Raw genomic sequence first — 144,179 nt, 5'->3', positions numbered from 1 at the left:
GGGAGACATAAGGTAGGGCAGCAACAGTGTCTAGTGCTGTAGAGGCAATGCAGTTACCTTCTAATGTCATTCCACTAGATAATTGGCACAAATGCCTTTCTTCTGAAATACCGGGTTCACCAGGCATAGGCATGTTTCTACGAGGCTCTGTAGGGTCCATTCTCTGTAACAGCACAGCAGGATTTTTTTCACTGTTAGTCACAAGTTCAATGAAATAAGTGGAGACTCAGTGTTATCAGGGCAATGGGAAAGGAGGCATCAGAGACAAGTCTCATCTGATTTACCATTAAAGTAATCCTTGGAACCGTGTTTGTTCTTAATTCCATGGTCCTTGGGTCTCCCTTTCTTTCTTTTTATAATGCTGTAAAATTTTGTTACACTTCCGATGTGGTGGTTTATTTTTTAATCAGTCCACCAAATTTTTATCTAAAATTCAAGCTATTTCCAGTGTCTACAGAAATGTCCATATGTCATGGAAGTCCCCGGGGAAGACAATGAGTCATTGACATCTGTAATTACTGTGTGTTACAGTTCTGGGCTCCAGCTGGCTTTCCTCATATTCTTTTCATCATCATATTTGTGAACTTGTATTTATTTATTTATCACTATCACATCTATTGATGCCCAAATTTTCTTTAAAAAAATGCATTGCCTTGCTTCATGTTATGGCCATTATCATTTGTATGCCCCAAATTATGTATTATATATTTTTATTTTTTAGAGCAGTTTTATATTTATGTTTACCATATACTCCCCCACCCCCAACACACACATGCACAGCCTCCCTCACTATCAACATCCTGCACCAGAGTGTAGATTTGTTACAATCAATGAGCCTACATTGATACATCATTTCTACCCAAAGCCCATAGTTTACATTTGGATTCACTTTTGGTGTTGGACATTCTGTGGTTTTGACAAATATATGATGTCATGTATCCACCTTTATAGTATCATACAGAATAGTTTCACTGCCCTAAACCAAACGATATTTTAAAGCAAATACAATCAGAGTACTTTCAAGGCAATGTTCTGAGGTTAATCTGATCTTTCCCTTCATCAGCCAGGTAGATACTTAAAGCTCCAAATCTGTGTTGCTCCAAAACTATCATTTGGGGGGTATGGAAGCATATGATCAACATGTGATTCTTTAAATATTAACTTTCACATTTTCAGGGTACCCACTTCTAGTTTAGACCCATGTAAACAAATTGTGAACTAAGGTCACTTTGCTATAGCAGATGAAATGCTCTTGAGTAAAAGTGCAGACTAGGATATAAATTTTAAGTTCAGAGCTTGTCTAATAATCCCAAAGTGGGCGGGTGCAGGGGTGCTTAGGTCTGCATTCAGGCTGGATTTCTCTGACCCAGAGCTCTAATCCTGGATGTCCAGCACATTAGGAGGATGAGGACCCCTTAATCTCTGTCTTCAGAGTCTTACCCTCAACAAACCCCTCCAGGCAGCACATAGACGATTTAGCTAGTGCTAATTCTGTCTCAACTGATTAGGGCAGTAGTGGTAAGACATGAACTTCGTGAACTGAAGCCCTTGCCACATCAGCACATATTTACTGAATGCTTGCCCAGTGCCCGGTAGCCAGGTGCCGGTTTGATTATATTTGTCTCTCATTGGCTGCACTATGATGATCCATTAAAATCAGTGCAATTGAGTTTAGAAAACCCTGAATTTGAGCAATTATATATATAATGTTTGTTGCATATATGATGCATGTATCCTGGGATTGCATACATTAAAATGAATTAATTTTTAAATAACTGCTATATCTGGTAAGTTTTTGTGTTTGAAAAATAGATCAGTAGAATTAAACATTCCCACGATTTTGAGAAAAATAAATACAAATTCTTAAACTAAAATTTAAGATGGAGGAAGATGTCCTTAAAGGTCTTTTATTTAAGTATAAAACAGTGCTCAGTAGCTTCACATATTCACTATTCTGGGTGTCTTGTATTAACAGGAGTTCTGAAACAAACACTAATGCTAAAGCATAATTCACATTTCCTTAAGCATATTTTCAGTTTTTGAACTAATATATCGGAAATCTTAAAAATAGGAAGGCCAACAGAGTAGCCTAAAAGCATTTCATTATCAAATACTTTTAGCAGAAAAATATAGCTAAGAAAATAGAGATTGTGCTAATTTCTCATAGCTATAGTTAGAAGTGTGAAAAGTTTATTTTTATATCCAATAAGAAAAAGTTTACAAAAATAATTGTATAAAATATTGTATAAAATGAAAATAATTGTACTAATATTCAAAATATATTTGTTAATTGAAATAAAGTTTAAGGTAAGATTAGATAAATACACTGGCATAAAATATTCGACTATTTCTAATTGTAGATATACATCTTTCCTGGAAATATTACAAAGGAATTCTAAAATTAGCCCACGCTTTTATTTCCAGTGGATGAAATTGTTACATTTGAGAAATCTTAAGCCCAAATGTGCATTATAGTCATTTGTACCAGGACAAATGACATTGCTTCTTAAAGTCTGAGTGGCTGATGTCACCCTCAGCCCCCATTCTACATCTCCTGCAAGGCCTCTGTCCATCCCTGGGTGCCAGTCTTCGCGGGCTCTCTGGCTCTGAGGTGCCCTTTGGGGCTCCCTGTATGCCCCATGGCTCGCTTCCCTTAGCTGTTCCCTTCCCTCTACTCTGCACTGATTCAGAATGCAGCCCACTTCCCTCAGTATCCACATAAAACCGCTCGCACGAGGCTGTATGTGTGCATAGCTGACTCAGGTCTTGGCTAATGATTGGGCTGGGAGGAGGTGTTGTTGAACACAACTTAAAATTGAATGTTAGATTTCTCCATTGTTAAACAATATGCTGGGCAATTTTAACAATTCAGGCTCTGGCTTCTTGTTATTTTTCTTGACCTTTTCTGAGATAGTACCCCAACAGCTCCCAAACAATCCTCCCACTTTGTTTTGCAGAGGCCTCTGAGCCCCACTCCTCTGACTTTGCTCTGAGCACAACCTAAATGGGCCTTCGACCTTGGGTATCTCCATAGCTTGCTCCTCTAACATGTGTGCCAGGGTAGAAGAGAACTTTAGAGATTTCTTTTCTACTGGTTTGGATGAAGCCACTAACACCCTGCTTTGGAAGGAAGCTAGATTTAATTTTGATTTTAAATAACAATGAGCATTTTCTCTGTTATATTAGCATAGTGTAAATGAAAATGAGTTATCATGGTAGTGTTAAGTAGTACTACCAACAAAGACAATTAATACTGAAGCACTTGGCAGTGGCCCTAAAATATATTTCACTTTTACCAAAGGCATATGCTTTCGCACTTTTCTAGATGCATCTCACCATAGCACATACCTTGGAAAGTGTTGCTGAAGACAGATGGTTATGTGCAGGTTGCTTTCACTTCTTTCTTTTCACTCTGAAAGCTCATTGTCATTAGATCCAGCCATGCCTTCTTGAAACGTCAAGTTCTAGGCACCATCACAAATATTGCCATGGAAAAGGATAAACCTTTGTTATAGTTAAGCAAGTAGAAATTATGTAATTTCTTTTCTATTTGGATTCAAGATAATTTGTGGGCTACCACAGTTTGTACAAGTTACGTTCACTTTCTTTCAAAGACTGTGAAGCAAAGTCCATTACACATAAATTTGTACAGAGACTAAAGTGAAATTCTAGCAGTACTCATATAATCGAACTGAACATTAGGTATTTTAGTTAGACAGTTTTAAAGAAAGAGTTAAGGAATATCAACATGGATTTTATTTCATGCTTATTGTTGATTATTCCTTAATGTTCTTCCTGAAATTTTCTACTGTGTCATTTCATGGTCCATATATCATGAAAATTTTGGGAATATAGCTATCTGCAATAATGAAAGGCCATTAAAATAATAATGTATAGTAAGTACAGTAACACACAGAGGTAGGCACTTAATCTATTTCAAGATCATAAAACACTTAACAATAAATTTATATACAACTTTGAAGGGACTTTATCTTAAATAAATTTCCTTTAAAAAAAAAACCCAGCTAAGTCCAGGCAGTATTTATTTGGCAAGAGTGGTATATCATCTTTACTCTTTGCTAACTTCAGTAAAATAAGTATTTATCAGCTGACATACTATTAGTAGAAGAGCCAATAAAATTTATAGATAAACCTAAACATTTTCTTTTAAGATAAAAATGTCCTTTTATTTTATACGTGCAACATTTTACTAAGAGTAATTAGCCTCAATTTTGGACTAATCAATGTGTATATTTGTATACTTACAACCTCTGAAAAGACTTCTTGTTTTTCACATTGCCAATGGAAGAACCATCCAAAGACCTTCTGTCCTTCAACTGTAGAAGCGTCTCTGACTACAGGTTGAAGGATACATCTGACAACTGCTTCAAAACCTGTCTTAATTAAGGTCAACCTTGCCATAAACATGTATTCAACTAGGTTGATTAGTCCTATTTCATGATAGAAACTTTGCCCTCTGATATCCTCTACAGATAGGCTAAAAGACTTTAAGCCCAAGGAAATTGCACTGCAGTGTACATAAACCTGTCTCAGAGTTTAGCCTTTAGTGTAATCCTTCCTTAGCCTTTAAGATGCTTTGTGAGCATTCACTTAATACCACTATTCAACTTGACACAAAAGAAAAATACTATGTAAATAAGTAATACGCTTTTCTCTGATGGAACTATAACCTATTCCATATTTCCAACAGATTTCTAGTGGAAATTTTTCTTTCCCAAGTAGGAAAAAAAAACTAAGTTATTTTCCACAGAGCTGAAAAATTTAACGAAAGAAAGAAGCTTCTAGAACTGACAACTGTACTTTAATTCTCATAGACAGTGATATAACCCTTTCATAGCCTGTGTGAAAGCTGTGATCTATATAAAAGGGAAAATGGAATTTTGAAAATGTGGTCTATTTTATTTATTAGAGAAACATTTGTAGCTTGTAAAAGAACATCCATGTTTTTTGATTCCTAGTAATTTATAAGTGGAAAGAACCAAATAAGAATTTAATATAAAAAATGAAAGTTGTGTTAAAAGTAATGCCCTTGGCTTTTGGTTCGAAGATAACGTTTTATCACTGACTGTTGATACACATTATAAGAAATACCCTGTGGAACTTATTGTATTTACTCTAGGGTCATTGTTCATAAAGCAGTGGTCAACAGCCGGTACTTAAATGGCTAACAGACTCAGTCAAGTCCCAGCCACACCATTTATTAGCAGTATGACCTGGCCAAGTTACCCAACTTCTCTGAGCCTCAGTTTCCTCATTTCAGAAGAGCCTCATAGAGTTTTTTTGTGAAGTGAAGACAACAGTGCTGACAAAGTGCTTGGATGGTTCCCATTAAGTGTTAGCTATTATGTCAGATAACTACAGTACATAGAGTCCTCTGTTGAGGATCCAGGGGAAAAAATATTCTCAGCCTATAGTACTAGGGATAATTGGTCTTTTTCCTGAAAAATAAGATCAAAATAAAATCTCAGGAATCATGTAACTAGTGTGTTGCATTCTTTGCATTGGCTAGTAGGAAGTCAGGGCTAAATGTATGGCCTGCCTTTAGGCACACATTTTAAAACCAGAAGTTATGTATGGCTTCATCTTATTTTTCCTAACATTATTTCCCCTTTGCCTTGATTTATTTTTTTACTGAACTGTCTTTCTTGTTGTATTGTATTTATATTTTAAAGTTTCTTCTAATAAATTTATTAGCATTTATTAATGTATATTTTTTAGTCACTCTGATAGTTCTCAAATTAGAAGAGCTTGTATCTGAAAGACTTGCTTATACATTGTTCAATAGAAACTTTTAAATGCATTATTTTCATACAAGCAACATTGTAAAGGGCAATGAAGTTCCTGGCCAGCCCATAAGCACCCATCTAACAGTGGAACAGCAGTATTCATTCCAGTATACAGCCACCATTTATAATTTCTGTTTCTCTGGAAAATGTTGATCAGAGTGTCAGTGGGATTCATGAATGTCACATTTTTTTTTTTCCTGATTCAGCCCTGGATGAGTTCCCAAGGCCCCCACTGGCAGTTGTTATTTCTCTTCCTCCCTGTGCCAGCCCCTGTTATAAGGGTGCGGTTGGGACTATGTTAAGGAAGGAACTCTGGCAGGTAAAATGGGAGAAGTAGGAGAAAGAGTGGCTTCCAGAGAGTCTGAGGCTCTGAATGGAAATGGGAGAGGAGAGGTAGGAGCTTTTGGTATTCAGTTAGTACACACCAGTCTGGCTACACTGATTGTTAAAATACTGAAATTCTCCCACTCTGGTTGGAAAATAGCCACTGCCCTGAGCCCTCAAGTGCTCCCCGCCCTTTGCCCCTGGACACCCCCTCCACACAGGACAGTGTCTAAAGGCATAGCTCCTAACGCAGCTGGGGCGGGCAGGTGGAACTGCTCAGTCCTGGTGGTGGCCGCTGCTGAACGAGAGAGATCACAGTGCGGAGAAGCGGGTTCTCTGCGAGTGATGACTGACTGCCAAAAGAGAGGGAAAGGAGGGCTCGCAGGGCCTGGCTATTTGGGGAATAGCTGGACGAAGCTCCACAGGAAAGGGTGAGGATAAGCCACCAGCAATGGCCATGGGGATTATCTGTTACTCATTCAGGAGTGCTATAAATTTGCACTCTATGCTCAGGACAAAGAAAAGCCTCTTTATTTTCCTGCAACTGGTCTAGTATGCCTCAAAAGTCCTACTCATGGGATAAGAGGTGTGAAAGCTACATTTAGTCCAATCTGGTAAATTCAAACCTATCTGGTAATGTAAAGAGACAGTGTTTCTCAGGTAACTTAGTCTCTTCTGAGATGAAATAGTCTCCTTGGGAATTTTTCTCCATCTCCTCTTCTTTCCCAAGCTGACTTGTGAGTTGGGGGGAGAACTTGCAATGTCCCAGTTACGGGAACATGGGGATGGGCGTCGGAGAGCGTTGAGGGCCCAGGACTCACTGCCTTCTGGCTCTCTTGATGCTGCCTCCGGCCAGAGGCTCTAGCTTCCGGTGTGGACATCACCACATGGTCTGCTAGCCAGGAGGTCCTCGCTGCTGCCCCAGTGTCATGTTGCCCCCTGCTGTGTCAGGGACACAGTAGGGCCCCTGAGGTCTGGCCTGTTTATCTCCTGGCTTACATGGTCCTCACTGTAGCCTTGACCCCAGGGTTATTTAGCCCTGGCTTTGGTGACCCACACTAGCGAGCTTCCCAGACAGAGCATCTTTTATATCGCTCAAGGGCTTACAAGCACTTCTGGGTCCCTTCTGCGTCCCTTCTGCACCACTCAGAGTTAGCCAGGACAGTGAACTCGGCTCTCTCTGCCTGGCCTCGGCAACCCCAGGTTGCTCCAGGGAACTTGCCGGGAGGTTTTCTTCTAGGAAAGTACACAAGACATGGGGCAAGATCCCTTTTGTGCTTAGCTTTTCCCTCTACTCATCTGACACAGCTTCCCTCTCCTGGACTCCAGAGTACCTTTGAGTGTCCCCAGATTCAAAGAGTAGGCCACCTTCCTCCTGGCTTGCTGGTACCCCCTTATATAGGGCTGTGATCAGGGCCTCTAGTCCTGGATCTCGGTATATTAACCAACAAGGATGATCTGGGGTTGTTATTCAGTCTCTCTCCACAAAGTCTAGTTCCAGGGACAAATGTCTCAACTAAGTAGGTGAGAAAAGGCAATGTGAGACTCAGAGCTAGTCCACCCCAGCCTCTCTGCTGACTGCGGTTCTCACCCTCTGCCTCCCTGGGGAAGGACCTCACAGCGGCTCTGCTGAGCCATCTGAGGAAGCAGCTGCCTTTGTATCTTCACACCTTCACATCATCTCCATCTATTGAAAAAATTTGAAGTTACCTTTAAAATTTTATTACTAAAATTCTTACCGACTTACTATCAGCAGCTTCTCCAAACGTGGTAAGGATATATTGAAAAATAAAGATGGATTTAGAACTATTTTATGTCATTATTTGTTTTGATACTGACACGCTGCTGACCCACAATGCACCTGAAATTATTTTCTCCTGTACTGTGGAGAGCTCTTCTTCCAGAAGATAAGCTTGTAAATATACGAATGGAATGTAATGGAATCCATTCCAGAGACTCTTTCCATGTAAACAAGACTTCCACAGAAAGAAGAGAAGACATTCCTTCTTTGTCTGTACTTCTCTTTCTTTGTCCAGATGTACATTGCGATTATTTCATGATCTAGGAAAACTGTGAAAAATTGAAATCTACATAAATTTTGAAAAATTTAAATCTCTGCTTCAAAGAGATTGTGATTCACTTTTTAAAAATATGGTCACATTAAATAAATTATTCTGAAATTGTTATATGTGCCTTATAGTGTGTCTAACAATTCACAGAAGACTGTATTTGGTATAAACCTTGTATGAATGAGTGCTTCCTTATGGGAATAATTGGCTTAGAAATAACAAACATACTTTATATCAATTTTTATATATTTATATCAGTAAAGTATATTGTTGTTATAATGGCAATTCCATTGACTCAGTGAACTTTGGCTCATGTCTTGCCCATGTAAGATTGTACAAATGAACAACAATTTGGAAATGATAAGGCAAGAAAGACATTCACCATAGAGGTTTCATTGTCATTTTCTTTTATTTCCTTAACTTTATTTTATTGTATTTTAATTTTTTTTAGAGACAGGATCTCACTCTGTCATCCAGGCTGGAATGCAGAGGCCTGACCACAGCTCAGTGCAACCCCAAACTCCTGGGCTCAAGCTGTCCTCCCACCAAAGCCTCCTGAGTAGCTAGGACTACAACAGGCAGGCTCTACTGTGCCTGGCTAGTTTTTAAATTTTTTGTTGAGAGGGGGGTCTCACTATGTTGCCCAGGCTAATTTCCTTAATTTTAAATCATCTCACTTTCCTTAATATCCCCATTAAAAAATAAATAATAAAAAAATTTAAAATAAATTGGCTGGGCGCAGTGGCTCATGCCTATAATCCTAGCACTCTGGGAGGCCGAGGCAGGAGGATCGCTCAAGAGGTCAGGAGTTTGAGACCAGCCTGAGCAAGAGCGAGACCCCCGTCTCTACTGAAAATAGAAAGAAATGATTTGGACAGCTAAAAATATATAGAGAAAAAAATTGGCCAGGCATGGTGGCACATGCCTGTAGTCCCAACTGCTCGGGAGGCTGAGGCAAAAGGATTGTTTAAGCCCAGGAGTTTGAGGTTGCTGTGAGCTATGATGACGCCATGGCACTCTAGGCAGGGCAAAAGAGCGAGACTCTGTCTCAAAAAAAAACCAATTTTAAATAAATTAAAAAATAAACAGTTACTAAGATTTAGAAAGCCATGAACCCTGAGTAATAAATATAATACTCAAAAATTATTTCCTGCATGGCAAAGTGCTTTAAAAATGCCATTTAATTTTAAATAATGCTTTTTAATGGCCATAAAATGCTGAGCACAACAGGAGCTGTATGCTGAAGACATGGTTCTTGCTTCTAGCTTATAATTGATGGTGTTTTTTTTTTTTCTGCAAAGGACCCTTGTTTCTGCTACATGATTCCCCTGTTCTTTCCTCTTCATTACTAATATAGCATAAGAACTAAGGATGCAAAATAATTGACAAGGTATAGAAAAGAAAGTTCACTAGGAAACAGGAAGAAATGACATTTCATTCTCAAACATGCAAATAAAAGAATCATCAATACAATTGCACTAGTAAACTGGCTGTTGTTGATGGCGATATTTTCTTTGGTATCAAGATCACAGGGTAAAAACTTCTCTGGGGAATTTGAATCTATGCTTCTGGAATTAAAGTTTTGGAACTGAATACATTTTGCTATGCAGATACTAATTTGTTTTTGAAAAATGATTTACATTTCTTTACATAGTAAAAATAGTCCCACCAAAGGATGATAATGAAAAATGGAAACTGCAGTTGCCATGCTCTTATGTGGCTCTATAAAATGTTGAGCTCTTTTGCTGAGTGTCATTATGCTTCATGGGTAACCTATTTTTACTGTCATTAGAACACTTGCAAAATTAGGCTAGAATTACCTCAGTTGACTACTATTAGTCAAAGCTCCAGGATCCAATGCCAAAAATAAATCCTGGTAATGATAGACTTCAACAGTTGTACAAAGCAGGCTTTTAAAGATTGGTTTCTGGAAACTAAATATTACTTGCTGTGACAAAGGCCTATCATTCATAGATATCTATCCCAGACCCATTGTATAGACAGATTTCCTTTAACCATGTGACAATGTTTAGAGAAGTAGCATAATGACACTAGTGATTTTTTTTCTTTACTTAAAATCTTCTTTTTGGTAAAGAGCCTCTATAGTTTTAAAAATACTATCCTAGTCATACCCCCAAACACCCAGCTTTTTTAGAAGGCAGTAATAGCATTTGCTCAAATCCTGAAAAGGTGTGATAATCACATTTCATACATGGTGGATCATTGATGAAATCAGAAGTGGTCCCTGGGATCTCTCACTCTCCAGCTTAGTCCACTGACCCTTGGCATGAACAGTACCTCGTTTCAAAGTAATCTCAGATGTCACTGTTTTATAACTAAATAATAAATCATTCTTATGGGTGCCACATGGCATGAAATATCTTTTTTTTAAAAAATGTGGTAAAATATATACAAGGTCTGTCTGGAATGTATCCAGCCATGTAATATGAAAAATAGAGACATTTATTGAAGAAGATACAAGACACAAGAAACATTGTACATAGGACAATGACACCTCAGTCCCCTTCAAAGTAGGTACATTGGGAGCTCACACAGTTCTCCCAGCATCTCTTAACCTAACCTGTACACGTTCAGCATTCCCAGGGGTTCTGCTTGTTGCAGGCCTTGCAGAACATTGATCACTTCCAGCAGATTCTCAACCATCTTTGAAGCGTTTGTGCCACACTTTTATTTGAGCTGCACTCATTGCATCATCTCCAAAAGCCTTCTGAATTATCTGAATAGTTTCCGCAGAGGAATGTTCAAACTTGACGCAAAATTTGATGCAGATTCATTGCTCTGCTTGCTCAGTCATTTTGAACGTGACGGCCACACACAGTACACATGCTCACCCAGTAGCTGCCGTCCCCAACCCCACACTTCGGACTAGTATGGACCAGGTCCATGGCCTGTTAGGAACCAGGCTGCACAGCAGGACGTGAGCGGTGGGCAAGCCAGCAAATCTTCATCTGTATTTACAGCCGCTCCCCGTCGCTTGCATCACTGCCTGAGCTCCACCTCCTGTCAGATCAGCTGCAGCATTAGATTCTCACAGAAGCATGAACCCTACTGTGAACTGCACATGCAAGGAATCTAGGCTGCATGCTCCTTATGAGAATCTAATGTCTGATGATCTGAGGTGGAGCTGAGGCAATCATGCTAGCACTGGGGAGCAGCTGCAAATATAGATTATCATTAGCAGAAAGGTTTGACTGCACAAAAAATGCACTTGAATCATCCTGAAACCATGCCCCCTTCCCCTGGCGTCTAGTGCCCCACTGACTAATACAATGAAGTCGTCACTGTTCACACATGCGTATTCCAGTCCACTCTCCTTGGCTACCAGGTTACATCATGTTGCGCAAACCATTTTATTAACAGTGGCTGAATACTTTCCAGACAGCCCTAGGATAACATAAAATTTACCATCTTAACCATTTTTAAGTGTACAGTTCAGTAGTAAGTGCATTCACATAGTTGTGCAACAATTATCCAGAACTCTTTTTATCTTACAAAGCTGAAACTCCATATCCATTAAATTACAACTCCCCATTCTCCCCCCCACCCCACCACCAACCCCTGGCAACCACTATTCTATTTTCTATCAATTTGACTACTCTAGGTACCTCATATAAGTAGACTCATACAGTATTTGTCCTTTTATGACTGACTGACTTCACTTAGCATAATGTTCTTAAGGTTCATCCATATTGTAGCATGTGTTAGAATTTCTTTCCATTTTAAGGCTGGATAAAATTCCATTGTGTGTATGTACTGCATTTTGTTTGTCCATTCATTCTTCTGTAGACGGATATTAGAGTTTCTTCTACCTCACAACTACTGTGAATAATACTGCTATGTACATGGTGTGCAAATATCTCTTTGAAACTCTGCTTTCAATTTTTTTCGGTATATATACTCAGAAGCAGAATTTATGGATCATATGGTAATTCCATTTTTAATTTTTTGAGGAACTTCCATACTGTTTTCCACAGCAGCTATACCATTTTACATTTCCATTACCAATATACAAGGGTTCCAATGTCTCCATATCCTCACCAATACTTGTTATTTTCTGCTGTTGTTATTGTTTTTTAATGTGTGTGAGGGAGTATTTCACTGCAGTTTTGATTTACACTTCTCTAATGATTAGTGATGTTGAGTATCTTTTCATGTGCTCGTTGGCCATTTGTGTATTTTCTTTGGAGAAATGTCTTTCAAGTCCTTTGCCCATTTTTAAATCAGGGTTTTTTTTGTTGTTGAATTATAGTTCTTTATATATTCTAGATGTTAATATATGATTTGCAAATATTTTCCTCCATTCCATAGGATGCCTTTTCACTATATTGATTGTGTCCTTTGATGCACTGAAGTTTTAAATTTTTATATAGTCTAATTTATCTATTTTTACTTTTGTCACTTGTGCTTTTGGAGTCATATACAAGAAATCGTTGCTAAGTCCAACATCATGCACCTTTCCCTCTATGTCTTCTTCTAGTAGTTTTATAGTTTCAGCTCTTACATTTAGGTCTATGACCCATTTTGACTCAAATTTGGTGTAAGGTAAGGGTCCAACTACATTTTTTTGTGTGTGGATATTCATGTTTCCAACACCATTTATTGAAAAGACTTGAAATATCTTTTTAAATTTATTGTGGTGCCTTTAAATCAAGGTAGTACTTGGGAACTTAGGATCCAAGACATTAAGTCTTCTCAGAGGAAGAACATGAAGACATAGCATCTGGAATCTTCAGTCATCTTCTTTTTTGGCTCTAACACCCAGGGAGTTCTAGCAGCAAAATCTATAAAATAAAAAGAGGAAATAAGCTCCTTACTCCTTCATGAACCAGTACAGAAGTATGTAAATAAGGTTCATGAAGAAATACATGATGTGGGAGGCAAAAAACAATGGGAGAATATCAGATATGTGGGGAAACTATGTCGACCTTCTTGCTATTGAATTATATGCCTCTGTTATTTATTTTTGTGTTTGTGTGCTGGATGTAAAATTTTAACTAAGAAAAACATATGATCAGTCATAAGTTAAAATTTTTCAGTTAATAAATTGGGAGCCTAGTATAAAAATTATATTCTATTAAATACACATTTTATTCTTTCATTCTGTAATCATCCCAACATTTATTGGATAAGTGGAATAATATCTGACAGAAAAACTGTTGCTGGGTTCCTGCTTCAAGTATGTTACTGTAGGTGCTGTAGATTTGGAAGAAGAAACTGGAAAACATTGAGACACATTGCCTGGCACTGGAGTCCTGTATGGCTGGGTCAGCTGACCTCTGGTAAAGTGTGATCCCAATGCACCCGACTGAACCTCAGACCTAAGTCTAGGACGAATAGTACCGGACGAGCTGACAGCAGAGAACCAACCAGCCTCTGACAGGCTTATCACTGAGGCCATGATAGTGAAGCCAGGCTGTGATTATTAATTTTAGATGTCAACTTGACTGGATTGAGGGATGCTTGGATGGCTGGTGAAGCATTGTTTCTGAGTGTGTCTGTGAAGGTATTTCCAGCGAGACTAACACGTGGGTCAGTAGACTGAAGAGGAAAACCTGCCCTCAATGTGGGCAGGTGCCATCCAATTGGCTAGGGGCCCAGCGGGGACAAACAAGCAAAGAAGGGGGATTCTCTCTCTTTCTGTTCTCTCTCCCTTTCCAGATCAAGACACCTTTTCCCCTCCTACCCTTGGACATCAGACTCCGGATTCTTCAGCTTTTGGATTCTAAGACTTGAACCAGTGGCCTCCTGGGGGCTCTCGGGCTTTTGGCCTTGGACTCAGGGCTGCACCATCAGCTTCCCTGGCTCTGAGACTTCTGGACTGTGTCACACCACGGGCGTCTCTTGTGCTCCAGCTTGCAGTCATCCTATTGTGAGACTTCTCTGTGATTGTGAGAGCCAATTAACCCTAAGAAATCCCCTCATGTATTCTATTGGTTCTCTTTCTCTAGAACCCTAATACACAGGTCTTCCTTGAGAGACGCTGCTCTGCCAGGGAAACAGATGTGAAGATGCAAATGGTTCGATGCAAGGGCACCTGTTCACTAATAATCTGAGGAGAAGTATGATTGACTATCACGGGGCTGTCAAACAACTGCTCAGTATTTAAGTAGATGGTGGAATTCTGGTTGTTAACCATTTGTCCAGAATATGGTTGGTTGGTCCTGAGAATGTTGTAAGAGTTTCTGTTGAAAATGACATACTCTGAGAGGAGCTGTGAGGGTTGACCTGAAGAAGTGGTCCATTTATGGTTTGGATGTCGTGTACCAAAATTGGAGTTTATGGAAAGGCTTGTAGGTACAGGGAATTGACTTTGGGATACATGAGACTGGCCCACTGGAGAATGAATAATGATACTCCCAGAACTGCTCACTGCCTGATTTCTTGTGCTCTATTAACTTATATTGGTCACGAACATATGTGCACCAACTACTAAGCATTGGGATGAGTTTGGAGATGCAAAAGTGATTGTTGTATACGGTGTTCCTGTACTTTGAAATTGTTCACTGTACGTCTTTTGCTTATCCATATGATGGATATTGAGACTTTATTTGAATTTGGTGCAAGACCCTTTGTATGATGATGTTGTGAATAGGAAAAGAGGCTTGAAAATTTGTACTATTAAATAGACTGCTATTAGACTATCCTAGAGGATGAGAGCTCTAGTTCCCAAATAAGAAGTTTCCATTAGGAGTCTGTTTATGAATCAGAAGCCCTCCATGCACATTTGTTCGAACTTGGTATCCACTGCACTTTAAAGTGATTAGAGATACGTCTAAGTTATTGATAGTCATCATAGAAGGTTGATTATCAAAATGAACCAATTAACTGTATTTGACCAGGAATACTACTCTGGTTGTACCAGACAGATACTGTCTAGTATTCCCATGTGCTGCCACATTGATTCCCATGTGTTGCCATGTTGTATACTCACTATATTACTGCAAATGATGTTACAACAGGCATGTGAGTCACCACTATACAGTGTAGTGACAAACTTGAGTAATTAGAAACATTTGTAGCCTAACTAAAGCATGCTGATGAAGAAGAATGAAGGCAAGCTTGTGAAAATGGTAGAACTGGCATCCAAATATGCCTCTTCTGGCAATGTCTGTTTGGTGATATTTGCCTCCTCTCAAAAATGTCAAAAGTTTCTTCTTCATTGAGATCAGAAAGAGAAGATTCAAGTTCATCTTCAAGAAATTGAAAACTACTTGAAAGTGGCAGTCTATCACTGGGCCTTTTTCCAAGCTTGTTGCTTATATTTTTGAAGGATGACTCAAACATTACTGAAGTTGACAAAACCGAATTTGAGTTAGCTACAAAATACCCTGCATGAGTCATCATTGCTAAATTTATTATATGTCCATGTAGAAAATAGTTCAATAGTTGAGAAGCTCCAATAAGATCGAGGAGATATGAGTCATCATCTTTATCCACAAAAACATTTTCAGTGCCCTTCATTTCTTTGGGTAGATCCAGATATTTATCTGGTATCTTTTTTTTGCTTGAAGGAATTTCTTTAATATTTCTTGTAATTCAGGCTTGCTGGTGATAAATTCTTTCAGCTTTTGCCTGTTTGAAAATTCTCTATTTTGCCTTCATATTTGAAGATAGTTTTACTTGGTATAAAAGTCGAAGTTGATAGGTTTTTTTTTTCTCAGTATTTCAAATATATTGTTCCACTGTTTCTTGCTTGAATTGTTTCCAATGAGAAGTCTTCTATAATTCTTATTTTTGTTCCTCTATATATAATGTGTCTTCCCCCACCACCCCCCTGGCTGCTTTTAATATTTTTCTATTTACCACTGGTGTTAAGAAATTTGATTATGATATGCCTTGGTTTAGTTTTCTTCATGCTTCTTGTTTTGGGGACTTCTTGAGTTTCTTGATTCTGTGAGTTTATAGTTTTCCTCAATTTTGGAAATTTTTTGGTCATTATTTCTTCAAAAACTTTTTTTTCTCTCTTTTCCTTTATGGACTTCAATAACATATTTTTAAGTCAGTTGAAGTTGTATTACACCTAGCTAATGTTCTGTTCTTTTTCAAAAAACTTTTTGTCTCTCTTTCTAATATTATTTTATACAAACATTTTTTTAAAAAGCATTTCTATCTTAAACATGTACCAAATGTCCAAAACAGAACATCATCTTTATCTGTTTTGATAGTACGAAGAAAGAATTCAAGCTACATTATAAGACATCTGTATATGAGATGGAGCAGGAAAGTATAATGGTTAAAAGCATGGGCTCTGGAGCCAGATTGCATGGCTCACATCCTGGTTCCTTACTTATGAGATCTATGATCTTAGCCACTTTCTGCTTAGCTACTCATCTCTAATGTGTAGGTGGGATTACTACCTGCCCCTTAAAATTATGGCAAGCATCCATGTTTATACATATAAAGGACTGGAACTATGGCTGGCACATCAGAGACATTCAATAAACATTAACTATTATCACTGAATTTTACAATTGCCTCAGGAAAAAGCTCAGGTTAACTGAGCTAGAATCTCTAGGAAATGGGCCTGGGGATCTGTATTTTCAACACATACTCTAATTAATTCTTATATTCATGCAACTTTAGATATACTGATCCAATCAATATCTCTAAAGATTGGATCAAATAAATTAAGGAGCTCTCCTCTCTGTAGAGATCTCCTCCCCAAAAAAGAAAAATCATCTCATTTTCCATAATATGTAGTAGTTGTGCCACAGCCTTTGATACATACAGGAAATCATTCTTGCAAATGTTTGTTTCTTTGAAAGTAACAAAAGAAGTAACAAATTACTAACAAACACTAAGTTTAATAAGTGAGATAGAAATTCATGCCTTCACAAAGAACTTTCCTTAATCATCACCCCTCTGAAAATAGCAGTTTTATGAATCCAAAATAATTAAAGAAGGGATATAGGATAGTACTCCTGGGGTCCTCTCTCCCACCCTAACCTCTCAGCGAGTCCTGGATATATATATACAACTAACATTCCTTGTGACCAACACTTAATGAGTAATCAGATTGTTACTATGCACCAAACATTTCACATGCATCACCTAGTTATCCTTATAACAGTCCTCTATTAGCAGCCACTATTATTTGCTCCATTTTACAGATGAAAACATAAGCTCAAGAGGTCAAGATCCTAGTAGAGACAGAGTCAGGATTTGAACCCCTTGAAATGTAAGTGTGTAACCAGTATTTTATTCCACCACTTCCCAATACATAAGCCCTCAGCCACCCTCACTCTTTCTGCCCCTCAACAGTGTAAGCATTTTGCTTGGGTTTCTAAAATAGCATATTGCTTTGGCCTTTCCTTAAAACCTTCCAAATAACGTGTCTCAACTAATTGGTATTCCAATTCCTTCTAAATCTGGCCCCTAAATACTTTATCCCAATGTTTTTGCTCCTTGTTAACGTGACCTATGTTGCACTTCCAGTCCAGCCAGGCACCTCACTGCCTGGCTCTGCACACGGACCTTGCATATTCCTCACTCTGGGCCTTCTTCCTTTCAGTTTCTCTGGAAAGCCTTCTCCTTTCTTGCCCAGGTTCTACCCTTTCTTCAGGGCTTAACTCCAATTCTACTGACTACAAAAGCTTCTCTGAGTATCTCAGTGATTTCTCTTATCACTTTATTATACTTACAGCTTCTACCACAAGATGTACCCTTTAATGAAACATTAATTGTGTGCCCATCTTTTATTATTGTCACGTTATTCTTAATTTACCAATTAGAATGTATTGGAAATGTGCTACAATTTTAATTAGAATGTAAGGAAAAGGCTCATGTTTCATACTGTTGCAGTATCCTCCCCATGTGTAGTCATATACTCAAAAACGTTTACTGAGCACCTACTGTGTATCAGGGGCTGTGCTGGGCAATCGGGATAAATCTGTAAGTCTTTGCAAAGGAGTAAGACATAAGGTTATCTTTGCTACAACCCTTGTTTCATTGCAGTGGGTTCTTGTTTACCTTCCTGCCCTCCTTGAGCGTGTTTGCACCCCTGGGGCAGAGTCTGTGTTCTCTTGAATCTCCAGTGCCGGCCTGCGGCACCTGGCACACTGAAGTCACACAGCACCAGGAATGATGAAATGGATACCAAAATAACGGTGACTGCAAAGTGCAATAAAAATATTGGGAAAAGAAAGGGAGAGCTTGTACGCCACTAATCTCAGCACTTTGGGAGGCCAAGATGGGAGGATTGATTGAGCCTAGGAGTTTGAGACCAGCCTGAGCAACATAGCGAGACCCTGTCTCTACGAGTGAGAGAGAGAGAGAGAGGAAAAGAAAGGAAAGAAAGGAAGGAAGGAAGGAGAGAAAGAAGGAAGGAAAGAAAGAGAGAGAAAGGAAGGAAAGAAGGAGAAAGCTTGCCTTACATGTCACTTACAATGTGATTTTAAAGACACTCATAAGGATGTTATCTGGAAAGGATAATAATGACAAAAGAAAGAAATGTCTTTGGCATTGGGTTTAGTCCTAAGAACTGGAGGGAACCGGAGTTCAGACTCCAGGGGAATCAAGCTAAATTTTAGTGCTTTCTGTCATTTCCGCTTCATGGCAGAGTTATGTTCAGAATGAAGGTTTTAAAACTCGTCACCTAAAAGAAGGTTCTGAATACTTTGTGGTTTTGAGTCAAGGCTTAGGAAACAATGAGAGATGAAACGCTTGAAAATGTATCCGGGTAGTGTTAAAGGAAAAACATCCTGGCACATTCGGCAAACACACCACCACGATTTCCCCATGTCCTGTCCCCACCCCCCAGCGTGCGCTCATACACACACACACACACACACACACACACACACACACACGCAGTAGTCACTATTTGCATAAGTACTATTTAGCTTTCATTTTGTTGTAGTGTCCACCTCTTAGGTCTCTGGTCACAAATGCAGCAGAGATTCACAAAAAATTAGTAATAAATTGTCCTCAACTTTTAACCAAACAAAAACCTCCCTTGACATAACAGGAACAAACCCTGATCAAAGTTACGTGCTTCATGCCACACCCTGTGGCTAGAAACCCAGACTGTCTTGATTGGAAAAAGAAACATGCTTCAGAGGGAAAAACAAGTTGCAGCTGGTCACCATGATGATTAACCAAGGAGTGTGATTTCCTTCACTTCGCCCACACGGGGAGAGCCCGACGGAGACGCCGGGGCACCCAGGCGTCAGCCACATCAGGAGCCAAACCAGTCTGGCGAGATGAGAAGTTAAGCAAAGATACAAGCAACTACCAGTACATCAATTGACTTTCTGGGATGAATTATGAATTCTTTAGGTACAACCGAAAAATGAGTAATTTTTCTCTTTTGTCCCTCGAGTTAATGTATCAATTCTTATCACTAGATTTTCCTACTTTCTATTCTCCTGCTCTTGCCTTTCTAAAGATACGCTAAGAGAAACAAAGGTGAGGTCTTACCTTTTCCATGTATTAGTGCAAAAAAATGGTATTTCCGACTCTACTCCTGCTTCAGGAACCATGGCAACAGCACTTCTACCGGGCAGCTGCAGCTGGAGTTTCACCCTTGTAGCCACTGAGGAAAAGGCTGCCGTGTCGGGGCCCTCAATCAGAAATAGCTCCTCTGATTCAAGTCCTTCCAGTCCTGTCTTCTGAGACGCAATTCTAATTTTGTGGCTGTTTTATTTGGTAAAATTGACCAGCTAGCCATATTTTACTGAACTGTTGAAGGTGTAGAGAGTAGGTAATTATGAAAGGTAATACAGCTGACTGTTGAGCAACATGGGTTTGAACTGTGCAGGTCCATTTATACACACATTTTCTTCTGCCTCTGCCACCCCTGAGACAGCAAGACCAACCCCCTCTTCCTCCCTCTCCCCAGCCTACATAGTGAAGATGAGGAGGATGAAGACCTTTATGATGACCCACTTCCACTTAGTGAATACTAAATATATTTTCTCTTCTTTTTGCTTTTCTTCACATTTTCTTTCCTCTAGCTTACTTGATTGTAAGAATACAGTGTATAATACATATAACATACAAACTATGTGTAAATTGGCTGTTTATGTTATCAGTAAGGCTTCCAGACAACAGTAGGCTAGTGGTAGTTCTGTTTTGGGGTGAGTCAAAAGTTAATACTCGGACTTTTGACTGTGTGGGAGGTTGGCATCCCTAACCCCCTCATTGTTCAAGGGTCAACTGGAATTGGAAAATGCACCTCCATCTTACAAAATGCCAAAGAAATTCAGTAGTTCTGCTCTAGCCTTTGGGAGAAACGAGTCAGCAAGTTTTTCATAGGATAACATTAAACTAAAGGTGCTAATTTGAATTGGGAGAGAGGAAATTCTTTGTCCACAAATGCCGATGGCTAAGGCTAAAGTCATCTTCATTCCTTCAACAGAACAGAGCTGTAGGATGATGAGAGTACCTTGGACTCAGTGCTAACAATAACAATAGCCAAAACTTATTGGGTGCTTGTTCTGTATTAAGCCCTATGCTGTGTGCTTATACATTATCTCATGTGTTCATCACAACACACCTGTGAGGCAGGTATATTATTACTTTCATTTTACAGATGAGGATACTGAGGCAAAGACACAGTTAGGCTTGCAGAGCTGGTAAGGGGCAGAACTGGGCTTTGAACCCAAGTCTGCCTGGCTTCACAAGCTTCTCAGCATCCACACACTGCCTTAGGTTGGTGTTGAGTGAATTGGAGCAGAATTCACTCCCTCCCACCGCAGCCCTCCATTTCCCCAGGTCTGTGCCATTGGAATTTCTGGGCCCTTTCTTGGTTCTCTTGCACGTGGTCCTATCTCCTCAGATTGTTCACTTTTTCTTGCAGTTGAGGTCTCACCATGCAATTATTACTATTGTCTGGTGAACTGGAGTATAACTGTCCACTCTTAGAAAACACAAGATGAGCATTAGTTTCTTAATATTCTATGCTAACAATGCTTGGCACTCTTTATCTAAGGGAATGTGAGTCCATAAGCTGTCATCTTTCTAGCCCTAACATTGGAAGCACTGTGATTTTTTTTCTTTAGAGAGAGGGTCTCTGTTGCACAGGCTGGGTGTGGTGGTGTGATCATAGTTCCTGGGCTTAAGTGACCCTCCTGCCTCAGCCTCCCTGAGTTGCTGTGACTACTGGCGTGAGCCACTGTGCTAAGCTAATTTGGAAGCGCTGTGATTAAGAATGTAGCCGACATAGCTGGAAGTCTACTTTACGTATCTGAAAGGGCAAGGCTTTTTCTTTGTCTGTTTGCTCTGGGTATAGACTCAAAACAGCAGGGATGATGGTTACGTGAAGATGTTTCTCATACGGTGAGGGCGAGTGGACACCTGGTTTGCACATCAGCCACGGGAAATCTTGAATATCACGGCAGGTTAGCAGGACTCTTGTTTGCTGAAGAGCTCCTCAAGTTCTTGGAAAAATAAGGTAGTAAATTTGAGGAAATTGCAAACTCTTAGAGCATCAAGATGAAGAATCTCCGACAAAAGTGTGATGAAAGCTATCCCCAATTTAGTGGTACTGGGGTACTTTGAAAAGCAGAGCTGTAACAGATCCTGAAAGAGAGAAGGAAAATTGATCTTATCCTGGGAGAAGAGTTCGGGGGCAACAGGGGAGAGATACTTTATTACCTGACCACAGTTTTCTAGATCTAGGAAACATTTCCCACATTCCTTAGAGGAGCAGGCTGCCTGTTGAAGGGGACCCGAGGAATAAAATAGTCAGGATAAGGCCAGGCCACTGGAAGGTTGACCAAAAAAGCTCTGTTTGCTGGCAGAGGAGAAACTCTTCTTCTTCTTCAACTTTAAGAATTATTGCAGTGGAAAGAGAGACCTGAGAACCATATAACAGTGATAGGAAAGTAACAGCCACAAGCCAGGCCACCAAGAGCCAGAACAGGCAACGTTAACCACAGCCATGCTGAGAAAGCTTCAGGAGCAAGAGCAGAAGTGTTATCCTCCTGCTAAGAGACAAAGAAGGAGAGCTTGGGGCCTGGTAGCCCAGTGATTTCCTTGGAAAACTAGGATTCCAAACTAGTGCAATTGTCCCCAAGGACTGGGAGGCCTGGGGGAAATAAAAGTCACCCAGTGTTACCAGTTGAATTGTATCCCCTCCCCCCATTCATATGTTGAAGTCCTAACACCCAGCACCTCAGAACATGACCTTATTTGGAGATGCAGTGTTTACAGAAATAATCAAGTTAAAATGAGTTTATTAGAGTGGGCTCTAATATGACTGATGTCCTTGCAAAACGGAGGAATCTGGAGACAGTCATGCACGTGGAGAGAGCACTGTGAACATGAAGGCAGAGATCAGGGTGATGCATCTACAAGCCAAGGAATGCTGAAGATTGCCAGCAAACTACTACGAGACTTTCCCTTGCAGCCCTCAAAAGGAACCAATCCTGACACCACCTTGATCTTGGACTTCAGCCTCCAGAACAGCGAGACAATAGACGTCTGTTGTTTAAGCCAACCAGTTTGTGGTAGTTTGTTATGGTAGCCCTAGCAAACTAATACACCTAGTAAAGCCCACAGAGCATGAGGAATTGGACCGTTTTAGTTATCATATCAGGGAACCAAAAGGATGGCAGCTGCCATGATTGCAATGAGATTATGCCCCTTACACTGTGTTTACTGCCCATGCTGTGTTCTGATGAATGGCTGGGATGTCCATCCCACTGAATCCTATAAAATACTATATGCAAAAATATCCATTCGATGTATGCTTATAGGCAACTACTATATGCCCAGCAACTCTTAAGATTAAAAAAAAATAACAAATAATTAGGTTATTAAGTATGAAATTTCCGATTTCCTTAAGTACTGAGTTTGACAGTTGTTACCTCTGATATTTCACTTTGACACTTCTTGTTTTATTTTTATTGTGAAGGTACATCCTCAGTCTTTTAAACACATGTTTTGGCTTATGATTATCTTTCAAATTTTGGGGGGACGATTTTTGTGAAACCATGGATAAATAAAAAATTTGTGTTATTTTCAAATATGAGTTCTATCGTGGAACCAACATAGAGTAGACAGCTCGAAATATCAATGAAGTGTTTGGGAAGGATTTGGCTAATGAATACACAGTACGTTGATAGTTTGAGAAGTTCCTTCTGGTGATTTCAATCTTGAAAGTGCACCACGTGGGTGACCTGAGACCAAAGTGGATAATGATGAGCTGAAAGCTGTAGTGGAAGCGAATCCATCTCAACCTACACATGAATTAGCAAGGTTTGACATTACTATTCCAACAATATTAGACCATTTGAAACAAATTGGCAAGATAAAGAGCCTGGATAGATGTGTTCTGCATGAATTAACTCGTGTCAGAAGAGAAATTGTCAAAGAGCTTGCCTTTCTTTGCTGTCACAACATAAAGGTGAAATATTTCTACATTATATTGTCATGTGTGATGAGAAATGTATTGTTTTTTACAATCACAAATGTTCAACACAATGATTGATAAAGATGAAGTGCCGAAACACAGTCCAAAACCTAATATTCATCAAAAAAAGCTAAAGGTGTCTGTTTGGTGGTCTAGCACTGGTATTATCCACTACAGCTTCATGAAACCTGGTCAGTCGATTACAGCGGATGTCTACTACAACCAACTGGATGAAATCATAGGATGCTTGTGATTAAGCAGCAGAGATTGGTCAATACAGACAGGCCAATCCTCTTTCAAGACAACCTGGACCACATGTCACACAAACAATGCTGCTCAAGCTACAGAAGCTGGACTTGGAAACTGTCTGTCATCCACAATATTCACCAGACCTTGCACCAACTGACTACCTCTTCTTCCAGGCTTTGGACCACTTCTTGCAAGAAAAAATATTCCATTCCCAACAAGCTGTGGAAAATGCCTTTTGCAATTTCATTCCTACTCACTCTCCAGGCTTGTTCGCTGATGGCATAAACAAGCTACCATTAAGATGGCAAAACTGTGTCAATAGTTTAGATGCAGACTTTAATTAATTGTACTGCTTCTTGTTTGAGATATAATAAACTACACTTTTGTGTCCAAATCAGACATTTCGTATTTAATCATCTGAAATATTGGGTTGTGACTCAGTCACTTGCTTATAAACATATTTTAATGATGGGATCCGCTGCACCCCAACACCAGCATTGCTGCCCTGGCAATTCCTCCAGAGGTAAGGTGGGGGTGCGGTGGGGAGAACGTGCCTTAGCAGATGCCAGGAAACTGGGCGCACAACAAGGTTTCATTTCTTTCAACAATGCCTTATGGTCCCTATATGGAATATGGAATCGAGCACACTAAATGCTACAGGATTCCCCTTTCTAAAGTGGAAATCCTGCATGAGGCAATGATCAAGGTCATTGTGGCCTCCTTCCCTGTTTTCTTGGATTTTCCTCAGAGGTGAGGTTGCAGCAGAGATTCGTGGGTCCATTTAATCTATTTTTGTTGCTGGATTCCACTTGAAACTTCTAATTCTATTTGAAATTCATGTTTCTGAGAAGCATTTTCTCTGGTGTGCGGTTTAGGGATACATAGGAGGATGGTGGTTGGGCATAAGCCTTTAAAAAATATTTTTATTATAAATAACTTCAAACATACTAAAGGAGACAGAACAGAACAATAGGGGAGGAGGGGATGGGAAAAACCTACCTATCTGGTGCCATGAACACTATTCGGGTGATGGGCACTCTGAAAGCCCCGACTTAAGCATTGTGAAAGGTATCCATGTAACAAAAACATTTGTTTCCCCTTAATATGTTTAAATAAAATAAAAGAAAAATTATCAAACATTACCTTAAAAAAGGGAATAGAACAATTAACCTGAATGTACAAATTATGTAGCTAGAACAATCACAAATTCGTGGCCACTCTTGTTTCATTTATACCTTCTACTTCTCCTTCCCCACACTGGAGTATATTGAAGCAAATGCCAGCTATGACATTATTTCATCCACAAATATTTTGGTATATATCTCTCAAAGAGGAAGATATTTTAAAAATTACCTGAAAACCATGACCATACACCTAAAACCTTGACAATGTCTAAGATTTACCTATTATGCAGGCATGCAGGCAGTGTTCAAATTTTCCTGATTGTCTCATAATTTTTTAAAAAGTTGATTTGTTTGAATGAGAATCCAAAAAAGGTCCACAAGTTGCATTTTATTAATGTGTCTTCAGTTTCTTTTAAGCTATAGGTTTTCTTCCCTCTTCTTTTTTCCTTGAAATATATTTGTGTAAGGAAAGAGATTATCTTTCCAGTGGAGTCTCCTACAGCCTGGCTTTGCTTGTTGTATTCCGCGGTGGGGTTGACATGTTCTGCACTGCATTTCCTAAAACCTGGCTACTAAACGTAGATGTTTGGTCTGACTCAGGGTTGAGTTTTTGGCAGGACAGTCACATACGTGGTGTGGCATGTTCCATCAGGAGGCTCATCATCTGCAGTTATTTCTCTTCTTGTGGTAGTGGCTACTGACAGTCATGGATTAGATCTTATTTGAGATTTGCCAAATGATCATATTCTAATTCTATTATTCCTCGAGTGTGTATGTGTATGGAGAAAGAGAGAGAAAGAGAGAGAGAGAGAAATTTTCCCTCATCAAGTATTTGGTATCGTAGGGTACAGCACACACAGGAAGTCAGGTTCAATGCTTGATTCTTTTCAGAATAATTAGTTGGTTCACTAACATGCTTCAAAGATGAAAAACAAGTTTATTTTTTAAAAATATCATTATGAACTCATCTATTTTTAATTTATTTAATATGTCTTAATCCATTGTATTAATGCTCAAATTGTCCCATCTTTGGCCACTTGGAGCTCTTTCAAGTTGGTTCTTGAGTCTTAGACGTGAGCTTTTTAATTGCCTTTGGGAAAAGGACACAGAGACCCTTTCTAGAACTTTTGCTCATAGAACAGTGGGATCCAAACTTTTTTGATTGGCAACTCCCATCAGAAAATATTTTCAAGCATGACTCTCCTCTATACGTTTGTATATTTATAAATTATACATATGGCCTGTGATTTAATATGCTCTGTATGTAATAAAACACCCCCTATAGAAATTTTAAAGGATGAGATAAAGATGAAATAAACAATGTTTTAGAAGTGGTAGCCACTTAGGAGGTTACTGGATACAGCTCTCTTGCCAACACGACAGAGCGGAGGAAGAATCTTGGCAGTGGCAGGGAGCCCCACCTTGGCCTGGTGAGAAGCCAGGCATCAGAGAAGGGACCAGGCTGCTGGCCTCGGGCACGGGGACCTGGAGTGCTCAGCTCAATTTCCTGCCAAGACTTTGGCATAAGCGCAGCCAACATTCCTAAAGTGTCCTGGCCCCCAACCAGGTCCTTTCAATGTCCAGCAATCTGGTGAGCAGGCCTGGGCTGGGTAACTGTTCAGGAGAGGAGACGCACAGGGCCGGCCTCACAGATGTGGAAACAGAACCGTCTACATGTTCTCTCTCAGAAGGAAACATTTGAAATTAGAAAAGTGTAACAGTTTTTAAGAAGGGAATCAGCTTTAATTTAAAAGAGTTGATAAAGCAATTTTCCAAAAGTACTTTTTCATTGCTTTTCTAGGCTGATCAGCTAAGGGATAAACAAATATTTATGACTCAGGGGGCCAAGCAAATGTGGCTATGTAATGTGATTGAGACAAACTGTCAAAGACTCAAGTAAAGATTTTGCTCCATCACAAGTGTCAACATATCCTCTGTTGTGTTTTTATGACTTTCAGTTTAAAACATGAGGAAAATTGTCAAATTTTTCTAATATCTGCCATCTAGATTGCAAACTTTTGTGCTTGCCAAAAACTCTGAAATATGTTTAGAAAGTTATCAAACAGCAGAAAGTAAGGCTGGTGTGAGAAGAAATGGTGGTTTATACAAGCAACCTGTCGTTATCTCTTTGATGTATCTGAACATAAAATCAACTCTGGTGTTTCCAATGAAGAAACGGTCTTTTGTTCTTCAAAACAAAAAGTTAGAGCAGCATTTGGCTTTTGAAATGGTGGTCACAGTTGCTTCCTCTCTTTTGTAAAAGTTTAAAAAGCCAATATGAATAAAATAAAATTGTCTTTTCTGACAATTTCTAAATTTAAACATGCAAACTTTGTTCATTTCAATTTGTAACTGTGGTAAAGAAAGTTAAGAGCTGGAATAAACTTGGAGAGTAAGGTAGTCTTTAAGAGGAAGTAGAAAATTCTAAATGGTTCATCATCTGAAATTTTACTCTCAGGTAGACATTCCTTTGGGTTAAGGATTGTTGACCCCATAAAAATGCAAAGTATGCCTGGGAAGCAGCACATCCTGTCACTAACATTTTGTGTGACTCGGTGGTGTTTTCCTACTGATTAGAGGGACCTAGGTAGGGACACTTCGCAACTTTTGGGTGATAGCATCTTCAAATGACGCGAAATCATTTTGCTACTGATGTTTTTTAATACTAGCATTTAAGTCCTGTTTTGGGGATGCCAGCCATCTTTTACTAAAAATAAAATTTGACCAATTTTAGGGTCTATACTAGAGATTTATTCCAACAGTTCAGTTCTCAAAACTGGAAACAAGAGACCTACGCTGAAACCTAGAGAGCCTTTTTGTGATCAAGTCACCTTCACCTGAAGGAGGGCCGCACGGATCTTCAGTTATGAGGTAGTGACCCCTACCATTACTGCTTCACGTATAAGATACCTTGGGATTCTAAGTGATTTTTCCACAAACACTCAGCGTCACCAATTTATCCAAAAAAGGAAACAAATAGATTACATCATCATCTTGGAAAAATCTCCCAGTTCATTTGATTTCCCAACAGGATTAAGTTCTTAGAGGCCCTGGTGTTGAAAGACAGTGCTCTCTGTTATGTAAACAAGTAAAAACAATTCCAGCTACAGAAGACTTGTATAGAGTCCAGCACAGTATTTACATTTCCCATGATGACTACTTCCATTTTTTTTAAATATAAAATATCAAACTTTTTAAAAAGAGGTTTTCTGGGGCTTCTCCTTGGCTGATCAGCATGTGCCTGTCTTCTCCTTGGTGGATGCAGTCCCACATATTTTCACCACAAAAAGCAACTAGCCACATGCAGTTGGCTCAGTGCCCAGATTTCAGTCCCTCGCAAACAGCCTTACCACTTAATAAACAAATTTTTATTGAGCATTTGCTTATGCCCAGTCCTGTGCTAAGTACTGCAGGGAACTCCAAGACTCATAAGTATGCAGGTGGTCATTTCATTCAAAGAGTTTATAATCTGGTAGAGAAAAATGAATTACATAAAAAAAAAATCAGACAACAATCAAATGCCAGTTGTTGGGATATGTAGATCTAGAACTGAGTATCTAGGAGGTACTTTGGAAAGAAGTTAGACTTGTGGCTTTTTTTTTAATTTAAATTTTATTTTATATTTTGACTATATATAATAATATATTCACAACGTTCAAAATTCCAAAGATCTTTCTTTCTTCCTGTCCTTCAACTCCAAGTTCCCTCCTCAAAGGCCATCAACATTACTGCCTTTTAATATATTTTATCAGAGATATTTTATGCATATATAAATAAATGTGAACATATATTTCCCTCCCTTCCCTTTAGAGTTACAAATGGTAGCTACTCTGTGTCTTGAAACATTAGAGAAGAGGTGAATGACCTCTCTAGGGCTTCTTTTATGAGGGCACGAATCCCATTCCTGAGGAGTAAGGCCCTACTTTCTAATACCACCACTTTAGGGGTGAGAATTTCAACATACAAATTTTAGGGGGACATAAATATTCAGTCCATTGTAATTACTCAGTTAAAGATTTTTTTTTCTTTTAAATGCTTTGTTGAGTCAATTCATATTTATTTATTGACCTACACTGATATTTTTTTCTTAAGTAGGAGATGGGAAAGAGTTTAATTGAGGTGTCTGTGTGTGTACAGCGTGTGCATGTGTGTGTGTGTGTGTGTGTGTGTACAGCGTGTGCATGTGTGTGTGCGTGTGTGTGTGTGTGTGTGTGTGCTGTGTGCATGTTGGAGTGGGGTGTGTGGAGAGGTGGCTCGCAAGTGGCAAGGCTGCCTCAATTCAAAGCCATCACTGTTTCCCTTACACCAGTGATTCTTAAACTTTTTGGTCTCAGGATCCATTTTTGCTCTTAAAATGTATTGGTTGCCTCAAAAAACTTGTTTAAATGGGGATGAATATCAATATCTATTGTATTAGAAATTGAAACAAAATTTTAAAAATATTTATCAATTCATTTAAAAATAATAATAAGCCCATTACATGTTAACATAAGTAACATTTTATGAAAAATAACTATATTTTTGAAAATTTAGGGACAAAAGTGGCATTGTTTTCCATTTTTGCTAATCTCTGTAATGTCTAGTTTACAAGACAGGTGGATTCTGATATCTGCTTCTTCATTCAGTCTGCTGTGACATCATTCAGTCTGGAAAACTCCACCGTACAGTCATGAGAGAATGCGAGTGAATAGGCAAATGACATCTTAGCACTGTTATGAAAATTGTTTTCATTTCAAGGACCTCAATGAAAGTGTTTTTGTTTGCCCAACCTCTCCTCTCTGGGAGAGGCCTAGAGCCCATGTCTTGTAGGGCCACACTTAAGTCACACCAAACAGCTGAAAAATCTATCCTGTTTTAAAAGAGTACCGTTGACCGACAGTCAACACTTCCCCAGATATTTTACAAAATATTTACCAGATAAAGTAGCTGGAGCTTCAGAAATGTTAGGCTGGGGGGAAAAAAGTGGATATTTGGCCAAAGATTATTAGGAACTTTTGTATATTTGATTAATATCTGTCCCCAAAGCCTTAAAGAATATATCAATACTAGATTTTTTAAAATCTTCATTATGACCAGACTGAAAATTGAGCCACTAAATAAAACACTATTGCTTTAACAATAGAGGGAACAGTCCCCTGACCACATTTTTCTTGAATGGCAACAGAGTTTCCATTGTTCTCCTAAACAAAAACAGTTAGTCATTAAGGGCCCTTTTAGGGCCAGAACATGGTCTTCCTGTCATACTCAAACCAGTGGATTGATTTAATGTAATTATACAGCAGAAACTCAGTACTGTGTGTAAGTGACACTATTCTTAGCCACAGAATCTGAGAGTTGGTAGTGATTGTGCCTCCAGGAAAGGTCTAACTTCATTTAATGTACAAATTACATAAAGCCTATTTAAGGAACAAAAAAGTCAGTAGGTTTTGATTGTGTATTGGTTCTTGAGGTTAACCACATATTTTCCCAGTGGGGGGAAAATCAAATGTATTAAAAGCCAGAGTGAATTCCCTCCTTTCCCACACTCTAGTCCTTTAGAGTTCTTTGTCTTTCCATTCGATCATGTTTAATTTCACCCCATCAGTGTAGTGCAAAAGATATGTGATTAATAGGTATAGAATACTGTTAATAGTATTAGCCTTTTTTTTCTCAATAATTAACCCTGAAACAAAGGGGTAAGTTTTTTAATGAAGAAAATAAGAGGAAAAAAAGAAACAAAGGAAAAAGTTTAAACAGTTTTATTTGGAGAGATGTGTCTTAATTTGGGCATGAGGACTTGGAGTTTATTTGAGGACAGGGAAGAATGAAACAGAGGAGGAAAAGCAGAGTGTGTTAGAGAGGGGGTTACTCCTATGGGCAACAGTGGTTCACGCCCTCTGGGGACCCCCTGAGGAGATGTGCAAAATACCCTCACCATTGTCAGCCCAGGGTGCAGAAAAGGGGAACATATATGTACCGCGCACCCCCCAAGTTTCCCATTGGTCAAGGTTTGGCCCAGGGCATGCTAACTCCCTGGCACTTCCAGGCTTGCACCAAGAGTACAATGTCTGGGCAGCTCCTGGAGCTTCCTTCCGGGTGCTGACAGAAAGCTCAAGGCAGAGGGGACGTGCTCCTGGGTTCAGCTGACGGTGCTGTCAGGTTATGCCACACAGAGCTGGTGTCACAGCGAAGGCCAAAGCAAAATGTGAGCTGCAAGGATGCGAGATAGGACACAAAAAGTATCTGACATGGAGTGGGATTCTGACATTAATCCAAAATCTGGACTTCCTGGAAGAGGTAGAATTTCTGGAATCCCAGGCAGCATTATGATCTGGGCAAGAATCGACGTCGGAACTGAGATGACCTGACAATCGGGAGGCCACCGCTGGGGAAGTGCCCTGCTTTCAGCGTTTCTCCTCTGCTGCTCGAGGCGTGCACTCCGCAGCTGGCAATGGTACCTGTGCTCTCTCCCCAGCCCTGTGGCTGCTCTTGTTCCTCCCTTACCCTCTCTCAGCCTCTCCCTGGAGAAGCCCAGGCACAGGAGTGCGATCCAGCCTCCACGACCTGAGTCCTACCAGCCCAAGCCAGCTCACCTTCCACATCTCCATAGCTCCTCATTGCATAGCAGTTGTGTGCAGCTTTCTCACCTCTGAAGTTCTTTTATTGCCTGACCACCGATACTGTATTTAAAAATATATGACCATTAATTTAGATACTATTTGAGGGATTTGCATCTTGTTTCCTCAGTTATGGAGTTAGTTCCTTGAGAACAAGAGACATGAGTTGTGTTTCTTTGCACCTACCAATGCCTGGTAAAGGCATAATAGATAACAGATGTTCAATAAATGTGTGATTGATTGTTGATGTAGGCACATTCTGTGAAGCTCCAAGAGCAACTGTATTTCAAGGCAAATGAGAGAGAGCAACAGCACACCACGGTTCATGTGTAACAAAGGGACCAAATCTGCTTGTGCTGTGAAGGCAATGAATAGAGATAAGCCTGCCTGGGTAAGCAGATTCTGCTATTGACCTAAAGCTCATTTTCACAGGGGCATTTCTGGTAAAGCCCTGAGCTTAGGACTGCCAAGATAAGAATGTACATTAGCCAGTAGAGAACATGACAATGAAAGTGAAATGGAAAAAATATTCTTAGAGCAAAGAATTCAATGTGCTTGCTTTAGGAGGTGAAACTCAAGTCACCAGTTATAGAACAATCAGTGCATCCCCCTATCCCAGCCCTAATGTTTAGGTCAGCTTCTTGGGTAGGAGGCTGCAACAGACATTGCACACTATTATTTGCAGTCCTCCTTCTCTTTCTGGATCACACTTTTGAATTTGGGTGGCCTTGGAACTTACTTTGGCCAAGGAAATGTTCATGGAATTGATGTGTGTCACTCCCAGGCAGAAGCATTTAAGAACCAGTGCTCAGTTTTTCAAGCTCTCTTCCCTTGCTGCAGCAATCATGGGAGCAGATATTCAGTTAGAGATGCAACAAGATTGGAGCAGGGAGATGGAGTGCATTCACTCAAACTATACTTATCCTTATCGAGCACCAACCATGTGCAAAGCACTGTTAGACATGGGCAGAATATCCTACTGCACAAGGCAAGGTCTCTGCTCCCACGGACTTTCCTGTCTGGCAGGGGAGGCATCTATTTTTAACTTATATAAATCATTGTTGTTTATTTCTGGCTGTGACTCATTATAAAGAGAGTAGAACACATCAAGAGTGCACATAACACAGGCATCCTGAGATCTGAGATTTAATGGAAGGGTTGATTTAAGAACAAGTAGGAGTTGCCAGTTAAAGAGTATTGTGGGCTGAGGTTCTGAGTCGGGGAAGGGTGTAGTGAATCTGAAGAAGAAAAGGCCACTCCCAAGGGGAAGTGGAGGAATAGCCCGTCAGACTCATGAAACATGCAGAGGCCAGATTGCGTGGGGCCTTGTGGGCTCTGTTAAAGAGTTCAATCTCTTATTCCAAAACTGATTTGGGTATTCTTGAAACAGACAATTCATGGTCACTAACCACCCACCTATCATACTTTTCTTTACCCCCAGTAGCCCTTGTGGAGTGGCGCTGAGCTCTTCCTAGTTGGTAAAGAGTTAAGCAAATTGAGTTTGAGCACATCCCCCAGCCATGAGGTCAGCAAGTGGCCTCTCCCACTCCTCTGGTAGTGACCACCACCTTCCGCCATCCCAGGGCGGGGATTTTTGGCAGAGACCAGGATTTGCTCTGGCTAGAGTAGGTAAAAAGGGATTTTTTATAAGTATTAAATAGGTTATGGAAACACGGAGGAATGGATTCTAAGTTGTGTTTCCAGGAAGTACTCCCAAAGCCCACATAACTGGGTTACCCAGAAAGCTACAGCCCTGTCACAGTGAGGACATTGCCTGTTGCAACTGGACACACTGTCACAGCTGCTGGCTCAAAAACACATTGGCTCAACACCAGGAGATTGGATGTCACATGACCTGCCTCTCACCCCATATCCCTCAGTTACAAATTCAAGATTTGCACAAATGCAAAGGATCAGCAGAGCCTAAATCACATCCTGAACCTAGCTCCAAGATAGGCTGGGAAAAGTTGTTTTCACTTTTTATTCTCTACAGTGGGGAAAGCCTGTTAGTAGAGCACTGAAATTCAGTGTATAATTCATTGTGGTTGTCATACCATGTTTCAGAAGAATCAAGGTTGATGAGTGGGATCCTCGCTTTTGAAAGTCTTCCAACTTCCAAAACTTTAGCTCCTTATAACGCTATATCTAGTGACACTCTCCCTGTCTCCCCATTGTCTTTTCCCCTATCAAGAATAAAACCACTGTAAAGTATGTACTTCTCCCCTTCTTTTGCATTTGGTTAAGTCATGTGCCTTTCTGTCTTTCTATTCTTTGCTTTAGGATCCTTAGAAACTGTAAGAGGGTGAGTTCTTCATCACAGGAGCTCTGTCGGAACCGGGCACTAGGCAATACACATATACATGCTTATTATACAAATACTAGTCTCGTTGAGTCCCTCTATAACGTGATTGCTCCAGACTGTTTTGGGAAGATTGAACAGGGAGCATAAGTCATGCAATAGGAATGAACTACATTCAGCATCCAGCTTAAGGGCCAGGAGTGTAGATAATTCAAACAAACCTCTTTGGGCCTATATTCCTTTCTGTGACTACTTGGACAGTGCTTTTACACCTCTCTAATTTTCTCTGCATTTCCTTTCCCCCAGGCAGCTTTTGTGATCAGGATATGTTTAGATAGACTTTCGATCCTCAGCATTTTGTGTGAGTCTTGATGTTCTCCTGGCACTGGGCATATGGGAAGTGATATCCAGGTTAGGAAAATGTTGTGAGCATCTAACCCCATATATGGGCTTTTTGAGCTCAAATGAATGTGTTCTGTTTGCTACTATGTGCCAATAAAGAGACAAGTTCGCTGGAGGTGACAAGTGAGGATCAACATCCCCAAAATGAGGGTTGAGGATGGCACAGGCAGGCTGGTTATTGCATCTGCTGTGGTAACTTACTGCATAATAAGTGATGCGTGGCTGCGTGGTGATGACAGGGGACTAAGTGTTAGGGGCTGTGGAGAGAGCCAGGAAGGACCTAAGCTCCTGCACCCAAGACTGGTCTCTGTCTTCTCTGCCACCTTGGGACTCCAGAGTGGCCTTGAAGTGCAAAAGCCTTTGCCTTTGCCTCATAGCAAAGAGAAACGATCCCTCTTGCTACCCTGGCATTCAAATAGCCCTAATGGTTAGAAATATCAGAGCAAATGCCAACGACCAAATGGTTCTGGCAGTGATGATGATTATGATCATGATAATATCTGAATCTGACATTTACTGAGTTCTTTGTATGTGCCAGACACTATAATAAGCATCTGACATACATCATTGCATTTAATTATCACAAAAATCCTTTGCATTATATATTATTATTGTTACTTCCATTTTACAGAAGAAGATATTGAGGCTTACAGCCTACGAACGTTCAGGATCACACGAATAAGAAGTAGCTGAGAAAATTCATGGTCGAATTTGCCCCTATAACATTTACCACATAATTAACTTTTTCCCTTTTCTTGTGGAAAACAGGTGAAATTAGAAAATTATGACTCTTGCCTATTGTGCATGCAAATTACACCAAGAGCCATGTATACCTTTTCCAGAAGATAAATTTCGTATATTACAGTAAATTAAACGATTGTGAAGCTCCTGTGAGAAGTGTTCCAAGTATTATAACTTTCTCCTTAATAATAGAAAAGACCTGAGAAGGAGCTGCCGGGTCATGGAACTGGTCCCAGGATAGATTAGGGAGTGATGAAGGGGTGTCATTTCTGCCAGTTGTCTCTGCTCCAGGGAGAATAATAAAAAGAGGCAGAATCCCTGCTCTAAAGCAAGTACCTGAATATGAGCAAAACCTTTTGTTCTAGCCTCCCAAAAGTAGAGGGTTTAGAACTCTTTGGACATATGTGAAAAAAAGATAGCTCTCTAGCAGGGGGTAGAACCAATGTGGATAGTTCCTGAGAGTTTTTCAGAACTCCTTTAGGTGGTATACTAGGCTGCTCAGGCTGCCATAACAAAGTACCACAAACTGGATGGCTTAGACAACAGAAATTTATTTATCACAGTTGTGGAGGCTGCAAGTCCAAGATCCAGGTATTGGTGGGGTTGGTTTCGAGTAAGGCTTCTCTCCTCTGCTTGCAGACGGCTGCTTTCTTGCTGTATCCTCCCATGGCCTTTCCTCTGTGTGCACAAAGGGAAAGAGAGATCTCTGGTGTCCCTTCCTCTTTTTCCTTGTTTTTAAAATTTATTTCAAAATATTAAGGGAGTATAAATGTTTTAGGTTACATGGATCATTTTTGTAATGCCTGAGTCCTGGCTATAGGTGTGCCCATTAGTGTTAACAGTACTCATCAAATTGGTTTAGTCCCTCCCTTCCTCTTCTTATAAGAACACCGGTCCTACTGGATTAGGGTCCCACCTTTATGATCTCTTTTAACTTTAATTACCTCCCTAAAGGCCCTGTCTCCAATACAGTCACGTTGGGAGTCAGGGCTTAACATAGGAACTTAGCGGGAGGGGAAAACAATTCAGGTAGAAACTGCAGGCACAGTGGTTAACCCCTTGGACTGTCCCTCTCTTGTGGTCCTAGAATGTCCACTTCGTTGCTTATTTGAAAAGAAACAAGTTAAGACCTCCAAGAATGTGGAGGACTTTGACTCAGATAGTACAAAAGCAATTTATATAACCAAAATGTTCATACTGCATAATATTCCGAAATTTAAAAAAAAAGAGAGAGAGTGTGGAGGCTCCTCACTCAATCCACAGTACAGAGACTCGTTTGTTGGGAAATTCCCTGGCCTGGTGCACCTAAGCCAGAGTGGCAGCCAAGGTACCAGTGAGGCTGGCTTTGCCCAGTGTCCATGAGCAAACCCGTTGCATTTCTTGCTTTGTGACTTTCGTCAAATCCTTCCCTTCAGCGAGAAGGCCTTCCTTTCCTCTTAACACACCTCCTTGTATAACTTCCAGCATCTCTGATATCTGACATTCATGTAACCATAGGGAAGGAAAACAAGTGCTACTGAATACTACATGTGCTAGGAACTGTGCTAGTTATTTCCAGTCTTTTTTCACTTTACCCCATGGCTAACAGCTGTCCTGCTCAATATTTGACAGACAATAAAACTAAGACTTAGTAACTTGTCTGAAGTCACACAACTAGTTAGTGATGCCAGGATTAGAGCTCAGGTCTGTTTGCTCCAAAGTCCATGTTCTTTTTGGGTATGTATGTTTTGACTCCTCATCCAGAGCCAAGCTCCCTGAGGGCAGGAAACCCGCCTTATGTGTAGCTGTGCTCCTCCTTGATCCGCACCATTGAGACCCTGAGAATCCCATTGGTTCTCATAATTATGTCTGGTTGATTGTATACTTGTCACACGAAAGAGACTTTGAACCTGGATATCGGAGACTTGATACATAATATGATGAGGAAGTGTAAGGATGCACTACAAATACACGTTACACTAGAAGTTACAAATCCAAACCACCTGGGAAATAATGGCGGCCTTGCTCATTAAACATTGCTGCTAGGCTTTGGAGAAAACCACTGATTGCCCAGTTTAGTCATTGACTAACAAATGGATTAAATTCCTGAAGAAATTCGGCCAATAAGGATCTTCATTTCTTAAGAACTTTCCTGGGAAAATCTTACTCTTTAAAGGCTTTTGGGGTAATTTCCTATTCTTCAATTATCTCAATGGCACTATACTTTTAAGATAAAAATAAATATTTTATCTGACTCAGTAAAGTTATGTTTCTCTTCACAACTCAGCATACTTCTTTCTTTCTGTATTCAATCATTTTCATCAAAATTCGTAGAATGTAACTAGAAATGGTTCTAGGTAAAATACAAATCCAAACTGGCAAAGAAAATACTAAACTTTCACACAAACTATCTTTAATGACAATTTCAGGGATATACAAATCCCAATCTTGCTCTTCTCTTTGAAAATATGTTTCTGGGAACAAGTTGGGTCAGCAACACGTCAGATCACTGTGACTAATGTGTCCCACCAAAGCAATGAGAAAGCCCCTGACCCTGTATTAGTTCTAGCTACTGAATACATGGAATGAGTTTAGTGACCAAAATTCCTTTTTCTTTCTTTCTCAAGCAACTTCTAGCACTGACATTCTAGTGGCATCATTTCCCAGACACCATGCTACATTATTAAATATAATCTTGGCTTTAGACATGGCACCACTGTCAGACAAACACACAAATTCACACTAATTTCTACCAGAATATAACAGAAGGTGTTCTGTTGGTTTTGTAAAAGATTCCATTTTGTCTTTTTTTTGAACAATAAAAGTTTAAATATGCAAAAGATATCGATTGTAATCAGAAACGTATCCTGGACACCAAATATACTACAGTGTAGGTGAAACACTGTGAGCATCTCAAGGCTGGAAGTTTCTTTGGTTCAAACTTGCCTGTTCAGCAGAAACTAATGAAGTCTGGCAAGCAGCCTTCCCTGGCCAGCTTCTCTCACTAAATGACTGGAAACTGACAGCTCATCTCGGAAATGGTTATGTTTTCTGGTGCACAAAAGCAGTCTTTATTTATACCTTTTCCTTTGTAATTTTTGCAGGATATGGGCATTTATTTTGTAATTTTGCATGCCGCATTAGAAAAGCATTGCAACATGATTTGATAGTTTGTTGGGGAAAGACAAATTGGTGTATCTGATGACTAGGAACAAAGGTTGGGAGTCTGATAGTTTTGGGTTAAATTTTTGACTTGGCTGCTTTCTAACTTCATGACCTCTAATGAGTTTCTTAGGCCCCTGAGCTTCATTTCCTTATCTATGAGTTAGTTCCTGTCCCCTGTTAGTGATCTGCAAAATATCCACCTTTGAGAGGGTGCTTGGAGACTCTTGACTTCAATGTTTGCATTTAAGACGTCACAAATATTCTTCCAGCATTATCATAAATAAGTAATCAAACAAATGCATAAAAATTGGTGGTACTTGAGGATCCTACAAAAGATATTTTATTTTACACAGGCTTCTTTGTATGCAAAATTATAACAATTTTAAAGGGGTTTAGTTTTTTTCTTTATTTCTCCCTTGAAAACCAAGTATACATACATGTAAAAAAATGTAAATGGTACAGGAATGTAAAAAATAGACAAATGAAATCCTATCCATGAATTGGATAGTCAATTTTTTTGATCACACAATGCCTGAAAACTTTTCCATGTTTGGATTATCCTCCACATGTGGAAGCAGAGTCACCTCCCATTATGGAAGCTGAAAATGCCCAATTGTAACTTTCCCAGCTGTCTTTGCAGCCACTCATGGGCACAGGACTTAGACTCTGCCAATAATTTTTCTAAAACCAGAGATGACTTGTATTTTGTTTTTCATTCCACAGGTATTTCACAGAATCTCTGGGGAGGCTTGGAAGCTGGAGTTATGGCCCCAGGAAGCAGGGAGCATACAGAATCCAGGAAATGGCTTCAGGTGTGGTAATTATATCAGGCTTCAAAGGCAGCAGGAGCCAAGGTCCTAGCAGAGAGCCCAGGCTCCCGCATCAGCGGGGTTGGTGGGGCAGACAATGGTGTCTGCACTTGGTAATGATAAGGAGAAAATAGGGAATAAAATTGTTTGTGTCTCCTTTTGCCCAGCTTTGATTAAAAGGAATAGCTAAGACAAAAAGTCCTGCCAAGATGCTATGCTGTGAAAGGCCTTAGTGGAAGTAAGTTCCCAGGGGTACTAAATAACTGTTTCTTGCTCTATTTCATAGTAACAGAAAACTCTCAGCTTGTGTAAATGCTCTTAATGTATTTAAGAACTTTCAGTGTAATCTTTTATTTCTAGACTTGAAATAATTGCTTGAATTTAGGATTTTTTTGCAAGAGATTGTTAGTTCATAGCATAAATGCCTGTTATTCTTTATTTTAGTTGTAAATAACATCACCAGTATATTTTTTCTTTCTTTTCATTGTTCTCCAGAAGGTTATAAAAAGCCAAACCAGTTTTTAGTTCTTTGAGATCATCGTTATGATTTCTCATCTTACTTTTCTAAAAGACTTAATAAGAAAAAATATTTTTAAAAACTTAAACTTGTTTCTATCAGATTCAGAAAAACCTAAATATCATAAATAAGACTTTTGTTCAGACAACTTATCTTAACTCTTTTATTCTTTTGTCTGCTATTTACTCCTGCATTTCTAAATAACGTGTTTATGCAGTTATTTCATTTTTATATATTACCTATTGTTTGTGGGGCAGATGAGGATTTATTTTCATTACATATTTACAAATTTCCTCTTTCCTCAACCTGACAATATGGTTATTTCAGAGTTTTGTTTAAATTAATATATAGTGTTTATATTGTTATGGATACATAAAGTTGTTCAAAGTTTAACCACAAAATATACCAAAAATGTGTATGTATTTGTAGTTAATAATTGCTTCATTTTTAAATAACAGCTTTATTGAGATATAATTCACATAAAACATAACTCATTCATTTAATGTGTACAATTCAATGGCTTATTCTCCCAAAAAGAAACCCTGTATGTTTAGCTATCATACCCCTATCTTCTCATCCCTTAAGCAGCCATTAATCTACTTTCTGTCTCCATTTATTTGCCTATTCTAGCCATTGAATATACATGGAATTATATATATGACCTGTTGTATCTGTCCTCTTTCATTTAGCATAATATTTTCAGGGTTCATCCATGTTCTAGCTAGCATGTATCAATACTTCATTACTTTTTATGACTGAATAATATTGTATGATATCACATTTTATTTATCCATTCATCAGTTGATTGGCATTTGGGTTGTTTTCACCTTTTGCCTATTATGAATTATGAACATTTGTATACAGAGTTTTTGGTACACGTTTTCATTTCTCTTAGGTATATATCTAGAGTGGAATTGTTAGGTCAAATGGTAACTCTCTATTTAACTTTTTGAGGAACTGCCAGACCCTTTTCTAAAGTGGAAGCATTATTTTATATTGCCATCAGCATTTTATTAAGGTTCTAATTTTTCTACATCCTTATCTGACTTTTTATTTCTAGCTATCCTACTGGTTGTAAGGTGGTATGTCATTGGGGTTTTGATTTGCATTTCCCCATGACCAATAATGTTGAGCATCTTTTCATGTACTTATTGGCCATTTGTGTATCTTCTTTGGAGAAATGTCCATTCAAATCATTTGCCCATTTTAAAATTGGGTTTTTTGTCTTTTTCTTATTGAGTCATTAGAGTTCTTTATGTATTCTAGATTATGTCCTTTAAATATAGATTATAGTCCCTTAACAAATAAATGACTTACAAGTATTTTCTTTCATTCTGTGATGTGTCTTTTCACTTTCTTGATAGTGTCCTTTGAATGACAATTTTTAAATTTTGATAAAGTTCAATTTTTCTATGTCTTTCCTTTGTTGTTTTTATTGCTTATGTTTTTGGTATTCTATCTGAGAATTGGCAAATTCAAGTCACAGAGATTTACCCCTATGTTTCCTTCTAAGAGTGTTATAGTTTTGGCTCTTACACTGAAGGCTTTGATCCATTTTGAGTTAGTTTTTGTGATGGTGTGAAGTAAGAGTCCAACCTCATTCTTTTGCATGTGGATACAGTTGTCCCAGCACCATTTGTTGAATAGACTATTCTTTCCCCATTGAATGGTCTTGGCACCCTTGTCAAAAATCAATTGACCACAAATGTTAGTATTTATTTCTGAACTCTCAATTCTATTCCATTACACTCTATGTTTATTCTTATGCCAGTACCACACTGTCTTGATTACTATTCCTTTGCAGTAAGTTTTGAACTCAGAAATGTGAATACCCCAACTTTGTTCTTCTTTTTAAAGATTGTTTCAATTGTTTTTCTCTAACCTTTTTTATATTTTAAAGTAGTTTTTAAATGTCCATAAAATTCTTTGGTACTCCTTCCTTCAAAAGGTGAGGTCTAATTTCCCTCACCTTGACAGTGGGCTGGACTTCATGAGTTACTTCTAAGGAATAGACTATGGTAGAGTTGGTGGTGTGTGGCTGGCTTACAGTAGGCACCATAGCTTTCTCCTGCTCTCTCTTGAATCATTTGTTTTTGGCAAGTCAGCTGCAGTGTTGTGAGATTACATCAACCAGCTCTGTGAAGAGGCCCATGTGGTGTACCTTAGGAGGGGAGGGGAGTCAGGATTGCTTTCTTAGCTCAGTAGCTTTACTATTGTTATTATAAAGAGGTAAGCAATATTCTCTTATACTTTGTGAAACTTCTTTTTCTGCTCTCTCCCCCACTTTGATCTCTTCTCTTTCCTTTCCCATAGTGCCTCTATGCTGCTCAATTTAGATTCTACTCCCAGCAGATCCTCCTCTGTGAGGGATTTTGTACTGGAAAGGAGATTCTATTGGTAAGTTTTGAGATTTAGTAGGGCCCAGAGTGTCCCACACCACCTAACCTTTCCTTTGTCTTTACCCATAGAACCCCTTTCCAGCTCTGGTAGCTCTTCTCAAAAAGACTCAATGAGCTTTCTATGCTGAATGTACCTTTGGATTTTGGGATAAGTGCCTCTGGCAATTTGATTATGGGTTTGCTGATTTTCAGTGCCAGGAGGAGGCCCTTTACCTGCTTCCTACTTCCTTCTGCCCACTTGCTGATGCCACGTGGGTCTTGCTGCTGTCAGTTAACCATCGCTCTCCTTAATTTTAGCAGTTCCTGAGATGCACTGTTACTTTTATAGTAGATAGTAGTTCTGCATTTTGTTGTGGTGATGGTTATCATTGGAGGATTCGGTAGATTTAAAACCACCCTATCGCCATTTTCATTTTGCCCAGAAACTGCTATCATATTTTAATTTCTAGAAGGGCTTTTGTTCTCTGGATGTTCCCTTCATTAGACCTTCTGGTTCTTGACTTGTGAACCCTACATTCTCTCTTTAGTAGTGATTTTTAAAAGTCTTTTCTTCTCCCTATATTGTCTTTATTTTCTCTGAGTTTCCTTTTTCTTATTGTTTCTGTACCACATCTTCGTGTCAGAGTATTTCCTCAAATATCTTGAGATCCTTGGTCCTCCATGCATATACAGCATTAGGCATTCTATTGGGACATCTATGGACATAAGTAGGACCTGTAATCAGTGGACTTCTTTGTAATGTGCTTGGGCAGGGACAGATTCGTTTAGCTGAGGGACTCTCAACCATCAATGTTTAGGTTTTTTCTCTTGGGCTGGCCGTTTCCCCAGACAGGTGTCCTTGACTGTACCTCTATTGTGTGAGGGACTGGGGAGTTAAGCTTAGTTGCCAGTGTGTTCTTAGAGAAAAAGAACAGAGAATATAGAGGGGCCTCATGGTTCAATATCTAGACTTTACCTAAGCTCCTTTCAGATAAGTTACTCACAACATGACTCAACATGACCAGTGTCTGAGTCTAGATCCTTTATGTTTCAACCTGTCCTAAAAATAAACTTCTTATGTTTTGCCAGAGTGGGGAAGGCCTAGTTGCCCTGGCATGAGAAATGGTATTTAACAGTTTAACTCCTTACAAATTTGTCAGTAACTATCCTGTGTGCAGCCCTACCTACACCCCTCTCCTTCCTTCAGAGTTACCTGGTCCCATCAATTACTGAGACTTTTGGGATTCTGAAGTTTGAAAAATTTGTTCTCCCAATGCTTGCAGGCACTTCATATTAAAGTCAGTTAAACTCATCCTCATCCTCTCTAGATTTCAAAATTATGTTGACATCTATCCAGTTCTCTTTATCTCTACAGATTTATGATTTAGAAAAAAATCCCTTAAATGGGGTTTCAAGGGAAGTGGAGGTAAACACGTTTACCTCTACCATCCTTTTAATAGAAGTTCCACCATTCTTTTAATAAATTCTTTTTTTGCTTAAATTAACTGAGAATGGTAGAATTAACTAAAGTGCTAGAAATATTTCTACAATAATGCCTTTTCAAGACAAGAGTTCTGAATAGGGCTGAACTAAGCCCATCAGACACATGACTCAAGATACTGCATGCCAGTAGAATGCCTTAGCACTGAGTGACTGAATATTTTTTCTCCCAATTACCTAAGATTTTTATTTTATACTTATTAAAATCTATTTAGACAGACTTAGGTATGGATTTTCTAAAATCATATCATACTTATGGATATATAAGAAGGAAAATAAAAGCAGAAATTGCTTAAGGTATTCTTAAAACTTTACATTTAGAGTTCTAGTCCTCTGAATCACTTTTTAAAAATACACTTTAATAATTTTTATTTGTGGTAAAAGAAAAACACAAAATTTACCCTCTTAACCATTTTTAAGTGTACAGTTCGGTAATGTTAAATATATTCACATTGTTGTGCAACAGATTTCCAGAACTTTTTCATCTTGCAAAACTGAAACTCTATCCCCATTAAACAACTCCCCATTTGCCCCCTCCCCAGACCCTGGCAACCACCATTCTATTTGCCATTTCCATGAATTTATCTGCTTTAGATACCTCGTATAAGTGGTATCAAAACATTTGTTTTATTTTGACTGGCTTATTTCACTTGGTATAATGTCTTCAAGGTTCATCTGTGTCGTAATATGCAACAGGATTTCCTTCCTTTTTAATGAAGTAAGTTTTGTGGAGAAAGAAAAACACACCTCCCTTTGACAAACAACACTGAAAATGTGATTCACTCTGAAACTACATCAAAAAATGTAAGGCCTTTGAAAGCATTCCTCAAACTGTTAAAATTATGTTAAGCCCAAACCCAAGGATGGAAAAGAAAGGAAATGCATCCCTCACTTTTGCAAAAGTAAATAAATAGAAATAGCTTACATGCAAGAGAAATTATATGTCAAATATGTATTATTCTTGGTGTCACAGCAAATAACCTTACCTATTAAGAATATAGTAAATATCTGAAGTTGCTTAATCAATGTTGTTAGGTTGAATTGAAATGCCAGCATTGTTTTTCCAAAGGGCTCTGAAGTGACAGCCTCTGGTCCTGGAAGAAGAGACAGACGCTCCTAGTTTTTAGCTGCTGTAGTGTAGTTGCTTTGCTGTGACCTGCAGATTTTCCCAAATTCCATTTCCAGGGTTTACCTTCATAAAGTCAAGTCCAGTGCAGAGATAAGGGAGGAAAAGGAAGGTTTGTTTAAGCCAAACCTTGTTTTAAAGCTTGACTTGATATGGAAAGCCTGAGGGCTTATTATTTTTATGTAACGAGGAATTTTCTAAACACATTTTGAAGAAAAATTATTTTTTCTACATGTGAGCATGCTAACTACTACTTAACTCCCACGTATGAAGAAATGAGCAGATGCTTCCCTTTCAACTCCCAAGTCTCTTTCCTCACCCGCTCTGCTTTCTCAGTTCCTTGTTAGCCACCCAGTTGTTTCCTACTCTTGCGTTTCTCTCCTTTCTTTTGTTTCCTTTCCTATTCCTTTGGTTCCTGCTCTGTTTCTTGCCTTTCCTGGCTCCCCTGCTCCCAGGGATACTAATCTGCACAGAGAACCCGGCAGGGCCTCAAAGCTGGGTGGGGTTTCACTTGGGTAAATTACCACATCCTGGAGTGCCGGCCAGCAGTGTTTTCTTAGGACTTGGGGAGTTGGAGTCAGTGTACTTAGGGGTGGGAGGGAGTGAAGCCATTTGGTGGGCTAGCTCCCCAGAGAATGGCCCTGCATAAATCTCCAAAAGGTGAAATTGGGTGAAAATGACCACAGAGGTAAGTCTTGGGTGGGAGCCAGAAGACCAGCAAAAAGAGAAGTGCTCATGGATGATGGTGGAATGGAGGGGGGCGGTTAAGGCGGGGCTGCAGGTTGTGGTTAGATTTATGAGGTAAGCCCAGCAATGGTCTTTTGTTCTTCTTTCCCACCTATCTAACCCTCTGAGGTTCTGGTCAGCTGTGGTGCTGTGGCCTGGGACAATAGTCTGGTTCCATTGTCTGTTCCTGGGTAAACCAGGGCTGGACCCTGCTCTAATATGACAAGAAAATTTTAAAAAGAACATGGGATGTCCAATTTTGATTCCCAAAGCAGTGCTGCAGGTATATGGAGGTGGCCTTCAGGTGTGTGGAGACTTTCTTACCCCAGGCATGGAGGTGGGCTTTGCAAGGTCAATTTTTAGGATTCCCTGTGCAAAACGTTTTTTGAGCCATTCTGGAACATACTGTTACAGAAAGAGCTATTTTATAGGTAGGAAACTATGAGCACTGTAATTTCAACACCTATATTTATTCCTTTAGATTATGTAACCCTTCTGTAAAATGTAAGCAAATTCCAAGAGAGGTAATAGATTGATCCTTATGAATCCTTTTTAGCCTCAGATCGCACCAGAACCAGATCCTAACCTCCACCTTCCACGTTCCCTTACTGCAGGCCAACCAGATACCATGCCAAGAACCAATGCTAGGCTCTTCCAGATCTTCATGTCTGGGAACTTTTGAGCCTGCTGTTTCTTTGGCCTGGAATGCCCTTCTCTCTCTTCCCTTTCTAGCTAATTCCCAGTTCTTCAAAACCCAGGCAATGTCACTGACTGTCCAAAGTCTGTGCTCCAAGGCAGGCTTAGTTCACCTGGGGGTTCCCTGACTACTTCCACGTCTCCTCTCCAACAGGCCTTGTCTCACGTGATCATTGGCATTCAGGTGCCTCTTTCCACCAGGTTAATTCTCCATCAAAGACAAGAATTGTGTATCTTGTTCGTCATTGAATCTCTTGCATTTAGAACAATAACTGGCCTACAGTAGGTTCTTTAAAAATGTTCATGGTATACATGAATTCTTTACTGTCCACATGTTTTGAGTGGGGTAGCAGTCCAGGGCTGGAGGAGAGAGAGTGTGGAAATGCCAAGAGGAAAAGGAGCGGTATGCAAAGGAGGATGCTACCCCGAGTCAGGGAAGGCAAACTCCTCCGGGGACAGCTCTGCAAATGGCCAGCCCATCCCAGAGGCAGACTAACTCCTCCTTTACTACCATCTCTTTCTTACAAGGTAACTCTAATTGACTGCTGTAATTTAAGATGTATTGACACACTTGATGTGCTTGCCAAAGTGGTGTTTTATGACCTATATCTTATGTGATAAAATAAGGCAATATTAAAAACTCAAATTTGCTTTGGATTTATATCTGTTACCATCTGTTGGTTCCTGGATCTGGGGTTACATCATTCTTATTTTTATGTTAAACATGGCCACCAATAAAAACAGAAAGAAAAAAGTGGGACTCATATGGGGAGAATGTTCTGATTTCACAAAGGCTTAAGAGGGGCTTATTTTCTTCTCAGAAATCCTAGGAAACAGAAAACAACAGAAAGATGTCTTATGAAGAAAGACCCCCTTCGTCTTGACCATGAGTCAAACAAGGAAGAAAAATTCCTCAGAAGGAGAAACTAAATCGCAGACTTCATTTGTTAATAAATTCCTCGGGGGCTCCAAAGCTGAAAGCAGAAAAGAGAACAATGACCTTAAAACAACTGATTCCCAACCCAGCAATGGGCTACAGAAGACAGCCACCTTTGACGCTGGTAAACTTCTGGTTGCTGGTATTTCTTTATTTTTTTAGAATAATGTTTTCTCCTACAGAGATCTTAGGAGTTAAACTAAAATTATAAGTCTCTGTGCTAAACATTTATTATGTCACTTAAATGCTTTGAATAATTTATAATTTTACTTTTAAATTATAAAAAGTCTGTAGCAATATAACGCTACGGAAAGGTTTAGGGAAAATACCTAATTTCCTTTCATTATAATACAAATGATCATTTCTTCAAGATTCTTTTCAGGCTTTTTTCATACATAGCCCAGTTCAGTCAGCTAGCCATTCAACAAATATTCGCTACGTGCCAGCCACTGTTCTAAGTGTTTGAAACACAGCCACGAAAAACAGGGTCTTATGTAGACAAAGAACCAAGTGCAGATATAATTTCAGATGAGATAAGTGATATGAAGAAAAATAATGCAGGCTAAGGAGATGGAGAATGATGAGATGGCGTGCTACTTTAGATGGGGTTGGAGGCAAGGAGTCTCTGATTTGGTGGCGTTTGAGCAGAGATCTGAATAAACAGCCATGTGGAATGAATGAATGAAGCTGGCCACTTGGGTATTTGTGGGAGTAGCGTCCCAGACAAAGGGAACTGTAAGTGCCCAGGCCCCAGGTGGGGCTGAGCCTGGAGGTTTGAGAGAGACCCCCGTCAGGGATGCTGAAGCAGGATGAGCGACGGAGAGAGGAAGAGAGTAGTAGAAGACACGTCAGACAGGTAGCTGGGCCAGAGCAGCATTGTTTGCACAGTTGTAATATCTTACGAATTCCTCCTGAGCTTACATGGAGCTGTGATCCTACTTCTGGAATATATTCTTTTTTTTTTTTTTTGAGAGACAGTCTCACTTTGTTGCCCGAGTTAGAGTGCCATGGCGTCAGCCTAGCTCACTGCAACCTCAAACTCTCAGGCTCAAGCAATCCTCCTGCCTCAGCCTCCCAAGTAGCTGGGACTACAGGCATGCACCACCATGCCCAGCTAATTTTCTCTCTCTTTCTCTCTCTCTCTCTCTCTCTATATATATATATATGTATGTATATATATATTTTTTAGTTGTCCAGCTAATTTCTTTCTATTTTTAGTAGAGACGGGGGTCTCGCTCTTCCTCAGGCTGGTCTCGAACTCTTGAGCTCAAGTGATCCACCCGCCTCGGCCTCCCAGAGTGCTAGGATTACAGGCGTGAGCCACTGCGCCCGGCCTGGAGCATATTCTTATACTACTCAATTCCCACATTGCTACATGATGCTCACATGCATAGTTTTCATGGTTGCATAATATTCCATTATATGCATATGCCATAATTACTTAGTAAGTTCCTCCTTTTGTCCTTCAGTGAATGTCTTTGGCTTTCCCTCTTCCATTCCCTCTTCACTGGGTTTCAGCTTTTTTTTAGTATAAATTCCCAAAACAGGGATTATAAATATGAAGGTTACGAAAATATTGCCAAATCTCTTTCCAAAGTTGTGTCATATGCGCCATCAATATATTATCTATTAGATTAATTGTATTTTAAAAACATTTAAAATTTTTTATACAAACATATACAAAAGTGGAGAGACTAGTATAAGGAGTGCTCATAGTCACCCACCCTTAATAATTAACAACCTGTGGCCAATCTTGTTTCATTTCTATCTACCCTACTTTTCATCAGATTGTTTGGCATCAAATGGCAAAAACAATATAGTTTTACCAGCAAGTAGATTAAATGTACTTTAAGTATGTTTTTGTAAATAGGAAGTTAAAGTCTACCTTTAAAAGAATAACTGGTTTCTCTGCTTTTAGTTTTGCTCTCTTGCCAACCTGTCCTCCACACTGCCCGAGTGCTCTTTCTGAGCCACAGGTATGATGGTGTCTCTCACCTGCTTAAAATCCTTTGCTGAGTCTTTCTTGCCTTGAAGAGAAAGTCCACTTCCAAGTGTGGCCTTCCAGGTGTTTGCAATCAGGTGGATGTTAGCTATCTCTTTGTGACCTCTGCCTTCCCCCACCTCCAACCACAGCCCCATGGCCATCCTCCACTTCTGACGTTCTGATTTACTTGCAATTTCCTGAACTGGCCACCTCTCCCTCACCATCCCAAGTGGTTCCCTGTGCCTAGGAAGAGCTTCCCTCGTGTCACCATCCTCCCCTGCACCCATCCCTGCCTTATCCCTCCCTGATGTCCACCTACCTGGCTGACTCCTGCTCATTCTCTAAGGTGCAATTCAAGCACCAGTTTCTCTTGGAACCTTCCCAAGACCCACCCACCATACTTGGTCTCACCATATCTGAGGTACATATCGTCACTAAAGCGTGCTACCATATGCCTTCTGCGTCTCCAGTTCTCTTCTGTATTTCATGAGGCAGGTGGCTCTTTGAAAACAGGAACTTGTGATCTTGGTTCCTTGTACAGTACCATCCATTTTACCAACATGTAATAATGTCTTAGAAAAGTTATAAACACAAACCAACCCTGACAGATTTATGTTGGAAAGGAACTTGGTGAGAAGATACTGCTTAGTTCAAAGAACCAGAGCTTTGTTCAGAGCTAAAGCAGCCCAGAAAGGGCCGAATTGCCCCACAGGGCCACTCCCGTGTGATCACTGTGTGTCCCCCGTGGAGCACCAGCCCTCCCAGCCCAGCCACACGGCAGCAGCTCCAACCCATCTGGTTTACAAACCAAGTTGAGCCATAACATGAGATACCCTTTGAAGAATGGGCTTCATAGATTAAAAAAAAGTTGAAATAGATGGTCTGCGAGGAGATGTCCAGGGGTCTCATAAGATGGTATTAATATTTATATTTAGGTATTTTGTTAAGGATTTATCATGTTGATTTATTTTGTAATTGAGGAACTGTAAAACCAATATTTATTCATTCGATTATTTGTACATTCAACAAATATTTACCAAGTACTTCTCAGATAAAAGGCCCTGCACATTCCCATATGCCTGGGAGGCTCCAGTAAGTTTAATCACTATCTTCCTGAGAAATGACCCAGGCAGGAAATATAGTCTCCATTTTATAGGTGAGTAAACCAAGGCTCAGAGAAGTGACTTGTTCATCTGATGCCCCTGCGATTTGAACTAGGTCTTCCACCTGTGCTGACTTGGGCTTGACAATGCTATCAAACCTTACAGAGCACCCAAATGGAATGTGGACTTAGAAGAGATTTCTGAATCTGTCACTTGGTAGGTGATTGTTGGTAACCTTTCAGAAACAACTTGTTTGGATAGGTGAGTGTAGCAACTAGAAGGTGTAAAGTCAACTGGTAAAGGTGGTGAAGAAGTTGGGCCAGCAAGTGCAAACCACTCTTTCCCAACATTTGCCAGGAAAGGAAATGATTGAGGAAAGAGAAGAAAGAGAGGGTTTGGTGATGCTGGAACTTGAGCATGATTGTAGGTTGAAATAACAGCTTGAGAAAAAGTAATAAGATGCAATGCACAGAAATTTTTTAAAATACAAAAATGAAACACACACACCACATATAATAAGCTTTGGAACAAACTTTTCTGAGTTCAAATTTTGGCTCTTCTTCTTATCAATTAATAGTCCCTCTGAGTCCAAGTTTCCAAATCTATAAAATGTTTAATTGTGACTACTTTAAACAAAATGCCCTGTACTTGCTGGCAAGTAAGAGGCAGTCCCTCCCTGTCCCCTATCCACAACTCTGCTTTGCCCCACCCAAAATTAGGGTTGACAGAGAAAATACACGCAATAGTTGGGACACACTAAAAAAATGATTCCTTATTTATTTTAAATTTAAATTTAACTGTGTGTCCTGTTTTTGTTTTTCCTAAACCTGGCAACCCTACCCCAAATAAAATACCTTGTACCCAATGTGCAATGATACAAATTGAAGGCCAGAGTGAAGAGGTAAAAGGGTGGATGATGCTGCCCCCTACTGGTGGAACGTGGCAACACGCAGCAATCCCGACGAAGATGTGCACCCTATAGGTGGGTGGTTTTCTCAACAAAAACGGCACGCCACAGACAGACGCACTGTGGATTAGAGGTGAAATTTTTTTATTATCTTGCTAATATTTTAGTCCAAATGAATCACTAATGCAATCCCAATATCTTTTAATTTCCACTGGTACCAATATATTCTTCTTAGCTATGTGGTTTTATATCTTTTTTTTCCAGGATTAGTAAAAGATCACTTACCGCAATTTCAGAACTTTTGATTTCCTATTGGAGTCCAGTGTACTCTTTCTATATGTTTAAGTACACATTTTCACTAAAAATCCACTTTAAAGTCACTGTCAGTACACATCCATATCCATTTTTTCTGACAAAAGTACAATGTGTTTTATGTGTTAGACGTCTAAAATGCAGGCGCAGAGAAGTAGGTCGCACTAATAGGTGCTGAACAGGATGATAGCTTTTGTTATTATAGTGCTACCATGTTAGTACAGTGCTATTACAGAGGAACTGGGTGAGGGGGCCACGCGAGTAGCCCCTAATAACAAGGACAAATGAGGCTTTCCGAATGCATTTTCTAGCAGGAGTTGAGAAAATGCAGATGCTCTCCTGGGCACTACTCTCTTTGTGTTTGTCAACTGAACGGTCTAGGAATTGACCAGCAAGTCTTTTACCCCCTCCCTGTAGCCAATTAAAGCTCATTGATGGTGATTTCAATGCTTTCGCTGTCGACCTGTTTGGCTTTAGGAGGCAAATACCTGTGCTTCTTCCCTAGCTATTGCATCCACCAAAGATGTGTGTGTTCTTCAAGCAGCAAGCATCTCAAAGGCTGGGCTAGCAGGTTTGCTTCTCACCTAGGAATACAACTCTGTCTTCACCCCAAGAAGCCCGGGCCAGGCCAGGATAGAGAAGCCACTGAGTTCCTCAGGCTCCTGAAGCAATCAGTGTTTGAGCACCCAGTGGCAGGAACGGTGGTTAAGGTTTCTCCCTGGTGAATGCCTCCTTTTGTGAATTGAAGTTTTACGAGGGACTGATTCAGGGTTGTCGGTCTCTTCACTTGTCTCATTGTGGTCATTATGCATCTTTAATACTATCTGTCATTAACAACAAATTCTTTATTCTTATCATACAGCTAAGCCTGTCAGTTCAGAAGTGGAATTTAGATCCAGGATAGAGAAAAATGAGCAGTTCTTGCAGAAGCTGGGCAAAAAGGCTGTCAACAAGTGTCTAGATTTGAATAACTGTGGATTAACAAGAGCGGACCTGAGGGAAACGGGTCTGTATGCAGTCGACCTTGTGCAGAGGAATATAAGCCTTTACACTGAGGCGAACAGGCGAAACATAATCAGTTACCCACCTGCTCACCCCAAGTCTGCTGAGTGGTCCCAGACAATTGCAGGAATAGCAGCTGCTTCACTATGCTTTTTTTTTTTTTTAAATTAAAAAAAAAAAAAGCTAATTGATCCTTCCTCAAGTTTTGAAGATTTGAGCTAAGTTTAGGAGGAAGGTTCATTTGTTTCTTTTTTCCTGAGAAATTTTATCCACCTGATTGCCTCTTGCTCTCTGAAAAACCTCTGTTCTTGCAGGTGTTACAAACTAACGAAACTCATCCATAAAACTGAGCTCTGCTGGGAATTTAAAGGAACATTGTGTTGTTTATTATCTGTGGTAGGAAAAGTATAACTACCAGCATTATTGCTAACACCTTCTGTACACGAAAATGTGCCTACAGTTTGTTACACCTCAGCGGGAGTTTGGTGGAGAAGTGCCCTCCCCACATCACATCCCCCTTTTTTCCTGTTTCTCAGATACCTTAAATCAAACTGGATGTGTCTGCCAACAGAGAGCTATCAAACAAGTTGCATTTTGAGTGAAGGGTGCTTAACTCTTTGTGTTAGTCTGTTCAGGTTGTTATATAACAAAATACCTTAGACCGGGTAATTTATAAACAACAGAAATTCATTTCTCACATTTCTGGAGGCTGGGGAGTCCAGGATCAAGGCACAGGCATATTTGGTCTCTGGTGAGGGCCCCTTTCCTGGTTCCTAGACGGTGACTTCTAGTTGTGTTCTCACATGGGGGAAGGGGCTACCTAGCTCTCTCCCCTTTTATAAGGGGGGCACTGATCCCATCCCACGACCTAATCACCTCCTGTATTAGGAGGGTTCTCCAGAGAGACAGAAACAGTAGGATATATAGAGATGTAGATTTAGAGATATGACAGGGGATTTATTAGGAGCATTGGCTCATGCAATCACGGAGGGTGGGAAGTCCCACAATAGGCCACCTGAAAGCTGGAGACTGGGGTGCTGGTAGTGTGGCTCAGTCCAAAGGCTTCAAAACCAGGGAAGCTAATGTTGCAACTCTCAGTCCAAGGCCGAAGGCCGGAGAACGCCGGGGTGCTGCTGGTGTAAGTCCTGGGGTTCAAAGGCCAGGGAGCCTGCCGTTGTTGTCCAAGGACAGGAGAGGAAGAATGTATCCCAGCTCCAGCAGATGGATCCACACGTTCGCCTTTTCTCTGTTTTGTTCTCTTGTTCTCTCCTCGCCTCCCCCTCCCCCGCAGATTGGATGGTGCCCCCCCACACTGAGGATAGATCTTCCTCACCTAGTTCGCTTAGACTCATAATCTCCTCTGGAATCACCCACACAGACACGTTCAAAAATAATGCTTTACCAGGTTTCTAGGTATTCTTTAATCCAGTCAACTCGACGCTAAAATTAACCACCACACATCCTAAAGGCCCCTCCTCTTAATGCTATTGCATTGGGGATTAGGTTTCAATATATGCATTGGGGGGGACACAAACATTCAGACCAAATCACTATTTTAATGAAAATTCACACCATTGTATTTGGAAGGGGTCTCTTAAGGACCCTGTGACTGTGGTCCTCAAAAGCCTATGTCTGAATCACTTGTGGAGCTGGTGGAAATGCAGTCACCTGAGTCCAACCCAAACCTACTGAATTGTATTTTCTCAGACTGGGCCCCAGGGGCCCCTCATGGGATTAACAAACCCCTCGTGGGATTCTGATGCAAAGTGAAGTTTGACCACTAACCTGTATTTTGTCTATGGCTGTTGTATTTTCTTAATGGGATTATTACCAAACAGGAGGCTTGATTTCCTTTGTGAATTAAAAAACTTGGAGATGAAAAGTTATGGGACAGAGTTTGGCTACTAACTCAATGTTTGATGTTAGAAAAGCAAGATTTTTGGTGGCCTTTCTTGTTTTTGCCCTCTTGATATATTCAATAGACTTTTATACTTTATGAAGTTAGGATCATGGTGAACAAGATGAAATTGCTAAAGTGCTTTAAGTACTAGTAAAAAGAAAACCATTTTTCGCTCATAAGCATGACTTCAGAATTTTGGAAGGCCTGGAATTGCTGTGCCTGTAACTGCAGAAGCCCAGCGTGCTGCTTCTGACTGCTGCCACCGGTGTGGCGTTCATGATAGACATGTAAGAGCGAGCAAGCAAGCACAGGTGCTGTAGCCCCCCTGCTTTGACATTTCTACTCTCAAGTCTTGTTGCTTCCGGAGATAAAGATGCCCTTTGAGAATCTTTTTCACAGAGTAACTTCACTTTTAACGAGCAGTGGCAGAGACTCAGAGAAGGCTCCAATCAAGCTTTGTCCCTGTCTAAACCTCCACATCTTGGTCCCTTTAAGTATAACAGAAGCTTTTCAAGGTGGTGACAGCCAGGTAGTCAGGCTGTCACCTGGGAACAGGCACGCCCAATCTCAGCAGTCCTGGCCAACAGAGCATCCTCAGGCCCTTCGACCTGGGGATCCAATAGAGTGACAGATGATGGATGTCAGAGGATGTTGCAAAATAAAAGGACCAGTACACACATTGCCGTAGCAGCAGTAGTAGCAGTTATGGTGTCGGAGTTACCATTACCGCTGTTGGGTTCAACTGCAATAAAGGAGGTTCTGTGAAGTCTTATGGAGACACCACTTCGTTTTCAGAGTGCAGTTATTTGGCAGAAATAGAAAACATCTCAAGAAATAGGAAATGTAAATATCATAATTTCTCCAATTGCACAACTGAGAGGTCCCTGCTTTGCTAAAAGTCAAACATGCCCACTCCCCTCTAGTCTCCTAGAGTGCAAAACTATGTCCTATGCATGTAGGCATTGAATTCTATTTACTACAAATCACAAATTACATATATTAATATAAACCTGCATTTTCTTCTGTTCACATCTAGTTGCTTTGCTGCCTATTCTCCCAGACCTGGAAGAACTGGATATTTCCTGGAATGATTTTGTAGGTGGAAACCTCCATTCAATCACTCAGCAAATGCATCTGGTCAGCAAGTTAAAAATCCTAAGGCTGAGTAGTTGCAGACTTACCACTGAGGATGTTCGAGCACTGGGTATGATGAATTCATCCCTTAAGAGACGGCTTCACTGGAAGCAACCTGAATCCTCAAAGACAAACTACCTATGTTGCCTCCTCCATGGGTGACGGTGGTCAGGGGTGCTCTGTGTGATGCAGTGCTGTGTTGAGCACTTGTGTACCGCTGAGCAGCCATGTAACCCTGTACCTAGTGTTGTGCTAAGCAATGTGGACAGAGAAAGGAATGAGTCTGATTAGTCCCTGCTTTCACGGAGTTTTAATGGAGGTTATCTTAAAACATGCTCACTGTGGGTCTTGGTTACCTCGTCTGTAAAATAGAGGAGTTGGAGCAGATAAAAATTAAGTTCTTTTCCAATTCCAAAATAATACTTCTCTCTTCTATTTTTTACTCCTCCATTTTAAAAGATTGATCAGAACCAGATTTTTAAAGTAAAAGTGGTGGTTTAATTAGAACTAGAACCTCACGTAAGTTAGTTTAATACTGAACATAGGATAAAATTTGTATGAAGTCATGCTACTTACCCAGCTGCTGTTTTAAAATGCTTGCAGGTTTATTAGATGTCATTAATACTTTTTTAATTCTTTTTATGGTCTCATGACATATTTTGATCATTTACATCTCTTTAAAGGTTTCTGTAAAAACAACACAATTCATGCCCCTTGTTAGTCCCTACCTGGAAAATGGGGCCAGCCGATGTCCCCTGGCCTACCCTTCCCATAGCTGAGGAGAAACATTATACATCTTGGTGTTGCCCAGATCCTACTTCAAATCCTTGTGCCATGTTTAACAAGCTTTGGGAACATGGATGTTCTGATACAAAACATGCTCTGATGTTTTGTTGCCCTCCCTGTCCCGGAAGTCCTTCCATTCTCCTCTCTGCAAGGACATCTTTATCCTTTCCCATCAGGAGGGCTTACTTACACCACACTCTGTTCTCCTAGCTTAGCCTTAATGGCAGATGGGGACAGGGAGAATAAATGGTTTATTGATAAGAGAACATAAATCAGGAGGCATTTCAAAATTATTACACCCATTACAATTGCTTGGTGCAGGATGGCTAAAGCAGGGGACTCCAGTACTTTGTCCACTGCAGACATTACTAATTAAGACAAGGAACTGGCAGGCACTGCTTTGGGCTTTGCTTCAAGCATTGCTTCGGGCATTGCTTCAGGCATTGCTTAATTGTTCAGGCATTGTTTAACTGAGTCAGGAAGTCTCAAAACAAAGTTTCAAACTACCATGATCAAAACAAGAAGAAGGCAGGACAAGTTCCAACTGGTTAGAACCAAGATGGAGAAATGACCACCTCTTGACCTTACAGCTTCATTATACATTTCATTACCATAAAAGTTTCTAAGGAAACCTCTTACTCCCATCATGCCCCTGACACCATGACACATCCTGTTTGACCATATTTAGTCAAAAGAAGAGCATCACCCTAATTCCAGGAAAACAGCACCCATTTCCAAGAAATAACATGAATATTCCTCCCCTTATTTAGCCTGTAATTAAGCTGTTGGTTGAATAGAGGGGCAAAAGGAACCATGGGGCCAGTTCTCCTCCACAGGGGGAACTAACCTCTACTCTGTCTGTGGAGTGGACTTTCTATACTTCCTAAATAAAACTCACTTTCACTTTATTCTGTCGGCTGCTCCTGAATTCTTTCTTGCATGACTTGGACTTCAAGTGATTCCAAGCATTGGGAGTCACATCCCTGTGTCATAATCAAACATGCATTCTTTCCCCCTGATCCTGGGGGCACCTCAGGACTATAGAGAGTTACCCCGATGACCGGCAATGGCACACAAAATGACACCTGTTCACCCCTGCCTTGAGACGCTGTAACTCTTGGACAAAATGCATTTTAACATGGGGCTCCTGGACTCCTGAAACTTTAATCCATGGAATAAATAAATAATGGTGGATCTTGAAGTCCAGTGGCAACCAGTGAAAGAGAGGCTTCTGGATACAGGGGACTTTCCAGGACCCTTAATTGTAGAGTCTTAAGATTGATGCTGCACAGTGAGAGCACATTTTCCACGTATGTGTTCTACCCCAAGGCAGTGGAAATCATTCGTAAGGCTGGACCTCTCTGGTCACTTCCCCTGTTCTCTTCCAGGCTCCAGGCCCCAGCCCTCGGATGCTTTCCTTTGTGAAATGGTTTCAGAAATGTCAGGTTTCACCCCTCATTCACTGCACCCCCATCTCCCCCCTGAGGCAGTGTGGCTGGTATAAGCTGCCAGTGCCTGATGTTCTATTGTTAGTTCCTCTCTGTAGCAGTTGGTTCAGTTGTGTGATGTTGTTGATGTTGACGAGAGCTTCACTCCGCTGGGGTGGCCAGTTCCCTGCTTTGCCTCATTTCTACCCCTGGTCAAGCTTCTCGGAAATGCTGACCCCTGAGAGGGTGAATGAGAGAAAGTAAATGGACTGCCACAAAAGCAACTTCCTAAACCACCCTACCAGTATGTGGACTTTTTTTACAACTACAATTTTTTGCTCATACACATGGTTTCAGAATGTTGGAGGGACTAGAGTCACTGTGCCTGTAAGTATAGAAGCTCACCCTGCTGTGGGCTGGCAGGAGCTGGATCTTTTTCTCCTTGCTGTTCCTCGGCAGCTAACATAATACAACACCTGGCCCAGCTTCCATACTCCATAAATAATGGTTGTATTGATTTTGAAATGAATTCCCTGCTTTTCTGACTAGCGAGCAACAGAGTTTTGGGGATATTTTCTAACAGGCGAAGCACTTGAAATGATACCTGAACTTGAAGAGCTAAATTTGTCCTAGAATAGTAAAGTGGGAGGAAACTTGCCCCTGGTCCTCCAGAACTTCCAAAAAGGAAGCAAGATACAAACGCTCGAGCTCGTGGATTGTGCCCTCACGTCAGAAGATGGGGCATTTGTGGGTGAGTGGAATTTGAAGAGTCCATCCCAGACAAGAAAGGTGAAGATGCCCATGAGTGGATAGTGTGAGATTCTAAGTTTGCTGTTGTGTTTTATCCTGGACGTAAAGGGAGACTCACTCTGTCCCCAGGCCACACCAGGCTGCTGTCCCCTCGTGCACGCTGGTTTCACACCCTGCATTTTCATAGTGTTGCTCTTCTTCTTGCCTTTTCTTCCTCCCAGGTCAGTTGCTGCCTGTGCTGCAAAGTCTTGAAGTGCTTGATCTTTCCATGAACAGAAACATCGGAGGCAGTCTGAACAGGCTTGCTCAGGGATTAAAATGTACTTCAAATCTGAGGGTGTTGAAGTTACATTCATGTGGATTATCACAGAAGAGTGTCAAAACATTGGGTGAGTTAACAATGGCTAAATTTGAGATATTATATACAAATATATTTAAAAGCTGTTAGGAAATACAACAAAATATAAACAGTGCTTATGTTGGGGAATAAGATTATGGATAATTTAAATCTTCTTTATGTTTTGTTCATTTTCTGAATTTTTATAGTGAACATCCACTTTTGTGATTACAAAAATAAGCTTTTAAAATGACTGACTCTGAAAAAGCCAGTATATTTTATGTTTGAGATAGACATTGAGCAAAATTAAAGTTTTTTTGCTACTAAAGCTACCAGGTTTTCTCCTCTTTGTGAAAATCTCACTGTTATTTTATGCTCAGTAGTAGGAAGGAATCAGCACTGATGAAAATAATGGCTTCAGTGGCATCTTAGCTAAATCGTATACCCCTCTACAGAGTATCCACATTGATGGAGGATAGGAAGTGACATGGTGTTTTTCCCTTCAACTTACAGAGCCTGTAATATCCTCACTGGCAGCTTGAGTAAGTTTAAAATTCTGTGTTAACTCCAGTGCTCAAATGTAATAGGAGGTATGCTCAAGGTAGTTGCAAGATTCATGTCAAAACCATTGGAAATCTATGTGACCTTAGTGGGGGGCAGTGTGTGAAATCACTGCCAGGTGCACCGAGGGCAGCTGGCAGGAAGTCTGCAGTCTCTTCCTTTTGGCTTTTGTCAACACAGCCCGCTCAGCCTCCCTCCCTGCCCTGCTTACTATCAGCCTCCCTACACACTTTCCTACCACCCTGCGATATGTCAGAGTGGGATTTTGCCTTTCTTTGTAGATACTGCTTTCAGATACTTGGGTGAGCTGAGGAAACTAGATCTTTCCTGCAATAAGAAGCTGGGTGGAGGCTTTGAAGACTCGTCTGCTCAGCTGGCCCTGCTAAAGCATCTGGAAGTCCTAGATCTTCACCATTGCTCCCTGACTGCGGACGACGTGGTGTTGCTGAGTAAGCGTATGTTGCAGGGTGAAAGAAAGGCTTTGGAATCTTGGCATATATTTGGAAACTTGGAAAATTTGATATGTACTATTAAATTCACTTTCTATGACGTTATTGGAAGGATCACATCATAAAAGTTCTATGAATGCCCCAACACAGTATTTAGCATGCATTAAATGCCCAGTAAATATTAATAATCTAACATTTCTGTTAATGTTACAGACATCATAACGTCTGTAAATGACAGATTTAGCACCTAGGGAAAATCTGAATTTATGTTGCTGTTTAGAAATGAGTCTCTTAGTGTCACAAAGCTGATCACAAAAAGGTATGTAGCGGAAATGCCAAAACAAAGGGTATCAGGGTTTTCTGACAAACAAGTGAAGTCAAGCCACTCACATACAAATGAAGTTACAGAGAAAGAGTCAGCAGGATGGTGTATAAAGGGTGTACATTACAACTTTAGGTAATTACACTTATTTTCCTGCCACAAACATAGTTCTGTAATTACAACATCTAATATATAAATGCAATTTCCCATAACAAACAGAGAAAGCATTACCTGGAGATTAAGGGTTTTATGCCCTCTGCGACCACAGTAAACCTTCAGTATACATCCCGCATCTGCTCACCACAGCTCACCATGCAGATCTCTGCTACCCTGGTCCAGGCCACAGTTGTCTCATGCCTAGATCAGTGCAAGAGCCCAAGTGGTCTCCGTGTTCCTCTATTACTCTGACTTCATTCCCTCCCCTCCCCCTCACTGACTCCACTGTGGCCACACTGTCCTTGCTGACCTTCAAACATGCCAGGCATGTGCTGGCGTTGGGACCTCAGCCATTGCTGTCTCTCCAGGTCGTGGGCAACTACAGGGAGGAGGTGTGTCCAGTTCAGCATCTCCCCATTGCTCACGCACGAGCACCTGCACATAGGTGGCGCCCAGTAAATGCATGTTGACTACTGACGGAATGAACAAAAATAAAACAATTGTTTTTTGAGACAGAGTCTTGCTCTATTGCCCAGGCTAGAGTGCCGTGGCATCAGCCTAGCTCACAGCAACCTCAAACTCCTGAGCTCAAGCGATCCTACTGCCTCAGCCTCCCGAGTAGCTGGGACTACAGGTGCGTGCCACCACGCCCGGCTACTTTTTTCTATTTTTAGTAGAGAAAGGATCTTGCTCTTGCTCAGGCTGGTCTCGAACTCCTGAGCTCAAGCGATCCTCCTGCCTCGGCCTTCCAGAGTGCTTGGATTACAGGCGTGAGCCACCACACCCGGCTAATAAAACAATTTTTAAGTTCTTTTCAGTAAAATTTGGGAAGGAACACAGTAAAATGGGTTTTTAGGTCTAACATCTATCTTTTAAACCTGCTAAATTATTTCTCAGACTCTTTTCTCTCAATTTAGGAAAATGAGAAGAGTTCAAGGCTTTCATGAAGATTTTACAGTAATGAAACAATCCCTTTTTGACCTTTTTATGGTGCATTGTGGGGTATCGCCATCCCCTGCATGCATCTTAGCCTGAGGATTAGACCTAAGGAGACACTCATGAGTTATCAGTCCAGCAGATTCCCTTGGTACAACTAAATAACACGAATTCCACATCTCATCTTGTTACACAAAGGAAGATTAAAGTGCTGGAGGACCTCAGTTGTTACCACCAGTAGCAGAGGGATAAGGCTTCCTTATCTAGGTTCCCAGCCACCGACATGGGTGGTCTTGGAAAGCTAATATTAAATTATTATTTAATAACTGTAGTGAATTGCATTGTACTCCTTCTGCTTAATTTTGAAAAGATGGCAATGAACATACACCCTGCTTTATACCTTATGATGTTAAATAATTGAGCATTCTTTGATTATTCTAAATAGCTCCAAAGAAATGGAATTATAGCTCATTTATCCAATAACTATTGATTAATCCTCTAATTGTATAAGGCACTGTACCTTGGGCTACAGAAAATGCAGAGAGTCAAGGAGCTTCACTCTGGTAGGGAGAATACACCAGTGCATACCCACATTACATGGTGGGATACAAAGTACTGCGAGGGGTTGGAAGCCGGGGAAATAGTGACACCTGTTGGGATCAAAAGTGCCCACCTGCCTTTCCCTCCCTGTCTGTCTTTCCTGGACTTCCTCCCCTCTTTCCTCAAACCTCTGTGCCTCTGGTTGGTGTTCCAGGTACTAGCCCCACTCTGGGAAGGGGTAGTCCCTACTCACATAGATCTTGCCTTTAGTGGGGGGAGACAGAAAGCAAATACATAAACAAGAAAATATCACATAATGGTGGGTGCTGTGATGAGAAGGATAAAATTTGGTGATATGATAGTCATCAAGGGGTTACTTTGGCTTGGGTGGCCCTGGAAGGCTCTGAGGTGAGCCTGCCCCAAGAGATCCCAGGATACTGCATTTTCTTTCTTGGTAAGAGCTGGGGCGAAGGCAGGAAAAGTAGCAGAAAGATAAGTGAACTAGGGGTAACTCCTAGGATGCCCGGGCCCCTGGAGACCCCACTCCAGGGGGCTATTGCTATTACCAACAGGCATCTGTTCTTGTTTTCATTGTCTTACTGGTGCTTACATTCTAAGAAAAGAATGATAATATCAAACAATCGAGCGGTTACTGTACCAAGCACTTTATTAATACCAAGTCATTTTGTCTTCCCAATGACCCCATGAAGTAGGCATTTTACAGTTAAGAAAGCTAAGGTTCAGAGAGGTTAATTAACTTGTCTAAAATCACACAGTTCTTTAGTAGCAGACACAGGATTAGAACCCAGTTCTCTCTGTCTTCAAAGTCTTTGCTTTTAGCTTGCAGCCTGGAGAGAGGCTTGGAAGTAGAAAAGCCTGAACAGCATACTGGGAAGATGGCTGGTTTGGGGTGTGTGTAGGGAGGGTAGGGTGAGACGGGGGAGAGCTGTGTTGCCAGATTAAGAAGATTGTAGGAAGCAAATACCAAAAACAGTCTCTGTGAGATGGTGCCTGAAACATGATATTGTTGATATATTAACAGCCCAGGTTATCCCTTTACTCTCAAATCTTCAAGAATTGGATTTATCAGCCAACAAAAAGGTGGGCAGCTGTTCTGAAAACCTGCTCAGCAGGCTCCGGTTTTTACCAGCAGTGAAGTCGCTACTAATCAACAACTGTGCTTTGGAGACTGAGGCTTTTACAGCTCTTGGTAAGAGAATCTCCCAGGTCCCTGCCAGGGGTGGGGAACCTGCAGCCTTAAGGAAACTTGTGGCCTTCCTGGTCCTTAAGTGTGCCTTTGGACTGAATCCAAATTTTACATAACCAATCCTTTCATTAAAAGGGGTGCAGCAGAGAAAGATGAAATTTTCTTGCCTTGTTTGGTGCTTAAAAAAACCAATCTTGAATTCAGAAGGCCACAGTTTCCCCACACTTGCCAGAGGGAGGCCTCTCTTTACAAATTTCATTCTAAGACTCAGCCATAGGCAAAGGTTTGAAGTTCTAACTGGTCTTCTTTTCAGGAAATATGCCCTCCTAAAAGTGACCTTCTGAAGACCATATCAATGATTCTGGCATTTGCAGATTTAACATTTAAACTTTAGAGTGTATATAACCAACTCTGGAGGTCTATGTTGATAGGAACTTGTAATTTCGCTGAGCTGCCAATATGAGTTGGGTTGCTGTGAGTCTGATGGGAAAGTGAGGCATCTACCAGTGTGTGAGGCTAGCTGACTGCCCTGCAATCACTTGCCCAAAGGATTTGTTACGATTTCTCAGGAATCTTGGTATTTCTGAAGGTCATGGATATGCCCCAGCCTAGATCAAAGGTCTGCTGAATCTGAAATTTGCACCCACTTCAGGGCAGGTGCATTGTCAGCAAGTAGAGGGAGATATTTCGAGGCAAAGGGACTTTGTAGCATTTTTCCAAGTAGACCACCCAGATAACCAGCTGTTTGTGCACACGGTGCTGGGGTTCCCCAACACCACCTCCAGGTTCAGTGAGTCTCCAGAACGACTCGGGTCTCAGCACGTGTTGTAGTCATGGCTAAGATTTATTTCAGTGAAAGAATATGAAGCCAAATTGGCAAAGGGAAAAGTAGAAGGGGCAAAGTCCACAGGAAACCAAGCACAACCTTTCAAGAGTCCTTTCCAAGTGGAATCACACAGGACACACTTAATTCCTCCAGCAATGAGTTGTGACAATATGTGCAGAACATTGTCTACCAGGGAAGCTCATCTGAGCCTTTGAGTTCAAGGTTTTTATTGGGATTCAGTTAGATAAGCACCCTCTTCCCAGCATGAACCAAAATTCCACACTCACAGAAGGAAAGGCGGTGTTCAGCACAAATCATACTGTTTGTATAAACAGGTTGGGCACAGTAAACCACTCTTATCAGTTAGGGAATGGTGGGAACACTCCCAAATTCCAGGTTCCCAGACATCAGCCAAGGTCCAGCCTTTCTGGTTGGTAGCAGGCTTTTCCAGTGATAGCAGTCTCAGGCCTGCTATGTTACCTCCTTTCAGCACACATACACATGACTAGAGTTGTTGGATTTGGGTGCTTTCTGGATAATGATGAAAATAGTCTTTCTCTCTACCCCTCTTCCAAGTGTTATACTAGTTGACACTTCCTTAAAAATGAATTGTGCTAGCCGGGTGCTGTGGCTCATGCCTATAATCCCAGCACTTTGGGAGGCCAACGCAGGAGGATCGCTTGAGCCCAGGAGTTTGAGTTTGCAATGAGCTATGATGACATCACTGCACTCTAACCTGGGCAACAGAGCAAAGCCCTGTCTCAAAAAGTAAGACAAAATAAAATGAAATGAAATAAATAATTTAAAAAATAAATTGTGCTATAGACCAGATACAGGCTACTATTAATAAATAGATTCATTCTATTAATAAAAGTAATTAGCTCTTTATTATAATCTATTAATAAAAATAAATGCATATTATAATATTTACCCCAAATTCTAAGAACTCTGTATTTAGGGTACTCCTGCCCTCCTTTCAGCCTCAGTATTTGTTCAGCCCACATAGACTCGGTCCTCCCTGGCCATGCACTGTTCCCAGCCTCTCCCAGCATTGTTCGTCTCATTATCCACGCCTCTGAATGAGGAAAAGTCCCAGGGTATGTACCTTTCAGACCTGGTGTCTGGGGTCCATAGACCCACCAGAGAGTCTATAGGTACGCTTGAAGGGGTGCCTGTGAACTCCCTAAAAGTGTTTATAATTATTCTGTGTGGCAGAGAGTGGTACACTTTCTGGTTCCAAAACATCTGGAATTAGATTGCCTGAAATCAGATCCTGGCACTGGCTCTTGAGACCTTGTATGACCTCAGGTACTTAACATCTCTAGGCTTCAGTTTCCTCATCTGTAAAATATAAAATGGAATAATAGTACATACCTCATTGGGCTGTAATAATTAAATCAACTGATGCATATACAGTTTTTGGAAAAGAGCCTAGCACATAGTAAATGCTCAATAAATGTTAGTTATGATTATGAGGAGTCAGTTTATAAATTTCATTTAAAAAGTAAAATTGATCTTATCACTGCCCAGTTTAAAAAGAGTCCAATGGCTTTCCTGTAGCACCTTAGGTAAAATCCAAATTCTTTCACGTGGCCTAACAAGTCTGGATGATATGGCCCCAGTACCTCTCAGCTGCTCTCCCCTTTGTTCCCTGAACCCAGCCTCAGTTGGCTTCTTTCTGTTCCTTCATGTCACTGAGCTTTCTCCTGCCTTAGGGCCATCCTGTTCTCCAAAATGCCCTCCGTCCCATCCTTTCCTGAGGAGTTCTGCCTTGTGCTTCAGGTCTCAGTGTAAATGTCCCTTTTTAAGACAGCCCCTCCCCATCTAAATTAGGAGCCCTCATACTTTTTCTTTATAGCTTTTAGCAAAATTTGTAATTATGTATTTATTTGTGTGGTTGTTTAATGTCTATATTTCCCCCAGATTGTAACCTTCTTGAGAGCAGGGACTGTGTTTATTCTTTATTGCATACCCAAAGCGCATTTTAGGTATTATCTATATATTAGTTAAGTAAGTAGGTAAGCAAAGCAAACTTCTGAAAGGGAGCCTGTAATCACTCAAATGGTTAGGTACACACACACCCGAGATACATTCCACTGCTCAGACTAATGTTTGCTTAGGAAAGTTTCACACAAAAAATTTTGGGAACATGATATGTCATAAATATACTTTTTTGGGGAGAAAGTTGAATTTTTTTTTTCAGAAAACAAAATTTAAAGGAATTATGGCCATTAGAAGATGCAGCTCTTTCTAATTCTAGCTGCATAATCAGTGAATGATGATCAAGTAGATATTTAATATTATACTAAATTACATCATCTGACACAAGTTTACCATTCAATTTGAGTAAATCAAGTAAATATATGTTTCTCTACATCACTTCTAGAAGAAACATTTCTGTTTCTCCTTATTGTAGGTCTCTGTACCATGGGTGGGAGAAATTTTCTTACTAGATATTATAAAAGAATTTTCCCCTTGGACCCAGATTGTTCTTTAGAAAGAAGGCAGAACAGTTTAATTAACTACTGTGCTTGGGAATATGTTATTTTGGTTAATTTTAACTTTGGGGGCAACTGAGAATTAAGCAGAAAATCTTTCCAGCATACATTAGTTCCCTCCCTTGCCTCAGTAATTGCAGTGAAGTAAACACAAACCCCTTGTGGTGTTTGAGTCCCTGCATTTCAGCGGTGGCTGTGCAGTGGATCCTGTACCAGCCGGGACAGGGCTGTGCCTCGTTCTCCTCCCTGAATGTGAAGGAAAGAAACCTCAGTGGATCGTGAATTCCATTTAATCAAGGTTTACTTTTCTAAAGCTTCCAATATTTCCCCAAATAAAAATAGACAACATAAATTGAGGCTATGAATTTCAGACAGAAGAAAACGGCCTCTACAACTTTCTCAGCCCAATTATATTAATGTTGCCCTGGCCTAGTGTCCTCAAATGCAAGGCTTATGATCATCAAGGAAACCTAAATTATTGTTGTTCTTATCATGATCACTTTTAGCCGAAGCCTCCACTCACCTCCCTGCTCTGGAAATATTCAACCTTTCTTGGAATAAGTGTGTTGGTGGCAACCTGAAGCTGCTTCTGGAGTCGCTGAAGCTTTCCACGTGTCTTCAGGTGCTGAGGCTGAGCAGCTGTTCCCTGGTGACAGAGGATGTGGCTCTCCTGGGTTTGTACCTTTTAGTTCCGAAGCGGTGTTGGCATGCCGAGCTCAGGGTGCCTGCCCTGCAAGTGGGGTGAGGAAGGCAGCAAGGCCTGGGGCTAAGCCCTCTGTGCAGCTTCCCTTCTCCTTAACATCTGCTTAGGACAGACCCAGCTAAAACAAGTGAGGGCAATTCTAAAACCAAACGACACTGGAGGGTGTTTCCTAAAAGGAGGTGGATACAGATGGGGGGATGGGGGGAGGTTCCTACTAGGCAAACAGCTTTTTGGCTCTACACCTGCTTCATCCATGAGAGTGTTCAAACTTCAGTCATCTACATTTTACCTTGACAAATTTCATCTTATCCACATGGTTCCTGAAGTATTATGTAATTTTTCCTTTAAATTGACTCTTGAACTTAAATGCTTTTATTTAAACAGGAAACTGATTATCACCATAGCTGAATTCTGGGTATCACTTCTCATAGATATTAGACTGCTGAAGGTTTTGAGTAGAGGTTCCTTCTCCCTTGGTTAGAAAAAGGAGATGAGAGAGGTTAAAAGCATACTGCAGCACCAATCTGACACTTTTCCCATGTCAGTCTAGAAAGATGGAAAGAGAATTGAACAAAGGATAGCTTTTGCACTGTGGGATTCCAGGCTTACCAAAATACCGTCCCTAAATATCCCCTACAATCACTTCACATGTCCACTTCCCATCATGAAATGATAAATCTGGGAGTACCATCTCTGTCTTCCATCTAGCCTCGTCCCCACAGCGATTCACTATCCAGCCATCAGCTGCCAGATCTCCGAAGCAACGAGCACCTTTCCAAATGAAGGGTCCAGAACAGTCATTCCAGGTGGTTATAGCTGTGTTCTCAGTGTGTACACAGTCAGTTTTGCTATGACGTGACGCATGTGCCTAAACATCACGTTATGCAAAACTCATGCAGTAATAACCACAGGGCTTATAGTTAGAAGTATAGCTCTCAAAAACTTAATCAGTGGCACATTTGAAAAAACAGAGGCTAAGAAAAATGGTAGTACACTTTTATCCACTTTAAATAGTTAAGAAATGCATAAATACTACACTTCACCTTGAGAAAGACCTGAAGTTTGTCTAGAATTGGGCTTTCCTTACTCCCACTGGTGGAAAGATCAAACTTTCTATCTGACCTGAAGTCAAATAGAAAGTTCTAACACCAGATCTGGATGGGTGAGGGTCGTTGGCCTCATGAGAAGGATGTATTTTCTTTATCCCTAAATTGGGGGCAGTTTTATGTTTCCTGGGGACAAATTGTACATAAACAAACAAGAAATTTGCATTATACTCAAATTGTTCCCTGACATTTCAATCTAATTGGAATAAACTTGTGTTTTCAAAACAAATGTTATAGCAAAATTGGAAGATGGGAACAAAACATTGTGATTTTAATTGGCATTTCCCTAATGACTAATGATATCACACATCTTTTTATGTGCGTATTGGTCAATGGTATATCTTCTTTGGTGAGGCGTCTGTTCTAAATCTTTTGCCTAATTTTAAAAATTGGATTGTTTGTTTTCTTAATGATGAGTTTTGAGAGTTCTTTAGATTTCCTACACAAGCACTTTAGCAGATATGTAATTTGCAAATATTTTCTCTGAGTCTGTCCCACTGGCCTTTCCATTCCCTTAATAGTGTTTTTCACAGAACAAAACTTTCAGTTTTGATGAACATCTATTTATCAATTTGTTAATTTCATGATTAGAGCTTTTTTCTTTTACATCTTAGAACCTTTTGCAAAACCCATGTTCTCAAAGATTTTTCTATATTTTCTTCTAAAATTTTTATATTTACATTTTATATTTTGACCTATTATTCATTTGGAGTTAATTTTTGTAAAAGGTATGAGGTATGGGTAGAGGTTAATGTTTTTGCATGACTGTCCAATTATTCTAGCACCTTTAGTTGAAAAGACTATCCTTTCCCCATTGATTTACCTTCATACTTTTGTCAAAAATCAATTGGCCATCAGTGTGCAGACAGGTGGATACAAAAAAAAATCAATTGGCTGTGTTTGTGATGCTCTATTTCTTGTTTTTCTATTTTGTTCCATTGATCTATTTGTCTGTTATTTTACCAATATCACACTGTCTTAATTAGTGAAGCTTTACAGTAAGTTTTGAAATCAGGTAGTATGAGTATTCTTTGTTCTTTTCCAAAATTTCTTTGGGTATTCTAGTTCTTTGGCATTTCCATATAAATTTTGCATCAGATTGTCAAATCTATTTAAAATATCCACCTGGAAATGTGATTGGGATTGCATTGAACCAATAGATAAATTCAGCCATTGCCACTTTTATATTACTTTATTTCGAACTGAAAAATTCTTTAAGAATTTGTTAATCACTAGTAGTTTATATTTATTTCTTTTATAAACAATGGCATTCAATTTTTACATAGTAAACTACGAAAGTAATATTTCCATGGCCCACATTTTGCTACCAAGGTTTTTAATGAACCTAAAATAGTTAAATATAATAAACAGAGTATTCATATGATTGGAAAGTTCAAACAGTACAGAAAGGCAAAACGATGGCTGAGATTTGCTTTAAAATATTAAAACAAACAAAAAAAGCAGAGGAAAGGGTACTAGGGTGCTAGGTGAGGCAAGATTGGTGTAATGAAGATGACTGAAGCTGAATGATGGGCACACCGGGGTCCACTTTCTCCTATTCTCTCTACTTTTTGTGTGTTTGAAAATTTCCATAATACAAGATTTTTAAAGAGAAGCAGCATGCACATTGTCTTTAACACTTAGTTAGGTCTTGAGAATATTGTGAGGAGTGTCGCAAGACAGAAAGGAAGAGAGACACACTGACATGGACACCTGGAGACGGAGCGCAGCTGTTGAGTGGGCAGATGGCTGAGCTCTCAGCTGCAACGTGGAGTCAAACTGTCAGCAAATGAAAGTGATGGGGTTGGAGCATCCTCCTTGGTCTGAGAGCCATGCCATGTAAGGAACGACTGAAAGATCAGCGTACGTTTAGTCTTAGAGGGGGAAACTTTGAGGGAGACCTGACTGTTTTCCAACGCTGTAAGGCTGGCATGAGGAAGAAGCAGCTGCGTTTTTTAGCTGGCTGAGGGGGCACTGGGTGAAAGACAGGGGATGACAGATTGGGGCCCCCTGGAAGGGCTTTTTCCTGCTGAGAGCTGCTTCACAATGTTGGGGGCAACCTGGAAAGGACAGTTCCTGTAGAATCGTGGTGGTCACCAGTAGAGAGACTGTGAAAGGGATTCCACTCTGATCATTGATCTGGAGGTTGGATGAGGAGACCTCCAAGATGCCGTGCAAGTCTGAGATTCTATCCTGCTCATCCGATCCCTGTAATCCATTCCTGGGTTTGGCTGAAAAGGGAAGCATATGCCCTGTCCCTTGGGTGTCTCTCCTACCCCCTCTTACAGAGGTCATTATCTTCACTTCATCATTAAGTATTATTTTTAAGTGTCATTGTAGGTAGTACTGTGATATGTGCTATTCAAAGGGAAAATTGTCCTGTGCCTTAGGAGTCTCTAAGGTGAATTAGAAATTATCCAGGTATGTTTTGAACACGGAAAGTGCTCAATTAAATAATTGTTGAATGAAGAATGACCGATTGAATGAGCAATGAACAGTTAACAGTGTTAAACAGCAAGAAGACTATTTACAAATGGTCCTCCCTTAGTTTTAAAGCCAATGAGCTGTCATTCCTTATAATTCAATTAGAGCAAGTCTATAGGAAGAGCTGGGAGGGACTCCAGTGCAGCAGTGGAGCAGAATTTCTTTTTCTTAACAAAAAAGAAATTCTTTGGGTTAGGATTTGGAAAAAATCCACTTTTCAAGCTGTACTTTGGCTGTACAGAGAGGAAATTTGTTACTAATTTCAGATGCCCTGAATAAAGCTGCTAGCTAATAACAAATCATCACTAATTACTAATCTTGTCATTACTAATCCTGGAGACACTGTGTTATTGGAAATGGGAAATAGCCATGGTAGAAAGTGTTCGTATACGTTAGCATTAGGGTGATTTTGTTTTCCAGCATCAGTCATAGGGACGGGTCATCTGGCCAAACTGCAGAAGCTGGACCTGAGCTACAATGACAGCATCTGCGATGAAGGATGGGCCATCTTCTGCCAAAACGTGTGGTTCCTCAAAAAGTTAACTGAACTGGATATTAGCCTTCGACCATCAAATTTTCGGGATTGTGGACGATGGTTTAAACACTTGTTATGTGCCGTGACCAAACTTCCTGAGATCACTGAGATAGGAATGAAAAGATGGATTCTCCCTGCTTCACAGGAGGAAGCCCTAGAATGCTTTGACCAAAATCACAAAAGAAGCATTCACTTTGACCATGGTGGGTTTCAGTAAGGTGATTTCCTAAGTCTTACTAAGCTACAAACCATTCTATGAAGGAAAAGAACATGAATGGATTCCAGTGTCATTAACTGAATATCAACTTTGGGGCCATTTATATAATAATCTAATATGAACATGTCATTATTCTCTATCTTATGAAACAAAAATGGCATTTTTCAATATATTTAATTTGTTTTGGATATATAGTTAGTTTACTTACTGTTTAGAAGGCCTGAAAAAATGTTTAGATTCTGGTAATGCAACTGCTTTTTTCTTGCCCTGGTTTCTGCCTCTTCTTTTCCTACATGTTAAATGTTCTAAATATAAGGATGAGTGTGTGTGTGTGTGTGTGTGTGTGTGTGTGTGTGTGTGTGTGTGTGATTCTAATGTAAAAGGCATTGGCTATCTAATAGTTTTGTGTTATCTTTACTATTGTATGTATCATAAGTTGGTCTACTTAGAAAGTATACCCTTCTATGGTTTATTATTATATGTTCTGGTGCCTTTTTATCTCAGACATAAATTATAAACACTAACAATAGTCACTGACATATAAATCTTAGTCAAAAGTGGTAAAAAATTTGAAACCCACTATCAAAAACACATCTTGTTAGAATAAATTAAAACCTTTTATTGTGAAAACAAAAAATTGTTAATATGACGTCTCTAGGCATTTCTTTGACATGGAATTTGGTACATAAAACCTATTTGGCTCATTAATGAAAGTTTTTGTGTTCCTCTAAGCAATTTTTGAAATTTTTGGTTTTCTTTTATTAGAGCATGAAAGTCATTGCATGACAGAGATGTTTCTATTCTGATAGTCTCTAATCAAATTATATTTTGCTTTCCTCTTGCTACACTAATACTTAGTATTGCAATCATTTCTTGAAAGATATGGAAATTTAAAATCAATACTACTCCAAAAGAAAAAGTCATCAGGATGAGGAATTTTTGAGTGCTGTAGAAGGGAATGTTTGGGGTAACATGATATTCTTTTCTCTGGGCATTCCCATGGATTCCATGAACAACTATGCTTCTGCAAAAACGTATACATGAATGTCCCTGGCAGTTTTATTTATAATAGCCCCAAACCGAAAACAACTTGATATCCTTCAATGGGTGAATGGTTAAACTGTGCAATACTACCCAGCAAGAAAAAGGAACAAAACACTGACACATGCAACCACTTGGAAAGACTTCAAGTAAATTATGCTGAGTAAAAAAAGCCAATGCCAGCTATAGACTGTGTGATTCCATTTATATGACATTCCTGAAATGACAAAATTAGAAAGATGGGGGCAGGTTAGGAATCAGGAGAGGAGTAGGTGGTAGGTGTATCTACAAAGGAGCACAAGGGAGACTTGTGGTGATGGAGCAGTTCTGTGTCTTGATTGTGGTAGTGGTTACACAAAGCTACGCGTGACAAAATTACATTGAATTACACACAGACACACAAGTGAGTGCATATATAATTGAAATCTGAATAAACTCTGTTGATTGTACCAATGTCAGTTTCCTGGTTTTGTTACTGTGCTGTAGTTATGCAAGAGGTCAATGTTGAGGGAGGGTGAGGGGTACAAGGATCTACCTGTGCATTTCTTTGGAACTTCCTATAAATCTATAATTATTCCAAAATCAAAGTTTTTAAAGTAGACAGAATAGTTTAATGAATACCCATGTACTCATCTTCTTCTACAGTTATCAATTTATGGCCAGTCTGTTTCATTTGTATCCCTACCTACTCCCCCATCCCCTCATGATTTTGAAAGAATTCCCAGGTGCCATATCACTTTATCCACAAATATTTCAGTAAAAGTATCTTTTATTTTTATGCATAAACATAATTCTATGAATAATTTTAATGTAGTAAGACTCTAATTCCTAGATGTTTTGCCTTCCTAATCCATTAGAGTTCATTACCTCAGTTCATCAGTTTATAGAATTATTTATTTCTCTTTCCAGGTTTTCCTTTTGGAGCCTTATGTCCTTTCTTATCTTTTGGAGAGCTCTTTCCTTTCTTTCGCACTTTTAGTAGATCTTCAAATTCCCCAAGTCCTTTCCGCACCATCGTCCCACGCCACCATGCCTGAATCTGAAAACAAGGTAAACCTAAGTTCAGCATCAGCGTGTATCGTGACGACCTGGGGATCTTAAATCTCTTTGTTCTTACACGTGGTATTGAAAATGTGGAGAATGGGATGTGATTAGAACTCCAAACCTTATTTTCTGTCTTTCTCAATCGGCCAGTTGTTCAGGCAAATTTTTTAAAAATGTATTTAGCGCTTTTGGCCGGGCGCGGTGGCTCACGCCTGTAATCCTAGCACTCTGGGAGGCCGAGGCGGGTGGATCGCTCAAGGTCAGGAGTTCGAGACCAGCCTGAGCGAGACCCCGTCTCTACTAAAAATAGAAATAAACTATCTGGACAACTAAAAATATATATAGAAAAAATTAGCCGGGCATGGTGGCACATGCCTGTAGTCCCAGCTACTCCGGAGGCTGAGGCAGGAGGATCGCTTAAGCCCAGGAGTTTGAGGTTGCTGTGAGCTAGGCTGATGCCACGGCACTCACTCTAGCCCGGGCAACAAAGTGACACTCTGTCTCAAAAAAAAAAAAAAAAATGTATTTAGCGCTTTTATGTGCCAGGCACTGCTCTAGATATTTGGGCAACAGCAGCGAAATGCCAATGTCACTGACTTTATGGAGCTCACATGCCAGTGGGAATAAAAGACAGTAAACAATAAACACATGAATGTGTAATTTGACCGATGGTGACCAGCGCTGTGGAGAATGACGGGGCACGGAAGGGCAATCCGAGTGCCTGTACCCTGCCTTCCCTCCCGTTACTGGCCTGTCTGTGCTCCTACCTAAAGCCAGCCCTCACTTGTTCCCCGGATGCTATTCCGGGGAATAGCAGGAGCACCTCTCCTCAGGACCTTCCGGTGGCTCCCCATTTCTCTCAGAATAAAAGCCAAAGTCCTTATCATGGCTCACGAGGCCCTATCTGACCGGCCCCCTCCCTCCTCACCTCTCTGATCTCTTAGGTCCTCTTCCCGCAGCTCACTCTGCTGCAGCCGTGTGGGCCTCCGCCCTGCTCATCCACCAGGCACAATTCCAACTCAGGGCCCTGGCATCACTGCTTCCTTTGCTTGGAACCCTCGTCCCAATATTCAGATGGCTCACCCTCCACTTCAAGTGTCCATTCAATTGTCACTGCTATGAACCAAACTGTGTTCCCCCACATTCGTATGTTGAAGCCCAAATCCCCAATGTGATATAGTGCTTGGAGACAGGGCTTGGGGGAGATAATTAGATTTGAATGAAGTCATGAGGGTGGGGCCCTCATGATGAGATTAGTGGCCTTAGAAGAAGAGATATCACAGAGCCCACAGCTTTCTCTCTCTGCCCCCTGAAGACACAGTAAGAAGGTGACCTCTGCAAGCCAGGAAGAGGGCCCTTGCCAGAACTCAACTATGCTGACACCTTGATCCCAGAGTCGTGGGCTCCAGCAGAGTGAGCAAGTACATTCCTGTTATTTAAGCCACCATTCTATGGTATTTTGTTATGGCAGCTCAAGCTAAAACATCATCTTTTCAATCCCTCTCCTACCTTCCACACACGCACGACTTCTGGCAATTTCAGTTCCCCTTAACTTGAACTTTTTTTTTTCCCAATAGTACTCTCTAACATAGTATGTAGTTGTATGTTTTATATTTCATGTTTTTATTTTCCTCTCACTAGATTTTAAGCAGTATGAGGACAGAAATATTTGTTTGGTTCACAGATGTCTCTCTAGTACCTAGAACAGTGCCTGGCACATAGTAAAAGCTCAATAAATACTTGCTGAATGGATGAATAAATGAATGATGTAGTGACGATATGCTGTTTTGTATAAGGTTGATCAAGGGAGGGCTCTCTGATAAGAGGACATTTGAGCAGAGACTGGATGAAGTAAGAGTCAGAATCCTGCCCATATCTAGGGGGAGCATCTCTGGGTATAGGGAAGAGCCAGTGTTAAGGCCCTGAGGCAGGACCATGCTTGGTCCCTGGAAGAACACGAGGGTCCTGATTGTGACTGATGCCATGTGAGAGTGGGAAAGATGAAATGGGGAGTGAAAACAGCAGATCAGTTAATGTGGTGATTCTCCAGGGAACAGTATTGCCCCCAGAGGCATTTTGGAAATGTATGGGGCTTTTTGTTGTCTTCAGGTTAAGTAGTCTTCAGGTGGGTGCCCTGGTTTACAAAGCCTTTCCAAGGCTGTGCAGGCACGGACAGATTGAAGGAATCCACTTCCTGAGCTTCGACCTACTTATGTACCCCTTCCTAAAGTCAGCCTGAGAACATGACAGCTGGCCCCCCATCCCCATCTTCCCCTTCACAGATGCCCCTCTGACACCCTACAGAAGAAAGGCACACTTGTACCCACCGAATCTTGCTATGGTGCATTGCCCTGGAATCTAAAAATCTCTAGGACACCCCCCCCAAAAAAAGACAATTCAAAATACTAGTGTGGATGTTGAGAAAATGAATGACTCTGAGGACTGGGTAATCAATCCTTTTGCAAGACAGGTGGTTTCCAATTCTACCATCAAGAAAATTGAGGGGACACTAGTTGATATGTCAGCTAAGACCTGCTATCTTATTTTGGGGGATATAAATCTGGGAGAAGTTCAGAGATGTGTGAAGCATTGTTATTTAAAACAAAACAATACAGGCAAAGAAAGATTCTTCTAGTCTCACCAACTCATCTACATGAACAAAGTTTCTCAGGGCTTTCATCTGTAAAATAAAAAATATGATAAACCCTGTCTTATTCTAGTAATCAGTAATATATATGCCTGAATATATAAAGTGGAAAAAAAATCCCTCTCATTTGGGTACGATGTTCTAAAAAATCTTATATGTCTATTAATTATCAATTATTTATTACAAATAATTTATAATAAATTTTATGTTGTTTTAGATGATTTTATACTACTAATAATTGTGATGTAATGTATACATGTTTTAATTTTAAAATTTAATTTACATATTTTTGTTGCATAGAAGTACAAAAGAGCAATTTATAAAAGACTTAAAATAAAAAATATATATCTATAACCTTAGGATCAATTCTGAGTGGAAAATGGAATGGAAAATACATGTTCAATAAGAAAAGGAATATGATATAAAATTTTTCTGCCTGTAAAATGAGAGCTTGTTCAAGTATTTGTAAATTGATTTTGACAAATTATAATGGTATTTAGATTCCACTGGATACATTTAAAATGTGGATCTAACAGCTCCATTATAAAATGTTAACATTTAAAATTCACTGAAAATTACACCCTTCGCAATGACTTAAACTTTATGCCAAAAAATTGTAAATATCAATTTAAAAATATGCAAGAGGGTGCATGGTTTTTCAAGATGCTTTTAGGAAGTATGTAGTCAAAAAATACAATTTTCATTCTTTCAGTATAGTTATTCCTGAGTATATACACATTAAAATAAATATTTTAACATAAATTATTTTCCTTTTTTTCTCCTTTATGTTGCAAACTCAGGCATTATTTTGATTTATTAAAATTATGTGTTTTGGTAGTTTTTATCATCTCTGAATTCAATTTCAGAATACTAAAGGAGGTATCACAAAAGATTTCTTATAAAAGAGAGTATGTTGGGTCCAACAGGGTTGAGGGCCACCAATAGAGGGTCTTGGAGACCAAAGACTTTGACTCTTACTCCAGGTGAAATAGAGGTTGTCAATTTCAGCAGCGAGTGGAGAGATCCAACCCACGTTTTATAGCATCGGTATGACTACTGAGTGGAAGCTGTGTTGTAGGGGAGCCACAGTAGAGTCAGGGACACTAGTTAGGGGCTAACGTAGTCATCCAGGTGAGAGATGATGGGGACTTGGACCAGTTGAAGAATAAAGAATATTGCCTGGAAGTGGATACATTCCTGGCCTGTCTGGGGTCTCCTAGGTCTCCATGGGCTCTCAGCCCTGTGATCCTAGTTAGTGGCAGAGCAGAACCCTGGTCTCTGGGCCTCTGATCCATAAATGCCTTCATTTCTAATTTTTCAACCTTATCTTATTGCCTTTGTTAATACAAGCTTTTTTCACTCCAATGAAATAGTCCAAGAATTTTGGATTGTTTTGAAATTTGAAGTTTTGGTTTCCTTTGCCTGTTTGTTGGCTTCTTATCTGACAAGAGAGAAGGGACATAAAGATAAAAATGCTAAGGCTGACATTAAAAAATTATCTTACTTGGCCTTGGGTACATAAAAGTAAATAAGAGTCTCCTCTTAATAAGGACAAGGTGTAGATTCATAATGAGTCTCCTCGTAGAATAATCTGCAATGTATTTAACACCAGACTCCCTCCAAAGCAACTGTAAATGTGTTATCAAGAATCTGTGCTAATTTTACCTTTGTTGCCATTATTTTCCTAGTTCTCTTTTCCTTAAGGTATTTCCATATGGCCTCATTGCCTTCAGCACACACTTCTTCTGGGGGTTCACTCATGGGATTGTCCATCAATGTCAGAACCTTAATATTCACTAGGGAATCCAAATTCTCTGGAAGATGTGTGAGCAAGTTGTCTTCCAGCAGAAGTTCTTTCAAAGCTGAAAGAATTATTTTTAAAAATGGTGGATTTATCTTAAGAACAAACATTAACTTGTCACCTAAACCTGCCCAGGTATGTGAGGGATTCACCTCTACATTTGTAAGAGGATGGAGAGGAAGGATGTACAAGAACTGACACAATTTTTTATACCATCTAATAAAAGGTCTGTCTCTATGTTTGTTCCTTCTCATGATAAGGAGAATAGAATTGAGTCTTCAGATATTCCTATCCCCTCTAAGGGTAGATGTCTTTGTTTTGTTTGTTTTGCTTTTTTTTAGTGGAGAGGAACAGTTGCTAACTGGAACTGACAGCTCACTGGCAAAAACCACCCTCATACCCGTTTCTTGAGTCAGCAGAATATTGGAAAAATTGACTCTGCATGCCTTTGGATGGGACGCTCCATTTTCCCACAGGCCTCACTACTCCCTGTTATTATACCAAGGCTTGGTTCATCAGTGTTCCCTGCCTGATGCCCAAAGAGAGTGGAATGTGTGGCCCCTGACTCACAGACTCATTTCTCTACTACTCTCAAATTAAAAAGCAAATTAATTGTTTGAAAAAAATTACTGTCATAAAAGTAATATACATAACTTGTAAACAGAAATGTATGCATGCAAAAACAGCAAAGAAAGGGTAGAAATGATTATCTCTCTCCTTCCCTTCCCCACCAGCCTTCTCTCACATCTTAATTGTCACAAGTAACCACTGTTATCAGGTTCTTGTGAGTCCTTACAGCAAATATCTAGGCACATGCAGGCCTATAGATACGTGTGCTTTAAAGTTTGTAAATCAAAATGCTATCATATCATAGAAAATAGTTTGAATCTATATTTTTTAGCATAAGAAACCATCTTAAATAGTTCACTGAGAGCGAAAAATGGCTGGTAAGCATAAAAAAGATGCTCAAAATCACTCAATAGAAGAAATGTAAATTAAACACCAAAATACAATGTTTAACCAATCAAATAGGGAGAGATGAAAAGTCTGGGAATACCCAGTATTGAGGGAGAAGAGAGAAACATACTTACATCATACTCAGTGATAAAAGACTTATAAACTCAGTCATTTCTCTTTATGTGGTTCACCAAAAGAGAACATCCATGGGACTGGATGTTTGAAAAACATAACAAATTATATGCATTTAAAAAGAACAAGCAAAATTTAAATTTAAAAGTCCAGTTACTTTGACATGTTAATTTCCTGCTGTACTATTTAATAAAATGCATGGGATTTAATGAGGCAAACCAAGTTCTCTTTTTTATAATTTCTTTATAACAACTCAGAGTTGTTGGAGCCAGTGTAAATAAACATTAGAGGCAGGAAAATAGCAAAAATGAAAAAATTTTGAGAATGTTTCACTCCTCCAGGGACCAAAGACAGGATAAGAATTTATGGTCAGGAGCCTTACTAAGGAGTACTGTATCCCACCCCCTGATCCCAATTTTTAATATCTTGTGGGGAGGCAACAGCTTCCACTCTCATATTCATTCATCCCGCTTTCATTAAAGAATAACCATAATTATAAGCCTAGGGATTCAGCACATTATGGTCAAAAAGTGGATGGATGGATGGATGGATGTACAGATAAAGAATGGCCTAGCCTGAGACTACAACTGTCAATGAAAAGAAAAAGACCAAAAAATGGCTTAGCCTAGTGGAAAACATTCAAGTATTTAAACAGGAATCATATATGATTTTCCATGTTAATCACGTAGCCCCAAGAGTGCTCTTGCTGATTTCACCACTCTGGGTCAATACTTTCTGTTTTATTCAAATGACTTAGTGACCTAGATGAAAATTTACTACAGGACCCCAACTCCAAATTCTGGCATATAGTAAGTATTCAGTAAGTTATTGTTGTACTGAATGCATGAACGAATGTGTACTGAATGTATGTATGAATGTGTTGTACTGAATTTATGAATGAATGCTAATTTTCTTAGCAGTTGCTATTTACTTCTCTTTTCAACCCCCAATAAACAATCTAACTGCTTTTGCAAGACTTTTAGCTATACTAACCAGGGCACCTGGCCTCCCCCACGTCACTAGTGAGCCCTGCAAAGAGTTAATGGGATAGGGCTCAGCTCTCCAAACACTGAGATCAGTCTTCAGTAAGGCAAGGAAGACACTCTGCATGGGAAATGCTGGCCTCAAATTCTACTAGGCTGTGGATCTTCTAAGTTTCCTCACCTTGGGTGTGGCAAATGGCATCTGGAAGTTGCTTAAGCAAATTGTGCCGGCAATCAAGAACTTCCAGGTTAGGCATTGACCCCAAGGCTACGGGCAGGTACTCCAGATGATTGTTCTCTATATACAGTTCTTTAAGACTCTGAAATAACATGAGAGTATACCATAATGATCCTTACCTTGATAAATGAATTATAATAACCAGAATCACCTGTGGGCACCCAAGCACTTTTAATGGGAGAAATTATGCACTGGGATAAAGGGAAAACATATTTAAAGGACCATGATCAAGAAATAAAATTATTTTTTAGTAAAGCCATTAGACTTCATTTCCATTTACGCAAGGAAAAGAGAATACGGGAATCTAGTGCTTATTTGTTTTACTAAAACTTTATGGAAAAATAATTTGGATCATTTATCTACATTTATCATTTGCTCCCTTTTAATAGATAATTATCTATGGGAGTTGCTACAGATTTATAATTGCCTCAAATATCAACCCAATATTACATAAGTGGAAGTAGCCAAAACAGAAAATGTATATATTCAAATGAATATATTCAAATTAATGATTTTCTACTTCACTGGGCAAAAATTTAATGTTTGCATTTTGCCCTAAGATTGTGGCATGACAAGTACAAAGAGCAAGATGATGAAAGGTATTTTATGAACACAGGGCAAAGGAATGGAGCATTAGGAATAGGAGCCCTGTGTCACATTGAGAATTACCGGTGCTGTACGTGCCACTGCGTTACGTATCATTGCATTACCAAGGGTTATGTAGTGGCCCACACCTACGTTATTATTAAGAGTGTAGTAACAGGAACATGGGAAAAAACCCAAACCAGTTCTTTAAAGCATGAGTATTTAAAGACACACAAGTATGACTACTCTGAATGAAGTTATAATATCTTACTGTTTTGCTAGGATTCTGCACAGTACCGGGGACTCATCTTCAGCACAAACCTAGTGTAACATAATTTCCCCTCTCCAAGCAGGGAGGGAGGTTACACTGCCCCTAACAGGAAATCCCATCCTGGGTGCCAAAATGCAGGCTCCCAGCCATGCCACTTGTATGATACTTCAACTTAAAATAGCCCAATTTTCAGGGAGCTACTTATAAAAAATGGAAATTAATGGAAAGAGGTATGACTCAATTTCTGCAAATGAAACATCCCAAACGACACAGTGGAAAGAAATATAGCATGACATGTCCAATAGCAATCACAAAAAAATGTTATGGGGGTTGGTCAGTGACAGTGGAAGCCTCAAAATGTAAAAATGACTGCTTGTTTGGAACTGGAAATCTAGTATGGATGATTCCACATCCATCCTGTGGGACACCTCGTGTTTTCTTAGTTTCAGCCAACTTAAGGGTCAGTGGCTTGTGTTTCTTTGCCTGCTTATTTGGGGAGGCTTACCTGCAGTTTCCCAATGTTTTCTGGCACATAGGTAAGCTTGCATCCCTGGTCTTGCCCAATGTATAATTTTTCTAAAGATGCTAAAGAACAGACTTCCTCCGGAAAGGAACAGAACTCATTTCCTGTTAGTCCAAGTATCTTCAGTTTTGAAAGTGAGCCCAACTCTGAAGGTAACTAGAAGTGTTCCAAAAAGGTAAGTTTCAGGTTAAGATTATTTTTAACAGTCAGGAAATAAATTGGGCTTTTGGTTTTAAGGCACATTGCTAAACAAAAAATGAAGCAACTTAGCATCTTCTACTGATGAAAAGTTTGCATATATGTCTGCATGATAGTATTTATACTAGGAGATCTGAAGTCTCTGCTCTTCACTTTCATGCACTGCTTTAAATTAGAGCAATTTTTAACCTACTTTTTTGCAACTTGTGAACTCTAGTGTGGCAAATGATTGATATCATTGAAAAAAGTACTAAAGTTATGTGTAATATTACAATGATAATACTCATAATAAATTCAGTTATTCAAACGGATAAATTTAGTGACACGATAAATTTAGTTCTAAAAGACTTTAGCAATTTTGAAACTTCAGTTGAAATCTCAGTTGGAAGCAAACATGTTCATACCATTTCTAAACAGAGTGTTCAGCAAACACTATTATGATTGTATATTGCCATGTTCTGCTTTCCAGTGAATACTGAGGCTTGTGTGCCCTATATGGTTTTGCATAGGCATTCTGCAGACTGCCAGACTTTCAGGGCTGGAAGGCCTCAGGAAGGTTCTCTATTTCAACCCTCTAATACAGTGGTTGAATATGTTTTATAGCTAGCCTTCCAGAGATGATTTATTTTGGTTATTTATTTATTTAATTTCAGCACATTATGGGGGTACAAATGTTTAGGTTACATATACTGCCTTTTCCCCACCCGAGTCACATATTTAAGTGTGTCCATCCCCCAGACGGTGCGCACCACACCCATTAGGTGTGAGTATACCCATCTCTTCCTCCCCCACCCACCTGCTCGACACCTGATGAATGTTACTACTACATGTGTACTTAAGTGTTGGTCAGTTAATACCAATTCGATGTTATTTAAATCACATCCTGTAAGGAAAAGTTCATTACCTTTGATGGATACTTCTAATCATCAGACTTCTTTCTTCCATCAAGTCAAAATCTGTATCACTATTATGTGTATCTATTGGTCTCTTTTTGGCCCTTTAGAATTACATGGAAAAAATCTCATTCTTAAACTATGTGACACAATCACTCTATGGATTGTGTTACAGAGACACGCCTTATTTTCTTGTGGAAAAAAATAGCCCAGCTATGTATCTCAACAGCTTCTTAATTCCTAAGTACATTTACCTGGCTTTATTCCTGCAAATCCTTCCTCATAGTTCCCTGCTTTAGCCCTTGGACATTCCTCCCACCAGTTCCGTAACTGGCCACCCTACTTTTTATTTTGGTTGGAGCAGAGCTCAGCCACCACCACCCTTCTATAGATGGGTGGGATAGACAGATAACTGGTGAATGGGTCACTCACAGTGGGAGAAAAAGAAAGCCCACTCTAGGATAACCTGTCTGGAAAGGTTTCATATACCTGGAATCTTCCATAATATATTTGTCTTTTTTTGTGTAGGGTGAGGGTTCATTTTTCTAAAAATGAAAAAAGAAAGTAATATAAAGTATCACCTTGTTAGATATATTTGGTAACCCTGGATTTTCGCCCATAAAGTCAGTTCAAATTTGCTGTCTAGACCGAGAACCACACCAAATTAGGGCAGGAAGGGCCCTTGATGAGAGCATAGTGACAGCCAGGAAGGGAATCAGTACCTGCCCTATTTTATTGTCATCCAGCGCCAGGATCTCCAGGTTCTTGAGCGCGCAGAGCTGCGACGGACAGCGGCCCAGGCGGTTGCGGCTGAGATCCAGGAAGCACAGTTCCAGCAGCCGCGGGAGGCAGCGCCGCAGCCGGCGCAGGCCGGTGTCGCTCAGGTAGAGCAGGTGCAGCGCGGGCCACCTGCAGATGAGGCGCGGCACTTTCTCCAGGGGGTTCCCGCTCAGCCCAATTTCCGTCATCCTGGCGAGCTCGGAGAGGGAGTCCGGGATGGAGTGGAGGGCGTTGTGGGATAAGTCCAGCACCGACATCTGGCTACATTGGCGCAGCGACTCGGGCAGAAAGGACAGGTTGTTATAAGCCACGAAGAACTTCTCCAGCCTCGTCAGATTCCCAATTTCTTCTGGAATGGCATTCAGTTTGTTCTCATCCAGGTCAATGATCTCCAGGTTGCAGAGAACGCAGAGCTCCTTAGGGAAAACGTCAAACTGGTTGCGCTTCAGGTAGATCTCCCTCAGTTTGGTCTGGTTCACTATTTCGTTGGGCAAAAATTTCAGGTGGTTTCCGGTCAGTCCAAACAGCTCGACATGGTGAAGGTTTTTACAGATCACGATGGGGATCTCCTTCAGGTCAATCTGGTGGAGCCGGAGCTCGCGCAGGGTGCGGAGGCAGCTGACGACCGGGAGAGAGGAGGGGAGGATGGGGTTGTAGCTCAGGTCCAGTCCCTCCAGGCTGCTCAGCGCCCCCAGCTCCGGGCACAGGCTCCTTAGGTTGTTCTTGTCCAGGTAGAGAACCTTGATGTTCTTTAAATGCTGAATGTCCTGGGGAATTTCTTCAATCTGGTTATTTTCCAAATGCACTTCTTCTAATTCTTTTAATGCTAAGATCTCCGATGGAATGGCAATCAAGCCCTGATGAGATGCATCAATGAAAAATGTTCTATCAGTGACTTGTGGATCATCTTTCTGGGGAATTTTAGATAAATGTTCTACTGATTTTATTATGTCTTTTAACATTATTTTGAAGGAAAGTTCAAATATTTACAATCTGAAATACTGTGAAAAGAAAGAAAAACAATCACCATTGACCTCCCATGAGACTTGCTATCCTTAAGAAAGATAAAATTAAAATCTAGTTGGTTAAACTTAGCACTCGAAATTATGTCACAACATAAAATTTAGGTTTTTGAGGCCGGGTGCAGTGGCTCACGCCTGTAATCCTAGCACTCTGGGAGGCCGAGGTGGGTGGATCGCTCGAGGTCAGGAGTTCCAGACCAACCTGAGCAAGAGCGAGACCCCCGTCTCTACTAAAAATAGAAAGAAATTATCTGGCCAACTAAAAATATATATAGGAAAAATTAGCTGGGCATGGTGGCGCATGCCTGTAGTCCCAGCTACTTGGGAGGCTGAGGCAGTAGGATTGCTTAAGCCCAGGAGTTTGAGGTTTCTGTGAGCTAGGCTGACGCCACCGCACTCTAGCCGGGACAACAGAGTGAGACTCTGTCTCAAAAAAATAAATAAATAAATAAATACAAATAAAATAAAATATACTTTATCGGCTGGGCACGGTGGCTCACGCCTGTAATCCTAGCACTCTGGGAGGCTGAGGCAGGAGGATCACTCGAGGTCAGGAGTTCGAGACCAGCCTGAGCAAGATTGAGACCCCGGTCTCTACTAAAAATAGAAAGAAATTATATGGACAGCTAAAAATATATATAGAAAAAATTAGCCAGGCATGGTGGCGCATGCCTGTTGTCCCAGCTACTTGGGAGGCTGAGGCAGAAGGATCACTTGAGCCCAGGAGTTTGAGGTTGCTATGAGCTAGGCTGACGCCATGGCACTCTAGCCTGGGCAACAGAGTGAGACTCTGTCTCAAAAAAATAAAAAAATAAAAAAAAAATTTAGGTTTTTGTGTTTCATGTTAGGAGAAGAATTAAAGTATAGGCTCCTCTTTCTTCTAACAGGTTGAGTCAAATGAAAAAAAAATGATTGTCTGATTTCAGTGTTTAAAAATGCCTATTTTGGCCAGGCGTGGTAGCTCATGCCTGTAATCCCAGCACTCTGGGAGGCCGAGGCTGGTGGATCGTTTGAGCTCAGGAATTTGAGACAAGCCTGAGCAAGAGTGAGAGAGACCCCATCTCTACTAAAAACAGAAAGAAATTAGCTGGACAACTAAAATATATACAAAAAATTAGCCGGGCATGGTGGCACATGCCTGTAGTCCCAGCTATTCGGGAGGCTAAGGCAGGAGGATCGCTTGAGCCCAGGAGTTTGAGGTTGCTGTGAGCTAGGCTGATGCCACGGCACTCTAGCCCGGGCAACAGAGAGAGACTCTATCTCAAATTTTTAAAAAATGCCTATTTTGATTCTGTTGCCAGGTAGGATGCAAAAGATAGTTGCTCTTACCATAACATTGAGAAAACACTAGAAAAAAATCCATATTTTAAAATATTACATTTTTCTATAAAGCTAACCGAGTTGTAGATGAAAAGAAGGCCAAAGGAACTAACTTCTGGAGAGAGAACAGCCTTTCCTAAACAACTAGAGACCGTGAGTGGGCCCTTTCATGCCTGGTGGCATTTTCAAGTTTGAGTACTGGCAGGCAGAGAAGCAGGCTTTCCATAGGCACAGGCAAAGGAACTTCTGGGACAAGGAGAAACCAGCCACACTTTTAACAGCCATGTGTGGGTTGGCATGGTGGATTCGAATTTGGAGTAGCCTCAAATGGAAAGTCAGTTCTCTCCACTAGCCAGTTCTCTCCATTAGACTTTGGTTGGCTAAATGGCCTTAGGGATAGTTGCAGGCTGATCTAAAAAACAAGAGCAAGATCCTGTAGTTTCATGGTCTTACGTTACTAAGCCTGGCTGGAAGGAGGGACTTAACTCTTTAAATAAGACATTTGAAATTGCAGTGAATTGAAATGAACTAAAGCTGCAATCTAGAAAGAAATTAAAGTCCTTAATAAGTGGAGGACAAGTTTATGGATTAGAATACTCAATAATTTTCAGATGTCAATATCCCCCCAACTTGATCTATAATTTCAGTGCAGTTCCATAAAAATCTCAGCAATTTTTTTTTGGTAGAAGTTGACAAGCTGATTCTAAAATTTATATGAAAATGCAAAGGACCTAAAGATAATCTTGAATAATAAATTTGCAGACTTACACCACTAGACTTACAAACCTTATGAATCCAAGATTTAATATTATATTACAGAAGACTAAGTCTTTAATATACATACCCTGCCCCAGAGTCTACCACAACATGATGATAGCCAGGTTGATTGCAGCATCTTTGACCTTCTTTTTAGGATGGGGGCATTCCTGATGGAGTACCTACACCTCTCACCCATCACGGAGGCACAGTCCCTAGATGAAGGGGGTGCATTTCCACCCCTACAATATCATTGCTTCTTACAATGCAACAGTATGTGGTTCAGATCCTTGTTTCTTTATGCCTATCCTCAAAAAGGGCTCTGGGACAGTGTTATTTAAAGAGAGGAAAAGATTTAACATTGATCAATTTATGTCTAGAACTAGCCATCTTCAACATTCTTGTCATTAGTCATCAGACAGATTCTAATACTGTTTAATCCTGTGGGATGAAAATCTCCAGTTTCCTAAATAAATATTTTTGAAACTGCTGAAGTCTCCTAGACTATCCACAGTATCTAGACTGAGGAAATAACACAAATAAACATAGAGAACACTTATTGTGTGCTCTAGGCTTTACTTAAAGTAACCTATTTAATCCTCAATATAATCTTATGAAGGAGACACCATTATTATCCCTATTTTACAGATAAAGAAACTAAATAATTGAATGGGCTTTTCTCAGAACATGGTAGGAAGTAGGAGTAGGAGCAGAGAATTTGACCCACCTTCACCTAGATATTTTACATCATTTGTTCACAAGAAGCCTGGATTTTGTTAAAATTATTCTCCTTGGGTGTGAGGTTTAAGATTTAATTTTTCACTCTGCGAGACTGAGGCGGGGGGATCGCTCGAGGTCAGGAGTTTGAGACCAGCCTGAGCAAGAGTGAGACCCCATCTCTACTAAAAATAGAAAGAAATTATATGGACAGCTAAAAGTATATATATAGAAAAATGAGCCGGGTGTGGTGGCACATGCCTGTAGTCCCAGCTACTCCGGAGGCTGAGGCAGTAGGATCGCTTGAGCCCAGGAGTTTGAGGTTGCTGTGAGCTAAGCTGACGCCATGTCACTCTAGCCTGGGCAACAGAGTAAGACTCTGTCTCAAAAAAAAAAATTAAAAAAAATTTTTTTTTTTTTGTAGCCTTGCAACAGTCACCTGGGAGAAATTCGTGTGGATGAGCCGCCCTGATTAGAGTTAACATGAGTGTGTCTGAGCTTCCAGATACATAAAAGAACTTATTTCTCCTAACATTCATCTTGCCCCATAATAAGATCTGCCTAGAATGTCTGATTGTGTGTGTATATATGTTATCTCACCTTAGTCATATATATGATTCCAGACGGAATGTGTCTGGAACCAATTTGATGGCCCTCTGAAAGATATATATATATACACATACACATACATTTGTGGATGTAATAAAAGGAGATTGTAAAGCTGGGATTTTCAATAGTTTTGCCAGTAATTCAGCCACAGGAAATAAGAATGGGAAAGACTGAGTCTTTATTGCCCATTTTTTTTCTTAGGGATTGCTACCCAAACATGATCAAATTGACGTATTACAATTTACTGTGGGGTGGTTACTAAGTGGAATAACTGTTGCATCTTCATTTGAAGAAGCCAAGAATTGGGTAGTTTAATAATTAGCCCTTCTTTGTATAACTCTAATGCCTGAGAAAGCCATTTAGGAAACTGCTCAGCCTTCTCAAATGTACAGTGAGTGTTGATACTTTTGTTTCCAAGTCTGATTACACACATTGTGGGGAGTTAGCTACTCTCCCAGCAAAGAATCGGGTCCCTCAGGCAGGGCTGGTTGCAAAGGATGAAAAAATAGTAGGAAATAGAAAATAGAAATAAAACAATACACAGAGACAAAAATGCAGTTTATAAGGAATAGATTTATGAATATAGGAAAAGGGGGGTGCTCAGAGGACCCCAAAATATTCCCGTGAATTTTGGGGATGATCTGTATTTATAGACAGTGATCGGTTGCCAGGGGTAACAGATTTACATAATAACAGGTAGTTCGTTTGAGGTTCAAAGTCTCCCAAAAGGCTTCTATAGATTCCTTAATTAACTCTATGTGAACAAACGGTTACAAATTCTTTTTAGGACAAACATCTAAGTTTTAAGATAAAACTATCACTTTAGCAAAACAGAGACATAATGGCTCTAGTTATTGTGTATTGAGAAAGATTCTTCAGAAATCAAGCAAGAGGTGTCCCTTAGGCTAATGGTCTCAGCCCTAGGTGTCTGTCTCGGGTGGCACGTCTTTTTGATCAGCTCCCCATCCCGTGGCTCCATGCAAATCTGCTTTGTCCTTCAAAGCAGGCGAGAACCACAGGCTTGAGACTGCAGTGTCACCTTGGAATGCAGCTGCTACTGACCATTGAGACGCCCTCCTGAGGTGAGGCAGCTTTTGATATTCGAGCTAACACATTCACATGTTCCTTCAGGGCAAAGCCTTGCAAAACTCCTGAAATCATTTCTGTCTCTAATATATTAATAATAAATCTAGCTGCCAACAACATATTGGATAAGAAATACTAGATTTCCTGATGTTAATATGGTGTGTGACTTTCTCTGATAGTATAAATAACCATTTCTAGTTAAAATAATTTCAAGATTTTGCTTAAAACTTCACACAGGAGATCTTTTCCCCCTAACAACCAATGAATCACAGACAAGCTAAAAGTGGCCTTAATTGACCTAGGACTGGAAAATCACGTAACGGTAACAAAGAGTGGCAGAATATGCCACCTGAAAATGTGCCACTGTGGCATGAGGATTACTGTAACCCAAAGGCACTTGAAAAACAGCAGAGACAAGAAGGGGATTCTAACGTTCCCTTTTTCCCTCCAAAACAAGAGACAAAAATTCCCATGTTAAAGATGCCCTCCCTATACCTGGAAAAAGGAAACATTCTTCACCAGGGAGTCACAGCTGAGAGAATTCTGTACAGCCAGACCTTGTTAAAAATAATTCCTATCTTCCTTTACCTTCCCCGCAAATTTACTGATCCACAATTGCATCTTTTTGTTCAACCTAATTTTAAAGTATTTAGGTTTTGCCACTTCTTTGAGTCTTTGTTTTCTTATGAGGCCTCCCATATCATGCAAAACTTATATTAAATTTGTATCCTATTCTCCTGCTAATCTATTTTATGGCAATTTAATTCTCAGAACCAGCTGGGGACCCTAAGAGGGTAGAGGTAAAGTTTTGCCTCTCCAACAGTAACACTATCCTTTGCTTTGATAAAAGACTTCTGGGAAACTATAGAATTCCTTGAAAAATTAAGTCTCCTCTCAATACTGAGATGAAGTTCCATATAAACTTCAAACTTGAGTGAGAAGCTTTTTATAAACAAGCAATGTAAATTTTCAGCAGCGAGTAGAAAGAATCTCAAAGGCCAATAATAAAGGCAGATTCTAGGGTATTGAGATCCCTGATATGTTTTCTTCTTAAGAGAAATGGTTGGAGGAAAAAATATCTATAATCTTATAATGAGCTCTGAAAAATACCTAGAGTATTACTAAGCTGGGATCCAGTCAGCCCATCCTTTTGAAAACCTCTGATCAGTTACCTAAAGGTGAAAACATTCCTTTGCAAGAACTGTTAGTGCTGAGCAGTGACTTGCCCTCCTCACCAATGTCACCAAATTACTGATCCGAAATAGCTTCTCAGGATTTGTTAAATAGACTCAAAAGTGGCATTTTCTCCATTTTCAAAAATATTTCTACCCTTTATTCTCCTACTACCAAACTACAGATCTCGTGATTCACAGGCAAAATCTTTTTTATTTACTTATTTTTAAAGAATTCAGTTTTTCGGCCGGGCGTGGTGGCTCATGCCTGTAATCCTAGCACTCTGGGAGGCCGAGGCGGGTGGATCGCTCGAGGTCCGGAGTTCGAGACCAGCCTGAGCAAGAGTGAGACCCCGTCTCTACCAAAAATAGAAAGAAATGATTTGGACAGCTAAAAATCTATACAGAAAAAATTAGCCGGGCATGGTGGCTCATGCCTGTAGTCCCAGCTACTCGGGAGGCTGAGGCAGTAGGGTTGCTGAAGCCCAGGAGTTTGAGGTTGCTGTGAGCTAGGCTGACGCCACGGCACTCACTCTAGCCCGGGCAACAAAGCGAGACTCTGTCTCAAAAAAAAAAAAAAAAAAAAGAATTCAGTTTTTCATCAAACTGTTATCTTACATAAAGAGCAAGAAGATTTTGGTCACTATTCCACTAGTCTACTTTCTCATCTTATCAGAAAATAACACTGTAAATTTTTCATATTACCCACTCTTATCCATGGTCCAAAACATTTTTAAATAACAGAAAATTAATTTTGCCACCTGCATATTCAATGCCTAAACAACATACATGCCTGAAAAACACCAGAAGCCAGAACTGCAGAATTTACCCCTGGTCCAGCACTTGCTGGCAGCTCCATTAGCCATCTGATAGTCGGGAAAAATAGCTAGTGGATGTGTTAAATATTAACTCTGTCAGATCCTTTTAGTTCTATCTTCAAATTATCAGAAAACATACCTAGACCATATTATATGTATTTCCTGGAGAAATGCCTTCCTTAAATTGTAATTAAACACCATGCTTTTGGTTCTTTAAATAGAGTTACAACAAAAGAAACAATCATTTGAAAAATGTTTCTGGATTTTCTATAAAACTATAGTCAAAGACATTGTCTATTAAGTAACTTACATAAAGATACTCATACTAAACCCTCTTCATATGAGATGCCAGAGACATGCAAATGATACCTGTTATTGGAGCCTGGAGACTACATACTCTCATGTATTCCCATTCTCTTTCACTCTGACTTATAGAAAGCTCAGATTCAAGTTAGATCCCTCCACTCTGGGATCTTCGCATATATGCACTCAGTGAACCCACTCAAGTTTCCTCCGAGCTGGTTCAGCAACATCTTCCTCCCTGAAATCAGCAATTCTTAAGAGGAGGGGACTATTTCAATTACCTCCCTCCACCACACTACCATCACTGAGGGCAATACACTGATGGAAATGAGTTGTATATGTGCTCAATGTCTTTTTGATCATCCTATTTGATATGTCTTTGACATGCAGGCTGTAGTTCTGTGTAAATACTGCTTTTTTGTTTTGGTTTTGCCTTGCAAAGTCAGACAAGAAAAACAGTGTTGTAGGTGCTGTTTTACGGGTTAAAGCAGCTATTTTCTGTTTATTCTGACCCTGTTTATCTGTCACTCTCTAGAACCAAAGTCTGATTTTGCACTTCTTATTCCCTTGGAAGAGTATCCCTCCCTTCCCCTGAAGCAGGATTCTCCACCTCTCTTTACTTTCTCTTCTTAATTCAAAATACTTTTAAGGACGGGATAGGGAAGGGTAGATGCGAAAGGGAGACTGGACCCACTCTTGCTTTAGTATTCCAAATTGCCTCCCAACTTTGTTGGGAGCACATGGGATAAATGAACACATTGTTTGTTTTCTGTCATCGTGTTTAACCTGTAGAACAAGTGATGCTTTATATCTGTAGCCTACACAGGGTTTTAAGAGATCTCTGTCTTGGCCAGCACGATTTCATGGCAGCGGAGAGCAGACACGGAATTGCCTAGCGAGATAGTGTGAGGCAGGGAGGGCTCATTTTATTTTTCACTTTGTAACTCTGTTCATAAGCGGCCTGGTTTCACCTTGAGGGTTTTCCTCCACCTTCTCACCCGCAGGCTCAACTCCTCTACTCGCCCCCTCTATCTCCTCCTCTTCAGACTCTGGCAAGCCCCAAACAGCTCTTTCCTTCTTCCTTCCTCTTCTGCTTTCCACGTCCAAGTGCCAAATCCTGACCATGTTACCCTGTCATATTGCTCGGTTCCGTCCCCACCCTTATTCTCCTGACTCCAGCCTTAGGCGAGACCTTATCGTCTCTCCTGGGCTGCCGCAGCGGCTTCAGACCCAGTTTCCCCGCTAGGTCCTGTCAAATTCATCCTTCCTCGGCCGGCCCTGGCGATCTGAGGGCTCCCAGCACCCTGCCCCAGCACAGCCGTGCTCCTCAGAAATGCACAGGGCTCGCGTGGCACTGGCCTTGCCCGCCTCCCGCTCAGTACTCATCTGGGTACACCAAAGTACCTGCGCGTCTCCAGCACGCACCGAGCAGTTCAGCCCTCTGGCAGCCTCACTCGGACCTGTCCAGCTGTCACCTCCTCCAGGAAGCCCTCCCTGATGGCGCCGCCCCTCCACAAAAACCTTTATGCTCCCAAAGCCCCATGCCCTTAAAACGTGCTGGTGCTGCTACTATCTGCCCCTGCGCTTGCCCCCCGCGGGCCTGTGCACACTTTGCGGGATGGAATATGTCATAATCGTCTTTGTAGCCCCGGGCCCTAGCCCAGCAGCTGAGCCCCCCAAACCTCAGGAACTCCTCCCTGCAGAGGAGCCAGGGCGCCCTCCCTCAGTGTGCCTTTAACCCAGGGCGCGGGCGGGGCACAGGACCCCGCCTACAATCAGCGGTCGCTGCCCCGCAGCGAGGCCTCGGGGCAGGGGTAGGAGTGGCCCAGGCCCGCGCAGCGGCCGGACTCGGCGCTCCGGCCCCGCCCCCAGGGCACGTGGGCGGTCGCCTTGGCAACGCGGCGGCCGCGGCCTGCGGAGCGAGCGGAGCATGAGCAGCAGCGAGGAGGGGGCGGCCCCGGCCCCCGCGGTGCGGCGCGGTAAGAAGTGGGGGGGCCCTGCGGTGCGACCCGGCCCGGACAGAACGCGCGAGCGGTGCCGGGGTCGCGCCGGGCCCAGGCGGCGCAGCCGGAGGGTCGCCCCTGGGCGTCCCAGCTGTCGCCAGTACTTTGGGGCGCCCCCAAACGCGGGCGAGAGAGGAGCCCCAGGCCATTGCGCGGGTCCGCCTTTTGTGTGATGGGTTGATCAGATGAAGCTGTGCCTGTCACTGTGCTCTGCGGCCTCCAGGAAGGTGTATCTGGGGGCTCTTCTCGGCCGGCGTTTTGCGGAAGCCCCAGAGAGCAGCCCCGGGTGGGCAAGCGCGTCTTCAGGTCTCTGCCTTTAACATAAGAGGAAATTTGAACTTGGAGAATTGAAGTTGCTCAAAGTTACCCACTGCAGATTCTGGGCAGGGGACCCAAGTCTGACTCACTCTTAACCCTTGGATTTCCCAGTACTTGGCTGTTCCAGTATAGAAAAGCATATTTTGGAGAGAACCACCTCCAAAATATGGAAATTTTAAAGCATGCTGCCAGAGGTGCTGATGACAAACGAAATTTGGGTTAGATTCCTGACATCTTCTGGCATACCTGAGTTATTCCCTAGTTTTTACTTTACAATTTAAAGACTGATTATTTTTCTCCTAATATGAATACAGCATAGGAAATATTGGTGCTATAAAATCTTGACATACAATAAAAAGATGAATTTTAAATCAAAAGGCGAGTAGCAGAAACATATAGCAGAAACTTTTAAACACTTGAAATCCATGGCTAGTTAATTAAATAAGAATATTTATGTAACTTTCTATAGCTATTTTTAGCTTGTAATCTAAGATTCCTTTATGCCTTCACAAAAATGAGTTGTAAATCTGACACAATTCTGTGTGTCTTGGATGTGGTTCAGGCAGCCCTGAATCTCAAATTCTCAGGGCAATCATTCATTCTCTTTTTAATACCAAGGAAGATAGTAGCCAGAAGGGAGGAAGGAAGCCCAGTGGGAGCCCAGCTCCAACTTCTGATGGGGCATCTACTTGCTTTGTTTCCTAGCAAGCATGCTAAAGCAGCATTTTCTAGATTGTATTCCAAGTGAGCCTTGGTCACATAAGTCTGGAAAATGCAGCATTCTTATCTTCCCTCCCCACCAAGCTCAACAATTTGAAGAGTCTTTGTGCACATGAGTGTTTTAAATTGTAGATAAGGCTCTGTTTAGCTTTGTTTAACTCAGCACATTTCAAACTTATCTGACAATAAAACCTATTCTATTTGGAACGTCTTTAATCATCTTGTAGAACATTAGTATCTCACAAAACACAGTTTGGGGAATATTGTGCTACAGTTTTATTTAAATACATGAAAATGTCCTAAAATAGGTGGAGGTTTCATTATGTACATCCATTCATATGACAGAAATTATGCTGACATTAAAAATTTTCAGAGTATCTAATGACATGGGAAAACTGCTTATAATATAATGTTAGCTAAAAAAACAGGCTATCAAATTATATTCAAAGATTCCAATTTTGTTTAAAAAATACTTATAAAATAAAACCAATAGGAAGGAAGTACCCTCAGACCTCAATTGTGGTGGTTCTTTGGCAGTGGGATTGTTGATGAACTTGTGCTTTTGTTTTTTTAATTGAGATTTCCAAATTGTCTGCAATAAATGTGTATTACATTTCTTTTTTAAAAGGTTATTTTTAAAAAATATAAGAGGCAAGTGTTGTAGCTCATGCTTGTAATCCCAGCGGTTTTGGAGGCCAGGGCAGGAGCATCACATGAGGCCAGGAGTCCAAGACCAGCCTGGGCAAGATAGTGAGACCTGCCCCCTCTAAAAAAATTAGCCAGGCATGGGGGCACATGTCTGTAGTCCCAGCTACTAGGGAGGCTGAGGCAGGAGAATCCCTGAGCCCAAGAGTCTGAAGCTGTAGTGGGCTATGATCATGCCACTGTATTCCAGCCTGAGCAACAGAGTGAGACCTCGTCTCAAAACAAAGCAAAACAAAACTCCCACAACTATAAGAAAATTTTATTTGCTTTCCTTTTAAATATAATGTTCCTCACCTTAAATCTTGTTTTGCAGATCTGTTTAGCAAACTCTGTAATTCATAATAGTGCAAAAGACACTCAGCAAAGGACATTTCTGAGATGTAAAGACTTAGAGGAGAAGCTACCACCTAAAACACCAGGCTGGTTGAGTAGTGAGATCTCTGAGCATGGATTTTTAAAGAGACATCCACAAAAGGCAGACGGACAGGAAACAAAGACAGACAGTTGCCTGTACTTCTAAGAAAAGTAACAATATAACTTATATACTGGAAGGATCTGGGCCTTGCAAAAATGATGCTTTATAAAGTAACATTGAAAACACTAACAGCATTAAGGAAAGCTGCGCATATATTAGAGAAATGAGATCCCAATTCCTGCTTTGTTGCTATCTTCTTAAGAACTTAACAGGGAAAAATCACCTTTAGAGAGAGAAATGGAAGGTCTGATAGGTAAAGAGTTCCTATGAGCTAGACATCCACTTCGTATTGAAGAACTGACAGTTATGTTTGAAGATGCTGTCAACCTGGGATGGTGTAAAGGGTATCCAAGAAACCTGTGAGACGAATGATTTTTCAGATTCCTTTTGAGATATATTCTTGGATAAAATTGTCTTTACTTCGAACCCATTTTAAGAAACCTTAAGTGGTACAGTGGAAAGAGGTTTTGAGTCAGTTTGATTCTGCATTCTCCCATTATCTGCTGCATTGTTTTGGACAAAATATTTAATTGCCCTGAATGTCATTTTCCTTAGCTACTGGTCCTGGCACATAATAGAGGTTAGTTCTCCCTGTATGTCACTTCCAAGTTTGGGTGCTGACTCAAGCCAGTGTCTGCTCCCCCTCAGTGGGTTCTTCTATGGCCCTAGTTCTCCAAACAGCATTTTTATTCTCTCCCATTCCTTTTATTTCTCTCTTCTATCCTTAATTCTGTTTCTTTTTCTATTCCATCCCTACTATATACACACATACTTCATATATTTGAAAGAAGTGTAGTTTTGGTTTGTTTTTTTTTTAACAAAAAAGCCTTCTGGAATAATGTGATGAGGGATGCATTTATTTTTCACAAGCTCCAGAATCTATTGCCGGTCTCCAGGAAGATTATTCTAATTTGTGTATGGAAAAATCCCAGAAAATTAATCTTTTTATATCGCATATACTCCAAGAAGTGGATGAAAAAGTTAAAAAGGGGTAAGGAAGACAAATACTTGATTACATCTATAGTGTTCACTGATACTCATCTGTGTGAAAATCCTGGAATACTGAATGATTTTATAGCCATTTGAAAATGCTTAGTAAAATGGACGTATCTTTTGATTCAGGTAAGTAAGTCGATAAGCAACACTGTTAGTAGGTCTTAGAGGTGGTATAGTATACTGCAAAGAGCACTAGACCAGGAGTTCCCAAGCCTGGGCTCCAGATTCATATTTAACTACTGAAAGCTGGGTGAATTTAGGCAAAACATTGAAGTTTTCAATGTCATTATGAAGTGGGGATACTTTTCATGTGTGGGAAATTAAATTATATAGTACATACTAAAGTGCTTTGCAAAGCTGCAGAATGTTCAGTAGTTTTAAGTTACCTGGTGTAAATCTACTATATACTTGTAAGTCTACTAACATACTTGGTTCCAGTAATGTTATCTCTGATGTTACTATTAATATTTACAAATGAAGCAAAGATACTTTTACTTCTTTACTGGGTTTCTTTGTATTTCAAAATGTTTTTTTGTACTTTAACAGACTAGAAGAAGAAATAACATTAACCATTGCTGGTAACAATCGCTTAGTGCCAGTAGAAAGAGTAACAGGCGAAGATTTTTGGATTCTTTCCAGAATTTTAAAGAAACATCTATATATTAATGGTATGTTTCCTTAAGAATCAATACCTTCTGCTTTTCATTTTTCTAATTTTAAGTATTCTTTGTAATGAATATCAGCTTCTATTCTTCTGTGTTCTTTAGGTTTGGATGTTAGATATAACCTCCTAAGTGATGATGGTGCATACTATGCTGCAAAACTGCTTCAGGTATTATATTGGTTCTGTTTACAGTGAAACCACTTAGTCTAATGACACACAGAAAACACAAGTTTTGCAAAATGTCATGGGATCCTGACTCTGTGCTATATTTATAACTCTTGAAATACACTGGAAACCCATTGTATATCTGGTCTATATTTGTATAGAGCTGGTACCTAGAGCTCCTGAGTCTTGCAAACTTGTATACCATGATTAAATACATAAAGCACATCCATCTTTCAATTGTTAGTCAAAACCGAATATTGTCTTTTCTCTTTCATTTATGTTATAATTATATTTTGTTTAAATGAGAATGGTGATTTTTTTTCCTTAATGGTAGTTGCTTTGCTGGAATTCAGGTTTTCTTTGTTGTATTTTCTTTGGAGGTAAGCACATTTATTTACATAAAGTGTATTTTTTACATATGTATATAATTGATCAGTTTTAAATAATAATGTGTAATAGCATCTCTTCTCTCCTTATTACAGAAGCAACTTAATCTCATTTATTTAAACCTTATGTTTAATGATATTGGGCCTGAAGGTGGAAAGTTGATTGCTAAAGCACTACATGTAAGCATTTATATAAATATTTTATTTGGGAATTTTAACTTCTGATAGCTTAGAACCAACAGACTCAAATGTTAATGTGAACTTATATTAATATTGTAGGAATGTATATTTTTATTTCACTTCAGTTAAATTATAGATACTAAATGAATACATTTAAACTCATTTTTTAAAAATAAAGTTTTATTAAGATATAATTCCCAAGCATAAAATTTACCCTTGTAAAGTCCTCAATTCAGTGGTTTTTAAAATGTATTCACAGAGCTGAGCAGCTATCACCATTATCACTAATTTTAGAACATTTTTTCACCCCCCAAAGAGGCCCCATACCCCTTAGCAATCCCTCTCCCTTCTCTCTCCCCAGTCCCCAGTCCCTGGCAATCACTAATCTACATTCCGTAAATATATATTTGCCTGTTCTGGACATTTCATATAAACAGAATCATATAATATGTGCCCTTTTGTGACTGGCTTAATGTTTTCAAGGGTCATCTCTGTTGTAATGTACCCCATTCCTTTTTATTGTGAAATAATATTCCATAGTATGGATATATCACATTTTGTTTGCAGACATTTGGGTTTCCACCTTTTGGCTACTATGAACATTCACACATTTTTATGTGGACATATGTTTTCAATTTTAGGGGTTAGATACCTAGTAGTGGAATTGCTGGGTCATATGGTAGCTCTTTAACATTTTGAGGAACTGCCAAATTGTTTTTTAGAGTGGGTGTACCTTTTTATAATTCTACCAACAATGTATGAGTGTTCCAATTTCTCTACATCCTCACCAGCACTTGTTATTGCCTTTTTGATTTTAGCCATCCTAGTGGGTATGAAAACGTTTTGTGGTTTTTGATTTGCATTTCCCTAATGAATAATGATGTTGAGCATCTTTTCATGTGCTTATTGTCCATTTGTATATCTTCTTTGGAAATATGTCTCTTCAGATCCTTTGCCCGTTTTTAAATTGGGTTGTCTTTTTGAGATGTAAGAGTTCTTTATATATTCTAGATACAAGTCCCTTATCAAATATATGATTTGCACATATTTTCTTTCATTCTGTAAGTTGCCTTTTCACTGCCTTGATGGATTCTTTGAAGCATGAAAACTTTTAATTTTGATAAATCCCAATTTATCTATTTTTTCTTTTGTTACTTATGCTTTTGGTGTTATATCTTAGAAGGCTTTGCCTAACTCAAAATCACAAAGATTTACATTTATGTTTTCCCTTGAGTTTTACAGTTTTAGCTCTTTCATTTGGTTCTTTGATCCATTTTGAATTAATTTGCAAATATAGTGTGAGATAGGAGTCTAACTTTATTCTTTTGCATGTGGATATCTGTTTGTTAGATTATTCTTTCCCCCATTGAATTGTTTTGACAACTTTGTCACAAAAATCAGTTGACCATAAACGTGAGGGTTTATTTTTGTACTCTCAATTCTATTGTATTGATCTACATGTCTGTCTATATGCCAGTACCATACTATCTTAATTACTATAGTTTTGTAGTAAATTTTGAAATCAAAGAGCAAGTTCTCTAACTCTGTTCTTTTTTCAAGATTATGTTGGCTTTCTGTGTCCCTTACATTTCCATATGAATTTTATGATCAGTTTATCAATTTCTGCAAGAATAATACCTGGGATTTTGATAGGAAATTGTATTAAATATGTAGCTATATTTGGGGAATATTGTCATCTTAACAATATCAAGTCTTCCAAATCTTGAACGTGAGATGTGTTTCATTTATTTAGGTCTTCTTTAATTTCTTTCAACAATGCTTAGTAGTTTTCAATTTATAAGGCTTGTTTTTCTTTTGTTAAATTTATTCCTGATATTTTATTCTTTTTGATACTATTGTACATAGAATTTTTCTTTTCTTTTTTTTTTTTTTTAAGAGACAGGGACTCTGTCACCCAGGCTGGAACGCAGTGGCATAGTTGTAGCTCACTGTAACCTTGAACTCCTGGACACAAATGATCATCCCACCTCAGCCTCCTCAGTAGCTGGGACTCCAGGCACGCACCAGCATGGGTGACTTTTTTTTTTTTTTTTGTAGAGATGGGGGGGGTGTCTCACCATGTTGCCCAGGCTGGCCTCAAACTACTGGGCTCAAGCGATTTTCCTGCCTTGGACTCCCAAAGTGCCTGGATTACAGGGGTGAGTGCCTGGTAGAATTGTTTTCTTGATTTCATTTTTGGGTTGTTCATTGTTAGCATATAGAAATTCAATTGATTTTTGTGTATTGATCTTGTATCCTGCTATGTTGCTGAACTAGTTTATCAGTTATAACTGATTTTTTTCAGTGGATTCCTTAGGATTTTCCATACACAAGATCATTTCATATACAGAGTTATACTTCTTTTCCAATTTGGATGTTTTTTCTTTTATTGCCTAATTGCCCTGGCTAGAACCTCTAGTACGGTGTTAAACAGAGGTGGTGATAGTGGCCATCCTTATCTTCTTCCTGATCATAGGGGGGTTTTGAATTCGAGAGATAGTTGTTTGCACTATTATATATCCTAATATTTATTCATTAGATTGATGAAACATCTATAATTTTCTTTGTGAAATATTTATCAAGAATATAAGAGATGGAACTAAACCTTGCAAATGTCTGAGAAATTATTTTATCTTCAAAATGATATAGGGGAAATGGGGAGCAGCAACTACTTAATAGGTATGGGGCCTTCTTTGGGGGTGATGAAAACGTTTTAGAACCAGCTACAGGTGATGGCTACACAACATTGTGAATGTACTAAATGCCATTGAATTGTATGCTTTAAAGTGATTAGTTTTATGTTATGTGAATTTTACCTCAATAAAAACAGTGAAGTGGTATAAATTTCTTAAAAGATAAATTTACAGAATTTCCAATGAAACGAAAGTTTATTAAAATCTGCTTTATTTACTGGTTATTGTTTGGGCATTTGTTTCTTGGACATTCTCTCTATTAAAGTAGATTAAACTTCTATTAACTAGATTTTTATCTCTTATGGGAAATTGAATGTTACCTTTAAGGAATATATCCTGTTCTAGCTCCTTGAAAAATCGATGAGTTTGCAAATAGTAATACAGTCTCCCAACTCATGTAATTTATAGAATTCTGTGGATTAAAAACTTAAGTAACTAAGCTTTGATTCTTTGCCTTTTCAGAAGAATACAACTCTGAAATACCTAAGAATGACTGGAAACAAGATTGAAAATAAGGGTGGAATGTTTTTTGCTTCAATGCTGCAAATTAATTCATCCTTACAGAAATTAGATCTGAGTGATTGTGATCTGGTAAGTAAATTGGTTATAAGAAAATCACTCAGATCGTGGGTCATCCTCCTAGGAAACTAGCCTAGAGAATTGTTCAAGAGACCAGCTAAATGACAGTCTTAGGAATGATTAATTTTGCATCTAATATCTAATATCAGAGAAAAGGTGTTTTTTTCCTAGATATAACAGTACAGACTGTTAATAAATCAGATCATGGTAAATAATATCATAGAAAAATATCTAATAAAAATATTCCTAAATTTCTAGCCATAGCTTATTTTAACCTATATGGAATTTTTAAGAAAAAGATCATGTTCATTTTAATTAAACAAATACTACCTCATTTGTATAAATTTTTTTTACTTTTGAAAATATTTTTCAGTGAGTAGTTAGTTATATCATAGCTTAAAAACTTAAATTGAAGATACTAAAAGCTGCTCTGAAGTTGGGCAAGGTGGTACATGCCTGTAGTCCCAGCTATTCAGAAGGCTGAGGTGGGAGGATCCCTTTAGCCAAGGAGTTCCAGGCTGTAGTGCACTGTGATGATACCTGTGAATAGCCACTATACTCCAGCCTGGGTAATGTGGTGAGACCCCATATGTGAAAAGGAATAAGATAAGAGCTATTCTGAGCCTTTATCTGGCCTGATAATGAGAAACGTGTGTTTTTTGTATGTCTTCAAATTCCAGGCTTCATTTTCTAAAACATGCTTTCAAATCATCAGGTCTACTCTTGGGAACCTGTTGTATAGCCTCAGATTAATGCAATATCAATGTGACATGAAAACAATAAAATGGGTTGATAGGCTCTTTGGGGTAATAGATTCTGAATGACTATCTTTTTAAGGTGGTAGATGTAGCCAGCATGGTTCTGGGAAAGCATTAATTCAGTATTTATTATCTACACACACCAGTTATTGTGTTAGACACTAAGGATACAAAAGTGAATTATATGGCCTCTGCCCTTATGAAGCTTATATTTTAATTGGGAAAACATTGATAAAGAAATAGAGAAAAGTGGCCAGGCACGGTGACTCACATCTGTAATCCTAGCACTCTGGGAGGCTGAGAAGGGAGGATCGCTTGAGGTCAATCAGGAGTTTGAGACCAGCCTGGGCAAGAGTGAGACTCTGTCTGTCTCCACTAAAAATAGAAAAAATTAGCTGGTTGTGGTAGCACATCCCTATAGTCCCAGCTACTTGGGAGGCTGAGGCAGGAGAATCGCTTGAGCCCAGGAGTTTGAGGTTACAATGAGCTATGATGCCACTGCTGCACTCTAGCCGGAGTGACAGGGTGACTCTATCTCAAAAAAAAAAAAAAAAAAAAGAGAGAGAAAAATGCCACAAAAATGATTATGTTGATAATGGGGAGGAGGTAATTCTGCTTGATAGGCTGGTCACCTAAGACCTGAGGAGGTAATATAATATTTAGGAATTATGAATGATAAGAAAAAATTGCCATGGAGAGGATCCATGGCAGAACATTGCAGGCAGGGGATCCAGCATGCATAGACACTAAAATAGTGCTCCCCTAAGTGTGATATGGGTAGCACTACTGCTGCAGAATGAGGTAATTTTAATACTCATGTATTTATTTTTACAGGTGCTTTCTATTTATTTCAAGGGATTATGGTTTTCCATTTGTGACAGTGATACAAAGTTTTATTTTAAAATAAATATAAGTAGGCCGGGCACACTGGCTCACGCCTGTAATCCTAGCACACTGGGAGGCCGAGGCGGGAGGATTGCTCGAGGTCAGGAGTTCGAGACCAGCCTGAGCAAGAGCGAGACCCTGTCTCTACTGAAAAATAGAAAGAAATCATCTGGACAACTAAAAATATATAGAAAAAATTAGCCGGGCATGGTGGCACATGCCTGTAGTCCCAGCTACTCGGGAGGTTGAGGCAGAAGGATTGCTTAAGCCCAGGAGTTTGAGGTTGCTGTGAGCTAGGCTGATGCCATGGCACTCTAGCCTGGGCAACAGAGTGAGACTCTGTCTCAAAATAAATAAATAAATAAATAAATAAATAAATAAATAAATAAATAAATAAATAAATAAATAAATAAATAAATAAAATATAAGTAAAAAAGTGAGTTGGCTTAATGGAAACATATTATTAAGTAAATATTTTACATATTCAGATATGCCAAAAATCATGAGGTACATGAATAATGAAATAGTGAATCTGACAGGTTTTAAGAACTGAAAAGTCAGAGTGGCTGAGCAGAGGAAATTAAAATAATATCTCAAAGTAAAGGTGGAGAGGTTTAGAGGCCAGATCTGACAAGGTTGGGTGGGGTATGTCATGGGTCAGGGGAAAAAGAGGGATTGTATTACAAAATGCAAATTATGGAAAAGGCAAATTATGGAAAGGCTTTATGTTAAGGGGTAACATGATCTGATTGGTGCTTTTAGATCACTAATTTCTCTGTGGAGAATTAAAGGGGGACAAGAGGAATCCAACTGACCACTTAGTTACTGCAGTAGTCCAGGTGAGACATGATGAGGACTTGTGCTAGGGTGTAGCTCTAGAGATGGACAGGAACAGAATAATCTGAGACATCTTTTGGAGGCAGAATCTTTAAGACGTACTGACCAACTGGATGGGAGGGTGAGAGGAATGGCGGAGTGAGAGGAAGCCCATGTTTTCTGGCATAACATCTGGGTGTGTATGTTGGTGTCCATTATGGGTATGGGGGAGGGTTCAGTTCTTCTAGTCAGATAGAGGGAGGACTGTGGGAACTGTGAAAAATGTGATTAGTAACTTTTTACCACCACATACTAGTATGAATATAAAAGAGTGCTGGCACAAGGATATGTGTTACATAAGTAGTATAAGCTCCAGCTGGGATCCACATAGAACTTTGAGGGCTTCGGAGTAAACCTAGAGGCAGTCACCCAGGAAATGGACACTGAAACATTAAGAAACTCCCCATGCATGTTTTAGATAGATTTTAGGGCAGGGAAAAAAGAACACAGAAACATTTTTTTTGAGATAGGGTCTTGCTCTGTTGCCCGGGCTAGAGTGCAATGGTGCAATCATAGCTCACTGCAACCTCAAACTATAGGTCTAAAGCAATCCTCCTGCCTTAGCCTCCCAAGTAGCTGGGACTGCATACATGCACCACCATATTAGCTAAGTTTAAAATTTTTTTTTAGAGACAAGGTCTAGGTATATTGCCCAGGCTGCTCTCCTAGGCGCAAGTGATCCTCCTGCCTTGGCTTCCCAGAGTGTTAGGATTACAGGTATGAGCCACTGCACCCAGCAACAATGCATTTTTGAATTTTATCAACCTATAATTCAAAGTGTAGGATATACTTAAACATTAAACACACAATTTTGATTTATCAGAATTCAGATAACTGATCTTGAAATATTTATATAGGAAGATTAATTTATATACTTTGTCAGTTTCCTTAATGAATTTACCTGTTTTTAGGGGATGCAGAGTCTGATAGCATTTGCTACAGTACTAACCCAAAACCAAGCAATTAAGGGAATACATCTTAACCGACCTATACTGTATGGAGAACAGGTATGTATTCGAAGTAATGATAGTTAACATAACATGTGAACTAAAGCACCACTGAAGTTTATGTAAAGGTACGTGAATACATTGTATTTTTAGAATTATACCTACTATATCTTGTAAACTCCTGTTTACAAATAAAAACCTTCATTTACAGGAAAATTAGGGCTGGGTTCAGTGGCTCTAGCCTGTAATCCCAACACTTAGGGAAGCCAAGGCAAGAAGATTATTTGAGCCCAGGAGTTCAAGAACAGTCTGAGTAACATAGCAAGACCCTGCCTCAAAAAAAAATCTTTATGGACTGTATCCCTGTGGAAATAAGTATGTTTAAGTTTATTAAATCATACTGCAAGCATAATTCCTATCTAAAATATGTTGATTGGTGTCCTTGTTCCCAAATTCATCTGAAAATATTATTAAACACCCAGGACCCCTTTCTCAGGCCCACGCCCTTAATCCCAACCTGGTGCTTCTGGCAGCCAGCTAGACTCTAGCCTGCTTTGTTCTTCCCCAGGGCAGCCACCACCTTGTCTATCCCAGAGATTACTATTCCAGTCTTAAATGGTTGGAGTGGAATCTTCTTATGCTTCTCCATACTTTGCCGTTTCCAAATATAAGCCTGAAAACCTATTCCATTTAAGGAGTTTTACCGTTCATTACCATGCAGGAACAAGCAATAACAAAAAAAGCTATGAAATGTTGGATCCCACCTTTGACTGCTCATTGGCATTATCTGGAGAGCTTGGAAAAATACCAATGCCAGATGCCACTCTAGACAAATTAGGTCACACACTCAGTAAATGGGGCTAATATCCTTTACTATTTCTGACAGTATTTCCTCCGTTTAATAAGGATAGTCCCTCATTCAAGATTTTTAGACTAAAACTGCAATCATGGCACAGACACAAAAATGAACTGAGTCTGTCCTCCATGCCAGGCACTAAGTGGACCTTCCCAAGTGGTTGGTTTGCATTTTTTAAGACCCCAGACTACATAGCATTCCCTTGGGTATATCTTTTCAGTGTCAAAGCAATAATTTCAACAAATCAAACACAGAATTATAGGATATTGAACAATAATAAATGCTTTGCAGTCTGCTATAGAACATTTATTTTGTATTAGATGCTTTTTATTTGTTAACATATTTAATTCTGTGAAGGAAGCATAATCTCACCTATTTTACAGAAAAGGAAACTAAGACTCAGCTAGATGAAATAATTTGCCCAAAGTTATATAGCTAGTAAAGCTAGCATCTAGACAGTTTTGATTACTATAAAGCTCACATGTATTTTCTGCTATTGCTAGGTGGTTTTTTTTTACTTTTAAAATTTTTCTCAAAGTACTTTTACATAGTAAGAAAAAATAAAGCTATCCATGTTCATCAACATTTCCAGTGATTATAAAACTTATTATATGTTATATGTAGCAATCATGCAAGAGGACTTGTGTCACAAAATACTTTGGCCCATTCATTTCAACATATGCTTTGGTTTTGTTAAAAACTTAAAATGCTTGGTATTCAAATCCTCATTGTGGCTAAATACGTTTTGCCTAGAAGCAACTAGATTGTGGAACTTAAAATATTTTGATGACCAGAAAACAACGGTAAAACATATTAGGAATTCGGGATGATTATAAAAGGGAGGAATCAGATATATCACAGGGTTAATGAGTATACTTTTAAAATAAAATCAAGACTGGGAAATTTCTTTATATTTTGTCTAAAAACCATCAAGAAATGGAGACCAGGAGCAAGGTTCAGGAACATACAGAGAGTACCAGAAAGGTTTAGAGACTATTGAAAGGACAGCATATATGCTCAGTACAGGATGGTCCCAAATGTTTTGATTTTTTTTCCATCTGAAATGCATGTTTGATTATTGTTTTTTATAAACCAAATTAACCAGACTCTTTTACATCACTTTTAGTCATGGTATTTTACAAGTGGCTGCTGCCTATTTTTGAGGTTAAAGATATTATTTGTGGCAAAGATGATTTTTTTTTTCAGATAGGGCCAAACAAACGCAAACTGTAGACTAATAGTCTTAACCAATATAATTTTTTTTAAAAGTGAATTTAAATAACAGCATTTATTTGGAGTAACATGTACTGCTTCAAAATTATATTTTAAAAACAAGATTTAATCCATTTTTAGGAAGAGTCCACAGTCCATCTAGGCTACATGTTGAAAGAAAACCACTGCCTTGTTGAACTACACATGTGTAAGCATGGCATAAAAAACTGTGGTTTACAACAGCTGTGTAATGCACTGTATCTGAACACTACTCTGCGTTACCTGGATGTCAGCTGGTAAGTGATAATTTACACATTAGTAATTCGAAAGTTAAGTCATGAGAATAATCTATGTAATATTCATATTACATGGGGTACTCTGTTAAGACATTATTTCCAATGACTAGAAAATGCAACCATTGTTATCAACCTTTTATCCTAAGCCTTAATAATTATTAGTTTGGTTTATACTGCTATCGCTCAATAACTTGAATGAGCAAATTTGGTTGTGTATACTGGAATGAAAACTATTTTATGGTGAATTTTCATTAACTTTCTTGGAAATTGAATGATTGAAATAAATCTTTACTAAAATATAAAGTACTGTTTAACAGTTTTCAAGCATCTTATTTCTATGAATAGAGCGGTATTTCATATTTTCAAATATATTTTTCTTTTCCCAGCAATAAAATAACTTGTGATGGAATAGAGTATTTGGCTGAGGTACTGAAAAGCAACACTACCTTGGAAGTATTAGATCTTTCTTTCAACAGAATAGAAAATGCAGGAGCAAACTATCTCAGTGAAACTCTTACTTCACACAACAGGAGTCTTAAAGCGTTAGTATGGTTTTACATTTAATCAAAATAGCAGTATAACTTAAATTTTTAAATACTAACCTTTAAACCCCTTAACTCTTAAGAATATGATGAAATATGAAAACTCAGTTTCCAAATCGAAATTGTACTGACAGTAAATATTTCAATTTCTATTTTTCAAAAGGAATGTCTTTTACAAAACACTGTAAATACTAGTTATGATTCCTTCTTAAAATTAATGAGAAATTCTTATTACTTATATTATTTATCCTGAATTCTAATAGAAAAATCATAAGCATTCAATATGATCAAGACATAAAAATAAAATGAATTAAAGAAGAAAATACTACTTAGGTGACTTTATCCAGAAAGCTGTATATATTTTATCATATATCTATATAACATATCTACCCAAATATTTACTGAATAATATAAAACAAAAGACTGTTTTCAAAATGTAGGTAGCTCTACTAGGTATACAAAGTTAGAAAACTCAATTTCTTGGGTTTTATACTACATTAAAATATAGCAAAGAATAATGCTAAGACTTTACACAAGAAGATGACTGTAATAAATATTGTTGCTACCTTATGCATTCTTTCTTTGTAGAACTATTGCTTTTCAGGGTTCTTACCTTTTGTTTTTCCACAGGTTGTCAGTAGTGAGCAACAACATAGAGGGAGAAGGACTTGTTGCACTTTCAAAATCAATGAAAACAAATCCCATATTCTCTAATATCTACATTTGGGGAAACAAATTTGATGAGGCTACATGTGTAGTAAGTTTTTTTCTTCATTGAAGTCTTTTTCTGGTATCTTCTCTTTAATATCAGATATTATTTACAGGTGCCTTAGTAAAGGTTACAAATTATAGTGAAACATTGCAGTTTTGATAGTTTTTAATATAAGTCCTAAAAATTAGCTATTAGAAAATTTGAAGTAAAAATAATAAAAAAGAAAAAGAAAATCTTGACAGACTTGGGAAAAAAAATAATTAAAAAAAAGAAAATTTTGTGGTTGAATAACGAAAGATATCAAATACCATGTATTAGTATTAAAGATCACTGAATTACACAGTTCCAATTTTTCCGAAGTTAAAAAAAATCACCTGGCTGGGCATGGTGACTAAAGCCTGTAATCCTAGCACTCTGGGAGGCTAAGGCAGGAGAATCACTTGAGGTCAGGAGTTTGAGACCAGCCTGAGCAAGAGCAGGACCCATCTCTACTAAAAATAGAAAAAATTAGCTGGGCATGTTGGCGTGTGCCTGTAATCCCAGCTACTTGGGAGGCTGAGGCAGGAGGATTGCTTGAGCCCAGGAGTTTGAGGTTGCTGTGAGCTAGGCTGACGCCATGGCACTCTAGCCAGGGCGACAGAGTGAGACTCTGTCTCAAAGAAAAAAAAAAGGAAAAAAAAAATCACAACTGTTGATTTACTATAGCAAAATTTCCAGTCTGCTCCATAATAATTATATAAAAATATGGAATTGGAAAGAGATGGTACAAGCTGTCAAGATATTTGGTACATTGCTTATATAAATACAGACAGCCCTTCATTCTACTTTCAGAGCCAACAAAAAGCATAGTAACAAATAGTTTTCATTTGGAAAGAATGAAGGAAAAAAGTAGATGTTAAAATTCTAAAAATTAGCAAAAGGACTAACCAAAATTCCACCACTCAAAAGATTAATAAAATGTACATGATTATCTGAAGAATAACTCTTAATTTTAGAAAAACATCCATATCCTTTAGTAGCTACCTCTACACATAGAAGCCGAGTAAGTTTGGTTTGGAACTAATGATGAATGAGAAGCTAAAGGAGAAAGCAAACTAGACTTTTAAATTTTTTAATGTCTAAATTTCTGCCTCTTTCTCTATAACGGCAACCAGTTCAACATGTTTGTATGACAACTTTACATGGGTACCAAGGATCCATAAGAGATATACAGAGAAAATTCTACAATGACAAAATAATTAATAGGCCAGCATCTAATACTACAGAATTGTCTCTTTTAGCCTAAATGTGTAGATTTGCTTCAGGGGGATGATGAATTCCATATAATCGTATGTCCAAATCTGGAATTCCCTTTATTTTTCTGGGTCCCTAGCTATCATCAGAATTTTCAGAGTGTATACAATAACTCTCTTACGGCCACCCCATCCCAATTTAAGAACACCTGTTGGGACTTGAAAATTTTGATCATAAGACCCTTGGTCCACAAAATTGGTAGTATAGAGAACTAACTCTAGGAGTCACAAAATGACAAAACATGCTTAATATATTAAAACTTAGAAATAAGTTTTACAGTATTATAATTTCATTGTGTATAATTAAATGAATAAAAATCGACATATAATACCTGGGAAATATTAAAATTCAGCAATGTTATTCAGAATACTTTATTTTAAACTATAAATTAGCATAGCTAACTTGAATCTTTAAATTTAAGCACTGTAACTTAAATAAATTATTTTCTCAGTGATATAGGTTTTCTTTTTTTAAAAATCCTAGGCATATTCAGAGTTAATTCAAATGGGCTGTCTAAAACCAGATAATACAGATGTGGAGCCTTTTGTGGTGGATGGACACGTGCATCTTTCAGAGGTCTCCAATGGCCTTAAAAAGCATTATTATTGGACACCAGCTTATGGAGAAGCTTATGGTCCCTCATCTAATGCAGGTTTTGCTCTTACTCAAGTAGGTCAACATATATGAAAAAGAAGCTTTAAGATAATTTTCGTACATTTATCTTAGTATTTTCAGAGATTAATATTTAAATTAAATTTGCCTATTAAAGCCTACTAAATGTTTTCTTTCATAAATTAAAACAAGTTACTTTTTTCAAATGTGTAAAAGATAATGCCTGTATTAAACTTTGTATAATCCTCTATGATGAAAAACAGTAGGATAATTTTTTTAAAATAATTTTACAATATAGAGACCACAATTTTAACCCTGGAGAAAGAAACCAAGGAACCAGACTAATTTCTTTTTATAATGAAAATAAAACAAGCATACAAGTAAAGGTCATCTTAACTGAAAAGTTGTTATGAAGTGGTAAAAAGGTTTCTGGTAGCAAATTACCAGTAAATTTCAAAGTTCAGAAATTGAAAAGTATTCTACATATCCCATTTAGTTAATACAGGTGAGTGTAATGAAAATTTCACAAATACAGGCAAATATATATAAAATATACATACCCCTTTCCAAATAAGTCAGTGCTGCCAGCTCCTCCAAACTCCTCGCTCACAGACAAACACTGTCCTGACTTCTAACACCACAGAGTAGTTTTGCCTGTCATGTACACAGAATCATACAAAAAGAGTATGTACTCTTTCTGTGTCTGGCTGCTTTTGTTCAATATTTTATTAGTGTGATTCATTCATGCTGTTTAATGCAGCAGTGGTCCATTCATTTTTCATTCCATCACATGCTGAGTAGTAGGAGTCTACTGTATTTTGGAAAGAGATAGCCTTTCAGAGTAAGCCACAGCCACATTAAATCTTAGCAATGCAGTTTGCTTTCCCAGGCTACTAACCTATTCCTGTGTGCTATGGAAGGAACACACAAATTCCCATATTCTTCCATGGGAAGATAGGTAAAGAGGAAGCAAGTAGGCTTACCTTGAGCCTGCAGTGGGGTGGCATGTGGTAAACCTCCAATCTGACCTGCATTGGATTGGCTGAGACAGAGTTGCAGGTTCTCCACATCCAAGAGAACTAAGGTGAGGTCAGTTCTGCCAAGGACAACTGGGTTCTGGCCAGGCTAGGAAAGACCTGATGGCACATTTTATAAGCTGCTGTCTACTCCAGCAAAGGCTAGCAGGATGCCCAGAGAATGGAAGAGCTAAAGACCCTTTCGACTCTGATGCCATTATGTCTTATAAGCCCCCTCCCCCATATATCTGGACACCATTTTAGAGAGAAGACAAAGGGCAGAAATAAGATAGTGCTTTCCTGAAAGAGTAAGCATTACCTTAAGATACCTAAGGATATTATAAATTATATCCCCTTTATATCAGGCTAGGTTTTAAACTGGCTAAGACTAGAAGTTAATCTTTTTCCAGACTTAACCACTGGGAATGGGTTCAAGAGGAAGGACATATAAGTTCTGTTGGAAAACTCCATTTCCTTTGCACATCTGAATTACAATGAGTAAATCTGCAACCATTATATGTGTTGTAAGTTTCCTTCCATTTTCCTTTTAGCAATCATCCCTTAAGACCCAGCTCAAATACTGCCTCACATTCATTACATTGTTGCAGATCATATTCTCATTTTTCAAATTTGAAAGTAAAAAATCAAGTGTTATATAGTTTTTAGATATTTGATAAAATAACAAACTTGTTTGTCTTACATACTCTCCCTTTCAAACTTTGCTATAGTATTGTATTATTCATTCACTGTGTCGTCTTAATATTTATTACTCAAACCATATCCATCTGGCTTCTGCTCCCAGAAGCAGCTGTCTTCCAAAGGATCATCATGCTCCAATTACTCAACCCAATGTTGTCTTTGATTTACATCCTATTTCTCTGTACCATGTGACCATTACAAAGCCACTTTTGTCTTTGAGAAATCTGCACCCCTCTGGTTTTCTTCCTATCTTTCTGTTAATCACTTTCCATCTCCTTCTGTCTTTGCTCATCCTTTAAGTGCATTTCCCCCAAGATTTTGTCCTCATCATTTATCATACTATCTTCCAAGGCAGCCTTAATCATTTTTATTTATATACATTATTATTTAATAGTTGCAAGATCAGCATTTCTAGCTTTAGCCTCTCCTGAGTTTCAGGCCCCATTACCAACAACTGCTAGACATTTCATGTGTATCTCACACCACCAATTAAATTTGGTACATCCAAAACTGCTCCTTGACTTGTCTTTCCTGTTACAGTCAATAGCATCACCATCTTCTCAATCACCAATGATCAAAGCTTAGGTGTCCAATTCTGGGCTGCCTGATTGCAAGGAAGAGAAACTGACTCAAGCCTGTTCAAGAAAAAGGGGATTTAATATAAGGATAAGACAGCCAAAATCATTGGCATCCAGGGGCAGGAAATGAAGCACAGCTGTGCCCCTCAAGAGTGAGATCGCAAAGCCAGAAACCAAGGCCAATCCCTAATCTCTCTAGGGCAAGTCTCTTGGCTCTGCAAACCTGCTCCATTCCCTAGCTTTTCTCTATAGATCAGCTTTCTCTGCTTCTTCATAGTTTCCTTTAGACTTTAGCTTGTTTCACTGACTTCTGGGCCAGTTCTAAATGATCTTGTCATTTACGGGTGTATCATTACCTGATTGTCTCTGAATTTCACAGCTCATATTCTTCAGAAAAAATCTTGACTAGCTCAGCCTGGCCTATGAATTGTTTTTTCCCTAGTGAGGTGTCCAGTTAGTTGTAGTCATAAAATATGGCTGTCTAATCCCTGTCACCCAGCAGTCAATTGTGGTTGGCATGTGAGATCATGGGTTATAAACCTGACCATCTAATCAATCCCACACCTTCAGCACAGAGTAGAAGACTATTTCAAGTAAGATGGTATAGGTGTAGTGCTAGACATATCTGATTCCTATCTCCTCCCCGCTTAATGCTTTCTCTCCATTCTGCCTACCTTACTCCTCACTCAGCTACAGGTAAATTCCTGCCATCAGCCATCTCCTCGTTTGCCTATCCAGGTGAGCAATGGCCCTTGCTGTCTATTCAACTTTCGTTGACTGCTCAGCATTTCCTTTCTTCCCTTCCCCCACTATAACACTCAACAGTCTAGTTTTATTGCTAGTTAATACAGGCTTGGCTTTCTCATTTGACTGTAAACTTAAGGGTAGAGTTCATCTTACTTATCTCTGTAGCTTTATGTATTCTGATTTCAACATTTTTCCAGCATTTGAAATACTGGTCAGATATTTTTATTCAAGTATGTAGATGTTCACATCCATGATGTTTATTTTAGTATATTCCTCTTGAAATCAAATACCCTATTTCTGGAAGGTTACTATGTTTACGTGATAATTATCTAATTCCTTAAACAAATGCAGATGATCTGACTTAAGATGATGTTTAAGGTGGTTTGACTTAGAATTTCTCAACTTTTCAATGCTATAAAAGCAATACGCATTCAGTATATTCAGCTGTGTACTTATATTTAATATTTCATCATAAGTCAAGGAGCTCTGTACATCAAACTTGAGTGGAGGCAGGAGGTGCAGACGACAGAAGAGTAGACTATATTATTGTCTCAAGAAATTAATGCTTCAATAACTATATCTCAATACTTTTCATAAATAAGTAAAAATATATAAAGAAATTGTATTCTAATGCAATTAAATTAAGATTACATTAAAATATAATTTCTTTTTACTTGGTGGTATTTCTAACCAAGTTTTAGATGGGCAAAATCTCTAGGTAAAAGAGGGAAAGTTATATTCAAGAGCTGCATTTTTAACTGCTTACCCAAAGGTAGAACAAGAAATGTCAAGGATAACAGTTCTCAATGTTTGGTATACATTAAAATCACCTGTGGGGCTTCGGTAGTTATAAGGTGGGTGAGCCTGGATATTGTTATCATTGACTGCCACACTACAAAAGTTTTTTTCCTTGCAGTGACTGTTTTATTAGGAAAATAGAATAAAAATTTGAAAACAAAACAAAATGGTCGTTTCTAATTTAATGAAAAATTTGTTTTTTTAAATTGCTTTCTGTGTGTGAGTTATATGCAACTTGAAAAACAGTTCTTGCAGCTCCCAAGGTGAAGAGATGTGTGAGTTACATATGCTTCACAAGCCCCTGGGCTCAAAACTAGCGTGAGTTAAATGCAACTCACATGGTAGTTAATGTGTTAAACATGATTCTGGTATGTACCAAATGCTAGAACTATTAGTCTAGGATATTTCAAAAAACAAGTACATGTACATTGTCTATTTCAGCTACTTATTTGCACAATTTCTGTAGGATTGAAACGTAAAGAAATGATAAACTGTTGTTACAATGAAACTGACAAAACTTTTAACTTTGAAAAACAGTTTGTCTATCAAAATAATCCTGTGAAATTAAACATAAGACAAATACCATTTCAAAACAGTAGAAAAACATTTATACATAATCTATGGTTCCTTTAAAACAGTTTAAAATCTAACAATATAGTAGGAATAATCTAATACAAAATTAAATTTGTTTAGAAAATTAGTTTCTCAGTAAGATCTTCTGCATTCCAAAGACTTTCAAAAAACTTTCTAATACTTAAATAGAACATGCATATTATGATAAATAATAGCACACCATTATGAGAAGAATGACAAGAAGGGAAACTCAGGCTTCAAGCTTTCCGTACATGTCATTTTGGAAGAGCAGATGATGGCTCAAGCCATGTCAAATTTAAAATAAAATTATTTTAGCTGAGAAGCAGATAATGTGATGAAGAAAAGCATAATCAGTCAACTTCAGCCACTCTAATCCTATCAAATAGTACTACAAAGAATAAATTTGAAGGCTAATCTAAACAAAGGTAAAGTGCTAATTATATTAGAGGCAATTTGGCAACTATTGCCCTCGTGTAATTATAACATCACTGTAGCAGCTTTTAAAATGAGATTTTGTTCATTAGATGCTTAGATTAATGAAGATGAAAATTAGGCCAGGCACAGTGGCTCATGCCTGTAATCCTAGCACTCTGGGAGGCCTACGCAGGATTGCTTAAAGTCAGGAGTTCGAGACCAGCCTGAGCAAGAGCAAGACCCCCTCTCCACAAAAAAATAGAAAAATCAGCTGGGTGTAGTGGCACGTGCCTATAGTCCCAGCTACTCAGGAGGCTGAGGCAGGAGAATGGCTTGAGCCTAGGAATTTGAGGTTGCAGTGAGCTATGATGATGCCACTGCACTCTGGCCTGGGCAACAGAGAGAGACTCTATCTCAAAAAAAAAAAAAAAAGAAAGAAAGAAAAGAAAAAAACTTAAACATAACCTCTCCATTTCAGCAGACTTCTTAAAGAGGCTGAGTCTTTTAATTTTCTTTAATTTCTTCACATTCCAATAAACTCCTATCAAATCCAAGCCAGAATAGATTGGCTGAACATTCTATAACTTTATAAATCTTATTTAAACTCAGTATATTAACTTAATACACATGCATAGATTTCTTAAATAATCAAATATTAAGTTTGTATTATACAAAGATGGTACTTCAAGCTTGATTTTACCATATTAAGTCAGTCCCACTGGTGGCAGTTTATTATGAATATACTGTGCATGCTATGAAATGGTGAAGATTTCTACAGTTTATAAGAATTAAGTGTATTTACTATGTTCTGTAATTGCTTCCTATGACTTGGACCTCAAATAGAGAAAAACCACAATTAAATCAATACCAATAAAAAACACATTAACTTTATTACAGGTGTAGTTTAAAACCAGAAAATAAATAAGTTATGACTAACGCATGGCAAAGATAAGAAATGACATCACCATGGTGTTCGATCAGCACTATAGGCACTAACTTTGTGGAAATGATAAATAATTTCATGTCCAAAGGTCAAGCAGTGAAATAATATGTGAGAAAAATGAGATGGGGGAGAGTGGTAGCAAATGTCAGGGTAATACTGAATTTTCTACATTCATTTGGAAGGAAAAGGACCATTGTCAAATTACAACGACAACTGAAAGTTGTGGTTTAATTTATAAAATGTAAACAAAAACCCAGTTTATAGAAAATTCAAATATAAAATATTTAATAAACTGGCTTTCTGCTAACCCAAAATGTTTACTTATAATTGGAGTTAATTTCTTAACTCTCTATGCAATATATCAAATGTAGAAGCCAAGTAATTTCTAGTATGCATTATGTTTATACCTAGAAAAATCTTTTTAGAATTTTTTATTTTGAAAAGTACATAACAGGTATGAGAGGCTTATCAAAATTTTTCAAAACTCAGTATATTTTTCTCATCTCCAGAAATCTAGAAACCTAATAAAACATAAATTGAATCAATTTTGAAACTATCTCTGACAAGGTAAAAACACCAAGTATGTATCTAAAATTCATTTTGAAAATATAGTCTCAAATAACTCAAACCAAAAGTAATGACCATTGGTGTCCTCCAGAATACTGAGTTCTAAATGAACAAAAATTTACATGCAGTTTTCTAGCTTTTAAGAGAAACATTTCTTTTTCATTATAAAAGTTGCCTCTAATGAATACAGTCATAGAGAAATAGCACAATTCTTATTCAGTCCCTAAATTTTCACAGGCAGAAACAGGAAATTTTATTTTTTCCCCACAGTTTTATGTATTGGTCTATGGTGCTTACAAATAGCAACACCCTTGGGCTGATACTATTCATAGATTTTGCTTAAATTTTGAGGGGAGGAAAATAAAAAAATCTCACAGGTCAAAACTGAATCACATAAACTGACTGATTCTACTTCAGTAAATGAAGGGCAATTCTAAAATGCAAAACAGGACAGGTGCAGTGGCTCACACCTATAATCTCAGCACTTTGGGAGGCCTAAACAGGAGGATCACTTGAGGCCAGGAGTTTAGGACCAGCCTGGGAGAGACCCTGTCTCTACAAAAAATAAAAAATTAGCTGGGTGTGGTGGCACATGCCCATAGTCCCAGCTATTCAGGAGGCTGAGGTGGAAAGATCAATGGAGCCCAAGAGTTCAAGGCTGCAGTGAGCTATGATTGCACCGCTACACCCCAGCCTGGGCAACAAAACAAGACCTCCTTTAAAAAAATGAAAAATAAAAGTGAATTAAGGCAGCTTTAAAAGAAAATAAAACTTATCCACCCAAAATAGTGCTACTGTAGTATAATTCATTCCTTAAGAAGTTGTGCGTAAGTCTAGGTCTAGATATAAAAGCCAAAAATCAAAACAAGTATTGCAGTTATGATGCAGCATCAGGTGCTTTTACTTTAGTGAATGAAAAATGGTCACAACTCAAATGAATGGGAATTTAATGTGAATATATGCACCTCACCAGAGATGTTTACGTTTATTACCAGGGATGTCTTAGCAATTCCATATTCCTCATGAAGTCAGTATAACTGTTGTAAAAAAATCAATTGTGGTTCTGAATACCCATTCACAGTTGACCTCAACAACGTATCTGATATAGGAGACTGATTATCTGTGACAGGCAGAAGCATGTGGTGGTCCTCAGTCCCAAGTGGAAGAGCTAGTGGTAAAGTCACATCAGAAGGCTTCACATCCATAGTTTCTGATAAAGGACTTTTTTGCATGGAATCTTGTTCACTCACAGTATGATTCTCTACACTGGAATCTAGAGTTTTATCTGCACCTAAAATGGAAGGGGAAAAATTTATATTATCTCTTAAAAACAAAACAAAATCCATGAGGTAGATTCCCAGAACTGTACTCCAACCTCCACACCTTTAATAAACCTGTTTCTTTTTGCTGATATGCCCTCTTCATTATCTATACAAATTCAATCTGGGCCTCAAGGCTAGATTCAAGTATTAACTCTGTTATAAAAATGGACTTAATCATTCTAAGAATGAAACAGGGTGACCTGTTTCTTATGTACTTTATTACACATTTGCCAATTTTCATCTCTCTTCTTGCTATTTAACATTCTACTCAGGTATGCCTTGAATCTTCAACTAGACTGTAAATTCCTTGACAGTAAACATCAAGTTATACTTCTCTAATTCCTTCAAAATACTGAATAGTGATATAACTTAAGAAATACTCAAGTTATTCATTGAATGTTTAATGTTCTTTCAATGTTTCAATGAGTGGTTCATACTATTCTGTGAGTTCAATTTCAGAAGTATGGCGCTTTCACATATTTTTAGAGGTAAAAATTCTGCTCTACTCAAGGAAGCAATTATCATACTGATTAAAGATATACTTTTGCCTTCAAATTTTCCACTAGCTTTAACATGCCTATTGGGCCAAAGTGTTAGTCCAAACATTTCAGTTTCACCACCTTCGTTAAATACAGACAAAACTGTATATTTGCTTTCATAAAATTATAATTCTCTGTATTCTTCCCAGACTACTCTTCAGTTCAACGAGCCAAGAGTACAGCCTGTGCTTTCTTGTCCCAGTGACTCTTCACAATGTTCTCTGCCTGGAATGTACATTCCATTCCCCATCTCCATACTTTGAACTCTTCTCTACCCTTCAAGTGCCCTAAAATTAAGCCTTTTCTAATACTCACCTCAGAAATATTTAATATCTTCTTTTTGGCACTTTTGCATTTATCATGTCCTACATTTTCCCTTATTTATTTAGATTTCTGGTCTCCCCGAGGAGGTTGTAAGCTCTTTGAGGACCAAGACTATGCCTTGTTCAACTTCATATTCCCCATGGTTATATGTACTTTATAAGAACTTAATAAATAGTTGCTGAATTAATGACTCACTGCAGTTTTGAGTTTCTAACTTACTCTACGATGTTTATGTTTATTATAAGAAACTTACTATTATCTTTATATACCAAAGAAGCCTAGTGTCATTTCTAATCATGACACAATAAAATGGTAAGCACAGTGAAATTTTTCCAAGGATTTCTTTTAAGCAATAGACCTAAAACGTTGTAGTCTGGCTTTCCATTTTTATATAACCATGTGGGGCTACCCATTTCCCTATTGCCTCTTATATACTTCTGACTAGTGTTCATGATAACCCTTTTCTCCATAATAACTACAGTAAACCCTGGGTTACCCATACTCTGGTATGGGGGATGGTGCTACATAGCTTGCTTCTATATTCCTTCATTCTTTAAATTGTTCATGAGTCAGGTTTTTAAAGAAAAATATTTCAAGGATTTTTTATTAGAAGCTCAATATGAAAAGAAATCCTGAGTGAACTTTTCTGCAAATTCTAAAGCCACTTTCCTCATTTATATATCTAGTTTTTAAATAGACATTTAACTTAAACTGTTTAAATATACATCTTAACATTTTAAGGAACAGCACCAATATGAGAGCACTGAATTAAAAAAAAAAAAAAAAAAGTATTTACCAGAATGGACTTTTGTTTTGTGCTTCTTTAAATTTTTAATATCTGTATATGAATTTCCACATAATTCGCAGATAAATGGTCTTTCTCCTGAAAAACAATTTTAAAAGTTTAAAACTTCAATATTTAAAAGCTGTTAGCTAAGACACAAATATCAGTGTTTATGAACACAAGGCAAATATTATTATATTATTTAAATTTGGTTTCAAATTACCACTTTAATAACTTTGTTATAATAGAGTGACATGAAAAATTCTATGCACATAGGCACTCCTTTACTGTATACAAAGCATCCCTATTTCAGGGAAAACTGAGCATTTTCATTAACAGAAATTTGTTTGCAAACTAAAAAAATAACTTACTCTTTTATTTCTATCAGACATAGAGTGAGTGTCAATTATATGCCAGACCCTGCTAAGAGCTAGGGGGAAAATAAGCATAACTATGGCTTTTGCTCTCAGGTACTTTACAAATTAGAAAATCCTTAAAAATAATTGACAGCATGTTACAATATTATAATTCTTTCAAAGTAAGAACTATTCAGTGCTTTATACTGTAAACTAAGGAGCATGAGAATATAGACATTACCAGTAAATTTATTAAATCTCTATTACGAAAAATAAATAAATAAACCTCTACCAAGTACTCATACTATTCCAGGTAGGAATTATGAGGAGGAACTTTTAAAAAGAAAAAGTCAGAAGAGTACACTTTCAAACTGGCATTTTCCTTTGCTTTTAACATTTTTTACATTAATTATTTTCTTCATACTTATACACTACTTTTTACAATAAACATGTCAGTATTAAGATTTACTCATAAAACTTGCATACTAAACACTGTTTAATAAGAAAATCTCATGTTATTTTGGTATTACCTACTCCTTTTCATTTCTTGGTAACTCTGTGCAATTTAATCCAAATCATTTAAAGACTACTGATTATCTGGCATATTTCTTGGAAAACCTATACAATTCTTTACCAAATTTAATTCACACTCCAAATAATTAAAAAATAAGCAAGTAAGATGTTGATATTTATACACTAGAATATTGCTATAGGTAGAGTATGATTAGATACCATATAGTCCACAATGGTTTAAAAGTCAAGAATTACATAAAAAGAAATTAAGAGAGAACAAAAAATAATACGTTCTCCCTAAACACAGACCTGTATGGGATCGAAAGTGTTTGTTGAGCTCTCCTGAGGAAATAAAACTTTTCCCACAAATACCACATATGTATGGTTTTTCACCTAGATGGAAAATAAAAGATAGCGAAGTGGTATACTATACCAATATAATATTTATCAGTTACAAATAATCTAAAGTAATCTGTTCTAAAATATTATTTAAATTAAAACCTCTCTATATTGTATTTTAGAGGTATTTTCAGTGATCCAACTTAAATGAATATGAGTAATTATTTCATACTGTTCATGTAACCTGATACTCTTCATATATTAAAACTTCATTTCTGCAAATGTTCCTTCTAGTGGAGATGAGCTGGGTAAGGAGTCAATTTTTATATGATTAAGAACATGTAAATTCATCAATCCATATTTCTATTCTTGCTATCTATATTGTTAAAGGAGAATAAGAGCATTTAGGGAAGATTCTTTTAAAAAATGTACCCCACAAAAAATGAGCATCTTTGACCAATACAGGTTGCTTCAAAACTGGTATTTTGCATTTGAATTATCTGTTTGATTTGTACATCTCTGAATGTTTGTGTAGGAAAGGTCCTAAGAAGTTATAAAATCACTGTTCTACCCAAACCCAACCTCTATCCCTTAACTTCACTCCACAATTTTATCCAAAAGACTTAAACTTTAAGAGGCTAAAAAAGTATTCTAAAGTCATAAAACATGTCTCAAGTTTATATATTCTTAAAATTATCTCACTGATTTTAATGTATAACTTACATGATAAAAAAATTTCACCCACCTTGTATTATTCTAGAAGATAAGCTTTTATATCTAATATGTATGTGAAAATCATAAAGCTTCAAGTACAAATAATCTAACTACAAAGTCTATAATATACTCTCTATAAAACCCTAATTCCCTTTTTCTTTTATTTATACTGTTCCTTATTTTAAGCAGTCTCTCCCTATCAAAATCTTACCTGTATGTTTTCGAGAATGAGTGATAAGAGAACTAGAGACAGCAAATGCCTTCCCACAGGTATCACACACGTAAGGTTTTTCTCCAGTATGCCTACGGACGTGATAGGTCAGGGTGCTGGCTTGGGCAAATCTCTGTCCACACCTATCACAGACATATGGCTTCTCTCCACTATGCTTCCTGTTAGTAAATGAAGTTAAGTAAGTAAAACAATTTGTAGGTCAATCTATATAGCAAGCATTTTTCATATCATTTTCCATATAGCATTTTACTTCATTTCATCTTAACAGGCTAAGATTATATATTTAAAATCAATAGTTCTTTCAGTGTAAACACTCAAAATAAATTTTTTAGTTATTATCAAAACATTAGTTCTCAGATCAGTTCAAAATATTTTGCCATCATCTTTATATGGTTGTCAGTGGGCCCCTAATACTGTAGGCAATTATTTTCACTAGTCTATTCACTCACTTGTCCAAATTCTTTCCTCAAACCACCAGTACCTCCTCACCCACCCTCACTCTCAGCTCACATACCTGCTTCCTATCTCGCTGAGAAAAATTTAAGTAATCAGAAGAAAATTTCTACCATCGCAACTCTCCACCTATAGCCACTTGTACCTATATAATTTGCTTTCCCTCTGGTCAACTATTACATGAGGGTGACAGTTCATCTGAATCCAACAACTCCCATTTGTATATTGGAGATCCTACTCAATGACTTCACTCCTACAATTTCCCCCATCCTACATTATCCATTTTTCTCACCCTGTTGGATCACAGCAGCATACAAATATACTGATATGTCTCCATCTTAAAAAATAAAAAAAAGACCCTCAATCCCACTTGTTCCTCCATTTCTCTGCTCCCCTTTATCAAAAACTTGAGACTGTAACTGTTCTCCCATTTCTTCTCTACTAGCTTCTGCTAACTCGCTTTTGTCAAGAGTACTGCTGACCTCCCACTTGCTAAATTCAAATCAATTCTCAGTCTTCATCTCCCTACCATAGAATTTTACATAGCTGACCCCTCCCTTCTGGAATAATTTCCTTCACTTGGATTCCAGGACAGCCCACTTTCTAAGTTTTCCTCCTATACCAGCTGCTCCTTTCTAGTCATCTTTGCTGGTTCTCACCCATCTCCCAGAATTTGTAAAGTTAGAGTGCTTCAAGACTCAGTCTTTTGATCTCCTTTCTATCCACATTCATTCTCTTGGTGACCTCATTCAGTGTTATAGCTTCAAATACTATCCATATGCTGATGACTGCCAAATTTATATCTTCAGCTTGAACCAGTCCCAGAACTCCAGACTAACTAATTATCTATTGCACATCTCTATTCAGAAGTATAACAGTCACCTCAAATTTAACATGTTCACAGAACTGTACTCCTAAATTCCTGCACTACCACTTAAATTGCTCTACACATAAGACTTCTCCATTTCAGTTAATGGCAACTCAACTTTTAGGTGCTCAGGCCCAAAACTTCACAATCATCTTTGACTCTTTCTGTCAGATCTCACAATCTGTCTGCAAATTCTGTTAGTTCTACCTTAAAAATATTGTCTATCCAGAATCCAACTACTAATCTCACTGCTATTACCCTAGCTTGAGCCATCATCACTCTTGCTTGGGTTTTATCTGTAGATTCATAACTGTTCACCCTGTTTCCACTCTTGCAACCCTAAAGTCTTTTCCTATTATAGCAGCCAGAGTGATCCTCTTAAAATACATTTTGGACCATTCTGATCTTATTTCTGGAGCAGTCTGATCTTATTTTCTAGTAGTTTTCCCCACTTGCTTATTCCCCTCCAACCATCATGGTTTCCTTGTGGTTCCTTGAATGTGCTAAGAATACCATTTGGAGCAACCACAATTAGAACTCTGCTGTCCTGAATTCTAATACAGAGTAGTCCATTCATAAGACTATGGTTATTAACAGACTAAAAGATCAAACAACTCCTGTTTTTGTTTTTTTACCTTGCATGAATCTTGAGATTGCTAGAAGTTGCAAATTGTAAATTGCATACATCACATTTATAGGGTTTTTCCTCACCATGATGCATGCGACTATGGAAGACTAGCTGGCATTTCTGAGCAAATCCTTTATCACACAATTCACATTTGTATGGCTTCTCACCTAAAGGGACAAGTAAATAAAATTTATATTTAGAAGAAAATATTCTGTTTTAGTTGCTTAAGTAATTATCAGCATTCAAAAAGAGTTCATCAACAGTACTAGTTTTGGTATTCAGAAAATGTTAAAAAAAAAATGTTAACTGCTGTAAGTAAAAGCAAATAGGATCTTTCCAGACTACTGAAAACACCAGTAGAATTAAAAGAAATTAATGTTTGTTAATTCATAATAGTGAAAGATGATCAATGAGAGACATACATACTGCATCTTAAAAAGTACAAATCTAAGTGTACCAATGGGTGCTAATACTTTACCACCAGAAAGGACATGCAAAATAAAGGTAAATGCTGAAGCTGAGACAATGTTTACGTGTAATTCTAATAAACATATTCATACGTCAACAAAGTCTACAAGGTATATAATGAGAACTGTTGGCAATATCTGAAAACTGGCCTGAGTTGTAATTACTTTCTCTTTATCAGTTTTAATATCTTTGTCTCTGTTAAGTATTTGGGAAGCTAGAACCAAATTTATGTTTATTTTGAGGGAAAATGGTATAAGGAGCTGATGAATTAGGACTTAAAATATCAGTTATAATAAAACAAATGGCCATTAAGTAGTTGGTTGCAATTACAAGTAAATTTTCAATAGTCTGTCCAGGCATGGTACCTCACACCTGTAATGGCAGCACTTTGGGGGAGGACAAGGTGGGAGGATCACTTGAGACCAGGCATTTAAGACCAGTCTGGGCAACACAGCGAGGCCCCCATCTCTACAAAGAAATTTTTTTAAAAAGCCCGGCATGGTGACGCATGCCCAGGAGTTCGAGGTTACAATGAGCTATTATTGTACCACTGCACTCCAGTCCAGCCTGGGCAACAGAATAAGACCCTGTCTCTAAAAAAAAAAAAAAAAAAATTTGAACAGTCTAACATTGCTAAATACTTTTATGAATAGAATAATATACCAAATCTTGGTGACAAGTAGTATGTGATAATATGTTCTGTATAAAAAAATTTAGACACAGTATAAAAATAATTATATTGCCTCACAAACCGGTCTTACCTGTATGAGTTCTTACATGCGTTTTCAGCTGGTTACACTGGGTAAATGCCTTTCCACACAAGTGGCAGACATAAGGTTTGACTCCTTTATGTATTCTCATGTGCCTTCTCAAGCTGCTGGCTTCTGAAAACACTTTCCCACATGTGTTACACATTGGCTTGGCCTTGGAATACCTCTGATCCAGCTCTTCCCCAGAGTTCTCCAACTCATAAGGACTCTTGACACTGGCTATATTAGACATAGAGTGTTCTTTCAGAGCACAGTTTGGCTGTGATTTTCCTCGTTTCCGTTTCACTGTAACAGTTTGCACAATATCTTGTGCTGGAAAAGTATTTTCCATAACTGATGTCAACTCGAGTTCTGAATTATCATTTCTTTGTGTAACTTGTTCTACTAAGGGTGTGGACAATTTATTTGTATCTAAGAATAATTCAACAGATGCGTTCTCTAAAATGTCACTGGGATATTGTACTGTTTTATTCTGCCCTGTTTTCTGGGAGTTGAAAGACTTCTTTTTCTTTTTACTTTGAGACGACTTCTTTGCTAAAGCTCCTTGTTTAGGATTTGCCTGAACTAAATCTGTAGATACTTCTGATTTCTCCCGATTGTTGTAATCTCGTAGAGTAAGAAGACAAGTCTGTTGATTCAATTCAATGTTTCCAGTAATACTAGATAACTCTGTAGAAGAGGGATTAGCAATAAAAGCAAAATCTTCCATCTTTATTTTACATTTAGTGACCACCTCTTCCACTTTGAGATAGTCAGCAGCCTGATGAATTTCTTTAACATTCCAACTGTAAGGAAACAAGGCTAAATGACAATATTCTGATCAAAGAAAAACTGTTTTTGAAACACAGCTGCAATATACTTCAGTGTCTTTTAAAGACCTAATGAAGCAGAATGCCGAAAAAGGTGTAAGAGAAAAACATTTATATAATTAATTCATTCAGAATAATGTTCAGATAAAAATCTCCAATTTTACAGAACTTGAAAAGATGAAAAATAGCTATTCATAGCTGTCAATGGACCAGTACAGAAAAACCAAATGTTAAATTTTCTGGCTGTTTTAAAGAAAACCCTAGAACCCAAAAATAGCTGCTGGCAACTCACTGCCTCCTCCTATTCACCCTGAGGCCTCTTCAGATAGCAGCCAACTTTTCTGGATTGGCAACAGGAAGAGTAATAAAACTTGTTTCCTACTATCTTCCCCTGCTCCCTTGTGAGGGACTTTAAGTTTCTCAAACTTTACTGTGCATGTCAATCACACAGGGAGCTTGTTAAATGTAGACCCAGATTCAGGAAGTCTGTGATGGGGCCTCAGATTCTGCATTTCTAGTACACTCCCTGGTGATGCCGATGCTGCTGGGTTAGGGTTACGGTTAGAGTTAGGGTCGGGTCACTTGGAGGAACAAGGTTTTAGAATGTGTTAAGCTGTCTCTAGCAACCCTCCCACCTTTTTTAGTGACACTCAACCCAAGTAAGCTGGAGAGTTTGTCATTAGATTTATATAGAAAAGATTTAAGCCACCATGTTCAACATTCTAGTTAAGGTTTACTGAGCATCTACCATGGGTAGTTTTAAAGAGACATTAAAAAATAACAAAATGAGAAATAAAATAAAAAATAAAAAAAAAACAACAAATAATCCCTGCCCTTCAGAAGTTTACAATGTGGTGAAAGGTTTTAATCCAGTAGTGGCTCTGGCATTACTAACTGAATTAATTGGGATAAGTCTGCATCTTTAGGGGCTTCAATTTTCTTGGCTGTATAATTAGAGAGTTTGGTTGGTATTCATATTAAAAATATGACCCTTTTAATTATGTGAGAATGGAAATACACACACACACCCCCTCCAGTAATGTTCCTATTTGCCATTTTCCCCAAATATTGTTTAGTTCTCTAGGAAGATGATATCTTTTCCCTCTTTATTATAAGCCAGAAACATGTTTATATAGTGCTAGTAATACTGTTTTTAAAAAAGGACTAAAATTTGAAGTGAAATTAAAAACTAGTGTCAAGCATCTCTAAGATCTCTAAAAGTAGCCATGTTCTAATCATCTTCTAATTAAACCTGCTTTGACTCAAGTGCCACCTCTGTTTTCTCTTATTCAATTTAGCATTACAATGGATTTTCAGAAATTGTCTTTTATTATAAACTTAATCATTTTTCAACTCATTATAGATTTATAGGCTAATATGAAAACCCTGACCACCAACTTGGAGAATATTTCATTCTCTGGGAAAATCCATCCCAAGTTCCTAAATATATTACAAATAAACTTTTGGTATATAATCTGTTTGAGTCTTTTCCCTAGATAAGAAAAGTTACCTAAGACATTCTCTTTGGCTGGGCGCGGTGGCTCATGCCTGTAATCCTAGCACTCTGAGAGGCTGAGGTGGGCGGATTGTTTGAGCTCAGGAGTTCGAGACCAGCCTGAGCAAGAGCGAGACTCCATCTCTACTAAAAATAGAAAGAAATTATCTGGACAGCTAAAAATTTATATAGAAAAATTAGCCGGGCATGGTGGCACATGCCTGTAATCCCAGCTACTGAGGAGGCTGAGGCAGGAGGATTGCTTGAGCCCAGGAGTTTGAAGTTGCTGTGAGCTAGGTGACGCCATGACAGTCTAGCCCGGGCAACAGAGTGAGACTCTGTCTCAAAAAAAAAACAAAACACTTTTCTTTCAGCTCTTGGCTGTAATTTTTAAAATATATAATGAATGATTTTTGTGATCGAATTAATTCTCTATTTGCAAAGAAACAGCACAAATTCCCCAAATATAAAAACAATCTTATTCCCCTTTTATACAAAATGTTTTATACGTATATACAGCATCATCACTCTCCAAAAACATCACATTTCTTCTTAGGCATTTTTATTGATTTTGTCACATAATTTATTATTAAAAAGTATAATAAATGAGTGATACTAGTAGAATGAAAATCAAATTTATTCTACCACTATGTGTAACTAAAAAAGATCTTCTGGTCTCAGATTATAATTGTGCTTAATGCTCCAGAAAATGAACCACCAAACAAGATAATAAGGTCAGGTAGCCTTTAAGACCAATATAAACTAGCATTAAGTGATACACTAATTGTACAATATTAAAATAGTAATTCATACCAACTATGTATTTCATAGACAGCCTATACTCTCAGTCAGTTAAGAGAACCAATCAGCATTTGTTTTCTTCAGTAACTGATCTGCTTTTGTTTGTAAGTATTAAGTAACAGTGTTTCCGAACTTGCTTTCATCTTTTGAACAGCCACAGAAGGTCATTTAATTACATAGTGACAGGTATATACCTAAATGGTTTACAAGATTAGTTCACTTAATCCTCAGGACATGCCTATGAAACCTATTATAATCCTCATTTTACATACAAATGAAAAAGCAGAGATCCAAAGAAATTAAGTAACTTGTCCAAGATCACAGAGTATTAGAACCAAGGTAGTCTGGCACCAGAGCCTACTTAGTTCTATTATTCTGCCTGTTTTCTTAATCATTAAGTTGTAAGGCTTTCTATTTTAGTATAAGTCCTCTCTTACATTTCTGGCTGGGCTCAAAGAATTAGCTCCTCAGCTCCTCAGGAAAGATATGTACAAGAAAAGATTGAACAAAACACCTGGCTCTTCTTTACACTGGTTCTTTGCATGAAGGCTCAAAGAAAGGTGCTCTGCCCTGGGTTCAAATCAATTTAAGATTTTTCTCTGGTATAGTTATTTGAGAAAAGAAAACCATTAAATTGAAGGTCAACCAAAATTCACTAGTCTTATTATTTTTTATTAAATAGTCTAAATTTTACTATCAGAAATGTCTGCATAGTCAACTATTTAGCAAATTTAAGTAATTTATCACGTGAGATTAATCTGTGACACTATTCCTTTAATCAATTTACACAGAAGTGACTCACTTGAAGATTTCATTATACTAACATTTAAAAATAAATCCAGAACAGCATGAATGTTTCCTTTTCAAAAGGATTAAGTAGCACCCTGATTCTAGTTTTTTTAAACAAGTTTATTTCCATGATAAGCTACAATATAAAAAGGAGGGAAGGATTTTGCTTAATGTGTACATGCATATCTCCATAGAGATCATCTGGAAAACAATGAATGAAAATATACAAAAATGTTAACAGCGGTTATCAGTGGGTGGCAAAATTTCAAGTGCTCCCATTTTTTTTCTAATTTTTCTCCAAGAAAAGTGGCATTAAAGGGGGAAGAGAGGGGAGGGTAGAGAAGAGAAAACAAAGGAAGGAAATTAATGTTCACTGGGAGTTGGTTCTTCAAGTAAATCCATATTTAATCTTCATAGTTAACACCAAGGTAGTTATTGCCATCTCATTTTTAGATGGGGAAACAAGCCCAGAGAGGTTGCATCTTGCTCAAGGAGACATAGTGACTAACAGGCAAGATCTAATTCCAAAGCCTATAATCTATGTCAGAAGATTATCAACAGTCTACTTGTATTTATACTTTCATAAGAGATGGAATTAAGAAGACAGGGGTAATCTGACCAGTTTCTCTTTGCTTTTATCCCCTCTACATTCCTCCCACAATCAGCAAATGTAATGGTATTAATTCGTTAAGTGGTGAGACACACAGTGCCTGCATTCATTATCAGATTCATTAGAACCTAATTCTTGTTAATGCGGTGACAGCAGTAAGCATCATAGAGCAGCATTCTAGCATCTCCGACCTGACTTAAGCATTAATACTGGTCAGTTAACAGAGACAACAGAAGGAGCCACTGCCACGTTATGCTCCAACGAAGTTATTTTCCAGAATCAAGATCAAGAAGAGGTCCCGCACGCTGCTGTTTGTGTTGGCAGTGGGAGCACTATTATATGAACACAAAGGTTCTTCCTTCTTTCCCCATCTACTCTCCACTCCAAACACCTTAAGAGGTAAGGGATAGAGTGAGGGAGAGAAACAAAGAAATACAAAGACCAAAAAGCAATGTGAAACTGGAATTCACTTAGAATTTGTTGTGTTTGATCTTAGAGTTTACATAACTAAAATCATAGCCTTTGTTTCAGTAGATAAATGTGTCAGAAATCATATTAACATCTGTGCTTTTTGTGCTTATGAAATGTCTGCTCATCCCAAATCAGTAATGCTGACTTTATTAAAACATTGTGTGCATAAATATTTGAAGTCTCTGAGTTCCGAGAATGAATGTTAAAAATACAAATCTACTTTAGCTTTAAAGACTACTGACTAGCTTTTATAACTGAAAATAAAATGTGTACTTTACCTGTCAAGATTTAAAGTTCCCGTGTATATAAACTCCAACAATTTCTGAAATCCATCAGCCTTCACCTGACTCTGATCAAGAAAGACATTGTTCTCAGATGTGCTTCTGTAGATCGCACCAAAATACTCACTAAAAGAGGCGAGTACATTCCTATGAGCTTTAAACTGGAATTCCCCAATCACTATGGTGCAGTCACAAAGAAAACCTGCTTCCCGTTGTTTGTTCAGTCTCTCTAAAAGGTGTTCACAGTGGTGTGAATACTGCATTTTGATATCAGAATGGAATTTTACCCGTGATCTAAAAGACAAAAAGAAATAGTAAATCAGTAGCCGTACGTTCTTATCAAACGTTCACTCAAGCAATTGATGGGGGGAGAAGGGGCAGAGGACATAACCTGAAGTTAGCTCTCATTTTATCATCATCAAGCATATATGGTTAAAAATGCTGAAGGGATATGTGACTTTCTGTTTTATCTTGACCAACTAACACAATCTTTTGGACACCTCAATAAATAACGATGAATGAAAACACTTCCACCAGATGAAAAACACACCGCAAAATTTCACGCTTTTACATCAGTTGAGCCCTCAGACTTTCAAGCTCAGTAGACATATGCATGTTAAGAAAAAAAATTAAAAGCCAGTAAGAAATGATCACCTGGGTCAGATAGGGCGAGACACGGTAAGAGTTGTTTAAAATTGCTCTCACATCACCAAAACCTGTTAGTTTCCCCAGTGCAGTTTCACTAAAACGCAAGGCGCCCGCCCAGGGGGCGGGGAATGCGCCGGGCCAGGGACTGTCAGAGGTTCCATTACTCGCCACACCTTCCCGCCTCCCTCTCTCCACACAAGGCGGCGTCGGAGAGTGACAACCAAAGCCGGTCCCTCCTCGGCTTCTGTTACCCAGGCCTCCACCAGCTCCCACTCCCGCGAATTCCCACAGCAGAGGTTGTGACCAAGGCCACCACCCGGGCTGCCTCGCCCAAGCTTTCCACCTCCGCTGTGACCCGTGCTCGAACTCCTAGGAGGCCGCCCTCCGATGGCCCAGGGCCTGGACGGAGAGCGGGGATGGCGGGCTGGGGGTGAAGTGGGAACTCACCGATAGCAACCCAAGGGGGAACACAGTTTCTTCACTCTCTCTCCGCCATCTTGGGAGGACGTCACCGCGCTGCGCTCCGCCTCTCCCTTCTTCCTCCACCGCGGCGTCACGTCCGGCTCTGTCATCCCGTAGCCACGCAGGAGCCGCTGGGGCCGTGGAGGTCCGACGCTGGCTAGGTCGGGACCGGCTGGCCCACGGAGACCGCACTTCCCCTCATGCCAGGGTCCCCCAACCCCGGGACAGCAAGCGTCATGGGAACGCGATCTAAGGACTCGCTCACAGCGCCTGGCCTGCCGCCTTACTCATTCTAAGCATTCCGGTGGGCCGACAGTTACCGTCCCGCGCTCGGCCCACATTCTAGGCCGAGGCCGGGCAGCGCCGCACAGCGATCCTGTCTCCTGGGGCCAGCTGCGCACTGCATGCTGGGGCTTGTAGTTGCTCGTCTTATCCCATCATCCTCCCCATCCTTAGGGCCCCACCAGTGGGAACTGCTGCGTTGTGTACCCCCGCTCTCGGCCATTCGGGATTTTGGAGCTGAGACTGAGCACCCCTTTCCCGTTTACGTACCCGAAAGCTCTCGGGAGCCTCTGCTTCTTGTCCGCACCAGCCAACTGTAGCTCAGTTTCTAGGATACCCTTACCTGGTGATAGAAGTCGGAGATGCACGAAAGCGCAGCAAAGCAGTTGAGCACACTGGGCATGCGCAACATTAGAGGAAGGTGGGCTTTATACCGGAAAAGGTTTTCCTGCGTCTGGACTAGAAAAATTTTAATACAATTATTTACATCGATTTCAGATTTTGAACAGTGAAGGAAAAAGATACCAGTTATCTTTGTAATATATAAAAGTATGAGAAAAAATGTCTTGTTGGTATGTTAGAGTGGATTCTTCCGTAGTACCTGCGGACATTATAAAGTCTCAGAAAACTAGAACTTCAACATTTTTTCTTATTAAAAGTTATATGTCAGGACTGCAAGGAATCTTCCCGCGATGTTATTTGAAGGACAGCGTCGGCTTAAACATATTCGTCTTTTCACTCCTTAATATTTTTTCCTCCTTGCTCTGTTTATAATATCCTTTGCTCTCTGTAAGAATGTTTTTGAATAAAACCATAGCCATATCTTTATAAGGAAAATATTGAGGCTTTTTTTCTTGATTTTATCTGAGTATGATTTTATTTCTGATTCCATTTTTTGTAGGAACCATTTTTTGTAATGTATTAATTAAGAAATTTTTATGAACTTAGGTATCACGCATGACAGTATGTAGAATAGGAATAAAACACGGTCTCCCGGAGTTTAGGGAAAAATGCAATCTCGAGGGGAAAACTACGAAAACCCAAGTAACATAAAAAGACTGTTCAGGAGGCGACCATTCTTACACTGCTTTTGATATCCATTTCTAGTCTACATTATTTTTTCAATATTAGATTGTGAGTTGAATTCTTGTTTCTTAAACCTGGGGCAGATCTTTCGCATGTGAGTCAAGCCTTCAGTAAAGTCCTTTTGTGAACGAATAAAGTAACATTCAAATTGAAAGCTCAAAAAGTTCTGCAAATTGCTATAAGATCATGTCTTTGAAGGATCAGAATAATTTGTAGTAATTATAAGGTTAACACACCAGTCTCAACGAGAACAATAAGTTGTTTCCGCCCGGTTTCGAACCGGGGACCTTTCGCGTGTTAGGCGAACGTGATAACCACTACACTACGGAAACTCCGCTGGCAGCTCCTGCTCTATAAACTCTTGATATGTATGTGTTGATATGTAGTTCGCAAGTATTTATCAGTAAGTTACATGGGATTGACGTAATTTTAAACATAAAAACAAACAGAAAAGGAAAAGATAACCATATGCTCAATTGAACAGTGCTAAAACTATTTCAAAAGTTTGAATTTGCATTTCTTTCAAAGCTTCCCTGGGTACCGCTGTAGAAATCAGGCGTTTCCTTTGGGTATACTTTTCTTCTTTTCTAGGAAAGAAGCGTTTTATTACACATCTTTCCGCACCTCGCGCTCCTCGGAGTTTGGGGAGAGCTGTGGGGCTTCCGCCGGCGCTGGCAGGCTGGCCGCACGCGATCCCGAGTCCTGGCCACAGCGCAGCACGCAGCCCCCAGCCCCGCGGCTTCCATTCAGCCGGCGAAACACCGATTCCTCAGCCTCTGGCGGAAGGACCTGTAAATTATTTTGTAGTTTCCTCCCCGTGCTTCCAAAGAGCAACCAGAGGTTCTAATTTGTGTAGTTTTAAAATCTTCTACAGGGTGTGCAAGATCAGACACCAAGATGCGTTTTTTTCTTTATGAATGTGGTTAAATTTTTCTATTTAAGAATTTCCTGTGACCTTAGAAACTTCACTTTTCCGGCAGAGGCAGAAACCTCCTTATGCCTGAACATCCAGACTAGAGAATGAGAATTAGCTTCCAGATTACACCACAGGGATATAATCCGACAAAATTGTTTGTTTTTTTTAAATGTTCCGCCATTTTATTAATAATTGTTTGGATTTTGTTTAGAAACCACAGGAGGGAAACACAACAAAGCATTGCTCAGGATACAGAAAAAAATATTAAAAGCTTTTAAAACTCATTTTAAATCCTAACATTTTTTTCTCCTTTTAGAAGGTGAGTGTTTCAGAAGCGAGGACAGTGCCTCCTCTCCTGCTACAGCTTTCCCGTTAAATCTTTCCCATTGACATGGGCGTTTTCCAGAGCTCCCTGCAGCCAGCACCTGCTAACCAAACTTAAGTGACTTTGGAAAATAAAACTCTTTGTGGCTCTTCAGAATGTTCGAGAAATGCACTGCTGAAGGGTTAGACTTGTATACTTTGGTGGGAAAGCCGAGTTTTCCGCCATTGTGGGTAGGGATGGCCCAGCCCCTGGGAGAAGCAGTCGCGGGCGGTACCACGGGGCTCACCGGGCGCCCAGAGAGCCCGGGGGCCTGGGGCTCTCCCGCCGCCGGCCCGAGCCAGCCGGGCGCAGGCCTCACCGCGCCGGGCCGGGGCCTCTGTGACGTGGCGTTGCCGACCGTAGGCCCTGGCAGAGCCCGCAGTCTGAGCGGCCCGGCGACAGGAGGCGGCGACGCCGGCGGCGGCATGAGCTTCTACCAGCTACCGGTGGTGATCGACAACGGCTCGGGAGTGATCAAAGCGGGCCTGGCGGGGAGCCGGGAGCCCCAGTCTGTCTACCCGAACATTATGGGCCGCGCCAAGGGCCAAGGCTGGGCGGCCGAAGGCGAGCACGAGCTGTACGTGGGCGAGCAGGCGCAGGCCAGGAGAAGCGCGCTGTCCGTCAGGTACCGCCTTCCCGCGGCCGCCGGGCGGGCGGGGCTCCGGGGGGAGGAGGAGCCCCGAGGACGGGCGCGGGCGCGAAAGCCGGGAGCGGGAGGGCTCCGCGGGTTGGCCTGATTGCAAACGCGCGGGCCGCTAACCTCCCAGGGTACCAAACGTCTTAAAGACTGAACATTACTTGTTCTCTGTGTCTAAACAAATGTATTCAGACGTATAAATAAAGTTATCGTTCGTAATGTATGAATTCATTTAAGAATATTACGTAATTCATGGTACCTTTTGTCATTTGGGTTATTCTCTTCAATTAACTGATATTAAAATTGTACTATAATGTTGGGATTTCCCAATTTTTTAAAGTCATGAACAGTTTTCCAAAGGGAGAGGGTGTGGGGTGCAACAAAAATTGCAGAGGAAGGTGGCTGTGCTACTTTTTGTTGACAGTTACCTTCTCTGAGAGGCTGTGGCAGTTATTGCCCATAAGGGGTAGTGGTAATAAATACGGGGATTAACCGTGGTTTGAAGAGTAGGAACTGGAAAAATAAACAGCTGCCATTTATCTTATTGCTCTCCCTACAGCTACCCAGTGGAGCGTGGTCTCATTACTTCCTGGGGGGACATGGAGATCATGTGGAAGTATATCTATGACTATAACCTGAAGCTAAAGGCGTGTGATGGCCCAGTCTTGATTACCGAGCCAGCACTGAACCCACTGGCCAACCGGCAACGGATCACTGAAGTGTTTTTTGAGCATCTGGGTGTTCCTGCCTTCTATATGTCCATCCAGGCTGTGCTGGCTCTCTTTTCTGCAGGCTTCACTACTGGCCTTGTGTTGAATTCGGGTGCTGGTGTTACCCAGTGTGTGCCAATCTTTGAGGGTTACTGTCTGCCTCATAGTGTCCAGCAACTAGATCTGGCAGGCCTTGACCTCACCAGCTATCTCACCATACTCCTGAAGAACCATGGTATCATGCTGCTTACTGCTGCAGACAGAAAGACTGTTGCAGAAATTAAGGAGACCTCTTGTTATGTGGCAATGAACTATGAAGAGGAAATGGCCAAGAAACCTGACTTGATAGAGAAAATTTACAGACTACCTGATGGGAAGATTTTCAAGCTCCATGACGAACTCTTTTGTTGTCCAGAAGCCCTCTTCTCTCCCTGTCTCATGAGCCTTGAGGCCCCTGGCATTGATAAGATGTGCTTCAGCAGCATAATGAAATGTGATACGGATCTGAGGAATTCCTTCTTCTCCAATATTCTTCTTGCTGGGGGATCAACCTGTTTCCCTGGTTTTGACAAGCGGCTAGTTAAGGATATAGCAAAGGTGGCTCCTGCCAACACCCCAGTGCAGGTTACAGCTCCCCCAGAAAGGAAAATGTCAGTGTGGATGGGAGGTTCTATTCTTGCATCCCTGTCTGCTTTCCAGGACATGTGGATCACTGCTGCAGAATTTAAAGAAGTTGGACCCAACATAGTACACCAAAGATGCTTCTGAAATACAAACGAAATTGTTAGAAGAACATGTTTTGCATGTATGTGACAGAAAACTTTGGATATTATGTTTCTGGGAGAACAGAAAATACTTCAATTATTGGGATGTGCATGTCTCTGTTGCTTTTGTATAATGGGGGGGATAATAATGGTGAAGCAGTCAAACAACAGATGTTTATTGAGCAGAACCAAGTTGCATATTTTAACCAAGTTAAAATAGTGTTTCCTATAGTGTTTCTTCTACAAGTTGACCTTGGAGAGCTTACATTTCCCTTGGAGAGAGCACATAGCGGTATGTATTCTATGTGCCAAATGAGTGATAAGATTTAAGCTTTGTTGAAGTTTAGGGAAAGAAGGTTGCTGTCATGGGGGAAGACTTCATAACAGAGGTATGTTATCATGGATGGGGTGGTATTGAGATGGGTAGGAGAGGGCAGACATCCAGGCAAGGATAATAAAATGAGCAAGGGGCTGGAGATGAGAATGAACAAAGCATATTCAAGGCATGTTTAGTAGACTGCTTTTGTTTAAGTGAAGAGCTCATATGGAGCAGAACAAGAGCTATGAGTAAGAAGGTAAATTAAGGTCAGAGACTGAAAGGCTTTAAGTGCTAAATGTCCTATAGGCAAAGGGGAGCAATTAAAGATTTAAAAACAGGAGACATAAGGAAATTATGTTATGATAAATGGGGCGGTAGTTTGAGAATAAATTGAAGTGGGAAGACCCTGGAAACTCAGTGATCAGTTAGAAAGTTAATAGTCCAGACATAAAATAGTCAAGTCTTGTACTCAAGATTGTAAGCAATAGGAATTTAAAAGAAAAAATTATGAAAAAATGACAAGACTTTGTGCCTAATTAGGTAGACATAAAGGGGAAGGAAGGGTCTGAGATGATGTGGGAAGCTGAAAGCATGGTGGTAGTATTGACATATAACATATTTAGTATCTGCTGTATGTAACGTAGTGTGCTAAATGCTAAGGAGTCAGATCCTGCCCTTAAAAAGCTGGCAGTCTAGTAGAAGAGGTGGAATTCATACCTAAATTACAATAAGATAAGGTAGAAGTTGATTGAGTGTCCTAAGAGAGGTATAAAATGCTCTGGGGGGATCCATAGAAGGGTCCAATACCAGTTGAGAGCCCAAAGAAGTTTTTTGGTAGATGTGGCTAGTATTTAAACCTAATAGAGTACCTTTCCCTCTGAATTTAGAGGGCAGCATATATGGGTGTAGATCCAAACCCTGCCACCTACCAGCTGCATGACTTAAGCAAATTGTTTAAACATTTTGAAGATAAATTTCCTCATCCAGAAAATGGGGTTGCTGATCACTGTCTCACAGGGTCATTATGAAGTTCCATGAGATAATGTACTTAAAGGTACTTTCAAAATACAATAAAATGTTATTTTTTACTTACAGAATTGGAGAATTTACAGGTCCAATTCAGATACTACTTCCTCCAAGGCATCAAACATATTTATTCCTTTGTGTCTCAGCACATTCTATCACTTGTACTTCTATTGACCACTTAATTTATGCAGCATTATTTTTTGATTTGCTTGTCTTTCTCCCTCATTAGATATGTTCTTAGAAGACAAGGATTGTGGGCTTTTCCTTTTCATTTCTGCCCCCTTCTCTGATGCCTTCCATGGTACACTTCCAGTAGGTATATAGATATATAGAATTCAACGGAAGCACATTGCTGGCAAAGGAAACTGATTTCATTTCTTGGCACAGAGTCTCCCATTTTAGTGATTGTAAGACTAGATTGAGTAAAGTATAGAAATTATCTGAGGACAGTTTGAACAGTTGATACTCACACTCACTAGATTCACAAGCACTGTAGAGAGAATAATCCCAACCCCTCATTTTACAATTCATAAAGCATTTTTGAAAATAAAGAAAATAGGGTTAGGTATACATTATCCAATTTAAACTTCAACATCTCAGAGAAATAGGCAAGACAGGTATATTCCCATTTACAAACTAAGAAATAGAGATTTAAAGAGTTTAACTTTTTTTTTTTTTTTTTGAGACAGAGTCTCGTTGTGTTGCCCGGGCTAGAGTGAGTGCCATGGCGTCAGCCTAGCTCACAGCAACCTCAAACTCCTGGGCTTAAGGGCTCCTACTGCTTCAGCCTCCCCAGTAGCTGGGACTACAGGCATGTGCCACCATGCCCGGCTAATTTTTTCTATACATATATTTTAGTTGACCAGATAATTTCTTTCTATTTTTAGTAGAGACGGGGGTCTCGCTCTTGCTGAGGCTGGTCTTGAACTCCTGAGCTTGAGCAATCCACCCACCTCTGCCTCCCAGAGGGCTAGGATTACAGGCGTGAGCCGCCATGCCCAGCCCCAGATTTAACTTTTAAAGTGATCCCAGAGTAGCTTGCTTATGGTAGGACACACAGTCCTTAACCATGGTCTCTTAGGCCAGCAGTCCCAACCTTTTGGGCACCAGGGACCGGTTTCATGGAAGACCATTTTCCCACAGATGATGGGGGTGGAGGGTTGCAGAGGTCTGTGGCTGGTCCCCAACAGGCCCGAGGATTGGTACTGGTCTATGGCCCCTGGGGTTGGGGACCGCAGTCTTACTTAAGGCAGTTAACCCAGCAACTATCCTGGAACGTCTTGAACACACGGGATCATAGATGATCCTTTTCAAGTAATCTAGGGAAAGGGAATAAAATGTTGTAAAAATTCCATTTAGTTATATTTCCCTGCCCTTAGAATGGTCCTAAACCAACCCACATTAACATTTCACTTTTGCGACTACTGCACGTTTACGCAATTGAACACGAGTAAAACTTTTAAGATCAGCCTCCCAGTTATATGAAAAAACCGCATTATCCTGGCCATTATAAAAATCTGCTACAATTTATGGTGGAATGTTCCCCTCTTTTTACCTAATCATGACACAGCACTACTTTAAAGCAAAGTCAATGATTGAAAAGCCTTTCTTTCCTAATAAAAGGGAGTCAGTCCTTAATGTTAAGTGTCAACGGGAAAAAAAAGCCAAACTCTGTAAAATAATTTTAAAGAGATTTACTCTGAGCCAAATTTGAGGACCATGACCTGGATCCACACTCAAGAAGCCTTGAGCAAGTGCACCTTGTGTGGCTAGGTTACAGTTTGGTTTTATACATTTCAGGGAGACAGGGGTTACAGGTAAAGTCATAAATCAATACGTGGGAGGCATACATTGGTTTGGCAGGAAAAGGTGGGCCATCTGAAGGGGGGTGGGGATGGGGCTTACAGGTTACAGGTTGGCTTAAAAATTCTTTGACTTGCAATTGGTTAAAGACATGAAGCATTGTCTAGAGGCTTGGACTGTTTTAAGATAAGCTGTTTATCAGAGATAAGCCACCAAACATATTTGTTGTGTAAATTGAGGACCTGCAGGTTTGTCTAGTATACCTTTAGGCCTGTTAATGGGTTACAAAGGATGTCCCCAAGAAAGGAGGGGGGGCGGAGCAGGGGGGAGGGGTGGTGGGCATGATGAGGCATGTCTGACCTCCCTCCTCTGGGCAGGCAGTTTAGTTTTAGGATTTCTTTGGCCAGGAGGGGGTCCATTCAATCAGCATGTGGCGGGGTGAGGGGGGCGGGTGAGCCTTAAGATTTTATTTTAGTTCCCATAAGTTTAAGAATGAAGTAGTTACACTTAATAAAACCCACCCTCTGTCCAAGAAGAGGCTGAAGAAAAGGCATTCTAAGAAGAAGGGAACAGCCCGCTGAGCCCATAGGAGATTCTGGTTTAGTCAGTGCTGCCTGTGAATCTATGTGAGTGAAGTTCTCCAACAAATGTGATGATAAGAATTGGGAATCACTGTTGTGTATCCTCGGCCCTAACATTTTTCTATTTTCTGTGAATGCCCTTTTAAGGTATTCGAGATAAACCACGTCTGGTTTGTAGGGGAAGGAAAAAGGCCCTCGGAAGCACCTAAACTTTGTGTCACGTTCCAAGCACATAGCAATGAAAGACTACGCAGGAACGTTGGAAAGCAGAGTTTTCCGCACGTGGGGGAAGGGCGCCATTCAAATTCCTGGCAGGAAATGGAACTTAATTTGGGGGGGGGGGGGGGTGGCGCGAGACCGACTCTCGCGAGAGCCGTGGCGACGGCCTCGGCCAACCCGCGCGGGCGGCGGCTGCGCCCTTTATAAGGAGATGCGGAGCGCGGCGCCGCGGGTTGATGCGGTTGCGGAGGGTGGGCCTGGGAGGGGTGGCGGCCATTTCTTCTAACCCTAACCACGAGGGGCGTAGGCGCCGTGCTTTTGTTCCCCGCGCGCTGTTTTTCTGGCTGACTTTCAGCGGGCGGAAAAGCCTTGGCCTGCCGCCTTCCACAATCCAGCCTGGAACAAACAAAAAATGTCAGCTACTGGCCAGTTCACCCCTCCCGGGGACCTGCGATGGCTCGCCCGCCCGGTCCCCGAGCCCTGCCTAAAGGCCGCGGTCGGCCTGGGGCTTCTCCGGAGGTGCCCGCTGCCGCCGCGAAGAGTTAGGCTCTGTCAGCCGCGGGTCCCTCGGGGGCCAAGGGCGAGGCTAAGCCTGTTAACGCAGGGAGAGTAACGGAGCCGGGTCCCCCCACGCGGTGCGCTTCCCTGAGCTGTGGGACTTGCACCCGGGACTCGGCTCCTACATACATCTTGCTGGGGGTGTTGCAGGGGTCCTGCAGCCTGCTTTCTTATTGGAAGAGGGGATGCCGGTTTTGCGTGTCGGTGACCCTTCGCCATTTGTAGTGGATGTGTGGACCTTCAAACCTGGTAGATTGGGCTAGGGTGCGGGCAGAATTGGCAGGAGACGTGAAGGCACCTCCAAAGTTGGCCCAAATCAGTGGGCACCGAGCCGGGGTTGCCAGCCAGATGGTCCTGCGTAGGTTTTTTTTTTCCTCCACCCCCATTTTGTGTTGCCCTTTGTCGTTTTACAGCTTGCCTCTCCCAAAGTTGGTCTCTACCAGTCCCTTCAGTTGGGTGCAGGAGAGCACTGACTTTTTTGTGAGAGCGTTAAAAATTTAATAAGTATTTAACTAGAAGAGGTAGTTCTCTAAAGGAAAACTATTCCTTAATGGTCGTTGCTTTTCTTTAGAGACAGTGTTGCTCTGTAGCCTGGGCTACAGAGCAGTGGCTGAGCCCAGCTCACTGCTGGCTCAGCCTCCCACGTAGCTGGGACTAAAGGTGTGTGGCACTATGCCGCCTAATTTTCTTTATGTTTTGTAGAGACATGGTCTCACTTTGTTGCCCAGGCTGGTCTGAAACTACTGGCTTCAAGTGATCGCCCACTCTGACCTCCCAAAGTGTTGGGATTACAAACACGAGCGGCCCAGTCGTTTTTTGTTGTTGTTTTTTTTTTTCCTCCGTCTTTGCCTTTCTTTTGTTTTTATTTATTTATTTATCTTTGAGACAGAGTCTCGCTCTGTTGCCCGGGCTAGAGTGAGTGCCGTGGCGGCAGCCTAGCTCATAGCAACCTCAAACTCCTGGGCTCAAGCAATCCTCCTGCCTCAGCCTCCCGAGTAGCTGGGACTAGAGGCATGCGCCACCATGCCCGGCTAATTTTTTTCTATATATATGTGTTTTTAGCTGTCCGTATAATTTCTTTTCTATTTTTAGTAGAGAGGTCTCGCTCTTGCTCAGGCTGGTCTCGAACTGCTGAGCTCAAACAATCCGCCCACCTCGGCCTCCCAGAATGCTAGGATTACAGGCATGAGCCACCGCCCCCGGCCTATTTATTTATTTTTGGAGACACAGTCTCTGTTGCCCGGTCTAGAGTGCTATGGCGTCAGCCTAGCTTAGCTCACAGCAACCTCAAATTCCTGGGCTCAAGGAATCCTTCTGCCTCAGCCTCCCGAGTAGTTGGGACTACAGGCATGTGCCACCATGCCTGGCTAATTTTTTCTGTGTATATTTTTAGTTGTCCCTACAATTTCTTAATATTTTTAGTAGAGACGAGTCTGGCTGTTGCTCAGGCTGGTCTTGAACTCCTGAGCTCAAACAATCCACCTGCCTAGGCCTCCCAGAGTGCTAGGATTACAGGCCTGAGCCACCGCGCAGGGCCTTGCCTCGCGTTTAAATGCAAAGTAATAAGTGGTGAAAGAGGGAAACGAAGTTTACAGAGGAATACCTGCATACGTGCCCCTTCCCCCGCAACCCCTGCCCCCGACCCCCAGAATTGGGTCTGGTTTCCTTTAAGAAAGGAAGCTGATGGCCCAAGTTTACATAGGAATACGTGCATACGTGCCCCTCCCCCTCTCCGTCCCGGACCCCCAGAATTGGGTCTGGTTTCCTTTAAGAAAGGAACCTGATGGCTCAAGTTTACATAGGAATACGTGCATACGTGCCCCTCCACCCCGGACACCCAGGATTGGGTCTGGTTTCCTTTAAGAAAGGAAGTTGATGGCCCACTAAGTTAAAAGAAAAAGGGACAAGACCGGCCTTCGTTCACTCATCCCGAATACGTAATTCCAGTCTTTTGTGTGGATTCATCCCAAGTCTACTAGCCTTCGCTTCTTGGGCCAGTTGCCAGGAGAGATAGCAGCGCCGGGGCCTGCATATAAAGGCAGACCATTAGGGTGATATTCAGCCCAAATCCTGTTTATTGAAGGGGTCAGTAAATGTATGAATGTGTATGTCTGTAGTATCTCAGCCTATTACCTAAAGTAGGTTCCTTGGAGTTGTCTAACAAAATACACATCTTAGCACTATTAGAGTTAAGAAATGTGAAAAAACTGGAGTCTGGTTGCTGGTAATGTTCTTTAAGAAGGAAAAACAATTTAGTTGGCATGCTTTTGTGGAAAGAACACAAGGTAAGTAAAAAAGGAAGTTCTAGTTCTGATGACGTCTCTAGATTCTTGAGGAAGTAACTCAGTTTCACTAAGCCTCCATTTACTCAAAAGGTGATCTTTAAGATCCCTTGTGAAGACTGCCAGAGTTCCTCCAACTACAGATAAATACATGTGTGTTGTTCCTGCTCCATCTAGTGGTACTTTTGCTTCTCCACATTTGCAAAATTTGTGATCCTACGAGAATGGCCATACACTGGGAATGCTTTTCTCTCTCTCATTTTTAAAAACAAAATGGTGATTTAATAAATTCCATTTAAAAAGAAGTCCACAGTTGTTGTCTAGCTCTTATATATGAAGTCCTCCCTGTGATTAATGTCTAGTATAAAACAGTCCAAAGGACAATTTTTCTTAGTATTATAAACATTTGATATATTTTTTTGTTTTTGGTAGAATGATTCTATTCTTTGAGTTATATAATTCTGGAGTAAGAAGGGGCCATTGAGGTCATCCAATGAGATAATTTATGTGAAAACCTTTTGTAGATAATAAATAATGATGACAAAAATGACTTCTTACTGCCACAAAATTTAAATGACTCAAGCAACTGATGCTTAGAGGGGTTTACATGACTTGCCTAAGTTAATTTTTTGCAGAGTTGGGACAAGAAACCAGGCCTCCCAACTTTAAGTCCACTGTTCTATTCACTATGTTGCACCTTAGGCTGTGTTGGTTATCCTGGGAAAGATGGCTAGCATTAACTCCACCATCACTTTCTGGTTTAAAATAAAATAACATCTTTAATGGCCATTTGTCTTTGACCTTGGTTTCCACCCCGAATCTGCCTCCTCTAACATTCTTTGATGTGATTTTGCGTTGTGTGTATGTGATTCACTATTTTACAAGTACAGTTAATTCTAGTTATTTGCAGTAGTTATGTTCTATAATGTCTCTGTGGGCCAGGCTTGGTGGTGGGTCACGCCTGTAATTCTAGCTCTCTGAGAGGCCAAGGTGGGAGGATCACTTGAGCTCAGGAGTTTGAGACCAGCCTGAGCAAGAGTGAGACCTGTCTCTATAAAAAATAGAAAACTTAGCCGGGCATCATGGCGTGCACCTGTAGTCCCAGCTACTGTGGAGGCTGAGGCAGAATGGTTGCTTGAGCCCAGGAGGTTGCAGTGAGCTACGATGACGCCACTGCACTCTACCCAGGGTGACAGAGTGAGAATCTGTCTCAAAAAAAAGAAAAAAGAATTGAACCTCATTTTCACCATTAGTAGTAAAGAAAAAATGTATATATGTTTATATATATGTGTGTATAAAGTAAATAAGGTCTTTGTGAACACTGAATTAGTGAATACTGAACCATTGCTCCTATAGCAAATACAGGATTAGTTCTTGGGAAACTTTGGTCACATTTTTGTCAACCGATCAATACATAATTTTGTTTTATGTGTGTTTATATTTAAAGACACCTTATTTAATGTATATTATTGATTCATTAGCATTGTACTTATGTCCAACAACACTATAACTTAAGCCTGAATGAAGCTTAGCTAACACAAGTATTTTTTCTATAGGGTATATTGTAGACTTCTAGTACTTAGGAACACTAGACAGCACTTAAGCAGTATGCTGCTTGGGGGTCATTTAAACAGCAAAATCACCAAAAACCAAAAATGTGAAAAACATGCCATTAAATAGACCACAAATAGGACACACGTTTATAGCTGAGAACCTGCATGTTGGGCGAATCAAAATTTTCACTGCTCTGTATATGTCCATGAATGACCATGAAAGCCCTGCCTGTATTGATTTTGAGGTTACAAAAAATCTTAATAAGTAGGTGAATT

The 144,179-nt window shown here is 39.6% G+C and overlaps 5 protein-coding genes and 1 non-coding gene across 12 annotated transcripts; 3 read left to right on the top strand and 3 right to left on the bottom strand.

Annotated features, from left to right (window-relative positions):
• The first annotated feature begins 45,023 nt into the window (after positions 1 to 45,023).
• LRRC31 (leucine rich repeat containing 31) lies at positions 45,024 to 71,353 on the top strand. Its single transcript, XM_045539629.1, is given in 10 exon segments — positions 45,024 to 45,149; positions 46,705 to 46,944; positions 51,989 to 52,132; positions 55,065 to 55,232; positions 57,959 to 58,126; positions 58,347 to 58,514; positions 59,305 to 59,478; positions 62,469 to 62,636; positions 66,464 to 66,631; positions 70,671 to 71,353. Coding segments are annotated over 9 exon segments (1,665 nt in total). The 5' UTR covers positions 45,024 to 45,149; positions 46,705 to 46,769; the 3' UTR covers positions 71,003 to 71,353.
• Positions 71,354 to 72,794: 1,441 nt separating this feature from the next.
• Positions 72,795 to 92,461, bottom strand: LRRIQ4 (leucine rich repeats and IQ motif containing 4). Its single transcript, XM_045539628.1, has 6 exons — positions 92,303 to 92,461; positions 83,038 to 84,088; positions 81,207 to 81,380; positions 79,789 to 79,927; positions 77,400 to 77,596; positions 72,795 to 73,082 (listed from the first exon to the last, which is right to left on the bottom strand). Exons 2-6 carry the CDS (start codon positions 84,055 to 84,057, stop codon positions 72,933 to 72,935), a joined length of 1,680 nt encoding a protein of 559 aa, XP_045395584.1. The 5' UTR covers positions 84,058 to 84,088; positions 92,303 to 92,461; the 3' UTR covers positions 72,795 to 72,932.
• A 320-nt stretch (positions 92,462 to 92,781) lies between these two features.
• Positions 92,782 to 110,022, top strand: LRRC34 (leucine rich repeat containing 34). Of its 3 annotated transcripts, XM_045539624.1 has the most exons (11): positions 92,782 to 92,877; positions 95,990 to 96,110; positions 96,662 to 96,783; positions 96,883 to 96,947; positions 97,427 to 97,510; positions 100,666 to 100,794; positions 104,213 to 104,308; positions 106,458 to 106,612; positions 106,999 to 107,154; positions 107,785 to 107,911; positions 109,643 to 110,022. In XM_045539624.1, exons 1-11 carry the CDS (start codon positions 92,829 to 92,831, stop codon positions 109,844 to 109,846), a joined length of 1,308 nt encoding a protein of 435 aa, XP_045395580.1. In that variant the 5' UTR covers positions 92,782 to 92,828; the 3' UTR covers positions 109,847 to 110,022. The 3 variants fall into 3 exon arrangements, with proteins under 3 accessions (XP_045395580.1, XP_045395581.1, XP_045395582.1); XM_045539625.1 differs by lacking the exon at positions 104,213 to 104,308; XM_045539626.1 differs by lacking the exon at positions 106,999 to 107,154.
• A 6,985-nt stretch (positions 110,023 to 117,007) lies between these two features.
• MYNN (myoneurin) lies at positions 117,008 to 131,492 on the bottom strand. 5 transcript variants are annotated; one of them, XM_045539623.1, is made up of 9 exons: positions 130,789 to 131,492; positions 129,981 to 129,987; positions 129,691 to 129,761; positions 124,429 to 125,222; positions 123,207 to 123,366; positions 121,230 to 121,408; positions 120,275 to 120,358; positions 119,109 to 119,195; positions 117,008 to 117,418 (listed from the first exon to the last, which is right to left on the bottom strand). In XM_045539623.1, exons 1-9 carry the CDS (start codon positions 130,911 to 130,913, stop codon positions 117,156 to 117,158), a joined length of 1,770 nt encoding a protein of 589 aa, XP_045395579.1. In that variant the 5' UTR covers positions 130,914 to 131,492; the 3' UTR covers positions 117,008 to 117,155. The 5 variants fall into 5 exon arrangements, with proteins under 5 accessions (XP_045395579.1, XP_045395576.1, XP_045395577.1 ...); XM_045539620.1 differs by having other exon boundaries at positions 129,691 to 129,987; positions 130,789 to 130,975; positions 131,356 to 131,492; XM_045539621.1 differs by having other exon boundaries at positions 129,691 to 129,987; positions 130,789 to 130,934; positions 131,356 to 131,492.
• Positions 131,493 to 132,430: 938 nt separating this feature from the next.
• On the bottom strand, positions 132,431 to 132,503 carry TRNAV-AAC. The gene has a single exon. It is a non-coding gene; the product is annotated as a tRNA-Val (tRNA).
• A 1,103-nt stretch (positions 132,504 to 133,606) lies between these two features.
• Positions 133,607 to 135,757, top strand: ACTRT3 (actin related protein T3). The gene is made up of 2 exons (XM_045556652.1): positions 133,607 to 134,076; positions 134,648 to 135,757. The coding sequence occupies exons 1-2, from the start codon at positions 133,649 to 133,651 to the stop codon at positions 135,564 to 135,566; spliced, it is 1,347 nt and encodes a 448-aa protein (XP_045412608.1). The 5' UTR covers positions 133,607 to 133,648; the 3' UTR covers positions 135,567 to 135,757.
• The last annotated feature ends 8,422 nt before the right edge of the window (positions 135,758 to 144,179 follow it).

The sequence above is a fragment of the Lemur catta genome, chromosome 1, assembly GCF_020740605.2.
Source record: "Lemur catta isolate mLemCat1 chromosome 1, mLemCat1.pri, whole genome shotgun sequence".
Taxonomy (NCBI): domain Eukaryota; kingdom Metazoa; phylum Chordata; class Mammalia; order Primates; family Lemuridae; genus Lemur; species Lemur catta.
Note: the sequence above shows the minus strand (reverse complement) of the source record. Positions and strands in the feature narration are given on the sequence as shown.

Coding starts and splice junctions, on each gene's coding strand:
- LRRIQ4 (XM_045539628.1), bottom strand. CDS start 84,057: ATGTTAAAAGACATAATAAAATCAGTAGAACATTTATCTAAAATTCCC. Junction 77,597..79,788: donor TGCCATTTGCCACACCCAAG/GTGAGGAAACTT, acceptor TAATTCTTTCAG/CTTTGAAAGAACTTCTGCTG. Junction 73,083..77,399: donor GGAAAATAATGGCAACAAAG/GTAAAATTAGCA, acceptor CCTTGTTTTCAG/ATTCAGGCATGGTGGCGTGG.
- LRRC34 (XM_045539624.1), top strand. CDS start 92,829: ATGAGCAGCAGCGAGGAGGGGGCGGCCCCGGCCCCCGCGGTGCGGCGC. Junction 96,111..96,661: donor GATGAAAAAGTTAAAAAGGG/GTAAGGAAGACA, acceptor GTACTTTAACAG/ACTAGAAGAAGAAATAACAT. Junction 107,912..109,642: donor TTGATGAGGCTACATGTGTA/GTAAGTTTTTTT, acceptor TAAAAATCCTAG/GCATATTCAGAGTTAATTCA.
- MYNN (XM_045539619.1), bottom strand. CDS start 130,913: ATGACAGAGCCGGACGTGACGCCGCGGTGGAGGAAGAAGGGAGAGGCG. Junction 125,223..129,690: donor GGAACTTTAAATCTTGACAG/GTAAAGTACACA, acceptor GTTTCCTTACAG/TTGGAATGTTAAAGAAATTC. Junction 117,419..119,108: donor CAAAACAAAAGTCCATTCTG/GTAAATACTTTT, acceptor CTTCCATTTTAG/GTGCAGATAAAACTCTAGAT.
- ACTRT3 (XM_045556652.1), top strand. CDS start 133,649: ATGGCCCAGCCCCTGGGAGAAGCAGTCGCGGGCGGTACCACGGGGCTC. Junction 134,077..134,647: donor AGAAGCGCGCTGTCCGTCAG/GTACCGCCTTCC, acceptor CTCTCCCTACAG/CTACCCAGTGGAGCGTGGTC.